This window comes from Melanotaenia boesemani, chromosome 13 (genome assembly GCF_017639745.1).
Source record: "Melanotaenia boesemani isolate fMelBoe1 chromosome 13, fMelBoe1.pri, whole genome shotgun sequence".
In the NCBI taxonomy this organism is placed as follows: domain Eukaryota; kingdom Metazoa; phylum Chordata; class Actinopteri; order Atheriniformes; family Melanotaeniidae; genus Melanotaenia; species Melanotaenia boesemani.
In genome coordinates, this window is record NC_055694.1 from 19,288,591 (window position 1) to 19,426,110 (window position 137,520).

General features: G+C 37.5%; 9 protein-coding genes across 14 annotated transcripts; 4 read left to right on the top strand and 5 right to left on the bottom strand.

The window, feature by feature from the left end:
• Positions 1-3,498: 3,498 nt before the first annotated feature.
• Positions 3,499-9,527, bottom strand: LOC121651746 (endothelin-3-like). Its single transcript, XM_042004153.1, has 4 exons — positions 9,198-9,527; positions 8,887-9,088; positions 5,643-5,801; positions 3,499-5,043 (listed from the first exon to the last, which is right to left on the bottom strand). The coding sequence occupies exons 1-4, from the start codon at positions 9,262-9,264 to the stop codon at positions 4,995-4,997; spliced, it is 477 nt and encodes a 158-aa protein (XP_041860087.1). The 5' UTR covers positions 9,265-9,527; the 3' UTR covers positions 3,499-4,994.
• Positions 9,528-16,886: 7,359 nt separating this feature from the next.
• On the top strand, positions 16,887-21,383 carry ttll9 (tubulin tyrosine ligase-like family, member 9). 3 transcript variants are annotated; one of them, XM_042003562.1, is made up of 15 exons: positions 16,887-17,016; positions 17,959-18,005; positions 18,091-18,183; positions 18,293-18,404; positions 18,506-18,543; positions 18,622-18,685; positions 18,813-18,881; positions 18,975-19,065; positions 19,233-19,273; positions 19,367-19,454; positions 19,626-19,684; positions 19,809-20,005; positions 20,615-20,728; positions 20,964-21,088; positions 21,168-21,383. In XM_042003562.1, the coding sequence occupies exons 1-15, from the start codon at positions 17,002-17,004 to the stop codon at positions 21,236-21,238; spliced, it is 1,224 nt and encodes a 407-aa protein (XP_041859496.1). In that variant the 5' UTR covers positions 16,887-17,001; the 3' UTR covers positions 21,239-21,383. The 3 variants fall into 3 exon arrangements, with proteins under 3 accessions (XP_041859496.1, XP_041859495.1, XP_041859497.1); XM_042003561.1 differs by having other exon boundaries at positions 18,506-18,685; XM_042003563.1 differs by lacking the exon at positions 18,091-18,183 and having other exon boundaries at positions 18,506-18,685.
• A 100-nt stretch (positions 21,384-21,483) lies between these two features.
• fam217ba (family with sequence similarity 217 member Ba) lies at positions 21,484-25,333 on the bottom strand. Of its 3 annotated transcripts, XM_042003560.1 has the most exons (5): positions 24,794-25,256; positions 24,606-24,705; positions 24,334-24,398; positions 22,838-24,258; positions 21,484-22,673 (listed from the first exon to the last, which is right to left on the bottom strand). In XM_042003560.1, the coding sequence occupies exons 1-5, from the start codon at positions 24,898-24,900 to the stop codon at positions 22,666-22,668; spliced, it is 1,701 nt and encodes a 566-aa protein (XP_041859494.1). In that variant the 5' UTR covers positions 24,901-25,256; the 3' UTR covers positions 21,484-22,665. The 3 variants fall into 3 exon arrangements, with proteins under 3 accessions (XP_041859494.1, XP_041859493.1, XP_041859492.1); XM_042003559.1 differs by having other exon boundaries at positions 21,484-24,225; positions 24,794-25,333; XM_042003558.1 differs by having other exon boundaries at positions 21,484-24,258.
• Positions 25,334-25,612: 279 nt separating this feature from the next.
• Positions 25,613-27,548, top strand: ppp1r3da (protein phosphatase 1, regulatory subunit 3Da). The gene is made up of 2 exons (XM_042003564.1): positions 25,613-25,771; positions 26,073-27,548. The coding sequence occupies exon 2, from the start codon at positions 26,092-26,094 to the stop codon at positions 27,022-27,024; it is 933 nt and encodes a 310-aa protein (XP_041859498.1). The 5' UTR covers positions 25,613-25,771; positions 26,073-26,091; the 3' UTR covers positions 27,025-27,548.
• A 1,528-nt stretch (positions 27,549-29,076) lies between these two features.
• Positions 29,077-53,636, top strand: sycp2 (synaptonemal complex protein 2). Its single transcript, XM_042003566.1, has 45 exons — positions 29,077-29,164; positions 29,535-29,619; positions 29,732-29,872; positions 29,983-30,114; positions 30,198-30,302; positions 30,396-30,420; positions 30,794-30,879; positions 30,988-31,082; positions 31,169-31,203; positions 31,306-31,448; positions 31,572-31,624; positions 31,912-31,957; positions 32,176-32,274; positions 32,361-32,421; positions 32,721-32,869; positions 33,091-33,147; positions 33,391-33,477; positions 40,218-40,326; positions 41,090-41,205; positions 42,009-42,072; positions 42,162-42,207; positions 42,351-42,430; positions 43,001-43,437; positions 43,542-43,663; positions 43,762-43,798; positions 43,907-43,968; positions 44,059-44,104; positions 44,216-44,259; positions 44,378-44,435; positions 44,588-44,750; positions 44,872-44,936; positions 45,019-45,222; positions 45,838-45,972; positions 46,233-46,383; positions 47,088-47,389; positions 48,357-48,647; positions 48,801-48,852; positions 49,037-49,165; positions 49,742-49,932; positions 50,106-50,200; positions 50,381-50,480; positions 50,600-50,658; positions 52,610-52,688; positions 52,949-53,005; positions 53,162-53,636. The coding sequence occupies exons 2-45, from the start codon at positions 29,596-29,598 to the stop codon at positions 53,216-53,218; spliced, it is 4,689 nt and encodes a 1,562-aa protein (XP_041859500.1). The 5' UTR covers positions 29,077-29,164; positions 29,535-29,595; the 3' UTR covers positions 53,219-53,636.
• Positions 53,637-53,678: 42 nt separating this feature from the next.
• Positions 53,679-85,335, bottom strand: phactr3a (phosphatase and actin regulator 3a). Of its 2 annotated transcripts, none has more exons than XM_042003568.1 (12): positions 85,038-85,335; positions 65,165-65,329; positions 63,885-64,052; positions 62,943-63,155; positions 61,475-61,703; positions 60,306-60,556; positions 59,595-59,748; positions 55,605-55,660; positions 55,389-55,450; positions 55,151-55,291; positions 54,739-54,815; positions 53,679-54,292 (listed from the first exon to the last, which is right to left on the bottom strand). In XM_042003568.1, the coding sequence occupies exons 1-12, from the start codon at positions 85,138-85,140 to the stop codon at positions 54,277-54,279; spliced, it is 1,635 nt and encodes a 544-aa protein (XP_041859502.1). In that variant the 5' UTR covers positions 85,141-85,335; the 3' UTR covers positions 53,679-54,276. The 2 variants fall into 2 exon arrangements, with proteins under 2 accessions (XP_041859502.1, XP_041859501.1); XM_042003567.1 differs by having other exon boundaries at positions 62,943-63,158.
• A 688-nt stretch (positions 85,336-86,023) lies between these two features.
• pigt (phosphatidylinositol glycan anchor biosynthesis, class T) lies at positions 86,024-94,323 on the top strand. Its single transcript, XM_042003577.1, has 12 exons — positions 86,024-86,042; positions 86,286-86,806; positions 88,281-88,458; positions 89,014-89,141; positions 89,616-89,716; positions 89,820-89,994; positions 90,088-90,185; positions 90,412-90,568; positions 91,007-91,207; positions 92,312-92,477; positions 92,597-92,680; positions 92,789-94,323. The coding sequence occupies exons 2-12, from the start codon at positions 86,365-86,367 to the stop codon at positions 93,036-93,038; spliced, it is 1,980 nt and encodes a 659-aa protein (XP_041859511.1). The 5' UTR covers positions 86,024-86,042; positions 86,286-86,364; the 3' UTR covers positions 93,039-94,323.
• Positions 94,324-95,137: 814 nt separating this feature from the next.
• Positions 95,138-96,086, bottom strand: LOC121651402 (WAP four-disulfide core domain protein 3-like). The gene is made up of 4 exons (XM_042003578.1): positions 95,977-96,086; positions 95,715-95,837; positions 95,441-95,569; positions 95,138-95,356 (listed from the first exon to the last, which is right to left on the bottom strand). The coding sequence occupies exons 1-4, from the start codon at positions 96,062-96,064 to the stop codon at positions 95,346-95,348; spliced, it is 351 nt and encodes a 116-aa protein (XP_041859512.1). The 5' UTR covers positions 96,065-96,086; the 3' UTR covers positions 95,138-95,345.
• A 1,565-nt stretch (positions 96,087-97,651) lies between these two features.
• On the bottom strand, positions 97,652-103,598 carry LOC121652054 (WAP four-disulfide core domain protein 3-like). The gene is made up of 9 exons (XM_042004591.1): positions 103,488-103,598; positions 103,182-103,325; positions 102,911-103,042; positions 102,735-102,816; positions 101,034-101,103; positions 98,394-98,487; positions 98,132-98,254; positions 97,858-97,986; positions 97,652-97,773 (listed from the first exon to the last, which is right to left on the bottom strand). The coding sequence occupies exons 1-9, from the start codon at positions 103,564-103,566 to the stop codon at positions 97,763-97,765; spliced, it is 864 nt and encodes a 287-aa protein (XP_041860525.1). The 5' UTR covers positions 103,567-103,598; the 3' UTR covers positions 97,652-97,762.
• Between the last annotated feature and the right edge of the window lie 33,922 nt (positions 103,599-137,520).

Here is a 137,520-nt window from a genome sequence, read left to right on the forward strand (position 1 = left end):
CAGTAAGGGATGTCGTCAAGCTGAAGAAGGAGTCCTATCAGGCCTTTTTGGCCTGTGGAACTCCAGAGGCAGCTGATGGGTATCGGCGGGCTAAGCAGAGCGCAGCTTCGGCTGTCGCTAAGGCAAAAACTCGGGCATGGGAGGAGTTTGGAGAGGCCATGGAGAATGACTTCCGGACGGCTTCGAGGAGATTCTGGTCCACCATCCGGCAGCTCAGGAGGGGAATGCGGTGATCTGTCAACACTGTGTACAGTGGGGATGGCGGGCTGCTGACCTCTACTCGGTAAGTTCTTAGGCGGTGGAGGGAATACTTCGAAGACCTTCTCAATCCCACCAACATGTCTTCTGATGAGGAAGCAGAGTCTGGGGTAGCTGGTTCTGGCTCTCCTATCTGTGGGGCTGAGGTCGCTGAGGTGGTTAAAAAGCTCCTCGGTGGCAGGGCCCCGGGGGTGGATGAGGTCCGCCCAGAGTTCCTTAAGGTTTTGGATGCTGTAGGGCTGTCTTGGTTGACACGCCTCTGCAGCATCACGTGGACATCGGAGACAGTTCTCCTGGACTGGCAGACTGGGGTGGTGGTCCCCCTCTTCAAAAAGGGGGACCCGAGGGTGTGCTCCAACTACAGGGGGATCACACTCCTCAGCCTCCCCGGTAAGGTCTATTCAGGGGTGCTTGAGAGGAGGGTCTGTCGGATAGTCGAATCTCGGATTGAGGAGGAGCAGTGTGTTTTTTGTCCCGGTCGTGGAACAGTGGACCAGCTCTACACCCTCTTCGGGTTCTTTGAGGGGGCATGGGAGTTTACCCAACCAATCTAGATGTCTTTTGTGGATTTGGAGAAGGCATTCGACCGTGTTCCCCGGGGACTCCTGTGGGGGGGTACTCTGGGAGTATGGAGTGCCGGACTCGCTTGTATGAGCTGTCCGGTCCCTCTACATCTGGTGTCAGAGCTTGGTCCGCATTGCCGGCAGTAAATCAGAATCGTTTGGACTCCGCCAAGGCTGCCTTCTGTCACCAATTCTATTCAAAACCTTTATGGACAGAATTTCTAGGCGCAGCCGAGGTGTCGAGGGGATCCGGTTTGGTGGCCTCAGGATTGGGTCTCTGCTCTTTGCAGATGATGTGGTTCTGTTGGCTTCATCGGGCCGTGATCTTCAGCTCTCACTGGAGCGATTCGCAGCCAAGTGTGAAGCGGCTGGGATGAGAATCAGCACCTCCAAGTCGAAGACCATGGTCCTCAGCCGGAAAAGGGTGGAGTGCTCTCTCTGGGTCTGCAATAGGGTCCTGCCCCAGGTGGAGGAGTTCACGTATCTTGGGGTCTTGTTCACGAGTGAGGGAAGGATGGAGCGGGAGATCGACAAGCGGATCGGTGCGACGTCTGCAGTGATGCGGACTCTGCATCGGTCTGTGGTGGTGAAGAGGGAGCTGAGCCAAAAGGCAAAGCTCTCGATTTACCGGTCAATCTACGTTCCTACACTCACCTATGGTCATGAGCTGTGGGTAGTGACCGAAAGAACGAGATCCCGAATACAAGTGGCTGAAATGAGTTTTCTCCGCAGGGTGGCCGGGCTCTCCCTTAGAGATAGGGTGAGAAGCTCGGTGATCAGGGAGGGGCTCAGAGTACAGCCGCTGCTCCTCCACATCGAGAGGAGCCAGATGAGGTGGCTCGAGCATCTGGTTAGGATGCCTCCTGGATGCCTCCCTGGTGAGGTGTTCCGGGCATGTCCCACCGGAAAGAGGCCCCGGGGAAGACCTAGGACACGCGGGACGGACTACATCTCTCGGCTGGCCTGGTAACGCCTCGGGATCCCTCCGGATGAGCTGGTGAATGTGGCCGGGGAGAGGGAAGTCTGGGTTTCCCTGCTTAGGCAGCTGCCCCCGCAACCCGACTCCGGATAAGCGGCAGAAAATGGATGGATAAACTTTATGGTGCTCTATTATTCCCTATTATCAATAAAAATTACAATGTTTCCAAAGAAAAACACTACAGTTTTACAGAACATATAACGCAGTGGGTTTTAATGTTGGATATCAAGTTACAAAAAAAGTGAAAAATTAATTTGTCTTATGTGATGAATGATAGCGGCCCCAATGTACAGCAAGTATTAATGATCAGTTCTATTGGTTCTAGCAAGTTCTTTGCCATCTTGTCTTCCTTCACTAATACCATACCTGCTCAGATCTGTTTTTGATGCTTTTTGTAATAAACTTTTGATTATTCATCAAGTTGGTGTCCGAAGATCTTTTTGCCTGCAAAGCATTTTTCCACATCACCTGTCTAAGAGATCATCTTGCCATCAATCAGATCTTCAGTATCCCTCACATATCCTGGATGGGATTCATGTCTGGCTGATTCCCCCCATAAAATAAGTATGTTCTCTGTTAACCATTTCTTGATCACTTTGGCTGTATTTTGTTTACGGTTCAGTGTCAAGCCAAATTTTTTATGCTGACTGCATGATGTTTTCCTTCTGCATCAAACATTACGTTTCCTTTGTTATACTTAACCATAGAGACAACATTGTTGAAGTTGAATGCCTCCTTCCACTTTCATCTCATCTGAAAACACTATTTCTTCTTCATCCAGGTGAGATTTATAAAGGCTAGGCATGCTTGTGTGTGTCTTTCTTTGTAAAGCAGAGATGCCTTGTGCACTGTCTGTTGGAGAGTCTTCCATGAGGTGTTGATTGACAGGATTGCCCAGATTCATGAGGATGGCCATGGGATGATCATTTGACCTTGGATAAACCTTGAAAAATTAGGAATGCATATGATTCCAAAGGATAACATCAGCTACTCTGAAGAAAAACTTGGCCATGGATAGAAATGCTCCTTCCAGTTAGAGGATTATCTAAAACACGAAGTCAGAGTGATCAAGAAATTCTTAATCCAGACCTGAATTCTTCTAAAAATCTGTTGTGGACTCCAAAGACCAAAGGTACAGCAAGGAATGCCTTCCAGCCCCAAAAACATGGAAGACATTGCTGATAATGAAGGTTTCAAACTCCCAAAAAGAAACATTCCATAGACCTAAAAGTATAGGCAACTGTATGGAAATAATTAAACTTTGTTAATACCATCTCTAACAGAGAATTTAACTTTTGGCTGCTGTTCATGTAACTTCCAGTGTGGAAGAACTCATTGGTCAAATAGGTATGAAAACCTCTAGGCTTTTGTGTATGTATATATTACTGTTTTCTTCATTCCTTCTCACACATACACACACTTGCCGATCATGACAAGTGCATGTACTAAATTCCCTATAAATTTCTTATAAATACAAAAATCCCAGTTTAAGCCTCAGGGTCCCATGGAAAGACTACGCCAAGCCCGGGGTGTTTTGTCTTGAAACACCTGCTTATATTTAATTCCATTCACATGGAATGCTTTCAATTACTTCTAACCACAAATAAACTAAAAAGCACTAACAAATACTTGTCTGTTTAATGTTTTTGGTGTCTGTTTTTTTCTTTTGAGGAAATAACAGTGAGTAATTCATAAAAATTTATTTTAAATACAGCTTTAGGTGATTGAAATACTGTAAAGAGGAAAATACCTACCATACAAATAGAGTAAAATACATAGTTTCATAAACAGTTTGATTTGCTGGGTCACAATGCTACCAAAAAAAGCAACAAATAAGACTGTCTACATTTTAATACATATTATCTTGATATACTGCAGTTTTCTTGGGACATGAGAACTATTTCTACAGATAGTGAAAACTCTTCAAGGTGCAAACATTTCTCTGCACCAGTCAAAAGAAACTGAAAGGATTAAACTGTTAGTCACTGGGAGGGCACATGGCCCCAAAAACAAAAAACACTATCATCTGACTGCAGTGGAACATTGTGTGTTATGTTATTTTCAGGGTAACATAACTTCTGAACTTAACGTTTTTAAATAAAAGAACATTTAAAGAACACAGCTAGCATAATTTTGCATTCTTCTTGTCAACTACTAACAAATATTGTATTGTATATTACAAATGCTGAGTACTTTCCTTAAATAGATGGGCACATTAATGACTCATGGGAATCTGCTAAAGCAGGCTGTGAATACATAGGCAATACAATTTCATATATTTACTTCTTCTCTGGTGGCCTTGATTGATTCATGAGATTTGTTATCAGCTAGAAAAATATAAAACTGATTACTGAATATTTTGAGCCAAATATTTAAAAAGATCCACCGCTTTAAACAACCTTAGAGCCACATATTACTTATTCAGATAAATCAGGAAGAGGGCTGGCTCATTCAGGATGTACAGGAACAATGTTTGCCAGTGGGAAAATTACACTAAATAGGATTTTTCTTGTGTTCAGCAAGTAAATGACACTTTTTGCTGAAAAAACAAACAATGGTTTGTATAAAAATGTAAATAATCGGATAAATCCAAAGCTCAATACCACTGCCAACCCCATAAGATATGTGGCCAAAAGCTCAACCGCCTTTTTTTCGTTCTCATGTTTCAGTCATTTTAGAGCCACAATATCTTGCCTTACTCCTTCTTTCCATGACTCCTCCAGGTATTTTTCGCTTTCCGGAACTTTAGTTGAACTGTCTTTGTTGTCCCTTATATGTCAATATTAGCTTATCTCATTGTTTTTAAAAATTAAGTCAAGTGTAGCCCACAACACTAGGTATGAAACCAAAGACTTCGTCTGATTAAGCTTGACATGAGCCAGGTCATTGGCTGCTACAATGATATTATGGTTAAAGTAATCCCTGTGCTGCTCTCATGAGGGAACAGAAAGAGAATAGCCTCAAGAGATCAGTACGGAGTTTGCAGACAAGTTCTTGAAACCACTTGGCCTGACGGAACTTGCTCCAAGAGTTTTGAAGTTGAGGAATGTTGGCAGTGTTCAACTTCGAAGTTCTTCCCTTGACTGTGTGTACCTGGGAGGCAAGACACCAAACGGAGAGTGATGAGAATGGGCTGAAGAGGAGGGGTCTAGTCACCCAAGATGAAGAGCAGAAGCTTGAGAGGCGCAAAATGGTCATCCAAGGCCAGAGACTCTGTGGAGACTCCTGGTTGGCTTGTGGGAGCTTTGGGGAAAAAAAACAATTCACATTCAAGTAATTTTATTGTCCCTCATAGGAAACTTGTACAGACTCACAATACCAAATATCTATCAGATAGATAGATAGATAGATAGATAGATAGATAGATAGATAGATAGATAGATAGATAGATAGATAGATAGATAGATAGATAGATAGATAGATGAGGCACATATAGTAATATAATAGGATACCTAATACATTTTTCAGTTAGTATATTCTGTTGCAAACAAAAGTTGTCTTTTTATGTATATAAACATTTTTTTTTTTTTTTCAGAAAACAAGCTGTACAGCTTTTTTTTGTTTCTTTTAAGACATAGAGTATGTCTGGGAGGTGTTCAGTTAACATGCAGGCAAAAATGTCTGCTATTCTTATATATTTGAACTTTGCCTTTTTATATAGTTTCTTTTGTTTGCTTTTAAAAACACATCATTGCGCACGACTATTTAGACTGTAACCTAGACTTAGCACAATACTGATAGATGAAAGAAACGTAACTGAAAGTGCTAATTAAGACACTTAATTGGCTTGATGTGTTGGTGAAACAACAACTTTCAATCTTTTAACAGAGTATTCCTCTTACCTTGAAAGACAAAAAACCTGGCACTCAGGATCTGCACTGGCCACAGCACAAATGCAGCGTTGTGTCTTTGGCCTGTCACGGTCCATCAAACGTAGACCAACATCACGTTTCCTTCTCTGCAGTCCTCTGTAGTTGGACATGCCATAAGGCACAGTGCGCCTAAGATGAACAACAAATAGAGGCCTGTTTTTAAGATGGTGAAGATGCAGGAGGTAAAATGAGAAGTAAAACTTTGACCTTAAAACCTTTAAGGTCATCTTTTAACATCAGCTCCTGATAAAGTTTCTGAAAATGTTCAAAGTTTTAATGATATTTTTAAGGTTTGTACAACTATACTGCAAAATGGATCAATGTCTTACCTTCAACAGGTTGTATTACCTTTAAACATTTGTTTTTGGTTTAATGAGCAGTGAGAACTGCTCATAGAACACCAATACAGATAGACCAAAGAAGTCGGTGAACAAGAATAATAACCCTGACATGTGACTTCCATAGATCACCTATACCAAGTCAGAAAGTCTATGACACTACAAACTGTTCTTGCCAATTCTTCCATCTGGAACATCTATGCTGTCAGGCTGGCATATTTCTCTCTTTTGTCTCATCTGTTTTCAGCCATCTGCGATTAATTTTATAAGAAGAAAAAAAGCCAAATGTGTTTGCAGCTTGTAGGGTCTTAAAGGTCAAAGAAGAAAGCTAATCTGCTCGTGAGTATCCCAGCAGGCGTTGTGCAGGAAGGTCTGCAGATGAAGGTGAAAAGGCTACATTTGTCATTTGAAATAAAAGATCAATTGACAGATAAATAGCTTTCTCTTGTGGACTTGTCAGAATATGTCAGACTGCTTGCTGCCTGTGTCTGATTGAATACCTGCAGTGTTGCTGACATCCTGCCTGCTGCTTCCACTTTGTCTTGCTTGCCTGCTCCTTCAAGCTGCCTGTTTGCAACTGTATACCAGACTGTCCTTAGGGTAAAAGACCTTTAAACCTTCCACCTATTCAGTGTGAAGTGGCAGCTGTGAGTCAGAGTTTAGGCTTAATGTATCACAAAGGAATCTGGAAATGTTGATGTGAACTGAGGGCAGTTATCAGATGGTGGAGGGAGAGCTTTATAAATCCACTTGCATTCAGAGGAAGAAGTCACACACCACATGTACAAACTAATACCACAAATTACCTATAACCATGGTGTTGTTTGCATTGGTTGCGTTTTTTATTATGTTTAATTTATTAGGAACCATGTACAAATTCAAATATAAAGGTTTCCATTTATTGCATCGTACCAGAGCTTTTGGTCAATTTACAACTGCAATCCCCTGGCAGAGCACAATAAAAAAAAAACATACAAATACTATGTATGTATTTCTTTTACTTAGATTTTTTTTACATTCTAGATCAAAGGAAGCAACTTTTTTGTTGTTATTTTTTTTGTTTTTACCTTATCATCATACTTAAAATATTTTAATAAATATTTCACAATGTATTTCTTGCTTTTATAACAACTTTGTTGAATAGGTCGGTACATAACTCTGCATTTAAAGTAAGTCAATTTGTCTGTACTTGCTAAGAAGAAATAAAATGGCTTGTTTATCTGAGACAGCCTACAGCAATCTTGGCATGAGAAGACAGAAAAAGAGGGAATGCTTTCCTGCTGCCTTGTCAATGATGTGGTTTGAAGGTGTCAGTCCTGGCAAAAAGGTGTAAGAAGTTATATTTTAAGGTACTCCTACTAGACTTGCGGTATGCCTGCCTATGTTGAGCACATTTTGTGGAAAGAAAATTGCTGCCTGCATGAAATTACATCAACTATTGTATTTACTTTCATAATTCCTCATTATCTGCCAGGCTAACATAACATGTGAGGTTGAGATGTGTTAAATCTAGCCAGTACTGGCCTCCTACAATTGCTAACAGTCATATGTCATTTACTAAAAATAACTGAAATATAAATATATCAGTAGTTCCAGAGTAAAATTGCTGCCACTATTAACAACAACTGCTTTGTCATGCAGCTTCCCCAGGTCTTTCCTGTTATATCGGGCTCTACAAAATGTTAGAAATTTAGAGGCAATTAAATTGCAACACTAAGTCTTATTTTGGGCAGATTTATACCACAATACTACAATAAAACTGTGGCACAATGCTAGCAATTAGAATATTATAGTTTAAATTCCACCATGAGGATAATGATCAATTTACTTATTTTTCACCCACCCATGAAAACATGTTCCAGAAATTTCTGTTCCATCTCTGTCAGTCTGGCAACCTCCAGACCACAATGTCGACACTTAGCTCATGTCAATGATTAACAGAAAATTATCTGTCAAGCAACTGACAACAGAAGACTAAAAGGACTATTAAAATCAAGAACAGAATTCCTTGGAAGTATAAAGTACCTTGAAAAGCTGCACACATGCTTTGAGAAGAGCTGTTGTTTTGATGGTGGTATCACCAGTACTGATTTCATTTAGTATTTTCTGTTTCTTCTAAATTGACAAATACAAGCCCTTAATTGCATTATTTCTTGAATGTCCTCCTTCTCCTTGCATTAGCATTTCATTAAACTTTTTGACTTTTTTTAACAGCAGTATATCTTGGGTTAACAAATCTCCACGTTTTATGCTATTTTCTTGATTCTCACCTTCTGTCTTTCTTTGCCTCAAATGTATAAAGAGCTTACTGAAATTTGTGCAATTGTGAAGAACAATTTTCACAAGACATCTTGTTACTTACAGTACAAAAAAAATCCAGATAGGATTTTGCAAGTGATGTATTTCTTTAATAAAATGTCTGTCTCTTCTTTTCTTAGTTTTCCTTCTCAAAAATACATTTCCCCTAAAGTTGTAACAAGGCTATTAACAAATCATTAAATATTGATCCTCTCTTGAGCACATACGGCCATGGGCCACACTGTGATAAAATAATAATAATAATAATAATAATAATAATAATAATAATAATAATAATAATAATAAAAGCAAAAGGAAAAAGACCTGGCACACTAAAATGTTTACCACCACCTCTCTGATTTCAAACCATAGTAGAACAAGTTGCTCTCCACTGGGCTTGCCATCACTTGAACCATGATTGTCTATCGCCTCAGGGCGCATTGCCAGGTGTGACTTGTCTGCAGTGTGTTAGTATAAATGAATTGCAAGTGCTAGATGCTTGCGCAATGTTGCGCATGCTGGATTTTAAGAAATTACAGCTTTCCTATTTTAAAGAAGATTAAGGACGCATGTCTTACTCGGGAGTGTTTATCCAGATGATATCCAAGTGACAGTAGTAGACGCACTCTTTATCCGTGTAGGAATAACAGGTGCAGCGCTTTTGTCGGGACTTTGTGGTGTCAGATAGCTGTGAACCCCTGGGCACCCTGGAGCCAAACATCGTTGAGTCTGAGAGACTTCTGGGATTGCTCTCGGGTATCACGTGGGACATCAAGACACCTTTATTAGAAGTGTGTCAAATAAGTAAAATATCAAAATTAAGAGTCATTCTAAGCACATAATCTAGCGTGTAAGTTTTTGCATGTTTGTTTTATCAATGTAAACCTACCTTGTAAGAGAATCAATGTAAGCATTTTGAATAGCGTGATTCTCGTGAGGGACAGCATCTTTGCCATGTCAGATATTCCCAAAATAAATCATAATCGGATGACCATGCATATCCATTTAATTTGGTATAGGTCCATAAGCAGCTCACATGGTCCACACGGGAAAAACAGAAGAAGAGGAAATGCGCTCTCAATTGTATATTATAAATTCTACATGCAACCTGCGCAATTAAGCCAAATGGAACAATTTCCCTAATTGAAATTGTTAACTCTTTTAGTGTCAACGTAGAGAAAAGAGAATCTTTGGAGCAAAGAGAAGAACGATTATCCTCAGTGTCAATTCGCCTTCTAAAAGCCCAAATCAAAGGTATGGGGCTTAGGAGAGTCATGGGTACACGCCCACACCTCCCCTAACACTCCTGGTTATATACTGTGTCTCATGCAGCAGCAGCAGACTGCAGAGCACAGTAAGCTGCGTCGCCTCTGCGCGTGATAGATTTAATTTATTTCTCATTGTCTTTGCTTTAATTTTGAGAAAAGCTGCACACCTTACAACACAATCACTATCTGAAAGTTTAGCAAATCAACTAGGCTAAGCAGACTTCAGTCAGTCAGTCTGCTTTCATGAAAACTATCTGGGCAGATTGGCACGTCAGTCCAGAGGAACATCGAATATCACTTAAACTACGATTAAAGTTTGTAATCCAGCTAATGTAAACAAACCTGCCTCTAAGTCATGAATACTTCAGGCAGAGCCCACCTAAGAGTCAGATTTCCCCTCTAGAACCTTTGCCTGGTTTGGGGGAGGACTTGTGATAAGTGCTCTGTATGAAGCCAGTTTTCTTTTACTCAGTTCAGATCACTTGTGAACAATTATATCCAGTTATTTAAATTAGCTGTTTTGCAATTAGTTTTGTTTTGAATGGTAATACAAAAAGGCAAACAAAAAATACTAACAGTGACAGATATATGGTGATATGTTGATATATGTGGCATATTTACTATATTAAAGTCTCTTATTGCATTTGAGCCTGTTTTGGTAGCAAATCATTTTCCCTGCTATTACCTAAATGTTTTCTCAGACAAGACTGTTATGTTTTTTTTTTTTTGTTGTTGTTGTTTTGTTTGTTTGTTTGTTTTGTTTGTTTTTTTTTTGTTTTTTGTTTTTTTGGAGCAGAGACACATGAAAAACCTGCAGGATTGTAGCCCACGAGGACCTGAGCTGGACACCCCTGCTCCAGACAGTCACAAGATCTCACTGAAAAGAATGCAAAAGTTTAGGTCACACTTTGCACCTGCATAGATATGTGAGACAAAGATTAACCTCTTCCTTTATGATAGATAGTGGAAAGTATGGGAATGGTGTCAGGGCAGCTTATAATCCAATACAGACCATCTCAACTGTTAGACGTTGTAGAGATGAAGGTCTTGTGGCATGGATGCTGATCCTGAATACAAAGCCAAATCAACCAGTGGTTTTTTGATCTACACAGGAATGTTGCAAACTGCTCCAATCAATCACGCAATTGCAGTCAAATTCTGTTTCACTAAAAGAAGAGTATGGTGATAAATGTTAGCTATAAGTCAGGAAGTCACAGACTGATTTGCAGCTTAATATAAAATGCCAATCAGGTTTAATCGAGGAATTGTTCCCTGTTCCTGGTGCTGAAGCCAATGTGTACCAAAAGTGCTGCAAAGGCAGAGCTGGGAAGAAAATTAATTATTAAAGTTTGACTTTATACTGCCTCAACTGTATTCATAAGCACAACTTCTTCAAACCATATTAGGTAATCGTTAGAGTTCAATGGGGAAACCTTATTATATGCATAAAGTATTGTAGGTGGAGGATGATGTAGATCAGTGGAGCCCCCCAAAGGGGGTCAGCTGAAGAACACAGGTGGTCCTCAAGGCTTTGAACATTAAGAGCTATTGTGAGTAGTGTCCACACATTGTCCCTGTTTTAAGAAAAAAGATTAAGGTTATATGTTGTTAATTTAACTTTGGATTTATGGAGGGGCAGGGCTCAGCCAGAATACATTATTTATGGTGAGAATTTTTCTTTTGAAAGCATAAAACCAAGCATGGTTTCAGCACGGGGTCGAGTAGGGGGTCCATGGCTTTTTAGTATTTGCATCAAGGGGGTCCCCAAGGAAAGTAGGTTGGGAACCGCTGTTGTAGATGAAGGTGCTTAATGCCTCAAGAGGTGGCAAAGCAAAACAATCAAACTGAGAAGAAGCACAGAAGAGATGGCTGTGGGGTGTATGGAGGTGGTACCCATTGCCATGAACAGATAACTGTTATGAAAACAAGCTTAGCTCCCTTAGCCTCCAACTTTAATTTCCTTTCAGTTGTGCGGCCCCATGGAGTGGTCATTTCTTCCAAACATGAGGCTACTGCAAAGTGTACAACAGAGAAATAAAGTGGAAATGTGCTAATCTGATCACTTTTTAATTAATGTCCATATCTAGTTGCACTGTAACTCATTTGTGAAATTAATTGCTTAAAGATTAAAGAGATTTTTTTAAAGGAAAGTTTACATGCAAGTAATTCCTGAAACTGATATGGTTAAATATACAAAGACATAGACTACAATTACCTGTGACAAACACATATGCTCGTGAAAAAGTTTAAGCTTGTAGACATAATGACACATTCTCCAAAACCGTTTACCTTCTCTCTCTCTCTCTCTGGATTAAACCAGTAAGTGTCCTGGATGTGTACTTTCTTACTGAAGCATCCACAAAAGCCAAATCTTTCTGACTCATGTTGCCCCCTGGACCCCTCCCAAATTCCCTAAGGCTAAGGTTTTATGCCATACCCAAGATCTCTGGCACAATTCCCAAGCTGTGAAACAGAGAGAATTCCAGATAAATTAAGACCATATTCTGTTTTCTTTCTCCTGACCAAAGTTATGGAGACAGAATGCTGTCAGAAAATTGACTGTGTGTGGTTTAGTAGTCTCAGGATGTGTGCAAACTGTGCAGGACCTCTTGCTTCCTGGTGTATTGAATCTGATGTTGCAGTGTGGGTTCTCTGCTGGTTATTTACCCTAAGTGGGCAGTGAAAACTATACAAGCATGGAACAAAATCTCCCTGGATAGTTTGGTTTGGCATTGCTGATCAAGGCAATAAAATGGATTGAGGGTGGAAAACCTAAAAGTAGGCCTCATTTTATTAAGTTTTTTTCACTTTCTTCTTGCTGCGTTGTGCAACACATTTTAGTTCTTTCTTTAGTTCATTTATGTATGGAAGCTGAGAGCAGTCACGTTCGTATAAATTTTTTAACACCACTTTCTTGGGATGACGGGATAATTTGTCTTGTTATCTTGAAAAAACAAACTTTATTTTCTCAAGATAATAGGTTATTCAAATTCAGGGTCATGACTGGGCTGCAGCTTTTCCTAGGGATGTATGTTAATTAATTATATTGGTGTTTTTTGTGTGTGTTTGTGGTCTACTGGGAGCAGTGCTGGTTTCCAGTATAACTGCTGTAGGAATCAAGGACTGGCAATAGTAGCTTCATGCTGTGGATGTAGCAGTCTGTCCCTGATGGAGCTCTGCTGGGCTGTCAGTGTTCAGGAGGGGTGTGGGGCAGCAGGAAGGGGAACTGTCTTTTAACCAGGATTAGAGCTAGTCATTGTCTTCTTCTTTTCCAACACATCAGCTTGGTGGGTCCAAGGGGCATCCTAGTACAGAGCTGGTCTGTACGGGAATGCCTCAGTACAGTCAAGCCAGCAACAGATGCAAACTGGTGTCAGATCGAGGAATATCCATCACTGATCAATACATCTGATTTTACTTCTCATGCACAGAATTATAAACAATGACTGTAGCCACTCCCCAGCTGTCATGGGGTCTTTTTTTTTATCAATAAAACCATTTACTTTTGAGCCCACCTTAATTATTTTGTTATCTTGAGAAAACAAACTTCCTTTTGTCAAGATAACAATAAAATTAACTTATCTCGAGATAACAGTTAAAAAAAAAAACAGTCATGCAAGGCTGCTCTTGGCTTCTGTATTTATGCCATTTCCACCTTGGATCTACTCTTGGATCTATTACGTTTTCCCAAAAGTTTGTTTTTGGCATTTCCCAGACTGTTTTAATCTGGAAGAATCCTTGGTTCCTTCCGTTTTGCATCCACTTTGACACAGGAGGTCAGACAGAAATTTTTTGCAATAACACAAGTCCTCTGTGTTCACTTTTTTTCCTGCGTATATTATCTTGCAAGGTGTTGATTGTATTTGCCCTTTCAACAGAGGAAAACTCTTCATAACAAACTCTTGTATGAACTGGGAAACATTAGGGAATCTAATACATTTCAGAAGCATTCCAGCTACCACTTTGACCTGTTTTTCTGGGCCTTCTAATGTTTTATTAGAAAACATTTCTTTGTGAGCAGAGCCTGGGGATTTGCACACTCATTACCCCTGAAATGTTTCGGTGCTACTGAGAAAGGGAGCAGAGAAACAACAAACAGGTGGCTTAACATCTTAGAGGTTACAGATGTGTAAGCCTTTTGAAATGAGTATGATAAAGTGACGTCTAATGGGGGTGGCAACATAGTGCAGTGGTTAGTCATCTCAAAAGACTTGAGACTGTCTGGGGTTAAACCTGCTGGTTATTTGGGATCTGTTGTATTATTCTAGGTGCTCCCGTTAACTTCACAGTCCAAAGATGCATAAGTTGGGTTGACTGCTAATTCTGTTGGACAAAGGTGTGAATGGGAGCACGAGAGGTTGCTTATCTTTTTGTGTTAGCCATGGATTTGTGACTTTGCTGTCATATGAGCTGGGGTAGCTGTGTCTCTTAGGCGTTTGTAGCTAATAGATGGATAATGTAAATACAGTTAAACACATTTAATTTTTTTGGATGTGGTCATAAACCAAGGAGAGAAGGGTAACTGTATTTTACTGCTACCAAAATTACTTTTTTTTTTTTTTATTGTCAAGCACATACTTCCCAAGCCCATTATAATAGCTTGATTAACCCTTTCTTTCCTTTGCTATCTTGACCTAAAGCGGTGACACAGTGGAGGTGTTTCCTCTGCATGTGGAGAAGGGCTTGAACCAATTTACTGAGACTCCACAGAAATATGTGGATTGGAGCTGAACTCTCCACCAAACAGACTTTTATTCCAAGGTGAGGATTAACACACTAAAGTCAGCAACATACTTCTCAAATGGATTGCAGCTGATGCCCTGGATCGCTGGATTTCCTGCTTTGTGGTCTAGCTGCCGAAGAACGTACAGTTTACCAGGGCCAATGACTAACATCGTCTGAAAAATGCATGACCTGTGAGGTGCTTCAAAATAAGTGGTGGTTTTGGTGATTTATGAAAAACCAAAGCAGTGGGAAAACCAGTATTGTCAGAGTAAGGCAGATACAGATGGCCTATTAAATAAAAAAAAATCAAGATTCAATATGACATTTTAAATAGGACAATAAATTGGAATTTAACTTTTTTTTCTTTTTTTTTTTTTTCAACAGGAGGTGAATGTTAAATGACATAAACCTATCATGGGTTCATCCTCATAAACAATTTTCATTCCAAGATACTGTTGACCATAGAGTTGTTATCTTTTCTTTTTTTCCCCCCTCATGTTGCATAAGGATGAGTGGTTAACCAAAATTTTATGCACAACACGTACAGCTACTACTGGAGACAGATAGCAGATTTTTCGAGGTATGACTGCCAAACCTTAAATGTAGCACAGACACAAATGCAGGGAATCTGCCCCAAAATAAGATTGTTCAGAGGCTGACCTTAGAAAGGCCCATGTGTATTTACCAATTGCTAGGGATTAAGAAACAAAGTTTTGCAAGGGCAGGGTACTGAAAACATATAGTAAAAAGCATTGAGGAGTAGAATACGTCTCATAAAACATAAAGTGAACTTAAAAATGTGACCTGCAGAACTGGCAATAAGGAATGAATTTGTTGTATGAAGATACTGAAATATTTTAAGGAATTACCTGCCGAATACATTGTACTCCAAAACAATATTTGTGGTTGAATGATCTGTTTAATATACATGGTGTGTGTTGGCGTACTTGAGTAATTTATTTTTGGTACCCCTACAAAATATATTTTGCTATCGACACATTCTTATATACTGCAACCAGTCCTTGTTACACCAAGAGGCCAAAAACATTTATTTATTGGTGCATAAAGAATAAATGAACATATATATTTCTCCAGTATCTTGTCATAGATTTGTCCAAAATCAAGTTCAAAGGAAAATTGATACCATCTTGCAACCATCTGTTTATGATTTGACATGCAGCAGTGTGCTCATTTCACTCTATCTTCATGTCAATCCTTCATTCTTATGCTGCTAAAAATTAATTCTAAAATGATCAAATGACAACACTTGATAGTAAATCTATTCTTCAAACCAGATATGTTTTATAACAGCTGTAATTTCCATGAAATTACATAAAAATAAAACACTTAATACAGTATCTTATCTGCACAGTGGAGATATTTTAATTCAAGATTTTGGCTCAGTTTGTTAAACAGCCTTCTTACACACTGCTGAGCTGCCTGTCTTATGGTCTTTACCACTGTGAACATTGTGGTAGTTGGCCACACACATATTAAAATTCAACAGTTAGCCCTCTTAATTATAGCCCATCCTGTTTGTGTCAGAGTATTAAATATGGCAGATTGTTTGATTAGTCGTGGGTGGCTCATAAGGAAAAAGGCATCTGTAAGAAATGGTGAGCTATGTATTTATTTTACTTCCCACTGGAATCTGAGTCATGTATAAGCTGCTCTTATAATATTGACAACAAGGCATTAAGTACAATTATTGTCAATGTTTTTATGAACTGTGTAGAGACTGAGCTTCAGAAATAAATGTTGTTTCCCAACCCACCTTGTCAATATCGAACAAACATAACCAATGATCAATCAATGATACAAGTACCAGCAAACATTTTTCAGGAATGCTATGCAGATTGAAAATAGACAGGCTTGTGTCTCAAAGAAGTGTAAACAGATTAGATCCAGTCCATTTGCCGACAAGCAAGGGGTTCAATATGCAGGATAGTGTGTTATCTCAGTAAGCTATAGAAGGTGTGAAGCTTAGCATGGCATGGGATCAAAGATTAGGTACAAACCAGGTTTCTCAACTCCAGACAGTTTGGTTTATTTTCATAATATTTTCTTCACAGTAAATAATTGCACTCAATCACTGCCATTTGTCCACAGGTCATGTTTTGCCTTCAGTAGTTGCAACATGAATACATGAAGGTTAAGTGTAATATCTTATGAGTTTAATCTATTTGATATTCATATTTATTTTTGATCAAATAATTGAATAATTTGACATTTTGACTGATTTAATTAAGAGGGGATTTTTCATCTACACACTTGATGATGATAAAGGTCATCAGAAGGAGCGCCATTCTGCTTAATTAGGTGAAGTTTGGTGCCATCGTGTGGTGACAGAGCAATATTAGAAAGGCCAGTTAGACTGAAGTCCCTTGTTTGAACCACGAAATAATGCCTTAAGAATAATCCTACTGTTGAACCAACACTTCTCGAAAAAAATTTATAAATAAAATCTTCGTGAAAACAGCCTCTACGAAAACAGCTTAAATTACCTTTAAGGATTTTTTTTTGTGTGCTACGGAAGCTTATTTGGACAATCTTCACTGTGGCCGCTTTCGAGATTACCATGACAACCTCATGTTGTGAGATTCTTCAACGAAATTTATAAAGGTTCACTAACTTGGGAGGCTGCTAAATATAAATGAAACACTAGCTTCCTTTCTTTCCTATTTGACGCTGAGCGTATCCATGTCAAAGTACAAGGTAAACAAAAAGCAGGGGTGCATTTTGTTGTCCTTTAGGCTTTTCTTTAATAGCACGTACATGTAAAGTAGCGTACTGCGCATTAGCAGAATTCTGCCTTTTAAGTTTAAAATGTTATGGATTAATGAAGCCAAAATACAGTTGTTAACTGTTCGTGGATATAATAAGGCCACATTTCTATGTAATTGGAATAGTTTGCAAGTAATGAGGTAGTTAGCATGGTTGGTTAATGGCAATCGTGTCATAAAAGACAAATTCATTCTTGACATGATCAGGGAGGTCAAACTTCAGTCCTTGAGGGCCACTGTCATTCATGCTTATTCCCCTGCTTGAACACACAAATTCATGGGTCATTGTATTTACCTCGAGAAGAAGCTGTTGGATCAATTTAAATTGAATAATGTGTGTTGGAGCAGAGAAACATCTAAAACCTGCAGGACAGTAGCCTTATAAATTTTGTGATCCCCGGTTTAGATTAAGGGGATATAAAAAAATGTATCCAACTTTAGCTTCTGATTATTTTTATTATGATCTATCTTTCCTCATTAACTGATGGTTAAAAATAGAAATCCTCCCTTAATGCAGTTATCAAAACAGTTTTTAATTTTCTGTAAGCTATTTAAATGAACAGTTGTTTCAGCAATGCTTTGATAAACTGTTGGTTAATTTGATTTCTTACAAATCTAATGTGTTGTAAGTTTTACATATAAAATTAATATAAATAAAGGATGTGTTTAGCATTACAGATAAATGCATTGCAGTATTTTTTTTAAATATTGTAGAATTGAAAAGAAAGTCATGAAGACAGCCCAAATAAATTAGAATAAAAGTGTTTAATTTTTGTGCAAATGCACAGTGCTTGTGTAAATTAACTTAGTTACAATAAACAATTTATGAAAAGTTGATTTGTTTTTTGTTTTTTTGTTTTTTTTACCTTTATAGCCATCTGGAAACAAAGGCTTGTGTGAAAATGGGAAGAGTGAGGAACGGTGCGTGTTGTTTATTAAGATGGCTGTGAATTATCCATGTTCCACAAGTACAGACAACAGTGACTGTGTTAACATGTTTCTTTAGGGAGGGCAGAAGTTGTGTGCGTTACAAATGTGGCCTTATCAACACTATACAGGATGTCCTGCGCCAAAGACCAAACTGGGTTGAAGTTAAAGAGTACGTTTTAATGGATATTATTTAAAAAAATATTTGTGAAAAGGTGCCAAGTTTTCACTGTCTTTTTTTTTTTTTTATTCTTGTGTGTGATATTTTTTACTATTTGCAGTGATGGAGAGTGGGACTTCTACTGGTGTGATGTGGGCTGGCTTAGAGAGTATTTCGATCATACATACATGGGAGAACATGTCAGAATAAATCACTTTCGCAACCATTACGAGGTGAGGCAGCATCAATCCTGCATGCTATGACTATAAACTAGAAGATTTTAGCAGCAATGAATATGTGTTTATATTCTATGTTTCTTTGTTTTATATCACAGCTGACGCGCAAAAATCTCATGGTGAAAAACCTGAAAAGGTACCAGAAAAATCTTGAAAGGGATCCAAATGTGGCATCCAAATGTGATTTTTTTCCATGCACCTTTGCCCTGCCTAGTGAGTACCATCTCTTTGTAGAGGAGTTCAATAGAAGCCATGGCAGCACCTGGATAATGAAGCCGGTGAGCTAAAGTAAACAATAGATGTAACCCAGTGTAATGACAAGAATCTTTTCTATGTGTTTGGATGACAGCAGAAACTAAAATAATGTTATTTCATTAGGGGAAATTAACTAATGTGTTTATTTAGGTAGCAAAGTCTCAAGGCAAAGGGATTTTTCTGTTCAGGAAACTAAGAGATGTTATTGAATGGAGGAAGGTAACATTTATTTATTTTATCATGGGAGTGGTTTTAAATGAGATAACTGCAATCAGAGCTGTTGAGTCAGACTGATAAAACTTTTCTATACAGGACAGCTCCCGAGCAGAAGAACAGAAGGATGCAACACATGTGGAAAACTATGTAGCACAACGCTACATAGAGAACCCTTACTTAATAAATGGTAATAAACTGATTTTATGATATTAATTAATATGATTTTCTTATAAAAACTATTTTGGAAAAGGCATCAAAAGTTCAAAACAGGTTGTTATTGTGAAATGAATGATAATGATTAGTGATCACTTGTGGATTGAAAATTCTTACTTGTTGGGCTTTTTGTCTCTGCAGGCAGGAAATTTGATCTAAGAGTTTATGTCCTGGTCACATCAGTATGTACTGAGCCTTGAAATTTACAGTGTATGATGCAAAGTATGCATTTCACTATATGTTGAAATGAGTGAATCTGTGTGTTTGCATTTCAGTATGTTCCTTTGAAAGCCTGGCTATATCGGGATGGCTTTGCCCGCTTTACAAGCACTCGCTTTTCCCTTAGCAGCATCGATGATAAGTGTATCCCTTTTTTGTGTCATAAAGCTGTGGTTGTTTAAAAGTCTTTTCTTGTTTCTTGTTTCTTACGATAAACTATTTAGTAAAAATCTATTTTGAACAGCTCAGTTTGGCTCAATTTCTGATGCTGATGCTCATTAAAGTTTTTAAATCATCCTTAGTGACACATTTCAGATATGCACCTTACCAATGTGTCTGTCCAAAAGACAGCACCTGACTATGATCCAGAAAAGGTGTGTATCCCAAAAAGTTCAAAAATCAATTATAGATATTGTTACGCTCTATTTATGTTAGTTCACTCTTTTAACCCTTTACATTGTGTTTCACTTGCTCTATTTTACGTCCATCATTATAAAGGGATGCAAATGGCAGATACAACAGCTACGGAGATATCTGACTGCCAAGCATGGTAGAGAGCTTGTGGAAACCCTCTTTAAAGAGATTGATAACATCTTCATCCAAAGTCTGCAGAGTGTGCAAAAAGTCATTATAAATGACAAACACTGTTTTGAGCTCTATGGTTACGACATACTACTGGATCAGAACCTTAAACCGTAAGTGTTGATGCTTGCCATCAAAGTCGTCACCTATGCTGCACATATTCCCCTCTGAGAGTAGTTTCTGTTACCCATCCAGACTGAGGATGAACTTGCTGAAATGTCTTTATATTATTAGTTTATCTTGATTATCTTTTATGTGATTTTATTATTTATACATTTTTCTCTCTGTCTCTCTTTGTCTCTTTCTCTCTCTCTCTCTCTCTTTCTCTCTCTCTCATGTCTTATGTATTTATGGACTTGAGTCTGTTTAATAATATAAATTAAAATTTGAAAATGCACTACTAAGGTATGCATACCCACAAATACAGGAATATATGCAGACAAACACATTATGGCACTTTGTGGATTTGCCCATGTTGATACCTAAAACCCTGCCAGGTTAAATGAATAAAACATTAAGTATAAATTTGCTCAATATATTTGCTAAGCTAACAAATATTCAACAAAAGTGCTGTAAATAACACTAACAGGAGTGCTCTGTGGCTACACAAATGTCAACAATTCTCAATTAATTGTGTGCTGGTCCTCTTGCACAAACTTAGTGCCCACTTGAAAGGCTAAGTAAATGTTTGCTGAATGTTGTTGCACTCCATCTCTTTACAGGTGGTTAATTGAAGTGAATGCTTCTCCATCACAGACACCCAGTAGTCAAGAGGATTATGAGATGAAGTGCAAACTGCTGGAGGACACTTTGAATGTTGTTGATATGGAGGGAAGGTAAAAGGAACATTCACACCATGTGTTTGCCTCTTTGTCATGATGGAACAAGGTATGAGGGCTCCTAATCCATCACAGACATAAAAAAAAAAGTTTAAAAGAAAAAAATCAGGAAGCACTGTCTTATTTGTTGTTGTTGTTCTGGAGGTGCATTTCATAAAGTTTGAAGGAACATGGTGAAGATGTACAGATGCTGCTGTGCAAGAGATGATAAGTGCTCCCTTTTTCCGATTAGACTCACTGGCAAGGAAAAGAGAGTGGGAGGCTATGATCTCATGTGGAATGATGGGCCCGTCTATAGAGAGGATGTCAACCTACAAACATTTGGCAGCTCATGTTTCACTGCCAACACACACTTAGGTAACTGAACAATGCAGTTAATGCAAACTTAATGAGGCAACAAGACTAAATGTAAATATAAACCTGTTCTTTGTTGCAGGGTGTGTGAATGACAGAGAGAAGCAGCTTCGCCTCCTACTGAAACCATTCCCATTTCAGAAGAAGGTGTAACTGCATCAAGAATTTCTAACCAGCCACTTCAGCAGTACATGTGACAGTTTATCATTAAGGTGGAAGAGGAGCCTTTAATGGACATCAGTCTTGGTTCAAATCTGAATATTTAAATATGTTAATTAAATGTTCTTAAAAGTAATTTGAACCATTATAAGTATGATAATGTCCTCATGTCTATGTCAAACTGTATTTGTTTACAGTATTTTGATTGTGGTGTGTCACTGAGCCAGTTGCAGTCCAAATTTTATATTTCACTTATTTATTTCTATGCCTTACAAACACTTGCATTCAACACTGAGAAAATACATATCACAATCTTTCAGCGTGCATGTCAATGTAGTGTACACACTTTCAATAATATTGCCTGTCCTGGCCCCTTACTTATGGCTTTGATACTTTACATGGAAATTAAATAAGTAAGTGCAGTCAGAATACATCACATTTAAATTAATGTAGTTTTCTTATGAATCAAGTACACATGTTAAAAATTACACAAGAAACAGATAAAGCACTCTAATGTAAACAGTGTTTTACAGACGTCAAGTATGCAGTGGAATGTGGAGGTGACAAATACAATATCACCATGTTACAGCCTATCATGTGTTCAAATCCCATCGAACGACTGGAATGAGCAAAAGAGACAAAGGTACATTCAGCTCTTTGACATAAAATTTTCTTATTGTGTGCAACAAAGTAAACATGATGAAGAGAATGACAAATACAAGCCAACCACAACACTTCTCATAAATATAACTATGGTATATAAAATCTGGAAAAATATGCATTTACATTCGTAGCAAACATTACATCATCTTCAATGACAGGAAGAGCTCAGCTCTATGCAAAATACAGCATATTATCATAGATTACAATTCAAGCTGTTCAAACATGAAAAGCCCTTGTAACAAAAAATGTAAAATCATAGCACAAAGTATCAGAAACAATCCGCAGTATTAAAGTAACGCACCACTCCAGTGTGCCTTCCATTCAGACAGAAATGCTTTAACTGAGCATGTTTGAAAACATGAGGCACAAAAGAATAAAAACCAACATCACTTTAAATAAAACCATGTAAAATAAATGCATTCCACTTCAAAATTTCCTCAAGTGTTTGATGAATGAAATGCAATGATCTTTGTTAAACACCACTATGGATTACTTATGCTTGAAGCTGTTAAGCGGTACAGTAGATTCCTATTCTATCCATATTTCAATATTAGTAGATTACTGAGAATGTTTGCAAGTGTAGAATTCAGTTTACATTAAAGACTGGTTTTATAATCCTAGATGTGTTCAGGTTCATACTGAGCATTCCTTTTAAACACAGCTGTACACTTGAATGAAATGCATTGTTGTTCTCCGTGTACTGTAGCTGCTCAGTTGCTGAGTTTCATCCATTTTAGGGCTGTACACCACTGACTTGTTTAGACTTCTGTACAACAGTTAGAACATGTTAGCATTACACTGATTACACAGAAAGCAAGCATAAGTTTAAGCTCCTTCACCAAGTAACCATGAATTGTAGCACTATACTGCAGATCTATAAAGATTACTTTACAACAAAGTGCACATTCTTTGTTTTACTATTCTGCTTACCGCTAGGCGGCGCTTTAGCAAGAGATGCTGGGTCTTTAGCAGCTCTTTTCATGGCAGTTTTAGAAGCTTGACCTCCTGTTTCCGTCCTCTGCCAGTCCTTTTCTTCTCTCTTAGAGGTGATGATATCTCTCTTACTAGCAGCAAGACCACGTTTCTCTGCACTTGACGCTTTATTTGGACCTGGCTCCTTTTTAACATCTGTCTCAGAATTAGCTCTGACACGGCTTTTCCTCACCTGACCTCTGCTGTTCTGGTTAGTGTTAGATTCCAGGGGTTGCTTACGGGAATTACCTACAGCCTGCATGTGTCTGAGATGACTCCTACCAGCTGATGGGCTAACAGGAGTCTGGGCTCCTCCTCCACCCCCCCCTTGTCCTCCTGGGCTCCTACCTTCTGTGGAGGTTGCTCGGGTCTCACTGCTGCTTCTCTTTGATGCTGCCCCAGGTCGCGCTCTGCGCTCAAGCAGTGGGCTGAGCCGTGAGTGGCGCTGGTAGACAGAGGCAGAGCAGCTGCCATTACACAGTGGATAGCGAATGTGACAATGTGGACAAACTGGAAAGCGGGTGAGCTGGTGCTGGGTGGAGGCGGGTGATGGTGGGTTGTTTACAGGCGTAAATGGAAAGGATCGTTGGCTGTGCCGCAGCCCTTTGGGGGAGTTGAGTCGGGATGATGGTGCTGTATGAGGCCTGGTTGGGTGTGCAGTGGTGGCTGAGGGAAAGCTTTGTGGCCTTGTGCGGCTACCAGGTGGACGGCTGCTCTCTGCTTGCACTGTTTGGATCTGGAGCCACTCCAGCTGCAGAAGCCTCTCGAGGTACTTCTCTAAGGGCCCCACAGGCTTTGGCCGTGGGGCACCACGACCCTCGGTGTGAAGAAACACTGCCAGCTGTCTAAGACTCCAGTTGTTGAAGGGAGGAGGCAGAAAGTCTGGATAACTGTAGCTGGGTTTTTCACTCTTATCTTCATCACCCAGTGTCCCAAGGGGTCCTGGAAAGTCCGGGGGAAAGTCGTTAGTGTTGATGATCTCTGCCCGGAGGTTGAGGTGAGGAGGAGTGCAGGGGGTGCATGGAGAGGGCAGAACAGGCAGCCTCTCTGAGTCAGATAAATCGCTGGCACTGTCAGTGTCGTCTTCCTTGTCATTGTAGTGTTGCTGTAGTGCTTCTGGGGTGGGGGCTGGTGAGTGTGATAGAAGTTGAGCTGTTGGGTTTCGTAGCCCTGATATCGGAGAAAGAGGCAGGGAGAGGGCTCGCCGGTTTTTTCCCATTCCCTGACGATTTTGAGGGAGCTCACTGCTGCACTGTGACATCCGCTGATTTTCTAGTTTTTCCTCTTTCCCGTGTGCAGTTGACTGTTTGCGGAGTTGAGGTCTCAGTTCTCTTTCTTGCTCAGGACTATAAAGAGAGGGAGAGAAGTTCAGGGGAGAGCTGTTGAGGATTTAGATTAATTGTATCTGAAGGGACACGTTCAGAAAAATAATGCACACCTTTCTCTTCTCTTACCTGGAAACTTTGTTTGTATTCCGTGTGGTGCTATGCTTGAGCCTGCTGCCTTTAGATTGTGCACCCTGTAAAGTAATAATAATGTTAATTATTACCTGCATCATTACTCCTGTTGTAACGTTTAAACCAAAGCACATGCTGCAACATTGCAACTATTTTCTCATTTCTATCATTAATTTGTTATTTATAATTGGTTATTTATTGTTATTCTACTGTAAAAGAAAAAAAATTAAAATGATCTTTTATAATTTATCAGGATGTCAGCCACTTACCCTGTGCATTGCTGTTGTTGTGTCCTTATCCTGACCTGGTCCTGGGAGGCCATTTTTCATCTGACCCACTGCTTTCTTCATCTTGTTACCCTTCTTTGAACTGTGGAAACATGATAGCACTTTGTGAGGCTTACCTCTTGACAATCTTGTAAAACTGCCATTGTAAAAGAGTAGAAAAAGAGGCCTACGTGGTTACTGTGCCGTTATTTTCAGTATTCTTAACCCGTATCTTCTCTTTGGAAACGACGCGTTTCAGTGTCGTGGATGCTGTGCGTTCCTGCATGATGGGGCCCATGTTGCACCACAGAGGATGTTGTTTCGAGGCCAGTACGGGTTTTAAATCACACGGTAGCTAAAGAAGCCAACCGACATCTCGGATCAGACACTCTAGTCTGAGAATATGGCTAAAATTACTCATTTTCTCCAAAGTGCTGCAATGCATCATGCGCAGATATCAGCCTCTCCTTTGCTGTTTAACGTGTCCTATTTGATGTCGACCTTCTTCGCAACCAAACCTGCAGTAATATATTTTTTTATTGAATCGGTGGCAGCAGACGTGCGTCTTATCCGAGTGTCATCATTTTCGCCATTGCAAATGCAACACGGTCAAACAGCGCAGACGCTTTGTTTGGCTCCTCTTCCCACAGTCAGATAGGTTTGTTTACCTGCTGCTGACTGGCTTGCTGCCCGTGTAGAAGAGAGTGACAGAGGTGCATCATGGGACCTGTAGTACTAACATACCTGCCGACATTTAAATCCACTGCAAGCGAGGTTTTGAAAGTCAAATTATTACCCCAAAATATTGAAGACACAGGCGGAAAAGTGGCAGTTACCGTTTCCGAATAAAATATTAAACATCAGTGAATATACATGCAAGTGTAAACCTTAAATTACTCAATCACCCATGCGACATGAGAGAAACTCTAGTACGTATGTTGTTTCCTGTTAGCTGCGCGCATGTTAGCTGATTTATATCGACTTCAAGCTAGATGCATGCATGCTCCTACCGCTTACAAATCAGGTTCCATGATAGAAACCAGCGGTAGAGGGTAAATGACGCACGGAAACGCGCAGTTCTGAAAAATATTACTTTAAATGGAGGATCAAGCTTGAGCCACATCCTTCATCCTGCATGCAGCTAATGCTTCAGACCTTTATATTGTGAGGTATGTCAAGTTTTATTATATTAAGCCCTAAATGAACATTTTTAATGCTGCTTCAAATGTTTGGTTAGAGAAAAATAGACTGTGCTTCCAGGCACGTACTCCCAGAGTACACGCCCACTTTTGCCAGTTTTGTAAGAGCTTGTCAAAGTTTTAGAACGATATTGAAGATTAAAAAGAAAAAAGGAAAAAAAAATGCAAAACGTTACAATTGGTTCATGAGGGTTTTGACTGGTGTGAATTTGAGGGAATGAACATGACATTCTTAATTATTTTGCTTCACATCTATTTTCTTTTAATGCAGGTGAGCACAAGCTCAATTCATGCAGAACATGGATAAAGGGTGGTTTATTGGAAATGAGAAGATTCTCCCGTCAAAATCTGAGCAACCAATGTCCAGACACAGCAGTGTCTTAAGGCCTTGCATGACTATTAACCTGACTGAAATTCTTAAAGCTGATAGACCTTGTGCACCGAAGAAGCCTGTCCCAATACGACCACCAAGCCCCAGAGCCGCTCTGTCAAAAGGACAAGAGTTGCACCAGTTTCTCTCTTGTGAGCCCACACCTAAGCCAATCATCCGACAGCGGTCACGCTCTCTGCCATCTGCCACAGAGAAGAAAAAGAAACGATGTAGAAATATTGGTGTAAGGTTTGTTGACTCTTTGGGATTGGACCTGGAAGACGTCCGGCTTTTTAGATCAGGGGAGGATCCATTTGTGCCACAACATGTCACATTTAAGTTGTTGATGGGTGCTGAGATAGCAGATAGAAGACATCTGGAGATTTCCTTGCCATATCTGAAGCCAGTTTTTGCCCAACAACCAGGCGACCAGCCAGGATTCTTGCATCGTCTCCATGAACAGAAAGTATGCCTGGAGAGAGTTTTGTGTTTTGAACTAGGTATTATCGGAATTGTCCAAGTCCTCAATTTAAACTTTGAGAAAGATGTTGGAGCTCGTTACTCATTTACAGAGTGGAAGAGTTGTACAGAAACAAAGGCCTCTTGGGTGTCCACCATTACAAAAACCTGGGAAGGAGGAGGGGAACAATTTAGTTGTGATACATTTCGTTTTCATCTGCCAGTTCCACCATTTCTGAACCCAGGAGCACTTTTAGAGTTTGCCATTCTCTACAGAGTCTGTGGGGCTGAATACTGGGACAACAATAATGGAGAGAATTACAAGTTAGTCTGCAAAAACTACAAACTCACAGTGCCTAAAGAATGTGAAGACAGCATGGTGCACTTTTTTTAGAATGCAAATTAAAGGTAGAGGGTATTTTGAGCACTTTATTATTGTTAATAGCAACACCTCTAAAAAAAACTGCAGGGAAGCATAAAATAATCATTTTATTGTTAGTGCCACCATTAAAAGCCTGTAAATAGAATTAAATACAAGATCAACTCTGGACAGAACTGGCCAGAGTCAAATGCAGAAACACTTGTGCACCGTTTGTTAAAATTGTTAGATTTTTTCTGTCTTGTTTTTTAACTATTTGAATAGAAACTTCACTACAGAAGCATCTTTTGGTTAGGACACCCACAGATTAGTAATTATTCTGTGAAACACAAATAAACGTCCACTTGGCTTCCTGCTGGACAACTGGCCGAGGTCATTTCATACAGCACAGAAATTTGATATGCTGAACCATTTTTATCTCTGTATTTTATTACTAATTCACATCTCATGTCTAAAGCATGTAATAAATAGAAATGTGTTATACTGAATCTTTTCATAAAATGAAATTAATTCTTATTTTGCACAACAATAAATTATGTCACAAACCTTTTGTTTGTTGTGGAGTTATGTTTTCATTAAAATAGCTTAATCGCCATATTTCTAAATTTGCATTTTGAGATTTGTTTTTCGTTTCTTTTATTAGCCTTTCTGCTAAAATAACAACTTGCAAAATATTCTGTCACATCAAATTATGTGACACAGTTATGTTTTGCTGATATTGCAAGTTATTTCCTCCATTTTTTGCCTTCATTGTGATTTGTTTTTTTTAATAGGGTAATTCATTTTCATAGTTGTGTAGTAACGCTTAGCATGTTACTACCCAACTAGTATTACTAGTAATGTGTTATTTTAACGACGTGACTTTTATAGTAAATAATACTTTAATTCGTTACTCTTTAAATAAAATAACTCGGTAATAGTTACTAAATCGTGCGTTTGTCCGTTACTAGCTAAATTAATAAATGGTGGCCATCAGCTGCGTGCTTCTTCCTGTTTACAGCTGTGATGCAGCAGCACATGGGCAGTGTTGCCTGAAGCCCTCCTGATCCTCTAACAGCTGCATGCAAACATAATGGTATATCTAATAAATAACTAAATAAATAAATGCAGGCGACTATAAATTACCATATTGAGTCACAGATTTAGGCTGAAACATTTCACCTCCAAGGATTAATGCCAGATTATGGCATTATGTGTTTATCATGCTGCAGCACAGATTTATGAGATTCTATTACTTTAAATAATTTTAATATCACTGTTGATGACATCTCTGTCTTGGACAAAAAAAAAAATCAGCAATGCCTTCATTAGAAAGTCTCTCATCTGAGGAACAATAATTCTAGTCAAACATAAATGGGCTGAATCGGCTCTCAGTGGTAGATTATGGAGCGCTGTGTTTCTTCTGAGTATGTTCTGCCCAACAAAATGAAAGAGCTGTTGTTTAAAACTATACATAAATGTTGCCCAGTAAACGCTGTTCTCTTTAAATATATCCTAGATGTTAAAGATAAATGCTCTTTCTGTAACTGTATGGTGGAAACTCTGCAACATTTATTTATTCAATGTTTAACTGTCAAATTCTTTTGGGATGATTTCTAGATGGACTTAAAACAATATATTGGTAAAGAAATTGTACTTAAGGAATTTGAAATTTGACAAATTTTCTCCAATCACAGGTATTTCAGTAATGAACAATATATAATCATTTTATTGATTATTTTAGCCAAGTTTTATATACATAAAGTTAATTTACATAAATTAAACCCTTAACTCATCTGAAAAACTCAGCAAAGAATTACCTAAAACTTTTAATCTCTACAAAACATTAAAACTTATAACCCAATAAGAAATCCTCTCTTTATCGCATATGTTGCATATTTGTGCTCTTTTTTTGTTAAATTTTTATATTCAGTGTTATCTTTGATATCAGACAACTATAGCCTATCAAATGACATATATCAATGTATCTGTTGTATCTAGTTTGACATGTCAACTATTTTTCTAAATAAAGTTTTATATAAAAAAAAGTTTGCTAACTGTAACAACGGGCGATTGGTTGGACGGGCACGCGCTTGTGTGGTCAACGCAGATTTCGCGCGCTTAAAACGGTCAGTTTGAGATCTATCTCACGAAAATAACGTCTTTTTGGAGGCCAGTAAGTACAACAATGGAAATGTAGAACACTTACAATAAAATACAACCGTCTATATACTATTTATGTCAAACTTTACAGTAGCTGGGTGCTTGCTCACGGTTATTGTCGGAAAGCAATGTTAACGCTAGAAGAATTAGCTGCTTTCGGTGGTATGTAAAACTAGCTAAGGGGGTGAATCCTGATTGCTTCAGTTTGCCATATTTTCTTTTCCTTAATACCCTAGCCCTTAAAAAAAGTGTTGTAGAAAGTGCCTAAAATAGTTGTGTGTTAATAACGCAGTAGTTGACTGTTAATGTCACCTGATACATACAAGTTATTGCTTGTTTAGATTACGTTGTGACTGGTAGATATTTATTAATTTATTTATAAGTTTCAGCTAATTTGGAGAAAGGCCAGGCCAAGTGGCGTGAAGCCTTTCCTCGAAAACGAGAATGGCACCAAATCCAAGAGCACAGGTGGGACTGCAAAGCACTGGCAATTTACATTGAGACTGTAGAATAGAACAGAATAGTTAACTTAAAGGTTATTTCACCATTTGTTGCTTTGTTTTATTTATATTTATTGCAGCTGGAGAGTGTTCTGGATATGGTGTTAAAGAGTGGGGATGTCCAGCCACTTGATGTGTTTTTAGAGAAGGAGGCACATGAAGGGACTCCAATAAAATGTTCCCAACAGTTTCTCACCAAACTGGATAAATTAATCATCAGGGTAAGATGAAGGCCAGTTTCATGACATGTCTAGGACCACTATATAGTGGCCTTTAATTATTATTTTTTATTTTTATTTATTTCTTTATCAAACTTGTTAATATTATTCAGAGTTTGGATGAAAAAGATGTCAAATCAGCCAGTTTGGGCTTCACTTGTCTTTACAAGTGTGGGAAATACCTGAAATTACCTGGTGCTGGTCAAGGACTCTCAAGTTTAATAACTCAAGGGCTAATTAAGAAGATAAGTATACATCTAATACATACAAGTATTTTAGGGTGTTTCAATAAAGTGCACAGGTTTTGACTGAACATGTCTTCGTGCAAATGGTGCAGTGGTTTGAGAAATGCAAGCAGTTATGGATCCAGTGTGGCCCACATTGGGACGAGACTTTGCTGACCCTCTCTGAAAACTTCTTGAATGCCTTAATGGTGGGCTGATATCTTACAGTAAGCACATTCATTATAAGGAAATTGGTTGATTTTTCTTTTCCCATCTTAAATATATTTTCCTTTCCATTGCAGACAGTTCATGAGACATGCAAAGAGGGTATGCTTGAACATTTTTTATTTGTATTTCATAATCAGTATGTTTTGTCTTCAATTAGAAACCGCAGACTACATGAATTAAAACGAACATACACATTTTGTAACTGAAAAGCTTAATTCATAGAGATGTTATTTATCAATGTCATCATCTTCTTATTCACTTGCTTTTTTGCTAAATAAATAAACTGATTGCATTCTATTTCTATTCTAAACATTTCCTGGGAATATACTTCTGTAGAAAATAATGAACATGTATCAGACAGGATGAGCTTCTTTGAACATTTTATTCATTAATGAATCTCTGGCACAGAGATCCATCAAAATAGCATTATAAATGTATTTATTTATTTTGTTTTATAATTTTATTTTTACAGGAACATGCAGAGTGACTGAGTCCTTCCTGTATTCTGTTGGCCAGTTAGCGGTAGACCCCAGAATCTACATCTTGATCCAGAAAGAGGTTTGGAATACATTCTGTAAAAGCTTCTCTTGGGAATAACTTTGATTCTGATAAACTGAAGTGCAAACTGTTTACTTATAAACTAACTAGATAATAATATTGTTACAGGCAATTCGCAAATATAACTTGATTCTGGACAAAATCCCAGTGGAAATTAAGAAGAACAGGAAGATCCTGACATCACAGGAGGCTTCAGATTTCATGTATGTTAAAATATTTTCTTCATTGCAGTAATTATTCAGAAGTATTTCACTCTCTTGAAACCTTTATTGTTTTCATTTTACCACAGGACCAAACTTGCTGGTCGTATATTGGAGGGCGGTGGTAATTTTCATTTTCTTCCTCTTCATAACCTTCTCTGTCTGTTGAATCCTACAGTTGCTTTTTACCCAGTATTAATACAAATATAAAACCAAAATTTTCCAGATTATGACTTGCAGTCATCACTTATGGAGGCACTATGCAGAATGGCCACCCCTGACCAGAGGAAGAAGCTAGCAGATCAGTGGTTCAGAATGGGGCATGTGGCCAGTGCATTTGCTGAGATCATTGATTCAGAGTTTGAAACGGTAAAATTGGGCAGTTGGTTACTTTTAACTTTTGCATTTATATTATGATACATTACTGTGGCACTTTATTCTTTTAATATTGTCACTAATTGTATATAGTTGGATATGAATCTGTGATTTCAGGCTTGTCGCAGGTTTTTAAACATGGTAAATGGGATGCAAGGAGACAAGAGAAGGTATAAATATGTCACTGTTAAGCACTTTCCACGATGTGTTCTGGGGAACTGTAGGGGTCTCTTGAGTTTTAGTTCAACAGTGAAAATTTTCCATTTTCAGAAGTATGCTCCTCTCCTGAACAAAGTCACAAACCTACAGTTTTAATAAAACAGATATCCTCCACTGTCTTACTGCTAACTATAAATAAATAAAGGGTTTGTTTCTTCTAAACTGGATGGACAATACATGCACTGCTGAGATTGATGACTTTATTGCTGATTTATTTATTTTTTCTTTTGTGCTGCAGCGTGCACTCTTTCCCTTGTTTGGAAGTTTATCTGGGCAAGTATGAGGTCAGTGTTAACAGGATTCAACTCCTTTTGGATTTAAATTTGTGAGCAGGAAAATATAACAGGATCAATTTTGATATGACATTACAGCAGCAGAATGCAATAAAAAAAATCTATACATTAATTGTACAATAAATTACAATTAAAGTTGTTTTTCATTTTCGACGCGGAAAGTTGAAAAGCAATTCATAATTCATAAGTGATTTTAATTCTCTTGTTAGCTGCTGATGCCATCAGATGAGAAGCTTGAGGAATTCTGGATTGACTTCAACCTTGGCAGCCAAAGCATCTCTTTTTATTTCTCCTTACCTGAGGAGGAGGTACTGGTTTCTCAAGATAATTCCTGCATATTTATCTGTGTGTGTGTGTGTACACAGTGAAAGAAATGTGTTTTCCTCATGCACAGGAAGGCCACTGGGAAACAATATGTATCAATAAGAATGAAGTCCAAAGCTACACTGTTACAGGTAATCAACACACAAAGGCAGCATCATTCCTCTTTAATATAATGTGCAGTATATTACTCCATGAAAACATCTGTACAAGGGTATGACATAAGAAAATAGCACATGTGTATGAATTTTCAAGTGTTTTTTATGCATAAAGGAACTTGATATCTGTATATGTCTTTAATGGCATTTGCTGAAATTGAGATAAGAGCACAACTGATGAACCAAGAACTCTTTACAGATATTACTTTTCACTTTTTTGTAACTGCCCATGTCGTCTAAACATTTACTAAAATCCATTGTTTCCCTTCTTTTAGTGGAAGGCAAGATGCAAGTCTTGGAGATAAAGTTGTCAGAGGTGGTGGTGGTTGAGTCAGTGGAAGGATCTAGTCTTACCATCCATTTCAGCTCCTCCTTGGACATCCTAAAGGCAGCTTGCAACATCTACGGATACAGCAAAAACAAAGTAGAGACCCTACTGGAACACTTATTTGTTATATTTACACATTCTAGCAGAGTGCATGCACGGAAATTAAAGTATTAAAATGTGAGATTATTGAAAAGACTTGGCAATCTGTAAATAACATTAGTTTTTAGTTGTAGCATTCATACAAAACCTTATTAGAGTCTATGCTATGGTCGTCATAAATTTGGCAATTAGCATTGACAAATTTCTGCCTCTGCCAGCTCGCGACTGTAGTGAAAACTGCAGTTAAAACAGCAAATGAGGAGAACAATACCCAGGTAAACATCTCCATTTACAGTTATGATGAGATTTATTGTGGTCATTGTGGATGTTAGAAAATACTAAGTTGGTAAATGTTGAAGCAGCTGCTCATGCTGAGAGCTGGCTAAGATTTAAAATGATCTGGGATCAAATTAGCAAGATAGAAGCTTAAATAATAGCAGGTGTGCTTTGTAATTAAATACCAATATTTTAGGTATGAATTGATCGTGTGTGTGTCCTGCTTCTCACTTATTACACAGGTTGTTCCAGAAAGCCAAGTGTCTGTTGGTAACAGTGAGAAAAATACTGCACCCTATATTTTATCTCCCCCAGTTGCATCTGCACAGGTAAGAGATTTGACCTGAATTGCATAATAAAGAAGTATTTTACTTTAACATAATACATAGGTTTGACAGTCTTTCACAGTTCAATAACCTTGTTAAAACATACATACATAAGCAAGAACCTGCTTCACTAAGTATATTGAATATTATGCAATGTTCATAGACTACTGATGCAAACATGTACTAATATTATTTGCCAGTCAGAATTTAAAACCTTCATGTTTTAAGCCTACAAAAGATGGCTCTGCCTCATTTTGAGACGGAGCTAATAAAGCAATGACATAATGTAATGTAAAACAGTAATTTGACTTCAGTCAAGTTTTAGATTATCTAAGTTCTACTGAAATCCAGTGAGATAGCTAGTATTGTTCAAGTATTATTCTGTTCTACTGTTACCATTGAATAGTACGGAGTTGATAAGAAGCCAAGATATGGTTACCCACAGGAATCAGGATGATGTTAAGCATAGGTGCTAAACAGACTAATAGCACTGCGTGGGCCAGAGATCCTGGAAAAAAATCCAACCAGAAAAGAACAGGCTGTACAGAGCAGGTATCTGGTAAGGACCTGGACAACAACAATGGGAACTGGACCTACAGTAGTAGCGGTTTAAAAGTTCCCATCCAAGCTGAAAGCCAGCCGAATACCTGCTGGCTTCCAGCCCAGTTCCATTCCAGTTCCAGCCAGCTGCCTTCCAACTTCCAGCCGCCAGAGAGGCCCCCTCCTTCTCCTGGGAGTGTCGATGTTTTAATCAAACTCCACCCATTCCTTGTAATATAGGGTAGACCCAGAAGATGGCGCTTCTCTCACAGACTTCTCATCGCCCGTAGTCTGTCAGATTTTATCTGAATTTACACTGACCGGCAGAGGCGCCACTCAAAGCACCTCTGATGGCCAGTCACAATTCATAAAAAGGCATAAAACTTAAAACATAATCATCGTTTGACGTGGAATGTGAAATTGTAACATGCATGTGCGCTGCCAATTGTTTTATTCAGAAATGAATGCTAGTAGGTTAATAAAACCTTTCAAATACTGGATCACAGCCCCTAGCTCTATTCTCAATAGGATGTATTTATCATACTGATTAATCTTTTAATATTAGCATTATTAACATAGACAAATCAGATTTGGATCAAGCAACACAGAATCTGTTTGAGGTAGCTAGGAAGGGTTATTTTATTCTCATATTATTTATTTCACCTCCATAAGAAGACAGGGCGACAGATAAAAGCCCCACGCATGATCGGAGATAATGTCTTCCACTTCAATGTGTCTAATCGCGGGGGGACATCCAACACTCGCTGTGCTGCGACTTCCTGCTCGCCGGGAATCCCGATTACGTCACCCCTCCAGGTGGGCTATTCCCCGACACGCTCTGATTACCATTCCAAAAGGTACTGTATGCAGCCCCCAACTTGAACATGCGCCTTCTTCAACATTCGCACTTGCTCCAGAAAATTACCATCTCTTAGGCTCCTCCACCACCACTTTGACTGTGGATTGATACGTAAATGAGCCGCAATAAGGCAGCTGAACAAGTGACCCAGTTTTGTGATTGTTGCACATTGGGTAAGAGTGGTAGTCAAACGAGTCCAGTTTGTGTTGTCATGCTACCAGAAATTCAGTAGGCTAGTCGGTCCTAATGCAGTGAATTTCCATGTTAATGTTGCCAAATTCAATAGCATAGCAAGAGATGAAAAAAGAAACAACGAAATTTCTTCAACATGTTAACCAAAATATTTACCTCTTAAAGCATAAACCAAGTATTTACAACAAGCAATGTGCTTTTTAACGTTAACGTGTGCCATAGCCTACTGCACCGCTGTTCCTCCTTCCAAGTCTTCTTTTTTATTATATTGTTGTTTTATCATCTGAATATTACGGAAGCGTCCAGCTGCCACAGCCATGAAAAAAATATCGAAGCAGTTTCTCGTTATAACGAGATAGATTCTCGTTATAACGAGATATAAATCACGTTTTAACGAGATGTATTTATCTCGTTATAACGAGAATCTTTCTCGTTATAACGAGATAAGTTAAAAATGTATTTATCTCGTTATAACGTGATAAGTTTATTATAAGAACATAGCCTGTACTGTATGCAGATGTTGTTACGACCTATATTGGAGCAAAATACATTTCATGGAAAATATACTCATCAAGCAGAAACTTTTCAGTTCTTTTTGACAATGATTAATTGTTCTACTCTGGTTTATTGCTGTACAGAAATGTGGGACAGTTATGAGAAACACGTAGGTCACCTGCCTGCGCACAGTGAGACGGTGGGTGCCTGTGTGTCTGAATTGCCACAGAGCAGGCATCCCCAACTTGGGACCTCTTGAGCCAGTGTCCGGCAGGTTTTCAGTATGTCCATACTGCAGCACACCTGACTCAAATAATGGGTCGTTAACAGGCTGGTGCAGACCTTATTCTTGCACACAAGACCGTTATAAGCAACACGGTGCGTCACCTGCCTGCACGCAGTGAGACGGTGCGTGCATGTGTCTGAGTGACAATAGGGTGTGCGCGCTGCTTTCAGTTAATAATATGTTATCTCCTGACAATAAAAATGAAAATTATAAAGGCTATATGCACCGCTATGTTCTTATAATAAACTTATCACGTTATAACGAGATAAATACATTTTTAACTTATCTCGTTATAACGAGAAAGATTCTCGTTATAACGAGATAAATACATCTCGTTAAAACGTGATTTATATCTCGTTATAACGAGAATCTATCTCGTTATAACGAGAAACTGCTTCGATATTTTTTTCATGGCTGTGGCAGCTGGACGCTTCCGTAGAATATACTACAACAACACAGAGAAAATATATGAAAGTTTATTTTACGCTGGTATTTGCGCAGCAGAGTTTTCTGCCGCCGGATTTGTAGTCCAGGAACGGAGAACACAGCTGCTGCCAGGAAAGGTGGATTACATTTTGTTAAAGCACAGCAATCTCCGAGTAGCCTATTATAACCTCTCAGTGGCAAAATAAAACACACTGGTCTGGTTTAGTCTTCACTCTGAAATGGTTCAGTCAGAGGAATATAAAGCTGTTTTAAAAATGTTGAGCAAGCCTAAAATAAACATTCATAGGCTATCTATGTGTTTTAGATTAACACAATGATAAAACAACAATAGGCTATAATGGAAAAGAAGACTTGAAAGCAGGAGCAGCGGTGCAGCATGGCAATGATGCGTTAATGGCTCGGGTCGCGGGTTAAACATCAGTCTGGTTCGGATTTAAATGGAATAAATACATTGGTGACGAGTCGGGTTCGGGAGTCATTCTAACGGGTTAGAGCAGGTATGCGTAGCAAAACGGAACCGTGCAGGACTCTGCTCTAAGCAGTTCGGACTTGGTTGACCTGGAACCATTTGACAATAAAATCTGGAGCCATCCTGCAACGCGCTCGCTTAGGCGTCCAGTTAAACCGTGTTTATTCAACCAGTCCCTACTTCATTGCATTCATTCTTTCCTCATAGCCTACGTGCACATTTTTTTCAAGATTGTTTATGTCAGTTTTGTTTTGGAAAATGAAAAAGGAGTCTTTGCGCAGAACTTATAACATTATTCTAATCTTGCCACTTGCCTATTTTATTATTGTGTATTTTTGTAATAACATGTAAATTCACTGCATAGGAACCAACTAGTCTACTGAATTTTGTGTGACAACACTAACAGAACTGTTTTGACAATGCAACAATTACAAAACTGCGGCTCATTTACTTATCAATCCATAGTCAAAGTGGTGGTGGAGGAGCCTTGGAGATGGTAATTTTATGGAGCAAGTGCGAATGTTGAGGAATTTAGCCTTTGTTCAAGTTGTGGGCTGCATATATGCAGCCCACAACTTGGTATACCTTTCAGAATGATAATAAACAGAACAAGACACACCAAACCAGGAGCTAAGACCACGAAGTTCAGCATCATGCTTATCTATCTTTGGCTTTTTTACACCAACATTTTTATACACTGGATAATGATAATAATTATCGATTAAAGTCACGGATAAAACTGCTGTTGTTAAAACACACCCATCTCTTACAAAATCTAAAATGTAAAACAAAAAAAACAACAAACAAAAAATCTGGATCACTGTAGAAATATCTTTATTCATTGCAGATCATCTGGCCATTGAAGCGTTTTTATTTGGAATTGGGAACAAATATTTTCCACCCTGTTATATTCTGTTCCACTCGGTTATGTTCCATTCCACCCTGTTAGTAAGGTGTTTTTTAATTTATTTTTTTTTTACTAAAAACATTGAGGACTGTGAACCTTGTTGCACCATATTAGGAAGTGAGGAACATTAAATTGATTTTGCTTTTCTGTTCCCAGGTCAAAAGGAATGTAATTATCTCTCATTTGAAATACTTGATTATGCTTTCCTTCTTGCCTTTGTGGAAACAGAAACGTGATAATCTCTCACTTGAAAGCAAGCTGGGCGTACAATAGTGTGATGACGATGAAAACTCACATGACCAATGCTCAATAAAGGGTACATGAAAATGTGAGAAATGGTCAAAAGCACAAATACCGTTTGTGGTGAGTGAAACTATACAGCACAGTCCACAAGGCTCTTTTCAAGCACACTCCTCCCCCCAAGGAGTATGCTTGAACAGCTAACGGCAGGTAATGGCTGTGTTTACAAATGTAAAGGTGCTAATTGTTGGCCATTGAATTGTTAATTTCAAACCGGGCAGCCTTTTGGTTGTACTCTGGGCATGGTAGAGGGGTAAGAAATCTCTGGGTTTTCTAGTGTTAAACACTGGAAGCGCCGCCAGCGGTCTTTTGATGACCGCCAGTCACGCTATCATGCTTATAGTGTATTAAAAACTAAACGGCTGAACCTGGTATTTTAGGACTTTTATTATATAGTTGTTGTCTATAGTTTTACCTGCTTACTTGTTTGGAAAAGTAAACACATCAATATTTACGAGCAGTTTAGCACGTCTAAACTTCCACAGAGCCGCTCAGGGAGACTCTTTCTCAGCCAAACTGTCGTATATCACGGCTATGGAGTTGTAATAAATGGCCGCCCTACTCTGCTTCTGATTGGCTGTAAGATCACAAACCCTGTGTGATGATAGGCTGCTGGTTCCTGTCATTCCTACCAGCCTTTGCGCATGTGCCTGCTTCAGACAGCGGGCAGGCAGCTGTCCCACCGCTGAGACACAGTTGTATGACGTTTTATCACTAGATCGCTATGAATAAAATCCAGGGACACTTCATTTCACAGTATAAACCATTTATTTACTTATCTACTTAGGATAATAGCACTTTGAGGCCTAATTCAGAATATAGGTTGGGCTGGGTCCGGACTTTTGTGATCCCTGCTTTACACATTATCAGTATTATGTTATTTTTACCTGCCGATATTACGTTATGATTTTGTCAATATTCAGTTATGCAGCAGCTGTATCAACCCCCACTGTGAATAACTTACGTTGCAGTCAAATGACCGCTGGCAGCGCTCCTCGGGATGTTTAGAAAGCTCGCTGCTAGTGACATTCACCACTTAGCCGACTTGAGGAGGTTGTGCTTTGCCTCATAACACCATTAGCTACACATGTCGGCTTTTTTGATACATTTATTTGACGCCATTTTCAAATCAAATCATTTTTTAAATGTTGGCAAAAATGCAACAAATGAGCGACACAGCTCATTATAAACTGTTTAGAGAGCAGCAAGATCAAATCACTGCTCCTCCCCGTGGACAAAAGAGGGATTGCAGCTGTTTTTTTACTTGGGCTGCTTAGGGGCAGAGCCTCGCTGACGACGTCATTGCGGGGGATTACATTACCCCCACAGACCTGTGAAGGATCGGCCAAGGATCAGTCAAGGACCAGTCAAGGACCAGTCAAGAACCAGTCAAGGACCCATCATGGAAACAGGGGAACTTTTAAACCGCTACTACTGTATGAGAACCAAAAATCAACAAGTAAATATATATACTGGGAAAATAATGACAGATGAGCTGTGTGTAGGAGCAACATAACAAAGATTAGGAGTAATTAACAGATCTCGGAATGATGTGGCGCAAGCAAATGCAGGAAGCAAAACCAACAAATATATTACGGAGAAGTTATTTTCCATTTAAGACAGGAAGTAATGCTAATTAGAAGACAGAAATATTGAGAAACTCCAAATGAAAATTAAAACAAAATTCACAAATTTACAGTGTTCACACTGACAACATTCATCTGTTATAAAGACACAAGTGGAGTAATGAAGGAGGTACAAACTGTTGATCCTTTCGTAAAAGTGGTAACTTCACACGTACAGACAGATGGCCATATTAGGTTTAACCCTCTATTGACATAAATTTGTCCTATCATAAATTTCTTAATTCTAAAGATAACAAATATCTCTTGGCATCATAAGTTTATAACTTCTGCCATTAGATCAGGGGTGGCCAACGTCGGTCCTCAAGAGCCACAATCCTCAATGTTTTCCATGCATCCCTGCACCAACACACCTGACTCAAATTAAATGGATCCAACAGTCTATAAGGATCTGCACAATGACTCATTAGTTTAAGTCAGGTGTGTCGGTGCAGGGATGCATGTAAAACCTGCAGGATTGTGGCACTCGAGGACCGACGTTGGCCACCCCTACATTAGATCATCCTACACTAAATTTAGTTTAATTTGGGAATACATGATTGTGTTTACTTGCAGTTCACAGAGCCTGTCTAAAAGATTCACATACATTTCGATTTTCCATCCAGATGGTGACCCCTGCCAGGATGAAGATTTCAGAATCATCAACCTTCATTAGCAGCAGTGGAGCAGGAGAGCTTGTGCTTAGTGGCACATGTCTTGCATCTAAGCTATCAAGTAAGTAACACTAGAAAGTGCCTGGCGCTTTTGATAGCACAAATTTCTGTTAAACTGTATTAATCTCATCATGGCACCAATCATTGGGCGTGTAAAGAAAAAAAAACTAAAAAACAAAGTTAAGAATTAACCCAAAATTGAGTTTTCTTGAACAAAATTAAACATTTTGTTGTGCTTGTTATTCTTCATGCTTGCTCTTCACAGATCATTATGACATGGATAATTCAGCATCCAACATATTTAAACCATTATTAGGTATTAATACTTTGTAAGTCATAAGCACTTTATCCAGCCTTCTTGTTACATATTTAGTCATGGGAAGATTACCACTATGTAGTATGTGGATTGTTTGTTTATTTATTTGTTAGTCAGGGTGGGTTAACTGCTAATCAGTAGACATTATCTCAGGAACCTGTTTATTTGGGAGCTTGTTTTCTGTAACTCTAGCAGACTGGCTTGTTCAGTCACAGCCCTTTAGCTAATATTTAATGGGTTTTGATATGGTAGGTGCAGTGTTTGTTTGTCCAAGAATCATTTCTTCTATGTAGCTCTTCTGTGTCACAGGTGTCAAAACTCATTTCACATCCACTACATTGTAGCTTAAATCATTTAAGACACATTGTTCTATTTGATGAGGAACTTGTTGTATCTTTCTTACTTTTGTATTTTCCATAAAGATAATTTATGAAAAGGCATTCATTTTCTGCTTTGACTTAATGCAATAATAATCATTTTGATTTTTCTGCTTCTTTGTATACTCCAGCAAAGGATGAAGATAAATCATCTCTAGAGAAGTTTTGTTCACATGACAAAACTGTTAGGACTTGCAGCTCTATCCCAATATCTGGCAGCACAAATGCAGTTGGCATGAAGGGGCAGGTATGCCAGAATTACTGGATGTAATACTTCTAAGAGTTTACATAGGTGGTTCAAGTGTTCAAAACAGTGTTCATTTTTGAGCTTAGAATGATACTGAATACAAAAAATAGCATCTGGGTTCTTTATACTCAAAATCTGGTATTGGTTTTTAGTTTTTAAATGTAATTTAATTTCATGGTATCTGTCTTCAAACATCACATACAAAAACTCTAATATCACAAAGTAGCAAGATTTATTTAAGCACTGGAACTAAAACTATTTAGTGCCGTCATTTTAAACTATTAAATAACAATTTGTCAGTTATACTCCTTTTGGCTCTTATTTGTTATTTTATATATTACTATCCAGAATAAGTGGGATGACCCCAGACTTGTTTAATAAATTTGATCCAAACCCAGGCCCTCAAAGTCCCTGAATCAGAGGATAGAAGACTGCATTTCAAACCAAATCACTTGCATAATGGGTGCGAGTGCAGGGGTTAAGATGACAATGAGGACCTGTGTGTTATGGTCATCTTTGCTGTTGAATGCTGACATTTGTCAGCCCACGTGTCAATCACAGAGCTGTGACAGCATTGGAGGAGTTTGCTCCACATTCAAGAGAAGTTCAGTTTGACAGAGGGAAATTAGCAGCCATGGAGCTGAGAATGTTTCTAGCAGCTAACACAAAAATTAAATTACTTAAAAAAGTCATTTTCAATGAGTGATTCCAGTCTTTGACTAGTAATAAAGAACAGTTGTATTTTAACAGAATAAATGACAGTTCTATATTACTATACATTGTTGTTTCTGTCTGTCCCACAGAAGAAGTCTGTGGCAGAGGCAATATATAAGGTTGCAGCTGGACAAAGAGAAGAAAAACCTCTGGGTATTGTATTGCTTAAGTATAGTCTATAAATACTGTTTTTCTGTTATTCTTGGGCCTTTTAAAGCATTTACTTTCCTTTTTGCCTACAGATCATTATTTTGTGCCTGATACCCAACCTAGAACTGGACGAAGCACGTTAGTACCGTGTAAAACATGCAGTCTGTTTGCACACCTGCTGTCATTTGTTAATATTGCTGATGTTCTTTGTGGATTGTTGTTGCATACAGTAAGTGTATGGAGGGAGTTTATGTACATATTTGTATATTTTCAAATTACAGATCTTCTACCTGGAGCAAATTGTCAGTTTCTGATGTACTAATGATGCCAACACAGAAAATCAGTTCCCTGCCAAGATCTGGTAAACAAAGAAGACTTAATATCTTCATAACGTCTAAGTAGGGCTGGGTGATTAAATGACCTCAAAGTTAGAATGAAATTATTTTTATGTCACTCTGGGTGATAACCATAACACATTTTTAGTTGATCCATTGACACAATAAAAGGCATTCCTTCAGCATGTCAAAATATAATGCAAAACATACTTTGTTAGCAGCTAGAAAAAGACAAGTGAATGCTTTTGTGGGAGCTCCAAATATGTGGGCAACCAATTTTGTCAAGTAGAAAAGAAGAAAGACTTAACTAACATGAAATATGAAGGCATTATGTTTCTAATGGAATCTAATATGAATATACTGTAACTCTAAATACATATGAATATAACTAAAACAAGGTATGTCTGTTCACTTACAAATATGTCTTAATCAGTTAAAAATTGATCTGTATAGTAAATATTGTGATATTGTTTTTCCCATTTTGCTCAGCTCTATTCTATTTGCACATTTAAAGCTTGTCGCACATGCAAGACCTGTTTAATTTAAAAGAAAAATGTAACTTAATTTTTATTTTGTCTTCCTTTTTTTACCTCAAGAACGTCAATCAAGCTTGGCAGGGCAGCAAGACCACTGTCCATCTATAGCACAGAAAGTGTCCGTTTCAGACTCAAACCTTGTCCTCCAGAAGCAATTCCATAGGGAAGTCACCCAGCGCTTACAGCTGGTCCTTATTGCAAGAAACCAAGATCTTGCATCCCAGGAGCCAACTCCACTCCCAAGAAAGATTACCAATACCAGAGGGGGCTCTAGAGACAGAAGTTTAGGAAATCAATGTGGTTCTGCATTGTGTTCCCCTAAAGTCCAGCAATTTCAGAGAAAAGACCACACCAAAGAGGAGCATAAAGACCAGATGTCATTGGAAGCAGATGTTGTTTCAACAAAAGCCTCAGAAGACACAACCAAAACAATGCAGGAGAGAATATCACCCAAGATTAAGGATGGAAAGAAGACTGCACTTTCCAGCAAACAGAAAGTAGAAATTCTATAAACTTTTAGCATTTTAATGTCTAGTTAAAGGTTTGATTATGTTTAAGTTGATAAATGTTAATTCTTACAAGTTTAATTGTTTCTAACCAGAGAGATGCAGAGGTTGCAGGCAGCATGGTGAAGCTCATCTCTAGCCATTACAAGATCAATACCCAGTCCACAGAAAAAGCCACTGCCATTGTTAAAAACTGGCCTCTTCCTCTTGTCAAAAGGTATACACATATAGAGTAACAGTTTTCTGTCATAGTTTAAGAAAATGTCTTGTTGATAACATAAAAGTGCCATTTTTTGAACTTTTGGAAATTCACAGACCAATCTTCAACATGAGCTGGAAATCAAATGGTAAAGTAAGTGATCATCACTTGTTGGCTTGATTTGAGCAATACTGAAACTTATTCTGCTTTGACCTTATTCTATTTATGAGAATTATATTTATTTACATTTATTTCTTGTAGAAAGAAAAATCTGGAGCCATGGAATCCTACAAGAAAACTACAACAAAACCCATCAAGGACAGGTAATAATGTCACTTGAAAGAAGGTTTTTGGATAAATCTTTGGCTTGTTATGTATTATACGCTGTATTAAATACCTTTTCTGTTGTACAGGAAGGGCATTTTTGAATTCAACATTGATTCACCTATCAGTATTGCGGTATATATTTCTACTGTTTTTATGTTATATGTTTTGATGTATTATATCTTAGTACAGACAAATCTACTGTAGAGTTATAGATATCTTTAACTTCTTTAATCTTTGCTATAGGGAGAGAAGAAACAGGTCACCAAAACCTCTGCTAGGTCGAGCAAGTAAGTCAGACACTACAAAATAGTAAATGTAGTATTTTTCAAGGAATGCTGCCTCTGAAACCTTTACAATTTCGTTTTGAAATTAGTCTGATTTAATATTTCTTTCGTTGTTTGACAGTAGCATAAAAAACATTGTACTTCTCAGCACAACTAAGAATAAAAAACCAGAGTCAAAGGTATGCTTACATTTTACGGCAGTATTTTCTTCAAAGTGTAAAACAAGAATTTGTTTTCTTAATATGTATGTAGAAACGTGTTTGTCAGCTACTTGTGTGTCCAAAAATGGAAGCACCCATTTAGTTGTGGTCTAATACTTTGTGTGTTGTAGAAGTGGTATGTGAAAAAGCATCTGTTTAGTGATACAGACACGGACAATGCCACGACGGACGTCAGCTGGCTAAGGGAATCAACCAAGAAGCCAAAACCAAAAGTTACCAAATATGCCAGACAGCCACACGTCAAACCCAAAGTTGCCCCTCCTCTTAGTCCACGTAGGCAATAAAAGCCGTATTCAGACTCACAATATGCAATATTCTACGTCAAGACTGAATGTTATGACAATAAAAAACATCCGTAATCCCCTGCATTAAGTGTGCTTTTTTTCTATTGCAGATGAATCCCCAGATTTGCTTCCACTCTCTCCAAAAGCTGTACAGAACAATGACAAACCTAGTAAGGTAAGACAGTACTAAATTTAAGTAATGCACAAGTAAGTGATGCACTGTCTTGCTTAGCCACAGTGTGTCATTGTTGTATAAGAAGAAATCCTGTTTGAAGAAGGCACTTGACCCACCAGAGAAGACATTGAATCAGTTAAAGACAGTGAAGTCGGCAGCAGCACCTGGCAGACCGCACGCAACTAGCAAGAGGCCCAAGAGAATTGCTGCCACCTCTCTCAAAAGCTACAGGGAGCCAGATACTGATGACAGCCAGTCCGAAACAGAGAGAACTTCTGCTCCACAGGCAAAAGACTTCTCTGTTTTTTAAAATGTCGTTGTATTTCTGAAGCATGCTGCTGAACAAATAGCATACTTACTGTTCTTGTTTTGCTTATTTGAATGATTTGTTCAAAATATTTCACCTTAGTATCAATCCAAGGACATATTACTGGACTGACCTTACTTCAGAAAATCTTTGATTAAAGTTATTTTACATATTGGTGTGATCAAATCCAAAATATAAAGCAGTCATCTCATCTCTGAGTTAGCCAGTTTTATGCAGTTATGTAATGTCTAGGAGGCAAACAGAACTATGGCTCCAAACACTGAAATATTTAAACATTTTGTCAGTGACCTTATTTGCCATTGTAAAACTCTTACACACACCATTTTGATCTCTTACTATTGCACTAAATTAATGTCTCAATAAAAATTGATTTCAAATTTGGTCAGTATTTTGATTAACCTTTTGAGGAACATTAACTACACATACATAGTACTTATAATGTGGTATAAATATAGAAAGAATAACATCTAAACATAGCTTAATATTGAGCACCAATATTTTGTTGTAATTGCATATCACAAGTTTTGTTTGGTCAGATTCCAAATATAACTCTTTTTTTTCTCCTATAAACAGCACTTATCCACAGATTATCCAGGAAATACTGAGAAAGCTTGTGTGACTGCACAAACAAAGGAAAAAAAGGCAGCCAGCAAAATAACAGGCAAAATGGAGTCTGTGTCAGAGATGCAAGCCACTTCCAAAAATAAGGTTGTTTTAAATGGCAATTCTCCTTTTTATTTTATTTAAAAAGAAAGAAAAAAACACAACCCAACAACATAAAACATCAACATTGTATATTTATATTATGCTCTGCTTTGTTAGCACATAAGTTCAATGAAGTATATCAGAGTTTTAGTTTTTCTCTATTTAAGTTGGCAATGAACTGTCTTGATCATCCGAATGCTTGTTATGGTCTTAGCTTCTTGTTGATTGCTAGTCCTAGATATTGGAAATTTCTTTTCCAACAGGCTAGGGCTGGGAATGTTCTTCAGGAAACTTCAAAGTTGAATAAGAAAAACATCAGGCCTGCCGAAGAACAGATGAGTGGTTTGAAAGATTCCTTGGCTGCCAGCCAGACCTCTTTCTGTCAGTCCCCTCCTTCCATCGAGAAGATGAGAGGTAAGATTGTGTGGAAAGCCTCTTACCAACACCACAGTCGGATAACAGCCATTTGACTTCTTTGACATAAGCTAATGTCTGTTAAATATTTTATGGTTAATCAAATGGTTTGGCAATTCCATCACAGTGGCCATATTTATTACTTAGTAGCCCTTTTGACACTGTAGACAAAATTGCTTCTTGTTATTGACATATATTTATTTTACTTGGAATAAAAGTATAGTAGGTGGAATAATAAAATAATCTTTTTAGCAAAAGCAGCAAGACTGCATATTTATGTAATAACTTAATGTTAAACAGGCAAATGTCATATTTCAAAGGCACTTAATTTCAGAGATTATTCAGGCCAATGGAAGGCCGACTGTATTTCAGGTCTTTAAATTTGCTGGGGAAAGGGCATTTTGATGAATAAAACATATTAAATAATTTCCAACCTGAAATGAATACAAATATTTTTTTTCACCCAGAAACTAAGTTATTGCTGTTGTTTCATTTTAACCAGCATGTAAACTCAGTAGACAGATTTTAAGTTAGGACAAGATGCTTTTCAGCTATGAAGACTGCTACATAAGATATTTGTTTTCCTCTAAACTCTTAACTGTAAATGAATATGTTGAGACACATGTATGTGTTGACCCTGTGCTCTCTGTCCAACTTATGAAGCCAGCTGTTTGAACATCTGTTCTTGTTTTGAACCCTCACAGCTGCAAAGAGGTCAGCCCCAACCTTGGAATTGACCCGCTCCACTGTCTTCACCCCACGGGGATCCCCACTCCCTCCCTCCCCTAAGCCTCCCTGCAAGGACACCCCCTCACCTATCCTGCTGTTACCCAAACTACGCTCTGCAGTCAGCAGTAAAGGAAAATGCAAGCCCAGTTCTTTCTACAGCACAGAAAAGAACCACAGTTCAACCAAGACCAAGCCCATCCAGTCTGTGCTGTCTTCATGCTCAGTTGGATGTCCATCTCCTACACCTAGTCCTCACACTCAGCCTAATGCAACAGAGGTACATAACCTTCTGATTCCTTTAGGCCCAACATTCTGTGTCAAACATTAGGGCATTTAGACATTTAAGCCGCACAGTGCATTTTTTTTCCATTTTAGATATTTGAATAAAAATGTCTTATAGCTTCTGTATTATTAGTGTGCCAAACTGAAATGTCCCCATGACACATTTGAAAGCTGTTTGACACACTGTTGAAGTAGAATGATATATAAAAATATAGTATTAGTTTGAAGGAATCCTAACTAATGTCAAGGCAGCACAGCCTGGAATATGTTTCAGAAGTGCAGTGAGACGTTCATCATTATGTTTAGCCAGTCCACTCTGAGTCTGGAATTTAACATATTTTTGTGATCCACATACCTTTACTCCATATGTAAGTCATGGACATTACTTGGCAGTCATGTGAGAATCATCATGATGTGAATTGTTAGATAACTGAAAGCCTCCTTTACAAATGATCTAGAATTCATGGAAGTGGGCTTGACCTGAACACGAGTGGCTGAATTTCCCAGACTAACAGAAAAAAACCAAACTAGGAAGTATAGCTTCTGTCCCTCTGCCACCATTTTAAAAATTGAGGTTCCTTAAGTAGCTATAGTGCTAATAAATCTGACTGCCCAGGGTTTACTAGATGGCTAAAGGTTTATGAGATAACGGATAGCATGAGATAACTTGGCTTAAACAAAGCCATTTATTGGTATGAGCTAATTAAGAAGTTCTGTAAAAATATAAACTATCCTTACAATGTTGGAATCACACAGTGTGTTCTGAACAGTAAGGAAGCATGGCCTTTTTAACTCCAGGCAGAACAAATTATAGCACTGATTCACTTTATCTGTTCCTGTTGGCGGACTGGGGAATATGTCCTCATCATTTAGTTATATAATCTCTCACAGACATTGATAAGCTTCTTTTTTAATTCTTATTTGTCTTCACTTTTCGTCTCCCTCAAATTGTTTGTTGCCAGATGTGTGCAGTCCAGCAACATCTATCCTCAGCGCCGCAGTCTCCTTTATCTCCATCCACACAGCCTTTGTTGACGTCCACTCTCCTTGAGCAAAACAAGCCACATGTAACCTCTCCTCCTCAGCCAACGTTCCATGAAGACATCATTAACCACAGCTGCCCTCTTGAATTTTGTAAAGTATCCTCAGGATCCTTGGTGTCACTGAGCCAGTCATCCACTAAGTCATCGGTGCTCAGTAGAGGAGTCCAGGAGAGTGCCACTGCTGCACTGACAGTGTCCGTTAAATCTGAGGTTTGACTTGTTTCCTGAGCTTTATTCTTTATGATTTAGTTATTATGTTTAGATGGATAAATATGTAAGTATGGGTGGGAGAGCTGAGTTATTATTTGTAATTAGATGTATCCATCAAACAAATCCTTAATGCATTTTTGTCCTTCCTGACAGAAAACTCCATTTAAAGATGAAGAGCTTGAGCTTACTCAGCATCTTGTCTCAGGTAAAACATCTTTTGTATTTTATTATTTTTTTGATCCTGTATTTTCTACTTGGCATTACAATATCTAATCCCACATCTAAAGCCTTGTTTCCACCAACGGGTGCGGGGCAGGAATCATCCTGGGCACAAATAGTCTTAAACTGACCACCACAATGAAATCACTGCTACATTACCTTTCATACAGGACCCAATCGCAAGCGCCACAACTCATTGTCTAGTAATTCTGAGGAAGATGAGAAGGAGAAGAAGAAAAAAATCAAGACCAGAGCACGACGTTCTCCACGGATGAAACCAAGAAAACTCTTCAAGTCCTGTAAGACATGCTACTTGGGTTTGACCATTCTCTTAGAGTAACACATACTCAGAAATTAGTGCCTTTCTTGTTGATAAATGCAAATATGGGAACAAACTACATGTAATATTACATTTCTACACATATTTACAAAGCAACTCAGTATCTTTTTTTTTTTAATCAACTGAATCCACTCAGCGTATTGTAGTGATTTTTATATAAAAAAAAATTATTTGTACATGAGGTAATGCACATATTTCTAGCCCTGGGAAGAGCAGAGTGGTTTGGAGAAAGAGGACAGCAAAGGATAAAATTTTCAACTTTTCCAAGGAAAAGAATTAAGGTCAATAAAGGAATACTAAAAATAAGACTGTGACACAACTCATGACACTGGTACTCCCCCCCCCCCCCCCCCCCCCGTTTCTTCTGATCATTAGATTCTGCTCTTGCCGAGGGCATTTAGCAAAGCACTGATCGTGTAATGATGAAGCTGTAAGAAAAGCCACGTTTTTGGGGTTGGAAATACAAGCTGATATGAGTAAACAAACAAGAATCTGACTGCCTCACAAAAACACCGAATGTATTTGTTACCCACAGTTGCTGATGTGTCTACTGTTGATGAGTTCAGCCAAGTGGCATCTTCTTCCAACATGAGCTCCGCTCACTGGGAACCAGGAATTGTGGATGAAAACATGGGCATGAGTGAAGAGTTAGATTTTCCGGAAATAGACTTAAACCCAAGTGGCTTTTGTCAGCAGCTGAGTTCTGAGATAAAAAACAAGTTTCAGGTTTGACACACACACACACACACACACCTACAAAATGTCACCTAAGTGTCCTGCTTACAAAACAAAAAACACTGAAACTACTCAGGATTTAGCATGTTGAAATGTTTTTTTAAAAACAATAAATGTGCTTTACTTAAACGCGCACTAAACAGCTTAATATTAAATGTGTTCAGTTCCGTTGTAAGATGTTGGAGATTTACAACAAGCAGTCTTCAAAGACTGTCCAGCAACATGTCTCCTCCATCAGCTTGCAGCTTACCAAACACAGGTTAGTTAATGTATTTATTGTTTCAAAGAACATGTTTTTGCTATCCTCAAACTTATGACAGCTGATTACTGACTTGTGTTGGTGAAAAAGAACTCTGAATTTACTCTTTTAGGAAGTAGTTGTGTGTTTAACATGTGCTGAAATTCAGTGTTATGGCTGACCAAAATTTGCTCTTCACAGAACTCAGAAGCTTGAACAGATTCAGAAAGTCCTCTTGGAGGAGATCCACATAATGGAGCAGGACGACAACACCTTGAAAAGCATGGAGAAAGACCTGACCGTGCGTCTTGTTTTCACTGTTTCTTCTCTCTCTTATACACAGACACACATTGTGCAGAGAATTACATGTTTTTGATTTGATCAATATCTCGTCATTGTTTGGGCCCTTCTTTCTCACAGATGCACTGGAAAAAGCAGACCACGGCTTTCCATTCTTACCAGAAGCAGGAAATCAAGAGGTTAGTTTCAGACTGTTACGTGTGTTTGAGTGAGCGCTGAAAGAGCCTTGCTGTTTCTCTTTTGTCACACTCTGATCAGAATGATCCTACAGGCTTAAACCCAAATTCTTTATGAAATGTTGAATAATAGACTTGTTTATTATGTGGAACAGGGATAAAATGTTTGACCTCAAAATCATTTTCCCTGTGGGGTTAGCATCACAGACTAATATGCACCTCACAGCACAAACTATGTTTTCATGAGATGCAGCGAATTCTTCTTTATATAACTTATGTGGGTTTATAGATGATTTGCCAGCGTGGAGCGCCTGACTGTTCTCCAGCCATAACCCAGGTTTAATTATAAACACCCAAATTTACCAACATGCCCCATGTGGCTGCTCATACTCTGCTTTAATTAGCCCATACTGTATGATCTACACAGTACTTTTACATGGCTGATCATAACAACTGCATTTCACAGGGTTTTTTTCTTCCTTAAAAAGGACAAGAATAACTAAGTTTAGAGTCTCAGTGTCTCTGTTTTTATGCTTACCTCATTTAGTATGGTGTCTATGCTAGTGTACGTTTTGTCTACTGGTAAGCATCATGTTCTGTTTTGTTTACTATCTTAATGAAACCTTGAGTTTGAAAAGTGTTGGTGTTAAATGGGGGAATTGTGACTGTTTGCTTTACAAATTAATTGATTCTTCAGAACTTGAAATTCCAAGGAGTTTGTCAGAAATGACAGTGATCTCATTTTCCAAACGGGGAACTCATAAGTTTCAGAGAACCCTGAGATTCCAGATTTAAAGATGGCTGTGCCAGTACCACCTGTAGTCCTTTGTTGTCTTTATTAAAATTCTTTATAATATATTTTGTGTCTTAGGTTTTTAGTGTAAACAGCAGTGAGTTGTCATCGATAATTATGTTGTTACTGTGGGCTTGTTCATGAAATATTGTGTCAGTATGTGTGGTTGATTAATCATCATCAACAAAATTGGCTGGTGTTCTCTTGGTTCACATTATTACAGTGGGTTTGTGATTTTCTAGTTTTATACGGCATTGTAGATGCTCACAAATTGGCTGTTTTGGAGGTGTCCTTCTTTTCCGAGTTGGAGAAACTGGAACACCAACTAAATGGTAATGAAGTCACCTACTCTCCACCACTCGGAATTCCGAGGCAGCTGGAATGCACCATTAACTTGATTGTTTTTATCATTTCTGAACATTAAGTCAGTTATGATCATATTAGCTGCATTTCCATTACCTGAAGAATTGCGCATAACCTAAATATCGTAAATAAAAAATCGGTAATGGAAGCACCTAAATTTCGAAAAGCTTTCAGATCTCACTTAAAAGTTTTTACGCTGTAATGAGGTGGTTTTTCAGACGTATCGATATAGAAGTATATCGCAAAAGTGTAACGGAAACACTTTCTTTGCATTTTCGCAGTTCACTTCAAGTAAAGATGGCACGGTATGAGTAGACGCAGGAGGAGACGGAAATATTTTGCAAATAATTAAAGAAAAAAATATAACCGCCATCCTTGATAGCAAACAACAGCGAAATGCAGTTTTACAGATTAGAAATCTCCATCCTTAAAGTGGAGTTTCGCGGGACGGAATTTAACGAGAATAACAGCTGATGCACTAAAACCATTCGGTGGAAACACCTGCAAATCACAATGGCACTTTGTCGAAATTTTAGAAATATCGCTTTTATTTTGTGAAAAACTGTAATGGTAACGCAGCTATTGATGCCTTCCCTGTAGATTTGGTAGTCATAGCCACTTTACCAGCCATTGGTATTGTCACCTCTGATATGACATGAAAGGGCTTTTTAGTCTTGGCATTCCATAAAAATATTAAAAATAAGAATCAAACAAAGCTAAAAAAAAAAAAAAATCTATTTTCTGACCTCATTCGGATCCTCTTTAATTGGCTATGTGATTGTCTGTTCTTCCCCTCAGAAATGAAACCCTTGGGAGAATCCTCCAGAGTCAAGCATGTCGCAGCTTGGAACATGAGGAGGGAATATTTACATCTGAGGTCTGTCCCTCAGGTTTACATCTAATATGTGCTTTACAAATATTTTTGTGTAAATATAAAACTTTGCATTCAAGTATTTTTTTTCAGTTGATTTATGTATTTAAAAGTAGAGCATTAGCAGTAGAGTTAGCCAAGCCGTCAGTCCACTCGTTTCTTTTCTACTCTGTGGCCTCTACAACATTTTGCTTATCTCATTTATTTGCCCCTTGCTCATCTTGACTGTCAGATTCTGTTAAAGCCTGCTGCTCTGCTGTTTTCAGGTGGGTCTGATAAAAAAAGACATGAAATCAGTTCAGGACAGATTCCTCAAAGACATGGTGAGTGGACATGAACACTAATGACCCTTCAGCTTGGGTTCCAGCTGTCTTTCACATTGCCCCTTCAGACTGTCAAAAGACAGATGATTTGTGAGTTTTCAAATAACTTGTCTTTTCCTGAATGTTTCTGTTTTGGTTTTTGTCCACCATTTGTAGCTGGAGGGGGAGATCCAGAGTGTGAAGAGAGGACTGCACACTCTGTTTTTCCCTTGATGATGCAGGTTTGAGTTAAAGTCTTGCCAAGGGTCTCTACATGATGAAGCAGGTTATACATTTTAATATGTGATGTGCAGTCCTGTGTATTCACTTCCAGTTGTGTTTGTTTCAAGTGAAAGTGTTTTGTTGCATGGAGCCTGTATTTCTCCAGGTTCTTGTTGTATGTAAATGTGTTTAGTTATTTATGAACTGGATGTTTTGTTTGTATACATCCAATTTTTTTTTAGAGATGTTAACGTTTTCTGATCTTAATTATTTTGGGAAATTTAATTTATGGTGTTAGTAGGTCATAAGTGTCAGTGTGATAGTGACATTTTAAACATTAGCATTCCTGATTAATTCATGTTGGTTAATTAAAATATTGAAAATGGTCAACTAAACATTCAAGATCTTACATGTATCTATTGCTTTTTAATTAGCAAATAAATCTATTTAAAGAAGATGAAAGAAGCCATTCTTTAAAAAAAGATGTATTTCGATGACAAGTAGTGCTTACAAAGGTATTTCTCTTTTCAGTGAAGACATTGACGGTCCCATTCTGACTGACATACTGTATGTACAGTTAATATCAAATTCCTCCCCAACAATACTTCCCCAGACTGCTGTCTGTACACAGTCAAAGTGACACATTATTCATCAGTTAAGAAAAGGTGAAGCTGGTCACATGCGCAACTTCTTCTCTATACGGAGTCACACCGCTTTGTCAAAGAAGTCCATGAATTAGTACAAATAGAAAAACAATGATGACTGAAGGACAAGATTGTTTTCTCCTCCACTCTTGTCCTGAGGGTCAAAGGCTCCATCAAAGTTTTTTTTGACCTGCCACTTTCCGTGTTGCATCCAGTAGTCTCCAGGACACACTGCTGCAAACATCACCATCATCTTTTCTCCTACACCCATTCCTTCATACCGGTAATATGAGGGTGCTGGAAGAAAATTAAAGACACTCTGAAGACAAAAAGGCTCCAGGCTCTTTAAACTGTCACCACTGAGCAGCATCTAGCAGCTTCAGGAGATTTCTAAGCTCAGCATTTCTTCACAGAAGAAACCCACTTTCACGGTCGGTGGAACCTGGAAAAACAAACAGTGAAATTTAGTGAACGGAGGTGGTAAAAATCATGAGACCAGAGGGTGCCTTTGTCATTGAACCTGCTTATTGCAACCATTAATCATTACTGTGGAGCTTTTTTTAGCACCATAATTTCATACATTGAGGGGCAGGACACCTACTCACTCCCTGTCCTTTCTCTGGGTCACTAGCACAACGTACAAGGATCTGCTGTAGAAACAAGCGCACCCAAGGACATGGTGGCATTTCATCTTTATTCTCTCCCTGATAGTGCAATCTCTCCAAGGGACAACCTCCCCCTCCCCAGTTTAGAATCACTCCCATCTATCTTTAGCTCACTGATTCTCTTTGGATGAGCAAGGAGAGCTATATTTAGACCTCTGCAGCCCAGAATAGAGAGTGAGTGCATTTCCAAACACTATACACACACACATTTTAAAACTCTAACCTCGTTAGGTGTTTGCTTGAGGCGTGCACTTCCATCTCCGTGCTCTTGAACTCGTTCAGCTCTTTTCGGATTGCAGCCTGTGGGAAAGAAAAAAAATAAAAAATATCGGTGAATCCCTAAATGCATCCCAAGCTATTGGGGCTCCTCAACTTTTGCACATTAATGTGAGAAAAGCTGATTTTCTTTTTTTTTTTTTTTTTTTTTAAGAACGAAGGATTTTCTGGGATTATCTGATAATGCCAACATGCAGCACTGAAATTCTGGAGTAATAGTTCATAGAATTTGGGGATTTTTTTTTTTTTTTTTGTAATCTCTGACCTAAATAGTAAACTTGTTTAGATGCAGAGTCCAAACGATTTGCATCAGCTCATAAAGGTCATCATGTGACTGTGTCATCCATAAGAGCCCATACCTTGTCTGCTGCTGAGAGCCGGGTCCAGGGCTTGTCTGCTCTCCTGTCATAGTCCTGAGCTTTGGCCACTTCCACATAGTCACTGAAGCGGATCAGAATCTTTCTGTCCCGGAGTTCATCTACTGTTGGCCGCTGGTTGAGCTGGAAAATGCGAGAAAATGATGAAAAATTATGGCGTCTGCTATCATATTTTCATTTAGCAGTGTGTAAATATCCTCAGTTTCCTACAGTGTTGTACCTTTCTGTTTAGCCGCTGTTTGATCTCCCTTCTCTCCTCCTGCTCTGTCTGATCATTTCTCTCTGAAATAAAGAAAACAGTGTAATTATAAATCCACACTGAATTAAAAAAAACTTTACTGCTAAACCCACATCTACCCTGTTTATTTTAAATGAAGAGTAGTAAGCAGTTGTAGTAAATGTCAGTACTCGTGAGAGGGAAGTAGTTCGAACTCACGTTTCAAAATATTCCGACTTTCCAGCTCCTCCACATTCGGCCTCTGGCTCAGCCTCCTGCGAAGAAAAACCAAAACCACGTTTTGAACCATTTTTACTCCAACTGCTCGTCCTATCCCCCTTTTCTTCTTCTTTTAAACCGGCTGCAGTTTTTTCACTACGCGCGTTCTCGAGAGGAATCCCCTATGTTTCCATCTCGCATCCAAACCGCGGCTGTGATGCTTCGGCAGAGGCGCTCCCCACATCTGGATTAGTCAAAGAGCCGCAAATTCTCCCGTTTGAGAATTCACCAAATTATTTCTCGATGTCTCGGAGCAGCATCTCAGGTGCAGCCGCTCTCTTGCAAAAACTCTACACAGGCACGGCAGCGCAGGCACTCCTCTCTACTATACGCTACTAGCGCTTTTGAAGTGGGTCGTGATGGGCTGGTGTGAGTCCACTCCTCTAGTCTCCCTGGTTACTGCATGCATAATTTGTTGGAGGCGGAGTTTAGATGGGCTCCCACTCCCACAAGGTATCCCCAACCTTCTCATGAACGCCGTACTACAACCACTGCTATATTACCATGTTTTTCTTATTCATTTCAGGTTTAACTAAGAGGGCTTATCTAAGATAAAAAAGGAAGAAAAATATATAATAATTTAAATAATGTAACAAATGATTATTTCAACTCTGCAATACAATACTCTTATTGCTTAATGCCACAGATACAGATTAAATACAGCTGCCATGTGCTCTTTACTATCAAAGTATCCAAAAGGTCTCTGTACTTCTTTTTTCTCTTACCAAAACCACCATGTGTGTTTGTGTTTGTCCTTTAGTATAAATAATAAATGAGCACTGAATAAAGGGCTTAGCTTCAGAGAGCATGTGGGACACACCACAGTACACCTACAGAGGTAGGAAGTACAGACAGGTTTGAATGCCTCCACCCTGCAGGAGCCCTCTTATCTCCTCTGCCCCGCAAACACTGGACGCTTTATTCTTCTGCTCAGTTAAAGATCAAAGTTAGGTCATATGAACTGAGGCCTAGATGCACACAGCACATTCACAAAAAATAAAGGTCAAAGAAGTCCTTCGTGAAATTAAAACAGGACTCAAACTACCTTAAATTATATTTGTGTAAGAAATAATTTCTCCATTAGAGCTGAGAAAGATTGTCAGCTGCGTTGTGTTTGTTTTCTTAATTTAACTGATAGATAACATGGTATCTAGTATTTTGTTTTCAGCCCTTCATACATAGCGGTTCTTCTCAATACGATGTTGTATAATGAGTTCAGCCAAGCATTGAATCCTTGTTAATTAACATAAATGACTAGACATCCAGAAATAGTACAAGGAATAATTCAACAGTGTGAGTCCCCTGGTGACTTCTTTTCTGGGAAGTATAATTAGAAAAAGAACACAATTGTTCTGTCGAATAATTTAAGCATTTATCATAATAATGATAACAAGAACAATAATAATGATAATAATAATAATAATAGAAAATAAAAAAGAATCCATCAGTCATTCCATCATTTACCATCATTGTCTTTTAGCTCCAGCTTAAAGCTCTCTGTGATTTTAATAAAATCAGGAGCAACTCTCTCTAAATCTATCCATGTGTTAAACTGCTAAAGAGCCAAACCTGATGATTCTTTTGTTTCACGACTCTGCTGAACAAACTGAGGGACAGAACAAAATATCACTACCAAAGCCTCAACAGATTCAAGCATTTACTGTAATATTGACCTGGTTGCCGAATTGCCTAGCAACAACACTTGGTTTCTTGAAGACAATGGAGCCTACCCTCAGAAACTCTCACTTCTCCCTAGTAACACCGAGAATGGGATTTCGCTACTACGCAGAGCTGTGTGTAGTTTGCAGGAGAATCTGGCTATTTTTAGCAACAAGCTGCTGCCTCTTTTTTTAGTCTTTCTCAGTGAGATGAATGAATTCAATTCTATTTTAGGAGAAATGTCAGATCTTTTTCTAAGTGTGCCAAATTAATCACAAAACATTTTTATATGCTCCTGCAAGGTGACATAAAATGATTTATAAAGGAAACTGAGAATTCCCTACACTCACTACACTGACTCACTGCAGTGGCTTTCACCCACTGATTTAAGCATAAATGGAAGATTTTACAAAACACCCCTAGAATAATGATGACGCATAGAAAACACCATCATCCCAAAAGATTTACTTTTGACTCTGAGGATATCCTGTGATGAAGTGAGTTGTAATAAAAATCTATCACTATGCCAGCCAAGGAATTATTTGCCCACAGAAAAGAATGACACCCACCAAGTGGGTGGCTTTTGTTTATGTTGCCAACTGCTCTACAGAGACAGAATGGTCCATTCCAAGCTGAACCTTTTTTACAACTACAGCAGCAGGGCTTCTACCTTCTCCTGCCATGCTATTATTTCTGCTGATATAACTTCCCGACATTTGTGGAGCGGCAGGAGTGCATGAGATGCATTATTGAACAGTGTCAGGAGCTAAGATTAGAAACAGCAGTGTGGGGGTGTAGAACTGTTCCAGGTCGGGAGCCTCTAAAGATAGAAAGGTCATCTATCATTGACACAATAGAGAGACAGCATGTTTTTATCCATCATAAGTCCTGATGGCCTTTTTCTGCTTGATCTGCTGTGAATGTACAGTTAGTGTAGGCTTAGTTAGAATGAAGACTGAATATAAAGTGGAAAAATCTCCAGTTAAGTAGGATGTTATTTTCCTCCATTTAATCTATATTAGTTATAATCAGAAAGGATCATCCTCATTTCTCTGATGTGTGTACAGGTAAAACTGCTTCAAACATCCCTAACCTTTGTGAGAGTCTTTTTTCTGCATAGGTAGAGAAATTTATACAGCTTTAAATAAAAAAACAGTACATCAGTTTACCTCGATTCTTTTAATACTAGGTCTTTATGTGACAAGCAAGCGTTTTATTGCTCTGCTGCAAACAGAACCTCACATCCATGTAACAGTGACCCTCCTGCCTATTACACAAGCTGCAGTCACGCTCCATCCACTTGTCCTGCTGTTTGTTTGCAAACCTGTTAATGTCTTCATTCAAACAAAAAGAAAACCTTTTCTTCCAGTGTATCTAAAAATAGAGGAAGAGACTGTAGCTTCCAGACAGGCGATAGATAGTTTTTTGTCTCTGGGAAGTGTGGGTGGCACTTTGTGCTTGGCGCTGAGTTACTGCACAGCAGGTTATGTAACACTGTGGATTGTTTCTTTGATATGCTGGTGTTAAAGAGCTGGAGCCTTGTGACACATTCACACACATGATCACTCCTGTCAGTTTGTAGGGAATAGGCATCTCAGCTATCTCAGCAGCTTGAAAAAAATAACTCAATTATTGTTTTTGCTGTGAGAGGCACAAAAATTCACAGTACTTCTTGTACAAAAACATTTCCAGGAAGCAGTGCCCTGCCACCAGAAATCTTGTGTTAAAGCTGAATATTATGAAAAAGTTCCCAGGGGGTTGACCTAGAGCAGGGGTGCCCAAGTCCAATCCTAGACAGCTACTATCCTGCAGCTTTTAGATACATCGCTTCTCCAACACGCCTAAATCAAATGGCTGAATTCCCTCATGCACATGTCATACAGCTATGCAGAGGCACGGGCTGTTTATTAGATTCAGGTGTGTTGGATAAGGAATAAAAAGCCAAGCAGTCTCCTCTGATCAGCAGATCAGTCAAAATGAATCAAGTCTGTGCAAAACAGTCAGATAATCCTGTAAGATTTTTTTAAAATCTCACATCCACCCAAGCAATAATGCATACACAATAGGTTTACCACGAAGGAAAATTATTTAGATCTGCAAAATGGTTTCTTTTAGATGGAAATTGTTAAGTTAAAGCTGGAAAACCTTGTTACATATTCAATTATAACATCTTATCTACACAAGACAAAATATGTTATCCACCTTTATTCATAAATGATATTCTACACGTCAAAATCTACATAGGAATCTAAAGAAACTTGCATTACTTACTTGGCAAGTTTCATCTCAATCTGCTGGCGAATCTCCTGCCGCTCCTGATCGCTCCTTGCTGGGAAGATATTCCTATCCTCCAGTTCCTGCTTGCTAGGCCTGTTTCGTAGCTTTACAGCCAGCAACTCCTTCCTTAGCCTGCGAGGAAGCGTTCCTGCATTCATGTATATAAAATAAAACAAACACTAACTTACTATCAACCTCAGTAGAGATTTGGAGGCATTAGTTTACACTTCAACGACAGGCAAACACACTATAAATGAATAAAGTATTCTAGTGGACTGATGCTGTGTGGATCAACAAATATCCACACACACCGTTAATCGCTTATGAAGATTGGAAGTATTTGTACCAAAATTCTTTTCTATGATTTTGCTTCTTGACATAACACAGTCAATTTAAAACAAAGGAGATTTGTGTCCCCATTATACATTATATATACACACATACATATTTACTTGATCAGATTTAAAATGCAAGTTGTCCTCCACCTTTGCTTACACTTATTTAAATTCCACAAACTACCCAACCTTGGAGCAAATCTGCAACCAGCTGACACTTGGTAGTATTCCTTAGATGGCTGCATTATATGTAGCAATACAAGTGAGCTGGTAACAATATGTTCAGTTTCAATCATATTCTTATTAATTTAAAATAATGCAATAGTCACAGCATGCACTTTGAACCGCTCTTTAAAGTTCTGCAACCCACCAGAAATGACTGACTCATTCCAGCCCTCCAGGTCAAAGGGGAGGCCTGATGTGTTGGAGAAGCACTGGTCCAGCCGTACGTTCTCCTTGTTCTCTTCTGCTTCCTTCTTGGGCCAGTCGGACCCGCCAACTCCCCCACACCCGCCCCCCAAAGACGACATGTGTTGGTTATCCGAACTGCAGGAACGAGAGAGCCGTCCATCGGAACACCACAATCGAGGAGATGAGCCCTGCTCACACCCTTCATGGACACTGAGGGGACATACAGGGGAGGACAGATGGAGGATTAATGTGAAAGAGAGTCAAACAAGTGAGAGACAACATTTGGCCATTTATACATTTTATGTTTCAGAGAAATTCTAACTTGGATATTATAGAAAATTGGACTGGGAGAAATTAAAGATTTGTGAAGTTATGCTCTATAAAAACATGAATATATATGAGTCTTTCATCATAGCCAGAAGCTGCTTTAACATCAGTAAGTTTTTTTTTTTTTTTTACAGTTCCAGACTGAATGAGGAAACCATTTTTATCAGGTGGTTTCAAAAAGACTAAGATCCCTTTTCTAAAACAGAACCAAGAACATAAATCAGTCATAAAAAGACAAGAACAGGATCGTCATGCTTTATAAGATGTACAGTATGAGAAGTCTGGACACAGTTTTCTGTCTTGTGTCCGGATCTGATGCAGTTTCAGAGCTTTAACTTTATAATTTGGCATTTAGCTTACAGAGGAATGAGGCAGCTTTACAACACAGTGGACTTCTTTATGAATCATTTATAGTTTTCTCGATATTAGTTTTATGTGTTGAAAAGGAAGACAGCTCATGTTGTACGAAAGAATCCATAACCATTTGAAATTTCTGTATAAAATGCTGATTAGACACATTTTAAACTACTGTTTTCTGTTATTTTGCTTCAGTTTGGTCTATTTTTAAAAGAAAAAATGGATAAAGAAGTAACAACTAAAAATAATCAACTGCGATCAGGGGAGTAAAACCCTGGGCAGAGGTGTTGCCTAAGCAATATATAATCTGCAAAAAACAATTTTAATGAGAAGGAAGAATTATGTTAATGCATGTTTTAATGGACCACAATGAGAATTATGTGGCAATCTGGCACTACTGATAAACAAGTTGCATTTTATGTAGACACAAGCATGAAGACTCACTTCTCCTGTCTGTTCTTGGAAGCGAAGGCTCTTTGCAGTTCCTCCATAATGCAGCTGGGGGGCATGGGAGGGTGTATCATATTGCCTAGGTGTGGAGACCCTGAGGGGTTGCCCAGGGGCCCTCTAAGCGTCAGCGTTATTGAAGCTAGACTTTCTGTGGCCCTGGGTGGAGGCTCCTTAGGGAGGTAGGAGTTGGGCAGGTGAGCAGGGAGCGACGCAGGTCCTGAATCTGTTCGGAGAAGATGAGCAGATAAACAGTGATGATTAATCATATAATATTTTTCTTATATACAGTATGTTTTGGGGTTTATGATGCTGACCTAAATTTCTATTTTTACTTTTGCGAACTCCTCTTATTATTGTACGTTCCATCATAATGCGGCCTGGGCTGTCTGCATGAGTGTCAGGTTTGAAGCTGAGTCACTTTACCTTTGGCTTTATTGCAAAGTATCTGCACCAAATTTACCACCAAGCTAAAACTACAAATGATAAATAAAAGGAAAAAAAAAAATCTTTGTAATGTTCCGAATGCCCAGATAGGCTTCATTACAACTTTTTAACCTACAACCTCAATTTCAAAAAAGTTGGGACACTATAAGATGTAATTAAAACAGACTGCTACGATTTGAAAAATCATTAGTCATCAAATGACTATGAGAATCAGGAGAAATCAAACTGGATGTTTGGGCTCTTCGGGTCCTCAGGTGACACTATATTAAAAACAGGCATGATCCGCTGCTGGAAATTACTGCATGGGCCAGGAACACTTCCAGAAATCACAGTCTACAGACACAGTTTGTCATGCAATCTACAAATGTAGGTTAAAGCTCTAACATGCAAAGAAGGCAAGGCAAGGCAAGTTTATTTGTATAGCACATTTCATGTACAAGACCATTCAAAGTGCTTTACATAAAACATTAAAAGCATTACAGCAGGGTGCAGGAAGCAATAATAAGTGCATTAAAAAAAAAACTTTAAAAGAAGCCAAATGTGAACACGATCCAGAGTGCCACTGTCCTCTCTGGGCCAAACCTCATTTTATAATGGTCTGAAGCAAAGTGAAAAACTTTTTAATTATTTTTGGAAACCATGAATGCTGTGTTCTGTGGACTAAAGAGGGGAGGGACCATCCAGCTTGTTATCAGCAAACTGGTGGTTTGGGGTGGTATTAGTGTCCACACTTTTTTGAGACATGTTGCCACAATCAAATTAAAAATGAACTTATATTTGGAAGTAAAAATATTAAGGTTTGCAAAACATTGCATTCTGTTTTTATTACAGTTTACATAGAGTCCCAGCCAAGACCCACATCATACTTACTCTCATTAAGCCATCAAAAATGGATATAAAGACATCTGTATCTCTTATTTACCGATCTTCCTTTAGTGTTTTTAATCATTTGTTATTCAAACGGAGTAGACACAGGTTATTTACAGCTACTATGCAAACACAGTGACTGAGAACTCACCTTCTACAGTACTCAGCTGGGGCAAAAGTTTTGGAGGTACTTGTGGTGGGGATGTTCCTGGAGGAATCTCCTCCGCTGATCTCTCTTCTGTTTGTTCTCCTGTTTCCTGCAGTCCCTCAGGTAGATCACTAGCAGGGTGAAACTCCTCCTCTCCCTCCTCTACCGGTAGCGGTACATTCTCTTCCACCTGTTCACAATCCTGGAGAAGGACAGCTGCTGATGGAAAAAACAAAAAACAAAAAAAAAAAAAAAAACACGCACACATTTAAAATGCTAATAAAATTAGTTAGCAGCACAAAATACACATTTAATGTAACAGATAAAAGTGTTTCCATACATTTGCCAATATGCATCAGCTTTAATCTTTAGTGTGAGGTTATAATTTGACTTATAAAACTTACCTACCAACCTCTTAATAAGACCATACAAACCAAACTAAAGATAAAAACATGAGTGATAACTAGTATATAATTTACTGAGGCATATTTTTTTTTCTTGAGAGTGATTAAAATAAATAGAACTGATACAACAGATGCAAGGTCAACCATTTTAAAACATATTGTACTGTACTCTTTCATGCTTATCTTGTACAAATATGCATATCACAGGCAGATAAGGCAGATGAGTGAGAAATGACATTTTCATGACTTTGCTGCCCTCTAGTGGTGAATATGAAGGATTGTGTTAAACACCAATCCTTGTTCTAAAGAAGCTATCAAAAAATGATGCAACAAATGCAAACATTTGAATTGGAAACATATATAAATCATTGCTTTAAGGATTTAAAATCAACAGGAATGTGCCCGTTTTTGCTTGAAGGAAAGAAAATGTCCCTACATTTTTATTTGGAGAGCACATTTGGCCTCTTGACAGACCCTTCTTTCATTAATTGCTTTTCCAGTTTGTAATGTCTGCAGATTACAGTGGGAAGGAGTGTCCTACCTGAAGGGAGATGTTCCTCCTCAGGACCAAGATATTCCACACTGCTGACTGTGAGGTTTGAATTCAAAGGGCCCCCAAATCCTCCAAGTAAGACTCCACCATCTGAACAGCAGCCTTGGGTGGGAGAGGTGGGGTCGTGGCACAGAAGTCCACTGGACAATGCTACATCTGGTAGGGGGAAAAAAAAAAGAGTAATTGACTCTTAGATCAGATAGGAGTCACTGAATATACAGAAATCAAGTGCAAAAAGATTGATTTGGTTTAATTACCTAATTAAATAAAAATACATTCTTTTTTCAAAGGATATACACATGGTATAAACTTGCAATCAGTTTAATCTGAGGAACGTTTACCTCATCTAATGAGCTTAGGGTCCTTAAATAGACAATGTGGTTTCACTAAATGACAGTTACCTTCATTAAGTAGCCATCTCCATTTCAGTAAGAGCATCACAATTAGTCTTGTGTTCAGCAGCTGCAGTATAATGCTGATTTTAACAGCAGACGCACGAGATGACTGTTTATCGACTTCAGATAGCATTATAACCTGAGTCTGGCCAAACTGAGTAATCATTTCACGTGTCACAATTTATTTATGTCGCAACTTTGTCTGATGTTGGCTGAACATTTGTCTCTCAGGTGTCAGTATAAGGAAACCCTTGATGATACTTAAAACTGTTGTAAATGTATTCCCAGCACTCCTTAGACTATTCTTTTATTGCAGATTTGACATTTTTAAAATCATTTTAAATAAAATACCATGGTTATGTTTCATTTTCTTTGGTCAAAAGAAAAAAATGAATGCAGTTTCTCACTTTCTTGTTAGAAAATGTAACTTCAGCTTCAGACTAAATGGTAAGTATTCCTGATGGCTGCATAATATTTATTTTTTTCTAAAAATAATAATTATAAGACTCATATCTAGTCTTTTTTTTTATTAAAAAACAGCTTAAAAACAGCTGTTCAAAAGGTGAAACTAATGGCTCCAGCAGCGAGTTGTATGCGTTTTCTTTTGTCTTCCCTTTTTCTTATTTTTAACACATCTTTTGCATGTGGAGGAGATGTACTTTAGCTAGGTATAAATGCATAAAGGTATTCTCAGGCATCATTATATATTGAAAAGAGCATAATAATGCACTTGGTTCAATCATAACTTCTCATGTCTGTTACTCAAACCCTTCCAATAATCTTTCCTAACCAAATTCATTAGAGAACATGAGGCAAAAATGGTTTACAAGTGTGGGTATGAGGATCTATCCATCCTAACACTCTACAACTTACCTGTGGAACTCTGCTTGAGTTTATCATTTTTCTTTTTCCTCCATTTCCAAGGCTTGAAAATTCGCCCCAGAGTGGCCAGCTTGCTGTTACGTCGGATGGGTGGAGTGTGAACCCCTGTCACCAAGCAGCCTGTCCTGAGCACCCTCTGCTGTTCCACTAGCTCTACTACAGTGACAGAGGAAAAAGCCCAGAGAAGAGTCGAGAGATGTTCCAGGAAGGTGAAACAGGGAGGAATGGAATGGTTGGGAATTTTCAGTTGAACGGGATCAAAAAGAGGGAAAGCAGATAAAGGGGAGTGTGGAGGTTGGAAGATAAGGTTGAGGGGGAAAAAAAGTCAAATGTGAAAAAAGGCAAAAGAAGACAGGAAAAGAGAGGGAGAGAAAAACAGGGGCCAAATTAGTATGCTCACCTCATTGAATAAACCATGATGGAGTCCAAACGCTGTGAACAGATTGAATTAGAAAGACTAATTTGATCATAGCACACTCCCTTACGGTGGTTTTTCTCCCTTTGAGCTGTACCTCATGTATCAAAATAAATATCTCTCACAGTCCAAATTGTGAGCGATATGAATTTGAATATGAAAGCAGCACACACACAGACTGCCTCATATAAGATGGATTCCCCTGGTGACCAACAGGTGTGCCAGTCTTGTTGCTTTACCAGAAACCCCTTCAGCTTTAGCTGCCTGATAAGACAATATTAACTGTTTTACAGAGTCTACCTCCTCCTTTATAATATGTAGCTCATCTGCTACAAATAAATAGTATGACTTATAGTTCAAATTACAAACTGTGTGATTCTGAAGCATTCAGTGTTTGCTGGAGTCAAAAATATTTTTTCATAATGCCATCTGCCTTTTGGCTATTTCTACCTGTGAAGCAATACATACTTAGCTGTGCTGTGGTCTGTTTATGTTGTCTAGGATAGAAGCTGGTGTGTTCTGCATGCAGAATTTTTTTTTTCTTTTCATTCTATATTTGGACTTGTATTCATTTCTGCAAAATGCTTGTTTCACACATAAATTACGAATAAACACACAAGAGCTTAAAAGCACTCTGGAGGCAATAATCACACATGCTGTAAACATCAAAAAAGAATTAGCTAATTTAGCAAATTAAACTGTCAACAGCTGAAATGGTACAAATTTAGCAAACACTGATTAGTTTTTTACACAAATTATGTTTTAAATAAAACAAACAAACAAATGGAAGCAAATCCAGCAATATTAATTTACATTTTCTGGTAGATGAGCTGCCCGCATCTATCATGCTCATATCCTTGCACCCTTTTCTATCTATAAAGGAAAGCTGTATTTACATGAATGACGGCTATGACTCATATCAGGCAAAGAGTTGGTCTTAAGATTCATGTGCGCACATTGCTGCTAGGCTGCCAGCTTCTGAGTAAGCCAAGAAAATGGAAATGCATGGTAAATGCCATGTATTTAAGAGCTGCACACGTCAATGTGACAAAAAAAGAGGCAATATCTGCCTTCCGAAAGCTGATATCTTTGTTCAAACAATCAGCTGAAGGGGGAGGCAAGGATTTGTGATGAAGGAGGGTGAGGAGGAAAAGGGGGGCTTGCAGAGTAGCTCATGGTGGGATAAAGGAGGGATACAGCTGACTCTCTTTCATGATTTTTCGAGGCCCTTGCCTCCTCCCTGAAGCATGTGGGTAGGGAGTAGAAAGTAGATGAAGGCAGTGATTGAGGGAGGAGTAGAGGAGAAACAAAAGGGAGAATCAAGGAGAATAAGGAGGAAATAAGGAAAGGATGAAATAAGAAAGAAAGAAGAACCAAATAAGGAGAGAAAATATTATAAAAGGAAAAGAAAGGAAGTGTCCAAAAAGGCAAAGAAGAGTAAGAAATAATAAAATGACAAAGAAGCAGAAGAAAGAAAGCATAAAAGGGTAAAAGCAGAGGAAAGGAGAAAGCAATGGCAAGGGAGAAACTGTGGAAGGGGAATAGATCACATGAAATGAGGTTATTTCAAGTTCTGGGTGTGACCCTAAAATTTCCTGGAAACAGGTCAGTTGACCATGTCCACCCATCTCTCCATATCACCATCACCACTGCCACACATGAAGTATGGCAGACATGCGGCGCTTGCTGAATCCAGGTCAAGCTTGAAGGAAACACAGCCAGTCGCACAGGGGAGAAAAAAAAAAAAAGCTTAAGAGAAAAAGAGAGGGAGTAGGAGGGGCACAGGCGTTGTGTCTGTGTAAGAGGGAGAGAGTCTGTGTGGAGAGAGAAGGGGAGAGGAGAGAGGTGGGGTCAGGCCCGCTGCTGTTGCCATGGTGACCACATCCAGATGCTGCCGCAGCAGTGGGAGGAAGGGGGCGGAGCAAGTTGGGCTGGAGCTTATAGGATAGAGTATGGGTGAGGACGGGAAAGGAGCCCCCCTACACAGATAACTGCCATATCTGAAGCCAGTGGCAGCACCCGGTGCATTGTGGGTAGGCGATGAAGCCACATGGAGGTCTGTCTGCATTTTTGAGGGGGGAAGGTGATGGCAGGGAGAAGAAGAGAAGGGGGATTCCTGGGAGAAGAGGCGAGAAGAAAAGATGGGAGGGGGCTGTTGCTATACGGAAGAGCTTGCAGAAGAATCTAGCCTCGTCCAATCACAGAGCAGCTATATATAATGCATATCAAGTAACTTCATTTTTCATAGAAGGGGTTGTTATTCAGAGAAAATGACAGTAGTCTGGCTAGAGCACAAAAGTAAGGTGGAAATATATGCATGTGCAAGGATTTTTCTTTCATCCTCTGGATGAGGTTGCATTAAAATGTGTGTCAGATAAGCATGAATGGGCTACATGCACCATGTGGCGATGATGTGTGACTCTAATTAATATGCTAATGCAAATAGGATTTCATAAATCCATGTGTCACGATTGTGCATGGACCAATAGTTTGTTGCTGTCCTTTCTGCCCAACAAGTTTGTACAGAACATTATTACAATCAGTGAGCAGCATCACAGCATTATACAAAATAAAAGATTAAATTCACAAGAGAAAACACAAATAACCCCCAAAATGTAGGTAAATAAAACTATAATGCAGGTAAGCATAACAAATGCTAAACTTAAACAGTCCAAACACTAAGAAATTAGCAGATTGTGGAATAAAGTATCCAATATGACAATGTGACTTGGCACAAAGACAAAAACAGAGCACATTTACGTACCACCAGGAACCACACCTCACCTAATGAGCCTGTCAGCACATTCGGGACTGTAAGATACACATTAAGCACATCCCCCTCCTAAGTTCACAAAGCGGGAGGAAGCCAACAAAAACTGCTCCTCTGTTGAAATGTAGAGAGTGTTTAAATAAAATGGAACTTTAAGATTTATCAATGATGTTGAGCCAAAAACCCAGCTGTAGTGAGTCTCTGCAGTTCTGTAGTAACACAACTGCAAAGGCAAACAATGTGTGTGTACAAGAGTACAGCTCTGAAATCTGTTTGTGACCTTTTCGGATGCAATGAAAGGAAGTCACCCTGAGTAGTAGGATAATATCGGTGGCACAGATTCAGTGCTGAGGTTGTAAGAGGCAAAGACTTGCTTTGCTGAATCACAGACTGATTCAGACTGGTGTGATGAGTGTGCTTGCAATAAAAAGCAAATCTGAATAAAGCAGCAGCGTGCCATCAATGTAGTAGTTTGCTGGGATATAAATGATGCCAAGCGGAGTTTGTATTATTTGACTGCATCACAACGCTTTCATTAATACAGTTAAATATCATAACCTGCCTGACAAATTAGAACATTTTTATAAACATGCTCTTCAGCAGAAGAATCCAAAAGTTCTATAAACGATGCGGGTGAGCTAACTAATAGCCAACCAGTGCAACTGGCAAAACAACATGAACATGCTGAATTGTATTTACTTTGCATTGTTTTATGTTTAAATTTCTGGAAAAGCAGATATGTTTCATAGCGAAACAGATATGAAACCTGCCTGTTTCATAATGAAAAAGGAAGAAACTGAACACATTCCACATTGAATTTTATTAGAGTGGACATCAGCATATGCCTGTGGTGCGCTGGATGGGCAGACTGTGCACATCAGTGTATCAGCCAGAAAATATGCCGGATGTTTCACTCAGCTAAAGTAAATAAAGCAGCATTAATGCCCACCTCAACCATTTAACTACTATAGATAAAAAGCAATACAGAGTCATCTTAATGTAAACCAAAATGTAATCTGAAATCAATAAAACGTGAAGCATAGAATGACATGTTGCACATCTTCAACAGGCATCACTTTTAAGTTTTGGCATTTTTATATTTTCAATGATTTTAAATACAATGAACCTTGACAGCTTTGACAGATCAACATTTTGTTTGAGAATACACCTCTACCTGCCAGCCAATGTTTTCTCCAATATTACACAGACATGTTTTCCTCTTGCCTCTTGTAATCACTTCTAGGTAGCCTCAGGCTCAACTGTTAGAAAAAAAGAGGATGAAACATAATGAAATGGAAACAGTGCTGAACAACACGCTGAACATTCTGCTAGATATAAAAGCAAATTAAAATCAAAGATTGCCACAATATAAGGTGAAAATATTCTTTAATTTATTAAGGTGAAGTACAAAAACTGAGATAATTCCAAAGTATTTCCTCTGCCACCATCATCTCTTCAAAATAGTGCATGTACTGTCTTTGTGGCTGTGATCTGCAAAACTAATGACGTTGCTATTAACGATAAAGTAAATAAGTAATAAGTAAATGATAAGTAATAGAGAAAAGTAAATGTTAGCTTGCTAACATGCTACGCTGAAACTGTGAAAACCGTTAACATAATTTTTTAAATATATAAACAATTGGCTTGCCACTATCTTTCTAGAATTAGCACATCTCACAAAGAGATGCACCACCTGCAACATGCTGTACATTTGCTTAACTGGTCACGTCACATCTATAAATAAGACCTATCCTTGACTCCTGTCATCCCTGCAAACCCTACAGAGCCTCAGTCTCTGCTCCTCCCAAGACACTGACAATGTGTCCTTGAATAGAGCACCTCCTCGCCCACTGCTTCGCCAGCTAACCTTCTTGCTTTACCCTCCTGGCTTTACAACTGTGCTGCCATCTGTCTGTAGCCCGACTGCCTCAGGGGCCCGGCCACAGTCAGGGCACACAGTTAACAACTTACAGGAAAAGAGAACTGAGCAAGAACAAGAAAAACAAAGAATGACAGAGAAAGGCTGAGATTCCTTTTACTGCCCTCTCCACAGTAATTTAAATGAAAAGAAAGACAGAGAGTAACAATCGTTTTCAAAATATGAGTCTATCAGGCTCTTAAAAAAAGGCTAAATTTACTCTTTGTGGACATGAAAATATCTATAAGGTCTGGAAAACTGATTTTACAAGATTACCAGATTAATTTACACTGTGTGTGTGACAAATAAACATCAATAACCAATATTCATTCCACTGACCTTCAGTGATGCATGAATTATTAAAGCCAGCTTCCAAGTGACAAAAAAATCTTTGTTTTCATAATATTTTTACTAAGTCTATAGCCATAATTTAATTAGGAAGAGGACTACAATAATTACTAAGGACACAGAGGTCATGACTTTGCTTCTTTTTTTCTTTTTGTTTATTCAACAATGGGCATTATTAGGAACAGAAAGAATGGTAATTTCTCTCATAATTATCCAATATATCATACAAAATTAAAAATTTAACACCTACTAAATTAATCTACTTAAGCTCAAATAAATGGTTTATTTTTTATGTTAAGCTATTTTGCTTTTTTGTACAGGAAAAAAAATGTCAGTTTACAACATAGATGCTTGGTTATTGGATATTTATGTGCATACATAATTAGATAACGTCACAATTTTACTTTTAAATATAAAAGTTATTAACATTTTTTATCAGGACACATTCAGAAATTAAGTAAGAAACAAAGCTAATGTTATAGGTTTGTCTAATTTTAAACAAAACACTGTTGGCTAGGCTAGCTACTAATTGATCCATATTAACCACTAAAGAAGAAGTGGCCCCAACATCTAAAACAATGTGCTAATAGGATAAATGAGTTAAGATGATGTAGTCTTGCTGGTATGTGGAGTGTTGGGACATGTTTAAACTAATTTCTGAAAGAATAGCCCATCATCGTGTTAGGCTACATGAGTCTGCAAAGGTCAAGCCTCCATATCATCAATGTGATTACAGCCAAGTGTAAAACACCAGTGTGTGGGCTACTGGCAACAAGAGAGTGAAATGATGTCAGCCCGGCCAGCAGCCAATAGGAAATGCCTGAGGCCCTTGTTTATTACCATATGTTGATGTTGAGAATTAGGGCTAGTGGGTGGCTTTGCTTGTAAGCCGCTGTTGCAGCATCAGTGAGAACAACTTAGAACGTCATGTTCTTCTGAAATATTGCTTCTCCATTTGGAGTGTCATGAGATCTAAATGGACAGATAGATGAAAGGAAGTTTAAACTTCTTAAATTTTCATGGTGATTGCTCAAAGGCTTTGTTTAGTCAAACTGACATGCTTATATGTTAGTTATCTTTTAGTGCAAATTAACATTGAGTGATGTTTTATTTTATTTAAATTTTTTGTATTAAGGAGGATTTGCCTGGTTTTACAAAACAAGTAAACTGGGACTACTTGGCCACTTAAATTAGTCATACATTGCCTCCATGCTCTGTTAAAAAAACATCCAGGGTGTCAGGGTCATGTTTAGAAAGGACAACAGTTTTACAAAATGCTTTACCAGTTGTGTGCTGTCAATATTAAAGCATTAAAGCTGTGATCTGTTATTGAGATTGGCTTAAACTAACAGTCATTCACAGGCAAGTCCAATAAAAAAATCCATAAAAACAAAAGTAAACGCCATAGTTTTTAATACTCAAAAGTGAGCTAATCTGCCTCATCAACTATGTGGGAGTAGTTTCAGCACGTGTGATCACACACTGTGCACTGCATAAGCAAACTAAAAAACACACTGTTTGGATATAAATGTTGCTAAACCTTCATTTGCACATGAATGTAAAATAGAAATTACTAAAATAATTTGTATTTGTGAAACAGTTCTCCTAATTTAAGACTGTGAGTTACTTTAAATATTAGAAACATATATTAATCTATGGCGAAACACTGAAAATATAACTCCTAGAGATCCACATGTACTTGCACAATCACACACTCAACCCATTCTCACTCAGACACACCTCTGCTTTAAAAGTGGAAAAAAAAAATACAAAAAGCTATCTTTAACCAACTGTGAAAGACCTCACTGTTGCCATCACATCCAGCCAGTGGGTTGAAAATGTTCCTGCTAAAAGTGCTTTTCCTGTCACCCACACAACAGGGTAAGCCTCAGAAAATGTCATTCTGAACTGCTCTTCTAACTTAAAGCATCAGAGGAAGAGGGAGACCTGTTAATGTGTTTAGGATGAATTCCAGTCCATAGTTAGGCAGCGTTCCCAAAACTAAAAATCATCCTTTTTCATCAGAAAGCTCCTTCCAATCAGGTAATGGAAGTCTTGGTTCACTCTTGCCTCTTACATCGCATTAATCTGAGACACTGCAACATACTGACTCATTCAGCTTTCATTTCCTCTAATATACATATATATATATATTTCTTTTTACTGAGATAGTTTAATAAAAGAACTTAAATTTCTGAGCTCTGATCAATGAAACCTGTCTGTCAACGTGGCATTTAAGACCAACAAAAGCAACAAAAAGTTTGGTGTCATTACTGAGGCAGCCAAAATATTTATTGACTGAGTTAAAAGTGTCCCTCAACAATTTGCTTCAATACTATTTACTCTAGTCTTTCTCAAGTTCTCAAAACACTTGCATTGTGTAAAAAATGAGCAGTCATAAAGCAAACAGCGATCACGCAGAGTTTATACACAGGGTGTTTAGCTGCAGGTCTGCAACGGGGGGCAGTTGGCGAGGTTAGTTATAGACTTCAGTAGCAGAGTCAGGTGGGTGAGCAATGGTGTGTGATTTATTCCTGTTATTTCCACTAATTTGGGTGAGTACCTGAACATTTTGCAATACAAACTGTGTCCAGAGAGAAAGTATATAAAAGTAAATGTTCACTGAAGCCAAAAAGTGTTTGAACACATGCGCGTTTTCAACAAGTTTTGTCTAAATTAACTGTAGAAGCTAATAGCTTCCTTCAGTGAGCTCCCACTAATCTGCAGGAAGAACAGCATAATGAAAGGTAAACAAGAAGCTCTTAGCACTGCCATTTAAAAAGATTATTTTATAGCAAGGACACCTACCATATTTGGATTCTCTCTAGTGTGCAGCAATACAGGAATTGCTAAAAACAAACTGAGTAGAGACTTGTATTGAAACCAGGAACCACAGTGTACAGTAAAGCTGCAACTCCTCCAGGGAATCACAAAGCTGGATTAAAAATAGCGTGACATTTTCTCCTTTATTATTGTCAGACAAACTGTATATATGTGAATCTCAAATAAATGATGCATTGCCAGCAGCTCTTACATATCTCAAACTTTACACACATAATCAGTGTCCTGCTTGCACAGCAACCTCATTTGCTATAGACATATGGATCAATTTAAACAGACCAGATGTTTAGCATGCATGGTCAAATTGGTCATTAGACCATGTCGTAACCATGTCAATAATAATCCTGAAATGCCTACTGAGAACATGGGGTTTAATAAATACACTGCATGTTAATTGTAGAGCGACATAGGAATGAAATGTGTTAAAAGGTAAAAGTGACAGAATGTGTCTTTTTAGGTAGGCTAAAACTAAACTTTTCCTCCTCCCTTGGTTTTAGACAGGGCCAAGCACCATGCATAGTGCACCAAGTTCCAAGGGGGAGCAAGTTATCAGGCTCATGATGAATCATAATTATAATCTAAAGTTACAACTTTACAGCCATCTGATTGGTTAAGTGAGATCCAGCGTTGTCAACCAGTTATTAACGGGAAGACACAGAAGCTGCGAGCCTCAACAAAACAGACTGTACAGACCCATATAAACAATACAAAACTAATATATTGTAGTGGCTGCTGTAGTTTGTCTTCTGAGGGTTAGTTTTGTTTGCATATTTTCCATGGAGCTTTTTGGCACCAGCTACTCTGTTCTGCACTGTAAGTTAAATGTGTATGTAATTCCTTGAAATTCTCCCTCAGTTTGAATTTTGAAAATGAGCTTTATTTCCTCTAAGGGCATTGTAATGGGTGTGTCAGTATATATTCATACATGTATGTTATGTTTATTTTAATCATTTGTTTATTGTTTGGTGGCTTTGTTCATGCAGAAGCAACTCTGTTATTTTTTAAGATTTATCTTCTTCTCTTCCAGTCTGTGTTGTTATGTTGATACTAGTGCTACCGGTCTTGGACTAGATCTGGAATTCTGGGATAATGCACATTTTAGAATTTCTATTACACTTAATACAAATATATAGTGACTAAGGTTATGAAAAAAATCAAAGTTTTCCAGTTAGGAGGTGGGGAAACTATTTAGGAAAGATTTTGTCCAGTTACTGAAACACTTTTTCTTTGTGTCACAGGCTTGCTCCTGGGATCTAAAATACATGATCTGGTAGTTGAACAGGTGTGAGCAATATGATGAATCAGTGTTAATTGAGAAATTGCTAAAATCTACTCCGTCATCAATAATGAACAACTCTGTACTGGCCTGGTCAGTACAGTCTCTGATAACATTTTTAATGGGATTGGATTTGAGCTTTTGGTGTATATGGATACAGTATATAGGATGATTAAATTAAATGGAATTTGTGCCTGGATCTGCACAATTTGATGCCATTGTGTCACTGATGTAAAAAAAAAATAAAATAAAAAAAAAGAGAGAGAGAGAGAGAGAGAGAGAGAAAGAAGGCAAGAAAAATCTGGGCCTCTTTCATCGCAGATCAAGGGCTCAGTTAAGTCAAGGCATCTGTGATCCAGGGCAGACTTATCAGTACTCAGACCACGGCTCTGCTCGGTTCAGCAGCCTGCTGCAGAGAAAAGACTGGCGCTGTCCCTGGTGCTGAAACACAATCTGCCATTATATATCAAAACGTCAAGTCCAAACTCTTCCTCTGTTTGCATCCTACTAAACTATATTTCATAACCACTGATATATGTGATTGTCTAAATAGCTGGTGTATAAATAACACACTGTTTAACCTTTAAAAACAATCACAACATAACAAAAATAATAGGCTATGTGCTACATCGGATGACAAAAAAGGCTTTTATTTACTAATTTTCTGGTTGTATATTTGACTTATTAATGATCATGTGTCCATAAAGTGATCAGAATTGTTGATAAAATGTCTCTCAATTCAGCAGCTTGTTCATCATTTCAGCCCAAAAGCATGCTGGAGATGGAAAAATTAAAGTAATGTAATGAATCATCAATTACTGATGACAACAATTATGATCATCCATGAGTCATGACTTTGATGTGCTGATTTTCACTTTATGTAAGTGAACTGAAATTCCAGGACCAGTGAGATAACATCAGTCAGAAATAGTTGAGTTTGGGCTTTAAATGATTGATAAAAACATGGTGGGCTGTCACAGTGCCCTGAAGGTCTGACATACTGACCATGAAATGGATTCATTTCAATGTTCAGAAAATTTCAAAAAAGCATAATATATTAAAAAAATATAAAGGTAATGTATGAAGTAGAATATAGTGAGTAATCATTATGATTAATCTGTTAATATGCAATAATAATATGTCCTAAATTACATTGACATGGTAGCCTTTTGAAAGGAAACAGAACTGAGCAATGTCTGAAATTGTTTGATGGTTTTGCCCTTTGCGACATCATAATGTAAGTCTTCAGCAGATAACTCCCTGTTAAGTGAGAAGAGAATGAATGAAACTCTCTTACTGCTTCAGAAACAGTTTGGGCTTTTCATCTATGCATCATCTATGAAAGAGTCACTGTGGCTGTCTGTGATTCATAAGCATCTATAAACCTGGATTTTGATTCTGTGTTTTATATGTGTAAAGCTGTTTGTATTTGTGTAAAGGCTTATCTACTAAGAGTAAAAAATAAGCATGTTGTCTTTAGATGGACTGATTTAATTGATTTTACATATAAATGAAAAGTTATAAAAAGTTACAGCTAACCTACAAATCAGTGTTATATAAAGTTCATTTAAAAACAGCCAGCACTGCTCTAATCTTTATTCCTTTCACTATTAATAACTCACACACAGTCAGTCTACCAACACAATGAAAAGCTTCCCTTCATTTTTATTTTACAACAGTATTCCTTCTAGTGCAGTTATCTGATCTAGCTACATTATGTATTTCATTTGGCATCTCCTGAGAGGCCTTGGAAGAAATGCTCAATATCACTTCACTGTAAGTAGCTATTAAACACAATACAAAAGGCCTCATACCACTTTCTTTGGCCTCTGCAGTGGTTCAGTATGTCACCCCATTACATCACACCTAACATAGGTATGTACGCATTACCTGTCTGTGCTTAAATCTTTTTACTTTCACTTTCACTTTTATTTCTGTGCATCCCTTCTGCCTATCCTCTGTGTTTCTTGGCCAAACTCAAGACTGTTTATAATTGATGGGAACTTCCTCAGCCCCTGCTATCTATCTCAAACTCAGTCTGGCAGATTTGTTATGAATGAGAAATGAACAAGTGAAATGGAAACAATACATCAATTTTCTGTGTGTCTATGTGTGAGAAAGGAACATGGAGATAGAGGAAAAGACTTAAGTGAATGCTGCAAATTCAGTTATGAAGGTAACATGAAGGTACGTAAATACAATTCTTATGTGTGTTTAAAAGGGACACCCTGCTGGGTTTTAATTAATTAACTCTGTCAAGCTTATGGAGATGGGAGGGACAAATTAAAATAAATAAGATGTTAAAATCTATGGGCAGAGGCCAAGCTATTCTCTTGTTTAGTCACTGTTATGGTTAAAGCTCGAAACCACAGATTCTATTTATGCAAAGTTATTCATGTTTGTTGTTTACTAAGTCACCATGTCCCCAGTCTGAAAGCCTGACTTGTTCTAATTATGCATTTTGCAAGTTTAAGACAACACCATTGACATCATTATGAAATCATCAGCATTGGGACTTTAGTGAACTCCATCCACAATTATTTAGACATTTTTCAGCAGTTGCTATGAGCTGTTTGGTGCTCCTCATTATACATAAACATAATAAATTGAGAGTGAACTTTTCACGATGAGATAGAACTTAAGCAGTTGAATGTTTATGTTTTATACCTTTTATACTTATATTTATACTATAACTTATACTAGAACTGCTTTCTGATAGATATGACATGTGTCCTCCAGGTCTGGTTTTAAAAAAATACATTTTTGAATTTTTTATTTATTTATTTTCGGATATCTTAACTTTTCTTGTGTGTTTTCTCATTGTTGTTTATCAGTGATTTGGCTGGTTTTGTACTTTCTTTTGAGCAGCACTTTGACCTGTTTAAGATGTGTTAAAAAATCTTTTGAATTACATTTTACACAACATATTTTGGTTGTAAATGGTTCATCATACACACCCCAAATTTGAATATGTCACCATTCACTTTTGAAGGGAATTAGCCCACTAGTCAAAATAGCTGTGTCATGAAAAATAATATTAGCTGCTTCAATCCAAAAACAGAACATGAAAAAACAAAAGTTATGTTTTCTTGTTGTCTTTTAATCGTTTTATTTTCTACAGAAAATTTTTAATGGTGTAATGCTTAATAGATGAGTCTTAAATTCAATTTTGACTCAGCATAAAGACAGGTGCTGATACAGACTCAGTTTAGTCCTGTTACTTCGGTGGATGCAGAGTGGGATTCTTGGCCAAGTTTTGGTGTTTTGCACTTCAGACCCACACGCCACTGCCTCTCTGTTATTGGTCTCCTATGGACTATCCATCATCTAACTGCAGCCAGTTTGCAATTATAATCCCATCTTGGCTTTCTTTTTAAGAAAAAAGCCATCTCCTCATCTCTTCTCTCCTTCATCTCCTCTCTACTCTCAGTCCCTCGTCCTTTTCTTCTACCTCTCTGCAAAATGTGCCTCCTGTTCCACAGACTCAATGCCCAGAGGACTTTACCCTTCACATCATACAGCGTGCAACTTCCTGCACTCCATTTAACCTCAGCTTTTAGAGGCTAAATAGCTCCACTTCATGCTGCCTTTACACAGGATTCTCTACCAGGTGTTCAGGTCTGCTCAGGTCTTTGTTCTCCGCTGACAGTTCAACGGTCTGACTGTCTTAGCTCTGTCTAACAAATTCTGGTTATGTATTGATTTATTTTTTATTTTTATTTATTTATTTATTTATTTATCCACCCACCAGATCTTTTGACAATGAACACATACATGGCTGCAGATGCCAAAAAGCACACAGGTGTGGCCATGGAAACAACAGCCTCAGCAACACATGGCTTGTCAAATGCCTAATCTGCTCCTGCATCCACAGGGAGCAGGCATGATGTGGGGCTTTAGTCATTGTTGTCATTTTTGTGCTAGATTTTCATAGGCGACAGAAAGATGGTGAAGACATTCACAGAGAGCAGAGCTCAACACAGCATCCCTACACAGCTTATCCCCATTTACTACTCGGTACTTGTGGATCTTCATTGTGACAGTACAGTTCCAGCAGCATCCAGTCAAGATAATAGGAAAAGGAAAATTAATGATTTTTTTTTTTCAATACAAAGACTTGCAGTCTTTTTTGGGTTGTTTGTTTTTGTGTATTTCCTAATTTGATTTAGAGCAGAAAAACAGACTTAGAGACTTAGCACTGTTTAAGTTTATATGAATTACGTATCATATCTCATGGATAATGATTAGATCTCATCAGCATCATTGTTTATGCTCACAAGGCTCCATGACTTCAAAACTCATTAAGGTGTGATGCTGATAGGATAATTAATGCCATGTTTAGAACTGACAGAACTGTTAAATGCCTGATTAAATGATCAACAAACCAAATATAAATTTAAACTAGCTTGATCTCCCAAACTGGTTTAAGCTTTTAAAATGTTTTCTTTAATCAATATATTTCTAAAGTAATGAATCTGTTATACAACTGATGAATTTCCTGACATATCATTCAAGCCCCCACCCCAAATAAATAAACAAATAAATAATAAATAAATAAAATTACATTTTAAAAAATCTATAGATGAAAGCCCATTCAAAACTGTAAAACTTGTAAAAAAAAAAAAACCTGCTTAAAATTTTTTTCTATTAAATTTTCTATGATTCACAGCCTTTTTATGAAAACACTCTCTTTTAAGAAATAACTTGTTGTGCCCTTTGTTGAATATTTTGACCCCTCTCCCCCAAAAACAAATAGCTACCCATCTATATGAACACTATATCAGTAACTTGCTTAAACAGGTTCACCAAGTAAATAAATGTGTCACTTTCCATAATATATTATTAAAGTATGTTCTGTTTGTAATAAAAGGCTTTAAAACACATTGACACCAAAACAAAACAAAACAAACAAAAAGCCCAAAGAAAACTGAACTTACATGGCACAGGAAAACTTTCCTAGCTAGATTTTCCAGCAAAATATGTAGAATGATAAATGATAGAACAAGATATTAATTTGCAAAAGAGCTTTTCTTGTTACAATGTTTGGATATTCAGGGATCTTCTTCAGCTCGCAGAACCACTAAAAGAAACACAGCTCCAGACTTTGAGGTTCCTTCTTCGAAAGTTTCCTCCAGCTTCAATGCTTTGCAGTTGGATGTTTTTTCCCTGGCTTTCCCCACAGAGACTCACCAAATCTATGTATTTTGAAATAGAACAATCAAAAAAACAAATGTCTCCAAAACGCCTTTTTGTGCTTTTATATCTGATGATGCAATCTTGGCTGCCTAAGTTCTTGAGCTAATACTTTTTGCCATATTATTCTGTGTGTTTAATAGTCTGTGAACTAAGTTGTATCTGCTAACTTGGTTTTGGAAGTAAGCCTTGATGCAGCTCTTTTCTTGCTTGCCTTTTCAAGGTGTGATTATGCACCTTCTGTTCAAAGACACTAGTTCTCTTTCTTTTTATTTATTTTATTTTTTTATTTTTTAGTACAACTGTAGAGAAAGAAAAGTGTCTTCTGGGCTTTTCTATGAATGAATGGTGATACAGCTTTTAGCTTACTTGTGTTATTTTAACTTAATTAAAATTCATTAATGTAGCACTTACTTTATAACCTCAAAATTTAGAGTTTCTGATTCATCTTGATGGTACAGTTACATTTATTTTAGTACATTCCTGGAGCTATCATTGCCCAGAAGTGTCCCAAGTAGACCTGCAGAATAAAAAAAGGACTATTTGCATTTTTTTTTTAAACAAATATTGTTATTGTGATTTGGTTTGCGATTTGATCTTCTAAATGTCAGTTTCCGTTCAAACAGAAATATTTTCTACATGAGATGGAGGATTACCACATGAGATGACATGACATGTGCAGGTGAGCACATTCCAACCAGCGGAGAGAGAACGCATGTGGGAAACTATTTGCCTGATAAGCAGACATAAATATGCATCTTTTATACTCCCAAGGTGGCGAAGATGAAAACGCTCATGCTGAAAACTTCTTGTCCATCGCAGGACATGCAGCAGAACAAACAGATTCTACCGTCATTGTCTTCATTTCTGAGCTGTATTCCAACTTTAAATGGATCCAATATTCTTCTTAGGATTAAATAACCTTAACACGTTATCTAAGATATGAACTTTAAGAATATTTCTATTTCAATTTCAATTTAAAAATGCCCCGACAAAAATGTTTTTAAAAAGTCCCGAGGCTGAGAATCCGCACGTCACTACCTTTTTTCTGCATCACTTTACAGCAGCATTTTGCTTTACAGCACCACATCACACCCCAGCAACTGGATATCAACACCAGCAACTTCAAGGCTGATTTATCAAAGAAACTCAAGACGATGTTATTGGAGAAAGTAAGGAAAAGAAAAAGCAAAATGGACAGAGCAAGACATAAGAGAAGAGTGAACACTGGACTGAGCATTACTGGGTGTAACATGGATGCTGAATTAGCCGTTAGGGAGCACCTCACTGAGAAAGTTGAACAAAGCTCAATAGTGCTTCTTTAACAACTGACTTGATCCATAAAGACTAATAATTACAATTTGTGAGTTATATGTTCAAGTTGCCGTTAGTGTCTTAGAGATAGATATGGATTTTATTTCTTTCTTTTTTTAGACAGTTGAGAAGTAACTCTCAGGTTCTACATTGCTGAGTACTTTTTCAGCTGTTGTAGGGACTTCAGTGTATCATAAAGGAGAGAACGAACAGCTCACCAGTGGTTACCAGTAACAATTGGCCATCATTAGAAAAATAAATGACTAATGACTAAGCACTAAACTACTCTCTGTACTGTAAATATGAAGTCATAAGATAGTTAAATTTGCTCTACATAAATACTGAAAACTAAAATACATCCTAGCATTGAAACCATGTTCAATAGCAGTTTATTGTGTTTTCACCACCATTTTCATATGAATAACACAAAAGAGAACTTTGTTGATAAATAAAATGTGCATCATGTGAATTGTGGTTTCCCTTTGGGTTATAACAAAAAGTAAATCCATCTACTCACAGCAGCAACTGAGGCCACACCACTTACTACACTGATTCAGGGTTTTATTTATCTTCCTCTGACACACCTTTAAGCCTACTTTACTGCCTCATTACAGGGTGGACAAAAAGAAAAAGATGTCAGTTCCATCAAAACTCTGCTCACAAAACTTTTTTCTCTCAATCATCTTTTCTTCTTCAGTTAAGCCAGCCTAATGACTGCTTGCTGTTGCTTTCTCATTTCTAACCTTTTCTTGGTGGCTTGAGAGCAGGGATTTGTTGTTTTAATAATTCAGATTTTCTAAATACCAGGAGGAACTGGTTGTTGACAAAAGGATGATTCACAGAAAAGAAAAGGTTGTATCTGCAGTTTTCGATTATTATGTAATTATTGTGCTTTATAAGGAACATATTAAAATCTTTAACAAGGTTTTTTTTTTGTCATTGTTATGCAAGGAACGTCTGTGGCAATAATCCTGGTTTGTGTACATTATTGAACAAAGCCTTGTTAAATAGGGAGTTTATTATATAATGCCTACCAGCTCATAATTTCCCATATTTACTCATGAAGACTTGGTTGTAAGTGAGGAAAGTACAAGAAATTAATAAAATTTGAGATTAGTCATCACCATGACAATATTGGTACGTCCCTTTGGTCATAATGGGGGTTCCTTCCCGTTATATCTGAAATCCTCTGAGATACTTCTGATGTCAGACCTGGGGGATTATCCTGGTATCAGTACAACCAGTGGAGGAAAATGAAGCGTATAAAACACTGATCGGCAGGTATCAGGCTAGGTTTTCTCTGTCCCACAGTTGGACACATATGTGAGCTTTGGGAACACAGCTTTAATTTATCTTCCTCTTTGGGGGGGAACAAGTGGGAAAGCAAGCAAAATTTGATTAATTATTATGAGTGTTAACATGTTTTGTTTCATTATTTGTTTACTAAGTTATTCTGCTTTTCAAAGAGCAGAATAATGTGATTTTCACTGTTTTGTAACTTTTTTTAACTAGACAAACTATATTTAGGTTTCATACAGTTGATTCAGAAAAAAGAAAAAAATGTCTGAAAACATTCACTTTGGCACAAGAAAAGATGGGTGAGCATTTTGAGTGTGACATGGTATTATAAAATACGGACAATTAAAAAGGTTCATTGATGACAGGTGTATATATGTATATACCCAGACCATATTTGTGCTTTTACACTAAAGCAGGGTTAATATTTCTAGTCCTTTTGTCCCAACAACAGTCTGTTTTTAACTCTTTATATTCATTGTGTATGTACATCATTCTGTAGGACAGTGGAGTTATTTCGTGGAACAAAACTACAGGGACAACTCTGCCTGGACAAGCTTCCTGTCCGCAAAGCTTCAAGGTGTCCTCTCCACCCCATTACCTTGGTCGACACTCTGCAATGACTAAGTGGAGCTTTGAGTGAATGTGACATTTTATTAGCAGGGGAATCTAAAGGGTGATTGTCTAAAATAAATTTATTAAACCATCTTTTATACAACTGTACTTATGTTTCTTTGTTAGTTTAAGGCAAATCTGCAAGTTAAAAGTTAAGAGACTTGAGTCTGAGCCTCCTTAAGTTTGATTAGCACATTTGTAAAAAAAAAAAGAAAAAGAAAAAAAAAACAAAACAAAACACTGCTCTGATTCTCTGCAAGGTTCAGCTGCTGTTTCTATTTTTCTATTGACTTCTCTCCTCACTGTTGAGTCAATGGATGAATACAGTGTCAGCCTCTGCAGCTGCACAAGCCACTGTACTGGGGAAAAAGGCAGTCTTTGCCAAAGTAATCCTTTGGCAACGACTGGTGCCCCAGACATTGGTGCAGTGATGATCAACACAGAGAAGGGGCGGGCAATGTTGTTTTCTTTGGGTCACCAGACACTGACGTTGTCCTTGCAGTGACAAGTGTATTTACTCTGCTTTTCATTTGCATTGTCTGCTCTCATTTTATACACTGTACCTTTGCATATTGATGTGTGAGAGGCCGATTTTTCAGCTCCGGCTCTCATCACTGGCATGGTCGATCTGCCATACTGCTGTGTTGTTTATTCAGGTGTGTCAAAGACCCAGTGTGACATCATACCATTCACCTATGTGCGAATTAAACCATCCTTGGGAGGGCTGAAGTCAGCAAGGGTCCATTAAAAATGTGCCATGGCCAGCTGATGAGCGCAGGCAGGTGCGAATAAGTGGGTTTCATTAGTGACAAGTTGAAAGGTGAACGACACTGGGTTTTTTTTTCTGAATTACTCACTCAAGCATTCTTCATGTGCGTAAAACTCACCATGTGTGGGAGGAAGCAATGACTCTTTCCAAGCCCACACAAAATGACCATAAATAGCCTCGCTTACGTAAAAAATCAAACTATGTGTTTTCAGTGAAGCTGTATGAACAATTCAAGAGCGTGGAGCTTGCAGCAAACACTACAAGAACCACAATATCTGTAGGAGTTCATCAGATTGGAGAAGTTGAGGAACATTACTGCTCCCTGGTGTTCTGTTATTAATGAAAGAGCATTTCATTAGCTTGTGCCACATGCAAGAAGATGACTAACAGGCCACAGAGAAACAAACAGGGGCTTCATGTTGAAAAGAACACCTGCAGGATTCATGAATCATTTTCTAGAGAGAACAAAACTAGTGCTCAATTTGGGGGTATCTCCTTCTACAGCACACATCACGTGGATGGCCAGGCATTGATCACAACCAGCCATCAGTTCAGTATGGGAGAAACAAGGGGGGTGGGGATGTCAGTGCTGTCAATATGCAGGCAGGGAGGTTTAAGATTCCTACCATAAGATGTGCATGTGCCCCTTTAAAATGCAACACCTTAAAATCATTAATGTATTGGGGCGATAGGAGGGACTCTGATAAGACAACAAATACGCTTAGCCTGACATCATTTACTACACATGCATGCGGATTTTGTGATGCCTTGTCTACGGAGGCTGATACAGTAAAAGTTGCATCCGTTAAATTCGTATTAAATGGCCAAAATACAACTACAGAGAGCTACAGGCGTCTTTATAACTGGCAAATCTGGTGAGGAATGTAGCCATTCACAGATGGCGATATGGCACATTAATTTTCAATTTGCAGCTCTACGACAGTCAATATTCAACATCCAGCGTTGGAAGCATATGCGTTAATTGTCCGTTGGTACTCTGACATCCCACTGGGCAAGCAAGCATCTTTGCATCATCATAGCAGCAGCAATATAAAAACATATGTCTAAATAGCATTAAAATAAAAAAGACAATGCCACGACTATCCTACCTGTGCCGTGAGCTAAATCGATGCCCGGTTCGGTGAGTATGTTCGGGTCACTTTGAGATCTGCCTCGTTGCAGACAGCCGTCTAGTCCATCCGATGTAGCCATGGGGAGACAGCGCAGGAATCCTAAATAAAATATTGAAACCCCAACCGGAGGCAGGCAAGGTCAGGAGGAAAGCAAGCGAGCGAGGGTAGATTTAATTCGCTCTGACAACAGCCGCTTTGAGCATCTACCAGGGAGCCATGGCTGAGCTGAAATTCCGCGCGCGCATGTGTGTGTTTGTGTGTGCATCCGCGCGCGTGTGTGTCTGGGCTGTGTGCGACGATGTGTGGATGTGGGAGGGGTGATATGCCCTCGACGATGCCAACGGGTTGATGATGCCCATCCCTATCCGGCATTAAAATATTTACCACACCAACATGCTGCACACATTTGTCTGCAATACTGGAACTTTAACCTATTTGTATTTTGTGGTTTAAGTCATCAAAGTCATCCAAATCTTACACACATCATTAGCATCGATCATTCTGAGACTATGCTTTATTACAGTGGCAGGCAGCGAAGATCATGCCTTATAGTGGCCTAATGAGCTACATTAATTAGGTTACGTGGTTATAATGCACGGGTTAGGGGTTAGACATATGACAGTCAGACCAGCCGGACATGGTGATCATGGATAAGCAGCAAAGGTAAGCCTTTGTGACCAATGTAGCCATCCTGAAGGATGGCAATATCAGCAAAAAGGAGCATGAGAAACTGGAGATATGGGCCTAAGGAAGTGCTGGAGAAAGCCTGGAAGGTGAAGGCAGCAGTATCATTGGAGTACTGAATTGGGGGCAGTGTCCCCCGCATATGAAAGGTGGTTCCAACAGATACCCGAAAGACATCATCAGAAGAGTCCAGAAGAGCGCAGTCCTTGGAACAGCTTATGTACTGCGCATGACAGGACCCTCAAGCTCCCAGGCTTCTGGTAGAAGATCCGAGCTCAAGGTGAACAAGAGTGGAAGGTGGGTGAGGGACGTTTTTAATTATTTTATTTTATTTTTGAAGATAGATATAGTAGTAGTAGTAGTAGTAGTACTAGCAGCAGTGAGGGGAGAAGGAGAATACATTATTTTGTATCACTATTAATGTACATTAGCAAAACAGCAGAGTTATAATTATTTATGTTAAAATAGTACTGTTTCTGAATTTTGAAAAGCTTAATCACTTGAATTTCACTACTGATCAAATGTATTTATTTATTTTAGTTGAAAACAAAGCACTTTTGTGTCAGACCAATGGGATTTCATATGGAAGCAGCTGATTGGCCTGGTCTACGAGTGACGCATGAACGCGGAAGTGAATCAGTTCATCGGCAGAAAAATGGCAGCTCACAGGTGTAGCCACTCGGTTTGGCAATTTCTTCTGTTTAGTTTGCTAGCGTTTCACTTAGCAGACAGCCAAGAGACGGCGCTTATCAATGAAAACAATGCTAGTGTGGTCGATAATCCACAAACAACCACCGAAACAGCGAAGCAAACAGCCGAGCAGCCTGCGGTGGAGGAAAGGCAGTGGGAAGAAACCGAAGTAAAAGAATCGAGTCCCCATGATGCTGCAGCTGAAAAAGAGGACTCTTCTGCCTCTGACACCACAGTTCTAACATCAATCCCGCAACCTAAAGATGATTTTACGGAGGAATTGGTTATTAGACCGCTGCACTCCGGAGATATTTATGCCAGCTTCCAGTTCCGCACCCTATGGGAAACAGATTTCAATGCAGGAAACAAAGGTAAGCTACAAATTAACATGGCGTTAAGATTTGGGTCAGAAATGTTCTATAAACGTTATTGATGCAGACTGCAATAATTTGGCATTCATCGTGTCTTTTAAATTAAAACAGTATAACTATATTAGATGTTTAAAATGAAGAAGCAGTGGCTTTGCTTCTTCTGAAACTTCTGAAAACCTGTAAACGACTTAAGTAGGGTCTGAAAACAAAATTTCAACCCTGTAAACCCTGGGTGCTACATCTACTAATCTAAAAGGGGCGGGCGGATTCGCCCAATTTCTTATTAACACATAGTGCAAAAGCTAGGCTAAGCAATGTTAACGCCAAATGGTGCCTACAGACTTTGTGTAACATTTGCAACTATCCAGACAACTTTTTTTTTCAGAAACCAGGGCAATTGCAAATCACATTTGCATATTTTACAACACCATAGCTGTGATATAAATTACTTTGGCTGATAAATGGAATCTTTCAGTTGTACTATTATCAATTTTATTTGTGATTATTTTCAATTGAAAGACAGCATACTTAAATTCCAGACCTGTTCATCTGCACAGCACACACACTTTTCACCAGATTTATACCCAATGAGTTTACTTGGCTGTTGCCACATAAACATTACACACATTTTTTTTTTTTTTTTTTTGCCCCTCTCCTGACCAGTTTTTGAGTTGATAGTATCAAAACTCATTTCCTAACTCATTGTAATTCTGAAATCTTCTAGAGACGTTTAATATTAGGTTGACGTGCCAATGCAAATGCCTGTTGCATTCACTCTTGACTTTTCGGAGAGCGTTTCAGGCCCCCTCCTCACTAACTTCTCCAGAAGATCACTGAGATAATGTGTGAATATAGTAGTTAATCTTTCATATAATTTAATATAGAAAGAATTATTGGTTTTTTTTAAGGAGCATTTGCTGCTTTCTACTGTATTATTACTGTCATAAATACATGCACAAACTTCAGGAAAAAAAAAATCTGACGTTAATGTGTGAAAATGGCACAATTCAAGATAAATTGATATTTCTCAGGAAACAATCCAATTTTTGAATTTCAACTCTGATGTCTTTGTACTGTTATCAATAATATGTAGGATTTAACCGAGTTCCAGTTGATTGCATTTTGTGTTATTTACATTTAATTGTGCCGCAGAATTTTGGGATGAAATGATTTAAGGCTAATGGGGAATTCCAAAAGAAGTTTTAAAGTGTGTAAATGAACCTACATTTGTGCTCATATTCCTGTAATTGAAATATTAATGCATTTTATATTAATGGACAATGTTAGTTTTATGACATATTAAATCAATAAAGTTTATCCTGTAGTTTTTCTACTATTATAGCCCCACACTGGTATACTACTGATACACTGGACCAGTATAATATATCCCAGAAATACAAAGTGTTCTTTTGTCAAATTGCATGCAATTAGTTTGCATCTCATAATCCTAAAACCATGTTGTCATTTATCTCAGTGTCCCACTACAGGCTGTTTCCCAAGTGTCTGGGCCAGGTCATCTCCAAGTTCTCAGTGCGAGAGCTGCATATCTCCTTTACTCAGGGCTACTGGAGAACTATGCAGTGGGGGCAGCCCTTTCTGCCATCCCCACCAGGAGCTGAGCTCTGGGTTTGGTTCCAGGACTCTGTGACAGAGTGAGTTCAGCCCTCTGGTGGCTGCAGAGCATCAGAGGTGTTATAACTGAGCCAGATTTGTGGATTAAAGGAGGACAGAAATCATCATAAGAAGCTGTTTCCCTTATTTTCGACTCCTGGCCAGATGTTAAGCCCATCAGACCAGATGCAATATTTGGATACTGCAGTTTTAGTCTTGAGAGGGTGACTCAGATTTGTGATTTCATATTTGCTATGGTATGACAGATGGATGGAAGAGAGTCTGAACTTTTTATTACTGAGATCTTATTTGGGTTATCTAGACAGAAAGATTAGTATCTTAATACTCAAGCATGATTACTCAAAACAGATAATAAAAAAGTTTCATATTAATAATAAATATAGATTAAAAAAAGAGCTGGAAACAATGAAAACTTGACTTTTATGTTAATTATTTTATAAAGTTGTTTTTTGGTGGGAAAACACTTTGAAAATCAGAGTTTAAACTACTACATCTAAATATTTAATATAGTTTTTGCTGCTACTTATCATTTGTTTAATTTGACCATTTCCTAATTGTTTGCCTGTCATTTTCAGTGTGGATGCCACATGGAAGGAGCTGACCAATGTCCTATCAGGGATCTTCTGCGCTTCTCTGAACTTCATTGACTCCATCAACACTGTTCAGCCTAGTGCCTCCTTCAAACCTCTGGGAATAGGCAATGGTACATCAATGTTTCTTCAATTTCTGTTCCCATTCTGGGAAGCCTTCTAGTGGTGGTTTAATCAGCCTCCTTTAATATTTGTAGCATTCAGGTGGACAACATACAGATGCACTCACATATGTTATCGTATAATTGTGCATACCCATAAAACAAGTAAACTGGGTAAACAAACACAAGTTGAGATTTAATCTTAATAAAACGAAAATGTTATCTAATTGCAACTGACTTGAGGTAACTGAAGTTTATTGTTGAACTGCCATAGTTTAGCATTTCACATTGGTCCAGTTAGTTTCCAAGTAAAACTTTTACTTCAGTACATGCACAGGATGCCTTAATTATGGCCAGTTTATTTAAATATCAAGTATACTCAACAATCAAGAGAAGTTCAGGATGGATTGATTACTTTTCCACACCACTGTAGATGTCGACTGAGTCATCTGTCCTGGACCTTTGTTTATTATGTTACATTTCAAGTGACAGACCATCACTTCCTTCGTTATGCCACCCTTCCCCGAGAAATTGTCTGCACTGAGAATTTGACTCCCTGGAAGAAACTCCTGCCCTGTGGATCCAAGGTGAATTTCTTTGTTTGTGTGTGTTTGTCTCTGCTATCTGAGACACTTTTTGTGTTATTGCAGCCAACAGTTTTTCTGATGTGTTTTTATTTTGCCCTTGCAGGCTGGTCTCGCTGTGCTTCTGAAGTCAGAGAAACTCTTCCACAGCAGTTTTCATTCCCAGGCAGTGCATATAAGACCAGTATGTCAGGACTGGCAGTGTAAAACCACGTCCTGGGAGCTGAGACAGACTCTGAATATAGTCTTTGACCTGCACACCTCTGCACAGAGCAAACGAGGTGAGCCAAAGCTTGTTCCTTGAGTTTCACTAGCATCTAAGTTTAGGTGACACCTTCTTGGCTTTTGCTAATTTAGGCTGCTTTTCCTTTCAGAGTGGTCATTGTTTAAGATGTTTTCTCGGACCCTGACAGAAGCATGTCCACTGGCCTCATCTAGTAAAATATATGTTGACGTCACAGACAATCCTCAGGTTGGATTCTATTTCATTGACTCCAAATCATTTGCTTTTTTTTTCTCTGAATCCAAGCACCAGAATACATTGAGTTTGTCTAATCAAAAGTTCAAAGTGATATCAATGTGAAAACTATTCAAACTTATGTAACAGTTAACAACTGTAAAGTTTTAACACTTGAATATAAAGATGATAAACACCAGGAACATTTTTTAGTTGGAACAAATGTGATTTCATTTTGCAGGAGGAACTGTTTGAACTCAGCCCAGCCACTCCCCTGCTGAGCCAGGCAGGGGTGCTAGGGGACAGACGGACCTTCTCTGTCTACGATCTGACCCAACAAATCACCTTTGGCACCATGCGCTCCCTTAACCTGCTGATCCGCTGGAAATCCACTGAGGGTGAGTGTCAAGAGCAGAGGACGACAGCTTTATGAGATTTACTGAACATGGTGAATTGACATTTTGTATGATGCAACAAGGAAAGATAAGCATGTGTTTATTTCCCCGTTTTTTTCTGCCTTGTTTATTTTAAGCTAATTAACTCATCAATTAATTCATCTGTTCTCACTGTTTGTGTTGTTCAACGGTGTACTAATAAAGCTACTTTTGATTGTCATGTGGCCACCAAAAACTATTTCCAGGCCCAAAAAAGCAATAATGCAACTTTTACCCCCAACATCATGATTTTTCCACTTATTTCCACTTCTTATTGTGCTTATATATCTTTAAAGTCATGGATTATATCCATAAAGTATATTGGTGCAGAATTTAATGCAATTATTGCTCTCTGCAATGTTTATGCATTTTAAAATGTGTTTTTTCACTTCCCGCTTGCAGGTGAAATGCTTCGCCCTGTGCTCCATGCAGAGCGTTACGTAGCTGGATATGGGCTGCAGACAGGGGAGATTCATACCTTAATTTACAACAACCATCCCTTCAGGTCTTTCCCTGTGTTGCTGCTGGACTCAGTGCCGTGGTATCTTCGTCTCTACATCCATACACTCACTGTCACCAGCAAAGGAAAGGACAACAAACCAAGTAAATTTTTTTTTCAAGAGAGAAAGTATATATGCATACAAACTGTGACGTTTACAACAAAGTGTCTAAACTAACCATTTATCTATAGCACATTAAAAACCTATTCTATTCTATTCTACAGTCATTTAGCAGACGCTTTTATCCAAAGTGACTTACATTTGAGAGTAGGAACAACACAAGCACAAACCTAATTGCAGTGTAATGCATGTGTGTCTGCGTCTGTTGTGTGCAGTAGGGTTAACAGAACACTAGCAGCGTAAAACAAACAAATGGACAATTTTAATAATACCCTAAATAATGTGCTTAATTTTTGCTCAGCTGTAATAACATTAGTGTTAATTATTTTTGACAGTTACTTTCCCGCTTCACTACCTGGGTGGTTTTTGCACAACAAAATTATGTATAAAATAATTAAATTATGCACCTATTCTTATTTTATCTTGATTATTATTTTACTTTTACCTTTTGTGCATGTAAGTTTTTTTTTTTAATCCAGTCCCGTCCAGCATCCTAACATACAGAATGGTGGTCTGTGTGCCATATTTTGCCAGACAGATTTGCTCTACAAAGCGAGACATGTTATATAAATGGCTGTTCTTGATGTTTGGAATATTTTTATAATTTTTATTGTAATCTTATTTTCTTTAGTCTTTATATGTCAGTACCGAACCTGACAGGGGAGATAGAGGAAGAGAGAAAGAGAAAATAAAAGAGAAAAGGACATAAATGAAATGTGGAAATAAAAGATGTCTAGGCTGCCTAAATCAAGTAAGTATTAGTATTAGATGTCTAGACACCACTTCCCAAGGCAGGATTCCTAGATTCCATGTGTTCCCATGCAGCTGCCTCCTCTCACCACAGGGAGGAGAGCTTGAGTCATGTTTTCTATTATAGATCTATCTGTCTATCTGTCTGTCTGTCTGTCTGTCTGTCTGTCTGTCTGTCTGTCTGTCTGTCATGTTAATTTCACTGACCTCAATAAGCAAATAAAAATATATTATAAATAGATGGATGTACACTAAAGCTACACAACACTATATAGCAAGATCTCGTATAACCATTAGTATGGTGTCTGTGGTCGCTTGTGTTTCTCTTCCTCTTCAGGCTACATCCACTACCAGCCATCAAAGGACCGAATACGGCCCCACCTGCTGGAGATGTTGGTCCAGCTTCCTCCACACTCTGCAACTGAGGTTACAGTGCAGTTTGAGAGAGCCCTGCTCAAATGGACTGAGTACACACCAGATCCCAACCACGGCTTTTATGTGGGGTATGCACGATAAGTTTTTCTAAATACATGTTTTAACATCATTGTTTGATTTATTTTTTTGTTGTTGTTGTTGATTTGCTAACATTCAAACAACTAAAATCACTTTGTTAAACATTAAGGTCCTCGGTCATCAGTTCTCTGGTACCAAGTACTGTTGCCATGGGTACAAACATCACTCAAGAACAACCACTTTTTAGCAGCTTGTAAGTAAAGACTTTGTTTTTTCCTGTGGAAATACTTTTCTTATTGTTACTTATGTTGTGATTCTCTGAAAAGTCAAATAGTCATTGAATTTTTTCATCCCCTACTAGTTTTCCCTGCAAAGAAGAGACCAGTTACTTTGTGCGCGTCTACACAGAGCCTCTGCTAGTCAACCTGCCCACTCCAGACTTCAGCATGCCTTATAATGTCATCTGTCTGACTTGTACTGTTGTGGCTGTGGGCTATGGCTCCCTTTACAACCTACTGACCCGGAGCTTCCAAATCGAAGAACCCAACCCAGGATTAGCCAAACGGATAGCAAATATTATTCGAAAGATGAGGGGTGTGCCGCCACTTTGAGGCTGCATAACCGGGCTCACTGACTTCTTTCAGAAAATAAGTTTTCCTTTTGGTGAAATGACTGGAAAACAAATAATATTCAGGGAGGAACTGAGTCAAACACTGGTGTGAATGTTTTAATAACGGTCAGCTTGAAGGCTGTTTTTTTTTTTTTTAAACAGATTTTTTTTATATTGCATTATTATATTCAGGATAATTTCTCTCGCCGGCTATAAAATGGCAGATGATTGTCCTCTCGAGTGAAAGGGAGAATTTTGTTTTCTTTTGACAAGTAGAAGGCGCCAAAGTTATATTTTGAGGTGACAAATTAGGGTTTTGTTAAGCTTCTTATTGGAAACAACAGTTCTTTTTCGTCATTCAGTTGTACTGTCACTGAAGCATATTGATATTGTATGAAGACAGTTAATCAGTCTGTTATCCTCAAACTGGTTTGGCCTTGAATTACATTGATGTATCGGCACCTCTAGAAAACTGTCACCTTTGGTCTTACTCAGTGTTTTTGACATGTTTGCCATCTCCCTATCAGGTTAGATAAGGTAAAAAGTCACTGCGACTTTGTCAGAATGATTCTTTTTTTCTTCCAAACTTGAACCATGACCCTGACATCAATTTCTCAGTAGCTTAATAAATTTCACAAACTGTGGAATTATTTTCTTTTTCATCTGGCATGAGGTCTCTTGTATCATTTGAAGAGAATTAACACTTTTTAAAAACATTTTTTAGACTGACCAGATGTAAGTAAATCAAGTCAAGTCAAGTCAAAGAGGTTTATTTGTCACATGCACAGTTATACATAGTACAATTGTACAGTGAAATGTGTATTCTGTACCTGCATCCTTTAAGAATAGAACGAATAAGCTAAATATTTATAAAATAGAATAAAAATAGAATAGAATAAAAAAGATAAGTCTTTTTTCTTTTAAATAAGATAAAAGATAAAAATGCATAACTTCTTGTTTTAAATTAAACTTTCCTCATACAAATGTACATTTTGTCTTATTTTTGGAAGGATGCTTGAATGTTACATCCAATGATTTGAACACGACATAATTTCTTGCCTTTGGCTTGTTGAATTATGAATCATTTGCACTCAGTTCAGTCGTTTCAGTACGTCTTTTAACAAACTAGAGTTTTACACGCCTGTCAAAGTCAATTTTTTCATAAAAAAAAAAAAGGGTAGTCACATGTGAACTTTTGAGTCTGTACACTTTGTGTGACTGCATTTTGATATTAATAATAAACTGTCTATTCTGATTATTTGCAGTAAAGTCATATCTGAAATGGAGCTTTGAATTCTTATTTAATTCCTGATTTTTGTGTAAACAAACATGGCCCCAATTCTGGCAGACTTTTAGTGAACAAACATGCACTTTTGTATTTTTGGTTGGTTATGGAGTGTTATCTCTGTACTTTTCCCAGCAGCATGAAACAAAAACAAATGTTGGGCCAGCTGCAGACGGGTTTTTCTTATGTTGTGTTTTTAACAAAGCAAGTTGAGTCTACACGACCAGTGAACTTACAGTTGTGATTGAAATAAATTTAATAAATTATTAACACTTCTACGTTACCAGAACTTTTATTTCACATAAAGTATGATCTGATCTTAGTCTTGATCCTGCTATAAAAATAAAATGAATGACATATAAACGGCTGTGCTTTTGGTCTTGATTGAAGACAGTGAACCTTATTAAGCTCTTTGGAGTCAGGCAGTTTAGTTTAAAAAAGGCATTGGTAGATATTGTTTGCAGAGATGCAATTTCCTACTAATAAAGGCAAACAATATATTCTCTCAAGAGAAATTCGTTGTGTGAATAAAGCTTGTAATACAACTTGTGCAATATCTAGGAGCATGATGGTTTTATGAAGATGCATGAAAAAATAAGAAAAAACAATTCTAAGGTCTGAGTGTTCATCAACCTACAAATAGACCAACTTGTCCTGAAAATATCACAATAAGAGTAAAGTGCAAAAGAGGTTAAACAATCCTACAAGTAATAATAATCATAATAATAATCATAATCATCATGTAATGTTCAAGTGCTGGCTGTAAGAAAAAACACTAAGAATGAAGCCAAATGGAACAAACGTGACACAAGGTATGAGAATTTTAATCAATTACTTTACAGTAAAGAAACCAAAAGATTGCCTTCTGTGATAAATGCTATTTATTCATGCTTCTTGTCCCACAGAAAGAGTTCCTTGCAGACATGACCACAGGTTGTCTCACAGCACTCCTTTTCTTTTGATCAACACCGTGGAGCTCAGCCCTCCTGACAGTGAACGTTCCCAGACTGCAGTAACGTGGCTTTACAGATACACTAGAGACAAAATCTACAGTTAAATATTGTAACAGTAGAAAATGAAGATTATATGGGAGATTTTTAACCTAGTTTATATTTTACCAGTTACTGGTCTAGTGCACTGATGCCCACACCCATTGGAACAGCACTTAAAACCCCTTGAGCAGTCGCGGTCTGAAGAGCAGAACTCAGCACACAGTCCCACCCTCCCGTTGGTGTCAGGACACACTTCTAAGAAGGAAAGAGAACTCAATATTTGCAAATACTTTTTCAACAAAATGTCTACAAAATATGACTCAAGGTAAAAACACTGTTTTCTGCTTGATTTCAACATCCTTCCATGAGAAGATTCAACAGCTATTTCACCATTACTCACTAATAACAGGAGGGGCGCAGGCAAAGGTCCTGTCAAACAAACAGCATTTATGGTTTCCAGGACAGTCTCCATCTTTCAGACAGTGTTGCCATATGATGCCATAAAAGATTCTTGGGCAATGACCTGGTTTTGGATGAGACAAATAAAAAACATATCAACTGGATTAACATGAATGCAAATGCATAGAAACCAACTTGGTTATTAAATTGAACAAACATCCACCTTAAGGAAATGGTAAACATTTGAGACAAAATGATCAAACCTTTTTTTCGAAAGGAAGTTGCATGAGACTGCAAAAATATGCCGGATACCAAAAACAGTACACATATTGCAAACCAGCGTCTCTCCATGTTCACTTAATACAGGCTGAATGTGCTTCTGTACTCCTGTTGGGATGAATATATAAACCCTAGCCTGGGCAACACACAGGATTCATGGTCCTTGTGCCGGTTAATTACATCCCTCCAATATCAATATTACATATTCCTGCTTCCTCCACACTCTGTAATTGAAGTTACGGTGCAGTTTGAGAGAGCCCTGTTCAAATGGTCTGAGTACACTCTAGATCCCAACCACAGCTTTTATGTGGGGTATGCACAATAAGTTTTTCTAGACACATGTTTGAACATCATTGTTTCAATTTTTTGTTGATTTGCTAACATTCAAACAACTAAAATCACTTTGTTAAACATTAAGGGCCTCGGTCATCAGTTCTCTGGTACCAAGTACTGTTGCCGCGGGTACAAACATCACTCAAGAACAACCACTTTTTAGCAGCTTGTAAGTAAAGACTTCTTTCTTTTTCTTGTGGGAATACTTTTCTTCTTGTTACTTATGTTGTGATTCTCTGAAAAGTCAAATAGTCATTGAATTTTTTTCATCCCATTCTAATTTTTCCTGCAAAGAAGAGACCAGTTACTTTGTGCATGTCTACACAGAGTCTCTGCTAGTCAACCTGTCCACTCCAGACTTCAGCCTGTCCTTATATTGTCATCTCTGACTTGTGTCGTAGAAGAAATTACCAAGAGTCTGGTATGAGTAAAAGTTTATAAAGTTTTATTACAAGAGAATTATGGAATACAGAATTATTTGCAAGTTTGAGGGTGGTCTTCTGACCCACAGGAAGTCAGCAGAGAACTCCAACTTGCTGCATCAGAGAAAAACAGTTTTATTCAGCCGATCTCCAGCTGAAGGTCAATAACAAAACTGATAAAGCGAGTGAAAGGAGACAGAATGGCGTCACTCTCTTCCAGTTCTCAGAGGAGGATCACACCCAAGGACTAAAAACAGCCTGGTATCCTAAACAACTATTGCTATCTAGCAGATGTGCGTCTTCGAAAACCAGTCTTAACTTTCCCATATCCAAGGTCTGAGAAGAGAGTGGTCAGTCTGACCTCACACAAGCATACACAATAAACCAACAGAAAAGCAGTAACTTCAATATTTTGTAAAATGACAACACACAATATGAAAAAGTAATATAATGAATGGGTACACTATAATAAATGGATAAAGAAGAATGATTATACGTGTAATTATTATATGAGTATATATGAGTGATTACCATATGCAGTAAAATTACTAGATTTTATTATTATTATTATTATGCTTTTAATAAACTGTACATATTTTATCACAACTTAGCGTGTTGGCTGACAGCAGCTCCTCAGTAGCCCTATAGTTACTCACCACAAGCCTACAATTGCTTTCCCGTTAAACACCTGTTGGTTTTATATGAATCCTGTTTCTCCAGCACAATGTTTGATACTAAAAGAAAAATATTCAACAAATAAAGACTGCTTCAGATGAAAAAGTGTAATAAGGGAAAAGATTAACATTGAAATATTTCTTGAAAGTTTTAATCAATTACTTTATAGTAAAGAAACCAAAAGATTGCCTTCTGTGATAAATGCTATTTATTCATGCTTCTTGTCCCACCAGAAGAGTTCCATGCAGACATGACCACAGGTTGTCTCACAGCACTCCTTTTCTTTTGATCAGCTCAGCCCTCCTGACAGTGAACGTTCCCAGACTGCAGTAACGTGGCTTTACATATACACTAGAGACAAAATCTACAGTTAAATATTGTAACAGTAGAAAATGAAGATTATATGGGAGATTTTTAACCTAGTTTATATTTTACCAGTTACTGGTCTAGTGCACTGATGCCCACACCCATTGGAACAGCACTTAAAACCCCTTGAGCAGTCGCGGTCTGAAGAGCAGAACTCAGCACACAGTCCCACCCTCCCGTTGGTGCCAGGACACACTTCTAAGAAGGAAAGAGAACTCAATATTTGCAAATACTTTTTCAACAAAATGTCTACAAAATATGACTCAAGGTAAAAACAATGTTTTCTGCTTGATTTCAACATCCTTCCATGAGAAGATTCAACAGCTATTTCACCATTACTCACTAATAACAGGAGGGGCGCAGGCAAAGGTCCTGTCAAACAAACAGCATTTATGGTTTCCAGGACATTCGCTATCTTCCTGACAGTGTTGCCATATGATGCCATAAAAGATTCTTGGGCATTCACCTGGTTTTGGATGAGACAAATAAAAAACATATCAACTGGATTAACATGAATGAAACTACCCAGAAACCAACTTGGTTGTTAAATTAAACAAACATCCACCTTAAGGAAATGATAAACATTTGAGACTAAATGATCAAACCTTCTCTTGGAGGGGATATTGCATGAGACTGCAAAAATATGCTGGATACCAAAATCAGTGCACCTATTGTAGACCAGCGTCTCTCCATGTTCACCTAATGCAGGCTGAATGTGCTTCTGTACTCCTGTTGGGACAAATATATAAACCCTAGCCTGGGCAACACAGAGGGTTCATGGTCCTTGTGCCTGTTAATTACATCCCTCCAGATCTCCAGGGAGATGTGGCAACAGATCAAGTTTTCCCCAACAGCTACCATGACTCAACTTTGTTTGGTTTTTGATACAACTGCAAGTTGTCTTTGCACATTGCCATACACTAAGATAACATATACAGGTAAAACTTTTGTTTTTGCTCTCATTTTTCTTAGGCTGAACTCAAAGATCCAAGACTTTCTCTATGGACACAAAAGGCTTATTTCTCTCAAATATTGTTTACAAATCTGTCTAAACCTGTGTAAGTGAGCACTTCTCCTTTGCCGAGATAATCCATCCACCTCACAGGTGTGGTGGCATATCAAGATGCTGTTCAGATGTTTACCTTATGCTTTCCAAATTAAAATGTCACTTTAAAAGTCAGAAAACCAGTCCTTTTGTTAAGGTTTACTAAATGATGATGTGACAACAATGATGACATCTACATTGCATGATTTTGAGCCATCAAAGATGAAAGATGACTATTCTCACAATTTTTTGGTCCTGAATGGTCTCACATCAGAGAGGTTAAAAGACAGCTAGTGTCATGATCCTGCATTCAAAGATAGCCTGCAAAAATTGTGTAAGGGTGTCAGATATTTGAGGATGACTATCTGCCAGTGTGAGCTAACTAACCAACCAATAGGAACATAACAATGAGTGATGTGTTGATCAATGAAACTCTGGTGCAATTATGTGAAAACCAAAACACACCTAATCAGTGTAAAGATGGGCCACATAGGCTTAACAAGATCCAGTCAAGAAGAAAATCAGTTACAGCAGCATTTAATTTAATTTAATTTAATTTAATTTAATTTAATTTAATTTAATTTAATTTAATTTTTTAAATGGTGTTTTAATTTTATTTTAAATATATTTGTTTTGGTGGTGAAATACTTAAAAGCAACAGACACTGTTATGGAGGTTAATCTTTAATTTGACCCATCTCTTTCATAGAAACCAGCATGATGTTTCGAATCTGTGCTGCTCTCCGCAGGTGCAGCTTGCTACAATGAAGAAATGAATGAATATTTTATTTAAGTGTCATACACTTACGTGCCCAGACCACACAGGCTTATATGACACTATTAGCATTCAAAAGAAGATGACCAACATATGAAGCATAAACTCATCCAAAAAGCAATTACACAAAACAAGTTCCTTTTAATCCAGGATACAGAGACCTTTGTCCAATTTTCCATGCCTTTTCCAAGGATCTTGTCAAACTATTTTTGTTGGGAACAATAACCAGGTGATCAGAAACACCCTGTGGGAAAAAAGTAATGTCATTCTAACTAACATTATTGTACTAACATGGTGGTCCTCTGTAAAGTAGAGATGTAACATACTATACAAGTACGTTTTAGTTTTCATAACTGATTTAAACCCAGACCACAATTTTAGCTTACAAAGTGCTTCCTCCTGATAAATCTACAAAACAGCACCATCTGCTGTACACTTCAAGAAACTGATCAGCTGCAGGTCTAAACAGGTCCTGAACCTATGATCTCTTTCCTAATATAAGTTCTCCTGATGTTATCTAGAAAGCTCTGACAAGTTACAGTGTGGACATAGAACATTTGAGGGTGTCCTGGTGTCTTCCAGTGTCTGGAACTGGGACCTTACCAATAAATCCTTTGGGTGGGTTGCTGGGTTGTGAGGTTGGAACTTTGTGGATTGGGTTTTCTTCTTACAGATGAAATCAGATCTCATCAGATTGTTTTCTGGGGAGTTTGGAGGTACAGACTTGTTTTATTTTTTTTTTATTTATTTTTTTTTTTTGTTGCCCTTCCACAGCTGTTTTTGTGGGGCCCACAGCTTCTTTCAAAATGCTACTTTGGGTGGTGTGATCTGTGAGTGGTACACATTGATAAAACTGGGACTCATAACTTTATAGACAGGTTGCTGTTTGCAATCACAAAACTTTTTCTTGCAACAATGTCAACAATAACAGTTTATTTGACAGTTTTCAGAAACATTCACTTTATTGAAAATATATAACTATATTTTGACGAATACAGAAAGTTATTCAGGAAGTCAAGATGCAGATTTCCAAGTAGAAGACTCCATGTTATTATTTTTAATTACGTAGTTTTCCTGACAGAGATTATCACTTTGTATTGTAGTGGCTCTATAGCTCTTATATAAGTTTAAGGATTCTCAGTCCTCTATAGGAATGAATGCCCAGTCTACCAAGAATATATTTGAGTTCAATATATCTGTGCAACAGCCAGATAGTCCAAGGTGCACATATTTATTTTGCTTTTATAGACTGAACATGGACATTGTGAAACACCAAACAAGCTTCACAGAGTGATGGGGAGCGTCAACGGCTTATCTTACTGTCCATACATATAATAAAATAAACAGTATTATAACCTGTTACTGTGAGGAAGTTAGTAAAAATGACAGTAATTGTGAGACTGATTTAAACTGCAACATGATGCACCTCAATTCCTGAGTAGAGATCATCACCTTTGGTCTTGTTCTGGATTTTTGACCTTCTGTTTGGCATCTCTCTGCCAGGAGAGATAAGATAAAATAAAAACATAAAGTCACAGTGACTTGTCACAATGACACCCTGTCAAACCCACGCAGTAACTCTAAAACTTGCTATGAACAATCAGTCGTAACCTTAACACAGAAATATTTCTTTATAAAGTATACTTCTGCTATAGTTTATCACCTGACATGATAAATTCTGCTCTGTATGAGTTTTAGGACATGAGAATAGAATGAATCACGAAAACTAAACAGTAAAAAATTACAAAAGCTGAACATATTATTGAGCACTGTATCAACACACACCTGAATGTTCCAGACCTGCAAACTGCTAAAGCATCTACTTTTATAGAGGTGGTCACACTTGTTGGTGATCATTATTCAAATATTAAACTAGCTGCACCAGGCTGCTACTTTGCCTTTTGAATTTCTATGACAGTAATAAGAGTATGGTTTTATACACTGTTTCTGCATTTTGGCTTATTTTTTTGCTGAATAAAACAATGTAATGTCTAATGTGTTGTTCATCTGAAGTTATATAATAACCTCATTTTAAGACCTGATGGAAACAAGACTTTTTGTTATTGTTGCTTTTATTAAATTATTATTACTTTTTTTTTTTTTTACTCTCCTGACACCTAAACCTTTAGAAATAATAGTGTGTACCTTCATTTTTACACGACTATGTGCAAGTTATTCAGCTGGATTATGGTCCATTTTAGTGTAATGTTTCTAAAAACACTTCAGATAAATAAGAAAGCATGCCTGCTTGCACTGGCAGTCCTCCTTTAAACTAACAGCCCTATGGTGCCACGTAGTTGTCAGTTGTTTACCAATAAATATCATTTCAAAAACACACAAACAAGTTTTGCACTTACAACCATATATTTAGATTTTTTTCTTTACCTCTGCTGCAGGTAATAAAAAAGAGGTTCCAAAATGTGTTATTTAAGGTTTACATAAAGATCAGACCTTTGTTATGAATAATCATTTTGTACATCTAAACCAGTTGTATTGATTAATTACATCACAGCTTTCAGAACATTTACTTTATTTAAAAGATTCACTGCATTTTGTCACACTTTTTTAATTATTATATTATTAGCATTATTTTAAACTTATGAAATTATTATGCAACATTATAATGCAATAATGAAAAAAACATCAAAACTTCTTGCTCATCTCTTCAGATAGTCTTCTTTGCAATCAATGATAATCTTTCCTTCCTTTTTTTCACTAATGCTCTCACCTGAAATGGTCAAAAAGAATGTCTGTTATAATCACCAATTACCAGTAAGGTGAAACATTTATAGACTATAACAGTATATAAGAATGTATGTATGTATATATATATATATATATATAAATGACACAATATGGAGTGTGTAAATTACACATTGTTACACACTGATATCACATGTGGTAGTAGTAATAGTAAAAACTTACAGTTGTGTTATAAAGTTAGATATGTGAAGCTTTATTTTAATTTTAGACAAAAGTAGTTTAAGTATGAAATTGATAAAAGTCTACTTTCTCCTCAAAGGATCAACCTAAGAGTTGACTACACAGATACGGTGCATACCTCAGATGCTGATTGTCCAGCTAGATGGGCTCTTTGCAGGCAAAACCACAAAACTGTAAGCAGCACTTTTCATGTCCATCACAGTGCGTATCATCACTGCAGTGCCTTTCACAGTGGTGATTTGGTAGACCACAGTGACCTGGCTTCACTGATGCACCAAAGACAAAAGCACTCAGTCAAAAATTAGTCCAATACATAAGGGGTATTTGGGATTTTTTTTTACCACTTTGTTTATGTCTCACCTATTCTTGGTGCCATGCACTCATATCCACATCCATTGAAGCAGCATTTTCTACCATGTAGACAGTGGCGATCATCAGCACACAGATGAAAACAATTCCCTATATTCCTGAAATGTGGACACTCCGCCTTTACTGAGAGGAAAGATTACAGACAGATTGGAAATAAAAAGTTATGAAAGTGCAGCTTTGTGATATCCTGTCCAGGCTTAATTTCCACATCACTTTATCCTCTAAAATCGAACAAAAGAGTTAACCGTATTTTGGCTCTTACTGAAAACAGGAGGCAAACAGATATTCCCATAGAAATATTCACAGCACTTGTGGTCGTCAGGACAGTCTTCATCACACTCACACCCCAGACGTGATGGAATGCTGTTAAGGTGGCGTGGGCATTGGCCTGGTTTTGAATGGGTCCCTGATAAAAAAAGAAGCAATGAAGCAGAAAGTATTAATCTCTGGGTTAGGATTAATAAAGAAGCCTGGATACTTAGATTGTTTTATTTGAAACAGACAAATACTATAACTGAGAAGGAAAAAAAAGGCACATAACTCACAATAAAAAAAAAAACAAACTTACCGATGTGTATGTGAAAAGGCTGTACAAGCACACCAAATGATAGAATCAATGCACCTAATGTAGACCAGTGTGTCTCCATGTTAATTCAGAGGACAAAAATGTGCTTTTGTACTCCTGTTTGGACAAATATCCCAACACACAAAAATCCCAGTATACACTTAGGCTGATGGGTCCCTGTGCTAGCTGAGTAACATTCCACAATATCTTTGACAGGATATGATAGCAGGATTTCTCCCAACATAGAGAAGGTGGTGAAAATATTATGAGGTAGTTAGGAGTTGTTGCTGGTTTTGATCCTGTTTTATTTGTCTCCTGTGTTGCTACTCTTGTTGTTTCCTATTAGAACTGTCTATCATGTCTTTGTCATTCAGAGAAGGAAAAAATGTTTGGCACCCCTCTGTTAATGAAAGAAAAAGACATAACAGTTACTGAAATAACTTGAAACTGACAGAAGTAGTAATAAATAAAAATGTACAGAAAATTAACCAGTGAAAATCAGACATTACTGTTGGATCGTTGTTCAACAGAATTATTTAAAACATCAAACTAATGAAACAGGCCTGGACAAAAATGATGGCACCCCTAGAAATGATTGAAAATAATTTGACTATAGGGACAAGTTAAATTAAGGTGTATCCTATAATTAGCGTCACAGGTGTCTTTGAATTTGTAATCAGTCAGTCTGCCTATTTAAAGGGTGACAAGTAGTCACTGTGGTGTTTGGTGTTATGTACCACGCTGAACATGGACCACAGAAAGTGAAAGAGAGAGTTGTCTCAGGAGTTCAGAAAGAAAATCATAGAGAGGCTTGTTAAAGGTAAAGGCTATAAGACCATCTCCAAGCAGCTGGATGTTCCTGTGACTTTAGTTGTACATGTTATTGAGAAGTTTAAGATCAACGGGACCGTAGCCAGCATCCCTGGATGTGGCCACAAGAGGAAAATTGATGACAAATTGAAAAGACGGATAATACAAATGGTAACCAAAGAGCCCAGAACAACCTCCAAAGACATTAAAGGTGAACTCTAAGGTCAAGGTACATCTGTCTACAAGGTACATCTTTGGCCTTACTGTTTGGGCCAAAGTGGACTTCGTGGCAGACGTCCAAGGAGGACACCGTATATGAAAGCAAATCATAAAAAAGCCAGGCTGGTATTTGTCACATACATGACTAGAAGTTTCTGGGAGAATGTCATTTGAACAGATGAGAGAAAACTGGAGCTTTTTGGCAACGCAAATCAGCTCAATGTTCACAGGTGTAAAAATGAGGCAGAACAAAAAGACAGAACTCAGTCCCTACTGTGAAACATGGAGGAGGCTCAGTTATGTTCTGGGGCTGCTTTGCTGCATCTGACACAGGGTGTATTGAATCTGTGCAGGGTACAATGAAATATCAAGACTATCAAAGGATTCTAGAGAGAAATGTGCTGGCCAGTGTCAGAAAGCTTGGTCTCAGTTGCAGGTCATGGATCTGTCAATAGGATGACCCAAAACACACAGCTAAAAACACCCACGAAGAGCAAAACACTTTACTGTTCTGAAGTGTCCCTCTATGAGCTCTGCTTTAAATTCTATTGAACATCTGTGGAAGGAGCTGGAATATGCAGTCTGGAGATACCACACTCAGACCTGAGACAACTGGAGCGGTTTGCTCTCAAGAAATTGGCAAAAATACTTGTTGACATGCGCAGAAGTCTCAGTGACAGTTACATAAATTATTTGTAGCAAATTTGTGACAACAGATGTCAAAGGGTTAATAGATGGAAACATGATGTATTGTCAAAGCTTGTATTTAAATTTGTAAATGGACCTTCTCCCCCAAAAAGTAGCTTCCAGTTCTTTTCTGTCAAACATCTTTTTAATCACTTTACCTGTAAAAGGAGAAAAGTTATGGAACATGCAACATGATCATTTAACCTTTATTCAGAGAGCAGCAACCTCCCTACACGATTCAGACATTTTGATGTGTACATTTGAGAAAATTGACAGTTTACAATTCTGTCTGCTGCTGATGAAAAATTGTTAAGGTCTTTACCAAACTTGTGTGTGTTTTACTGTAATAACCTTAAAATCTTATAGCCTCCCCTTCCCCCCTTTTATAAAGAAAAAAGTTTTACCAAATCCCAAAGTAGCCTTAATTTTAAACACTGATACATTTACTGGATTGCTCTATGTACATTAACTGTATAGTGTATATTTCCCTTATTAAGTAAACAATTAAATAATTTTTATGAATAAATATCCTCCCCTTTCTCGTTTCTTATTTTTCTGCACCGTACAGTATCAATTAAAACAAAGCTGCCCATGAACTTGGAGTGTTCTGAGTATTGCCCTCCACTGCCATCTACTGGCATAATCAGTTGTATATCAACAGTTATTTGGGGGAAAGGTGGTGTATCCTGTTGTAAATTGGACTTTAGAAAAAAAATCTACCAGGGGAATTCTGCTATTTTAAAAACTATTATGTTTTTAATACATGTGCTGTATATCATACAAATGCATTCAGAAACATTTGGGTTTTTTTTCACTGTGAATAACAAGCAGAATCAAATGATTTGATGACTTCAGTATCTGGATAATCCTTGTCAAGGAGGGCATTTAAAGTCTTGATTTTTTATTTCAGAGAATTTATTTTCTGAATTATAATTAAATTTTCATTTTAAACCTTCAGGGACTGCATTTTAACATTATTCGACAGGCTGATTTGAACAATTTCTCATATTTTCTACATAAGTAGCAGTGAACACAATAACCTTATTAACATTTTGACAGACTTCATTAATAATTGCTGTCTTTGTTCTTATATTTACAGCTGTCTTATTCTCCTTTTGTATCATTGTCATTGTTTTGTCCTCAATAATTTTTCTTTCCTCTTTACTTGTTCTCAGCTTTTTGTTGTTTCCTGATTCTGTTCCCCTGAGAAACTCTGCTGCATCTCTTTCTTCCCCTTGACTGAGGTATCAATACAGTCAGAGAGCCATAAGCCAATATTTTTGTAATGTGATAGTCCACCCAAAATTTGTGCTCATTTTCCACTTTTATCCAGTAAAACCAATGCAGCTGGGTACAATGTCTCTGCAATAATCATGGGGTTTCTTTTTAGTTTTTATTGATACTGTTTTAGAACATTTTAGTTTATTTTGGTTTGGCTATGCAGATCGATCATAAAATACCTTCAGACAGAGTGGTCCCAGTTTCATTCTGCACCTTGACAAAAATCCCAAGAACAGAAAAAAATGTACTGCTCCTGATTTTAAATATCAGTTGGAACCAGGTTGCAATTTATTAGCATGCTATACATGGGAAGTAATCATTTCATCTTCTATTTACGCAGTCTATCAGGAACCTGGCTTTACAAAAAGCTGCATGTCTTCTTCTATTTTACTTATCCCCTTTCCCAGTCAAAATTTCACACAGTCCCTATGTAAATGTCAAATAATATGATTTTAGGAGAAGAGATTAAAAACATGCTGACTTTAATAAAGTGAGCTGCTGTCAGTACTCAAATGCATTTTCAGTATTTTCACTTCCAAGCTTTGCTGGTTCAGCACTACTCTCATCCTGAACTAACAGGCTTGTTCCTGCTCTATCATTCCTTTCTTTCCATAGATGAAATCTAACTTTTGTCCTCATGAGAACAGAAAACCTCATTGCATCCATGCACTTTCATCGCAGAGACAAGGACAAATTAATGAGATAGTCTACATAATTACATTTTGGTTTTACATAAGGCCACACACAGCTATTAGATTTCAGCCAAGTCTGGCTGAGCTCCCTCTGGTGCGAGACTGGACTGTTCTTCTATCTGATTTAGTCTCCTGATCCTGATAAAGTGGTGCCAACACCATTTCGTGTGTTGCTATAGGTTGTACTAACAGAAAACACAACATGTCCACTCTATTTTTTACATATAAAAGATTTAGGGAAGCATTTATCTCTTCAGTAAAAAGCAGTTCTGCACAGTAATGCTTGTGGTATGAGTTAAATTTAATTTAAATCATACCCGCAATCTTAATAAATTATTCAGCTTTGTAGTAAGATGGCAACAATGAATCCATTTTTTTGCATGATTTTGTTTATTGAGGGACCACACATATTAATGAACATATATATGTATGTCCCTTGAAAAACCAGTACCAGCCACATAAAACACGATGCACTACAACATAAGAAAAAAACAGTGAAAAGAGGACATATTGTAAAAAAGAAATATTGTTAAAGGACTATTTTATGTTAATAAGGAAACTATAAGTGCTAAAGTGCATCACAAACTATAATTTAATACAGTGCATTTGTGAAATTGCTCAATGCTGTCATCCAGTTTCACAAAAATTTCATACAACACTGTATTGCACCTGTTTTGCACATGCAGACACATTGATGGAAGTAAGATTTGCTACTTTAGTAGAAATGTTAATACCACAAGGACTAAATGAATATTTAGTAAAAGTTTTATTCAGGAGATAAAATGCTGAAATCATAGATATCACTGTGAGTGCATGGGGGTGTTGTGTTTGCAGCTTGGTAACAACTGAGCTGATAATGTTACATTCAGTGTTGACACGTGACACAGTATTAAATTACTGGGTCTTGGTAGACAATGTAAAGAATATTGCATGTGAAACTACTTTTAAAAAAATGTGGAAAAAATAATGCATTTTTAAGAATTCATTTTTAATTGTTAAAAAGTCTCCACATCCTGATAACTGAACTTTTACTGATTTTTACAATTCACATGCAATTGCTGTTTGAAAAAAACTAAGAAACATTTTGACAAGAAACTGTAAAAAGGGTATGTGATTAAAACAACATAAGAGGTTATACTTTAACTTTGTACTCTTTAACTAAAACTATTAAGCAAATTGGATTTATGTGATCATCTGTTGGGCCATTATAAGTCAGGTGTTACCTTGCACTTTAACTGCAATGTCTGAATACATAAGACCCTCTGCATAATGTGCAGTACTTTTTAAAAACTCTAGGTGGGTGTCTTTATTTGTAGATCTCAGCATTCTGAATCTGCAGTATTTCTAGTCTTTCTCCCATCAAAAAAGTTAATTACAGACGAGAAAAAAATCAGTTCTTAGTAGTTGACATGACTGAAAAACTGGCATATGTGTGAAGATTTATATCTAAAATATATATTTTAACATCATATATCTTTTTGATTAAAATCTAATCTTTGTTGTGTAACACATCCACAAATGTCAGATGTATGAAAATATATTATGTCTTGCTTTGATTTGATTGACGGGTCTTACCCAAATTTTCAAACAGGGGAATCGAGGGGGTTATTATACAGGGTGCAGTGAGCAGCGAGGAGTATTTTTACCCCTAAGAGCACAGAGACCATGCAATTTATATGTCCAGCTAAATCCTAATAACTCAGCGGCTGGTGGGTTTTTCATCCAGCATCTGACATATGTGACACTTTCATGAATGTGTGTTGCATGTATTTGTAAATATATTATTTACCAAATTTATAAAATAATACATATTTGTATCTTGCATTGCATTGTCCCCGAACCTTAGAAACATTTTGCTTTATCCTCTTCCTTCTTGTTTCCATAATGTTTTCTTTTTCCACTTGTCCTTGGGAATCAATTGTGGAAAAGTGTTGCTTGAAACCTTTCCTCTATGTATTTGTGTAACAAGCTGGTGGATGTTATTGTATGTCCTTGAAATGATATAGATGCTATCAGCTTCACTGCTAGCTGTGAATGTTGAACATGGGAATGAGGTAAACATGGCTCGGTGAGACTGTAAGTGAAAGTCCGACATGTAGTTGTGACAAATTTTGAGAGCTTGTAATGTGACTGTCTGCACATTTTTAAGTCTTGTGTCATTACTGCTGTTACCATAGATGGGGTTGCAGATAGAATATGGACGCATATGTGAGAAAACTGACATCTGCAAATAATTAAACCATGGAAACTGATATTAAGTAAAATGAAGATGCTGCTTCTGACTGCAGTTTTTAGCACTTCTAGCTTCACTATCAATTTCAGTTCACCAAATAAGTAGCTGATATTGGGTGGAAATTCTATATAAATACTATTGTTTAGGCCAAAGTCATATCAAAAACATGATAAATGAATGTAATTGTTCCTCATTTTCCTATTTTTCCCCAGACTGAATCTAAATAGGTAAAAGTCTTTAAGTCAACCCTTGACCTCAATGTCCATCTACTATAAGAAGGCACATGTATTGCACTATCCATTAACCTACAGATGACCTCCATATGCTATATGCTATGCTCAGTTGCTGTATTATTTCTACTCTGATGTTCTGCTCTAAGTTTCTCTCAAAGGCTGAATCAGATTTTCCATCTCATTTTACCCTCAGGCATGAAAAGGAAAAAAGAATTAGTCAAATGACTGCTGGGTGTCAAGAGGAGATGCAGATTTGGAAATCTCACCAACAGCAGATAAAAATATAATCGCTGAAGTCGTAAAAAGAAAATTGTTTCTCTCCCCTTAAAATGAGCAGTTTTAAGTTGGGGTGTTAGACTGAGTTGTCCTCTAACAAATGACACTGTTGTATCTACAATTATCATAACTGGCTAAAAAAATAATTATGTTTGTTATTACAAATAATGTGCTTGACCGATGTGTCTCCTTACACTAATAACAAGAATAATGATATCCTATGATAATATTTCGAAGTCAAAATAATACTAATGCTTCTAATGATGAAGCATGCTCAGAAATCTCTTCCCATCATCCCATTGTCTCCTGTGGTGGAGGAGCTGGCCCCGCAGCCCCATGGGAAATCTGTAATGTATTCAGCCAGGCCTTGGGAGTAAAATGAAAACAAATGTGGTGTAATAAAGGAGAGAAGATGAAGCGATTCTGTGATGATACTCTACCAGCCTTATAAATCAAAATAAAACTAGAGCAGGTCATATGCGCCTCCACAGTCTACACACATTTTGTGTAGTTTGTATACACACAGACACACATATAAAAATGTGACCTTATAAACAAACACATGATAATGATCATATATATATACATACATATATATATATATATATATATATATATATATATATATGTATATATATATATATATATGACCATTATCATGTATATATCATGTATATATATATATATATATATATATTCACAGTATTCATACGCAACTACTGAGCTACTGGGTTAATTATCAGACTTATCTAACTATACGCAGTATAGAGAGTTTGGTCTGCTATTCTATCCTGTTAATCTTCTCAGGACTATTTGGATTTTTCTAATGATCAGCTTGCAGTTTTAACACCACCGTTACTGTAATTAAACATGACTGAAGCTGATTATGTTGGTAGTACCACTGTGGACCTCTGGGGGCTGCTGTGGTGTCATTGTGCTTGTATGCGGGGCTATGCTGAGATAGAAGAGGCTTGATAATTGTAGGCTACATTTGCAGAGAAACTCATTATAAAGGAAATCCAAAAGATTAGAATAAAAAAAATCTCAGTAACAGCTGGTTTTCTTGGCCTAGATTTTAATCAGGTGACTGTAGACTCAATCAGTCAAGACAAGGAAATTAGGACTGATTTGAAAATTGTCATCCTCACATACTGATATCTCATTGTAATAAGTTTTAAGGTTGACAACAAGAATTTTTTTCTGCAGGATACTTCTGCACCAGCATTGTAAAATCCACTTGTGTATCCTTCACTAACTTTGAAATCTACAAACTTTGAAGATGGATTCAAGACTTTCTCAGACTAGATAGCTGCTTATTACACGGATAAAGTATTGTAAACAGAGGCTACAATAAATAATTGATGCCTAATAAGTCAAGGGAGAGTGCACCAAGGTTCCTTATTTTATTTTCAGGCCAAGAATAGAGAAGCCTCCTGAGTTGTTTATTTCTTCTCTCCTTTCTTTCTTTTCATGTCCTTCTCATTTTACGAGCCATGAGTCAACACAGCACACGTAAATGATATTTTGACACAGAGATCCATGAATAATGTATTTGAATTTACTTTTATGCCAGTTAGACCCCTCTCAGCACCCTGTCTTTCCACTCCCCAACCTACCTTTTCTCCTTTCTTCATTTCACCCTTTTCACCCACCCCCATCTAAGCCTACACCCCTTCCTCTTTATCCCACCCACCTCCGTTTACCCCCCCTTCCTAATTCAGAGCCCAGCCTCATTTCTGCTCTCTGGGCTCCTCCTGCCTTCTTCTCCCCTCTATTTCCTTACACTCGTTCATCAGACAGGAAATAGTACGGGATCATTTCAGAACTGAACATCTGCCACATCGGTGCTTCTCATCCAGGTCCTGTGCTGTTAGCTGCTCACAGAAACATTTTGTAATCATGAGTTCAGGAATTTGGACAGACGCAGGCAAGAAATTTTTACAGAAGTTACTGGGTAAAAAAATTGACTTACAGGCTTACTTGCTGATCTGCAGCGGCTCAAAGAGCTGCAATACTAGTAAATAAAGTAAAAGGAAGAACGTATACAAGAAGTACAGATTACCCGAACCACATTTAAAGCACAATTCTTTGAAACAAAAAAGTTACAATGTTGAGTAATTATTTCTAAAGAAATCAACCATTTTAACAGCAGTGAGGCTATTTATTAATTTTTATTATATCACTTTACACTAAGACCAGCCAGGTCAGAAAGGCCCTTATTAAGCCATCGAGCATATATTGATTCAGTGTTTAAATGAATCATCCATAACTTGTTCCCATAAAGTCATCAGTATCCAGCAGACTGCACAATCAGCAGCAATCATTCTTCCCTGCCATGTTGCTGATGTTTAGCCTGGAGCACAAACTGCCAGACACAGCCATGTTTTCAGTGTAAATTCAAAACATCTCGTCTTCTGTTTAATAGCTAGTTTGTTGTCATGACAAAAACAAGGAAGTAAAGCGGAAGGAGCAGATGTTGAAGTTCAGGGTCATTCGAACTTAACTCCTCTACCTGCACTTCAGTATCATCATCTTTATCCAAAACAAGAATCCATTTAAACTCCATCTCCAAATCTTATATTACCTGTACAGTCATATAGTTTATTTCAAACATGTTCTGACATTTACAACATTTACAGAATTTACACCTTTACATTTCCTTCTAATCACATGTCTGTAAAGGTGTATGGAGACGTGTAACCCAGGTACCATGAATATCAAGACAAATAAAAACATTTACACAGTGGATAAGTGATGCAAGAGGTACTGCAGAATCTCAACAGAAGACATTTGATAAAATCTTATCTAACACAAGCTAAAGCTGTATGTTTATTGATTTGAAAGTCTTTAACAGTAAAAATTCTGGATCTCTCTGATCTAGACTATAATCCAGAGGGTGATACCAGTCACTGACTGCAGTCTGTAATCTACTTACTTTACACTACTGGGTAACACACTATTCATCCCTGTGGTGTGAAATCCCTCTGCTGAGAAGTGGCATAGAAGAAAACAGGGATGAATAATCTGCATCATCCTCTTGGTCCACGGAGTGGTTCTTCATTCATAATTTAAAACCACCCCCTGCCATTACATCTGATGAAAGCCACTGACCTGAATATACAGAGGGAATAAGCCCCTTCAAGGATGGAGGTAACATTGTTTGCGTTCGTCCTGTGCACGTTACCAGCAAACATCAATAAATGAGAGCAGTGTCAACACGAGGATCTGATTTCCTTTCTGCTCATGCACATGGGAACATGACCCTGACTTGGTTTCCACACACATATCTTCTATTTGATTGACGTCACTGGAAATATAATGAACATTTACAGTTCTTACTGAAGGGTTGCAATCTGATGAGTAAGATGCATACATATCAAAGAGCAAAAGTTAATAAATGTATAACATGTTCTTTTAGTTGGCAGCCATTTGCATTGTGCCAAACAATGGAAAAAGCTCGATTCACAACAGACTTAGTGCATAAGGAAATTTCTGGTGTAGCCAAAACTAGTGAAATTATTATGAAACCATCTTTGAAGATTTTTTGTTCCTTTCTTGAAGAAAGTTCAGTTTTCACATCACATATAGAGAGTGTTTAATCACAGCTAAATGCATTAGTCACCGCGTTAGCTGCAGGCAGTTTGGCTGCATTCACACCACATTGTTTGCCGTGATATCTAAAGCTACTGTATCCCTTTAAGCTAGTGGCTCTGAGAGTATTCGCTGCAGTTAAAGTATATATTTAACAGAGATAAGTCAGTCTCAGAGCAAGTCTCCCCAGAACTAAGTTACAAAGTAGAGCACAAAGAAGAAGCTTTGACTGACTCAAGACTGTCCCCGTCTGCTATCAGTCTAACCATCAGGGTTCATCAGGAACCTCAGTGTGACTTCAGCTCACCACATGAGTCATCTGGGATTATGATTCATATTCTACCTGAGAACACCAGCTTTACCACACACCAACAGCCATCAGGGAAACTTTTTACAGATGTTACCACTCTAGCGTACCCGTGACTGTTGATGACTGTAAAACTGGAACAATCACTTTCTTTGTTGTAGCGCACACTAAAGTTTCAACAGAAGTGATAAGATAGAGATTGACAAGAGAGGGTAAATGATCTCCTCGGCTATGAGAAAATGAAATCTCTGAACATTCAAACTTTTTCAAATATCTGACAATAAAGGTTTTCAGACAAATAGACAGGGGATAGCCTGAATCAAATCATGACACAGAAATTGTGTTTAAATTCAGCCAATCATTATTGTTTCATAATGTTACCACATTCAGAAACTTCTGAAATGGAAGGAGAAAAGGCCCTCAACTCAGGCTTGATCAAGGAAACTCAGTCTGAAACTGCAACCTCTCTTTGTAATGGATGCATCTGTGCCTTTATAAGGAAATAATTGTGGCCACTTTCATTCTGCACGCAATTAGTATCTCTTCAGTGAAGTTGTCAGTCAGATTTAGGACTAGAACAGACAGAACCTTTGCCACTTGAATCATTCGGCACTGTGTTTCCTACAACTGAATCTACACACATCAACATGTCCTTCAGGCCTGTTTCACATCATTAGTACTGTTCTTTGAGTTGATACTGTGACACAACCTGTGTGGCATTTCAGGAACCATAAAATAGAAATTGTGTTTCAGTTTATTTCCAAAAGAAATGTTGCCTGAGACTGCTGTCATATAAAAATCATTTTTGATTACGGTGTAGATTCAAATTACCATAAACATATACTGTCTCATAGCTGAAGTGATTTACAAGAGACATATTTATTTTTGTTCAGATTTTTTTTAAGGTCTGGATTTTAAGGAATAATGAGCTGATCATTACAACTACAGTAGCCATCTGATGTAAAAAATATGAAGAAAAATGAGTAAAAACAAACAGCCAATGAAAGAAAACTTGCTTTAAGGTTTGAGTTTTGTTAGTGTTTCTTCATCAATATTGGCTGTTTAACATCAGTTGTCACATCTGGTGTTTTTATGACAGACTAATATTATCACCAGGCAGATGGTTGATAAGACGAAGCTGTATGAATGAAGCATTATGATCTAGAACCTGGCAGAGCTGATGTGGATTACATGCTGCTTTCAGCGACGCTTGGACATCTTTACCCACCGAGGAACTAATAAATGTCTTATTTTTATTTTTATTCTTACCCAAATGAAGGTTAATTTACACTAAATATTCCTTAGCATTTAATTGTATATTCTTTTGGATAGTATTTAGTGTCTTGCGAATAATTTATTAGGTTCCTTTGACAGGTTTTGAGAAAATCTAGCAGGTATAGCTGGTAAATAGAGCATTAGAAGCAGTGAAATATTATGACTATCTTTTCACCCAGTTGTGGTGTCAGACATATGTCAGTAATTAATCGTGATTTCCCTCCTACGCATGTATACTGGGACAAAGATGATGGTCCAGTCACGTGGCCAAGTTGAATTATATCTGTATAGGTTTCTCAACTCAACTCTTCTCATTTCCATGCTATTTCCCAATGTTAGATATTAACTGCACCTAAGGCCTGCAGTTACATGGAAATCATTCTTGTTTCCCAGAGACAAATGCACAATTGTCTCTATGAGTAATCTTTGTTGGTCGACTAGGGCAAGAAAGGTCCTGGATATGAGCTCCACTTGTGTGCAGTTCATTTTAATTAAATCTTTAAATGTTTTACAAGCTGATGAGTTTTTCAAACCTACTTTTCGGAGATCATCAGAAATCTGTGTATGTGTCCCACACATGGATCCGTAACCTTAAGTCAAAACAGAGCTCTCAGTCACACCTGACCTAACTCAACAAACCTGATGGGTCAATGCTAACTTCTTGCTGGACTTGTGTAAAAATCCAGTGTTAAAGATCATATTCATTCTTTTGTATCAGAAACAAAAATACTCTGTTAGAGTACAATATTCCAAAAGGGGTTACTACATGTAAATAGTGCTTTGCTTAAAATAAAAATAAATAAATAAATAAAAAGGGCTGATAATAACTAAAGTGCTTAAATTTATTTTATTTTATTTTGTTTTACTCACAGGTGCACATGTAAATGTTATGTTTCTAGCTTCTAAAATCCTGATATTTCCACCACCTCTTCTTGATTTTTCACTCTTTGCCAGACAAAGTGGGATGCTGTCAGGACTGTGGAGCAGTTCATCTTTGGAGCACACAATCACCCTCTGTGACACTGCAGTGAAAGCTACAGCTCCTGTTTGACTCCCCACCCCCAAATAAAACTGATGCGCTGTGGCATGTATTGTTTCGGAAAATAAATCAGTTGACTCTTTCCACTTCATGCATTCGTGACATCATTTTCTTCCCCTCTTAACTCAATTATTGTCACTTAGTTCATTTTTAAGCCAACAATGACCTGTAGATCTACAGGCTGTACACAGGGCCATTCCCACTCAACTCAACATGACAGAGAGAAGCAGGAAACTGTAAACGCCTTGAGCCTGCAAGTTTGTCAAAGTTAAATACAAGGAGAATATTATCCTCTTTATTTTTCTGTCACCCAGTCCTTTTTTGCCCGCCTTGAAAATAAGCTTTAAGGTAATTGTGTCATTGTGCCATAAGGCACAGGAAAAATGTTAATCCATTAAATTGTCTTCTCTGTTCTCTGTTGCCTTTGTCATACAGAGGATTTTGCAAAGGTAAATTATAAATAATTACCTTTGATCCAGAAAGCCTGGCAAGTAATAGCGCTTAATGATATACTTGATCAATATAAGTGAGACTTTTCTATTTTTTTTTTAAGATGACAGCATGTTTGATATCATGTTTATATAGGGGGAGTGGGATTCACATTGGCCATGCTGCAACAGAGTTTAGTGAAACCTTTAACCTTTGCAGTCTGGCATGTTTATCAGGAGCTGAAATGTTGAGCTGTTGCTTATTTGAATGTAAAACCATTAAAGCTTTGGCTTGTAAATAATTTAACCCTAAACATGAGAAGGATCAGAAGATACTGAACACACGCATTTGAAAAGGTCTTTGTTTTGTCAATTAGTTGATTAAGTATCATCTGCTCCCTTGTTAGAACCAGGAAACCTGATCTGTTTATAAAAAGATTCATATTACAGGGACAAGAGAAAGGGGGCATTTTCAGCAACATGTCATCATATTTGATTGACAGTGAACCACCATGTGATCAGGCTTTTACTTTAATTGCTTGCATATGATTAGTTATAATAATTTATGGGGGAAGCTAATCAGTGAGGATTCAGCTACATACTATGTGGACTCAGAAAAGAAAAAACAGTCAACAGAATACTTTAAATTAAAATCATCAGATTTAATTATGCAGGAAAAAATTGTCACATCGTTGTGTTGGTTCATGACATCTAATGCAGAATTTATATTTTGTGTGCATGCCACAGTCGTCATCTAAAAATAAAAAAAAAGTTGAAAGACACTTATTCACATTTGCCAGAACCAAATAAATAATGAAAACTTAAACAGTGGAAATGATTAACACATATCTTAACATCTAACATTTAAGTGGTTCAAAAGAAACTTAAAGTCCTCTAGTTTTTTCCCTACTCAAAATACTTTCTTTCCACACAGAATCTCTTGGCTCATGCTATACAGTAGATGAGATCATTTGCAGAAAAAAGGACAACTCTTGTGAAGAACAAGGACACAACAGTGAGCTAGTGAGCGTGAGTATGATTCAGACAAGGAAAAGAAGCCCTGCTTGTCGTTATGAGTACCTCAACCCAGCAGGAAGTCTTTGTCCTTCTGCATATTTAGCAAGCACCTGATTCTCAGCTGATGTGCAGACCTGGACACGAGGTCAGGGGCATCACAAGACCTGATCCCCCACCACACTTTAACAGCTTGTCTCTTTTTCTGTTAGATTCTCTGCTTCACCTGCTATGACAAAACAATTTTATAAAAAGAAAAAAAAGATTATCCTTGGAACTGATGGAAAATGTGTCAGTTGTTGATTTGTTAAGCTCTTTGGTTTGCTGATCAAACAAATTTTAAATCCAAAGCATGAGCACAAGCGATAACTGCTGTGAAGAATTTGTTTGATCAAAATGGGAAAAATCACTAATGTAACTGTAAGTCCCCAGTCATAGGATGAATAAAAATTGGATTTTAAATATGGTAGGTCAGCCATGTTCCATGAATTATATCTCACTTATCTTAAGTTGCATCTAACTTTGAAGATATATTCATGATCAGGTTTTGATTAAAAAAAAAAAAAAAAAAAAAAAACAGATATAAATCTCAGATTTGAGAAAAAAAAATACATGGTGCACTTTTGATCTGAACTGCTTTCTTCTAAAGAGATAGTCCCTGCTGAATCTGCTCTCTAAATTATCCAACAAAACTGGGACAGGCATATAGCTGTTGAATGTTTCAAAAATCACATTTTTGTAGCTTCAACCCCCCCCGTTCGACATGACTGACAACCTGTATGTTAGGAACATTGTCGAGGGTTAAAACAATTGTACTTATAACAGTTTTTTAAAGTAATGTAGTTACAAAATAAAATAAAATAAAATAAAATAAATGGAAAGTATCCAATCCTTGTAATGTCATTGTGCACATGTAGCCATTCTAGAGTGCTGTCTGTATCTTGTGGAAATATTTATATTATTTCAAATTTATTAGTAAAAAGACAATGAATAACTCTAAAACAATGAAACACCTCAAAGTTGAGCACTGCTTGGGGAAGACGATACAGGCTCTGCAACAAAGTTTTTAGTTTAGGTAACGCTGTGGCACCAGTTTTTTTTGCTAATATGATGTTGATGCTACATTTCAGAGGTAGGGCAGCTTCTTTTATTTTGAACCAGAAAAGTACTAAAAAAAAGTAAATTTTCTCAGAAGGTAAAGCTTTTATGTAACACATAGTGCTCCTTTTTGTAGCGTAACAAATAACTCTACTAAAGACAAACACATGTTGCTTGTTAGCATCATACGAGTGGACTACCCATACATCTACTAGCTTACAGTATGTGGTGTATTCATTTATGGTGGTGGCCTGGCTCTGTTTTCTGTGGTCAAAGCAGTTGCACTAAAAATGACTTTTGCAGCTTGTTCCACATATTTCTTCCTGGAAGTAATATAAACTGGGGAGGATAAAAAGGAATATTGCCTCATTGATCAGCAGCCAAACAAAAAGCTGGTTACACAGAATAATGTAACTACCCAGGTCAACATTACATGAAGCATCAGCATTTAAAGTTATACATTAAAATATCTAACTTACAGGTTTAAAATTTACAGTGTGACTTTGTCCATTAACAACAGGTAACTAAATACCATGTTTAACATGAACATTTATTAACTTCATTCATTCATTTTCACTACCGCTTAGTTTTTTTACCATCCTTATTAAGCTGAATTATGTGATTATGTCCAAAAAAGTAGGTATCATTATGAGAACCTCTCAGGATTTGTCCTTATTAAATTTTATTCTCTCTGAGACAAAATAGTAGGGAATGCTTTCTTTTTGTTCCGTGTTATATGAGTGCAAATATATCCAGCCTGGGACAAACTGCTTCATGGTTAGAAATAAAACTGCAGAGGATAGATATAAACAAAACCTTATCTTTGAGTGCCTTATTTGACATTTGTTTCTCAGGAGGAAATGGGAAGAATATGAGGCCCTTTCATCTGTTCTATATGCGTGACTGCATGCGTAGGTGTTCACCTAACCGATGGACATCCTGGTGAAAATTATTATCAGGTTATCCAGTGAGAAAAGCAGTATCTCCTTGTTGATTGCCATGTTTTACATAAAAGTATACAGCATATTACTATGAAAATCCTGACTGCCTTTAACATATGCCTTTACTTGAAGTTATTTAGGAATATACAAAGTGAAAATCATACAGTGACAAGAAAACACTGAAGAAAGAAGAAGAGAAAATAATTCACATGCATTGCAGTTCACTTCTCTTGTGCCATTTGTTGTTTCATAAATACCACAGCTCTGAGTGCTGTTAATACTTTGTGAATCACTTTGTTCTTGTTTGCCAGACATTGTTCAGTAGCAGCCTCTGGGGCAACAGTCAAACAGCCTGTTTCCTCTCTTTCTGCTTTCTGTCATTTTTAAGTGTTTGTAGACAAGGGTGAAGAATGTCAGCTTCGAGCAGCCGTACAGGAGTGTGTTGTCTGTTGATGCTGGCCTCTCCTGGCACATGTAAGAGCTGTCAGTTTCCCTTTCAATCACAATATCTTTGGTGTCAAAACTCTACAGCTCAAATAAAATGTGAAATTGTTGACCACAGATTTTACAAACCTTTTCAGGACAAAACATTCTTTTAAAGCTGAGCAAAATAATTACCAGTTTTTGTCCAAACTTAATAATAATGTGTGTGACATTTAAAAAGCAAGAATCGGAAATAAAACTGTTAAATTAGAGAGAATAAAAAGAAATCTTGCTGCCTTTATTTTCTTAGTTTTCTGTGCATACTCTTTTAAATGTAATGGCTGTATTCTCACAATGTTCCCTACCATCTGTGGGAATGTGATACCTTTCTGTAGCTGAGTGAAAGAGGGGTGAGGGGGGAGGAGGAAGTGGTGTTCTCTAATCCCAGAATCCCTCACATCGAATCATGCAAATTTGGTGCACTTTGAAGCGAATCCAGCGCCTACCATATGCAGAGTCAAAACAACAATCTATTATGCATGCATTGCACCAAGCTTATGGTAATGTTATTTCACTGCTATTCCTATAAAGTCAAATTTGGTGATGCACAACATATCTAAAGTTTCTTTTAAAATAATATTTGTCTCATTGTGCTGTGTATTTATGAGGTGTTTGGAGGTAGCTGCTGAGATCGGTTTGTGTCTCACCATAGAAGTGATGCTTGAAAATTGGATGGGTGATATTTTCTTCTTACAATCTGTGTTTGAGAGGTTGTATTTTTCCCCGTATTCACACTGAGTATGTTCTTATGATTCAAGCTCTGCTCTTCAAATACAAGAGGACAATTGAGAACTTCCTGAAATACAAGGCAATTTATTTTGCATTGTTTGTCACTGTCAAGCAATAAGAAGCTTAGTGTTTCTGATATCTTTTTCTTGTTTATCAGTAACCAATCATGTTGTCCTTTCAGAAAAAAAGATGAAGTTAGAAACCTGTGCCAGCCACGAATAAACTTTTAATGATAAGGTATGTGTTCTAGCTCTCTGGCTGCTCATTCGAACATATTGCTCGGCACTTCCTCAGTACAAATTACAAGCCAAAAATCTGTCAGTGCCTTGTTTTTCTCTGTCAACGGATGGATTAAGAACACAACATCAATGATATTTCCATTTGTTCATTGGATAATTAGGGCCCACGACATGCCAAGAATCATTTTCCATCTTGGCTCATCCTAATTTGGGGGAGGAATCATGCAAAGTGTAATTGGCAAGACGATGTGCCTGGTGTCTCCCAAGCGGATCTGTGCTATGTTACAACATGCATTTCTTAATGAAGAGACCAGCAGCTTTCTTGATTATGCTGTGCTGTAAAATACAACAACCATTCCAACAGACAATAAAATAAACTTTGTCTAGCTAGCTCGCTAGCTATCTGTCTAGATCTTAGTCATGGGTCATTCTTTTCTCTTTCTCTCACTCTCTGAGCACATCTGCAAGATATAACTTTGCTAAAAGAAACATCAGCAGGTTTCAGACAGCCTGGGTCAGTGTGGGTGGTGCAGAAGGAGGGTTTACATGTTGAGGACACACACACACACACACACATTTGCAGACAAGCACACTTTGCGGTGTACCTGCAACAGTACTGTTATGAAAGATGACAGGGTGTCAAACAGTTGCTTGTTGATTATGAAACTTGTTTCAGACACTGAAACAATACTGCATGTGCTGAAATTTTGCATATACATAGAGTTCATGAAGAATGGCAGTGCCTAGATTTTACTCTATACAAGCAAAGTGCTTCTCTCATAGCCCCTCATCGATTTCTTTTGTTTTCCAGGTCTAGTTAAAATTAAATTCTTATTCCAAAATATCTGCCAGCATTGGCTTTTATACAAATTTCATTTCATGTTCTCACAGTAATTTGTTAAACCATTAAAAAATATTCTGTCAGTGGTATTAGACACTACTTTATGTTTGACTGTTTAAATTTTCTCTTTCTTTCTTTCTTTCTTTCTTTCTTTCTTTCTTTCTTTCTTTCTTTCTTTCTTTCTTTCTTTCTTTCTTTCACATTTGTTTTACTTATTGTTTTCACTGTCGCTCAATGTGTGGTTAGATTAAGGCAGTCTGTGTTAGCATTAGGAGAAGATCATAACTTGCCTTAAAACAGACTCTTTCTTACCAACTAATGCCACCTCATCTACAGTAACACAAACAAAACGCAGTGTGGTGCAGCATGGAAGAAAATTATCTCTGAACCACATTATACTGAAAGTCCTGAAAAGCCTTATTTTATGTCTAACAGCAGAAATTTGGTCCATCACTTCCTTCACAATTTACAATGCAGACCTGTTTTGGTAAATTGTAAAGAAGACACAATTGGAAAATTCATTTTATTTGAACACAATTTCAAAGTTTTATTAGCAGAAAAGGCACAGGCTCTGACAGCAGACAATTTCAGGTCTCCCGGTGGATACTGGTGTGTAATTTCACTATCGCATCCTGTATCTGTCGGATATCTACTTCTTTTTGCCTAAATAAAATAATAATAAATAATAAATAGATCCCTTTTCATAATGGTTTCATGGTATGCCATGAATTTGTTTAAAATTCAACAACAGCTTTATGTATTCTTCTGCAATTTACAATAATTGTTTTGCGTAATGTTAAAAAGGTTGTGATGACCTGGCTATCATCAGGTAAAAGTAGGCTACATGCCAAAACTTTCTGCATACATACAGTAACAACTTGATTTAAGATTGATGTATATATAAGTACATATACAGCACAGAAGCATTCAAATGCAGATACAGTCACTTTTTCACAGCCATTATGTACTCAAAGCCTCATAGCATGAGTGTACACCTATAAATCCACAGGATTTAAGGAATAAAACTGTTAACCTACTGTTGAGAGTGAGTGGAGCTCTGCAGGTGCAGCTGCATATTATGCAGGATGAGAGACGGGATGTGGGGTGGCTTTATCACTCAAACTGGCCTCATGGAGCCCAGTTCTCAACCAGCCAGACTCCAAGTTATTCTATGCCAGTGGAGCATTGATTTTCCACACTGTTAGCTCACATTATTCCCCCTTTCCTCAGTGGAAAATTGCCGGGATGAAAAAAAAAAGGACTCCCTGTGATCGATTGGTCCGTTGCACTACTGTATTCAGGTTACAAACTAAGGGGGGGATGAGGAGAGAGGAAGAGCAAGGAGGCAGGGTTGGAGGAGGATGAAGTTAGTGCATGGCAGGAGGTTTTATTAGCCTCACTGAAATAAAGATGGACTTCAAAGTATAGAACTAGGGAATAATAGGAATAAATCAGTGCACTAGTTCTTGTTTTAAGCCATTATATAAATGATTGTTTAGATAAAAATCATTACTCTGTACGTCTGTTTGCAAAGGTGCACTTGTTACCTGGTGTTATGACATATTCCTAAACCTAGGAGCAGAATATGCTGTCCATCAATTAAGATTTTAATTACTCTCTTCTAAATATTCGTCTTTTCAAAATCTGTTTGAAGTTATTTTATTTTATTTGGCCTTCTGATTCTCAGAACTCTTAAAATAGGCTAAATGTTTCTGTGAATAATTCATATAATAAGCTAAATAAGATTTCTGTACATTACTATTAATAAAACCCTGTATAAGAGGGCAGAACACCGGTAAACAGCTTTGTATTCTCTGTTATTGGGAAAAACAGAACATGAAGTCTGTGGAGATGGTATGAAAATAGCCCATACCTTCAACAGCCAGTCACTTAGTCATTTACTATCAATAAATAATGTTCCATCTTCCTCTCAGCTATCGCTTCTGCTAGTTTTAAACGGTATACATTTTCATTAATGTCAGTGAATTCTTCTTTATTGTACCATCCTGCATGTTAGGTGAGCCTTTCTCTCAGCTTCTTAAGAACATTATGTTAGCAGTGATGCATGTGAACTCATTTTCACATGATGGATGTAAGGGATGCGGAGAGGCACAACGGCTTACACTCAGCTCTGCTGCGGGTGTGAGCAATAACTTCCTCTACTTTTTACCACAAAGCATAATGTCATGTTTTACAATCAATCATTTTGTTGAGATAAAAATATCTCACTGATTGTAAATTTTTCTGAAACTTTGTTTTGTTTATTAGTCATTCAACACAGAGGGTTAGTATTCGTTTTACTTACAGAACACGTGTTGTCAGCTTTTTTTGTATTTGTTTTCTTTTCTGTATTTTTATTATAAATTTGCTACAATTGTTAGAAGCACTTTCAGGCTGCAGTTCAATTACTGACTTATCTATCTAGCGACGCCATAAGGCAAAAAACAACCAAAGAAATTAACTTCATCTTTAAATAATATTGAAAGCAGTTCAGTGTAAGGGGCAAGGAAATGCATTATATTGGTGAAAATCCTCACAAAAATCATACTTGAGGAATCTCCTTAAGCCAACAAGTCTTATTACAAACAAAAGGATAATGAAGACCTGTATTTACAGAATAGAAAATGTCTTTTAATGAAAAAGTTTTCAGCACACTTCTTATGTTAACACTACTAACAACTGGATGTGTACAGAGGATTTGGGCAAACTGTTGTGCTCAGTGTCTTGTAAGGGTTAAGGCTTACATAAACATTTGATGTTGTTTGATAGAGTTTTCCTGTTGCCATGAATAAATCAAGTCACACCATTTCTGCCACTGAAGAGATGGCACCTTCATATTTGACTGAGCAGCAGTGATTACAGTTTTAATATTGAATTTTTCTTTTATTTAGCTCCAGTAACAAAATATATATTGATGTCTTAAAGGTACACAAATCTTAGACATTCTTGCATAACAATGATCAAAACATGATTAGATTCAATGCAGAAATATTGTTTTACTTGACCCTTTATTTATTTAGAAAACAGAAAAAAAGAGAAAGAAAATGTATCTGTGAGTGGAAACATTATGACCCCTTGCTTTCAGTATTTGGTTTGGCCCCTTAGTGCAGCAATAACAAAACTAAACATAAGCTGTAGATGAGTTTTACACATCCGCTTGAAGAAACTTTAACCCACTCCTTTGTAGAAAGAAGTGAGTTAAAGTTTCTGTTCAGGGATGTTGGTGGGTTTCCTCACTTCTTGTACTTCTGATAACATTAACATCAGGACTTAGACCATGTTAAAGCATTAAACTGAATCTAGAGCAGTTGTTTGCAGTTATTTAATTTTTGATTCTTGGTACCTCCAGATTAGCTTTGCATTCATCATTATTCTTAATGATTTGTGTTTATTTCAGCATGAGAGAAAGCTTTTTCCTGGGGAAGCATCCTGTAAAAACAAAGATTTGGCCAAAGGGTTTTCTGATAGGTTGAATTCCTGGGGTGTTTCAAAGGGGACAAGGGAAAAGGTGATGGTGACTCTTGGACTTGCACAACTCCTGTTTCCGGTCAGAAAGCTATGACAATTGTCAACAAATTTGCAAACTTAGTAAACTTGCCCAACCCAAAACCCATTTCCTTGGAGACGTCTTCAAAACAAAAACAAAGCACTGCACTCTGGACAAAAACGGTGAATAACTTGTTCTTTGCAGCCTGATAACTTCTGATTTGATAATGTGTCCACTCAAGCTGGGGGCTCACAGCCTAAAAAAAATGACTGTACAAAGAAATTTGGGAATTATGACCTAACAGTGTATCCAAGTTGCTTAAATAAATAGATAAATTAAAAATTGTTGCAGATAAACAGAAAACATGTAAAAGCATGTTCCATTCTCATTAGCTTAAACACTCTTTAACTAAACCTTGGTTTAAAAATGTTTGGGTGTTGTTCATTGTCCTCCTGCATGACCAAACATTGTCAGTTTACAAACAGATATGTCATTTTCTTCTAGAATTGAGAATTGATCCTAGCTCAGATGGACAAAATTTGATATAAACCATAATACCGCCACCACCATGTTTTACAGATGGGATATGCTATAATGCAATGTTTTTAAAGGGATATTGTGTAACATTTTCTGTTGTTTACTGAACAAAATCAGTGTCTGTATGTAAATATGTGTTCATTTATTATGACCTTCGCTAATGATCAGGCACATTCTTGTAAGCTAAGAATTTTAGATTTGCTCATACATGTGACAGGAAAACTGGAAGGACAGCCTACGACGGTCTGCCATCTTGAAACTACAGTTGCCGGCAAGGGACAAATAGCTCCAACTACGCATTTCCCTGCAAGCCAGTGCACAGTGGTTAAGACGCAGGAGGAAATGATGAACAAGAGTCGCTTACTACCCTGGCAAGTTGGAAAATCTGTTAAATTGTTTTTCACAAAAATGAAGGACCATGCATATGCTGCACCCTCACCAAAAAAGAAAAAAAGTGGTCTTAAAAGGTAGTGTGACCAGACAATTGGCATTGTGCTAGCCTTCCCCAGGTGAAAGGAGCTCAAGAAGGACAAAGATTTCAAAAGGGATGCTCAAGTTGCCAGCTTTCTCCTCGACAAGTAAGTCAGTGGTACTGCCTAAACGGGCCTAAAGCTAAGTTTGTAAATTCAGTTTTGTTAAACAGTCTTAGTCATTACCATGGGCAGCATACCAGTAGTTTTGCTAAAATACAACAGCTTCATTGGTACAGAAGTGTATATTTATGTGGTTTCAGTTATTTTCATATTCACTGTAAACACCAGCTTTTAGTCGTGGTGAAGCCAGAGTTAAAGACGGTGGAAAGGCTCAATAAGCTGGCTTTTACAGTGAGAAAAAGCCGTTGTAGTGTCAAGGTCAGTTTCCCCATCAACATCCATTCCCCCTGTGAGAACCGTTCTTCATTCTAAAAACAGAGGAATTTCTGTCCACCAGATGATTTCCCCCTGACCAATTATGATCCAGAAGGAACTTCTTCACCTGAGTGCTTTTATCTGTGTTGTTGAGGCTTTTTGACAGACAGCGGCTACCATTGTTGCAATACATGTTTGACAATGCACTATTTCTCAAGCATGTATTGCAACATGTTGAATACTTGTTAAATGCACTATACATTATCAGGTGATGCACAATTCCAACGTTAGATGGCAGTAATTCTTACACAATGTCCCTTTAAGTACTTTTCAGGTAAAGAAAACAGTGGTGGATCTTGGTCTAGTACGAAGCATAAAAACAGCCCTGCTATGTCACAGAATGTGAAAGCGGGAGACACGGAGGTAGGACCCAAAACGCAAGACTGGCACAGGACGAATGAAAACCTGGAGCATATATACTGAAGTACTGATTACAAAATAAGAAGCAGGTGTTAAAAAAGTTGACCGAAAGCAGGGAATATTAAGTGAAACTAACAGAATGCCTGGGGAAAACAGCTAATAAATAAAACAAGAAACAAGACATAGAATTCAGAAATGACCAAAGATTAGGAACTAAACAGGCTGCAAAAGAACAACAACAAAAACTCACAGATCATTATAGGTTAGGGGGCTCTAGAGATTAAAAAAAAAAAAAAAAATCTTAAAACAGCTTTTTTTTTTATTAACACAATTCATCTAGATTAGGGCCTTCAGAAAGATCATTTGTTCTCACAGTTATTTGAATAGATATAACCCTAACAAACTCACATATTATTACAGAAATATGATTCTAACACCACTTTTAAATTAACAGTGAAACCTAAATGTCTACATATATCTGACATATCAATTCTGTTTTATTTGTCTCAGTCTCAGTACCATTTAATAAATTTTGTTTATCTTTGTCTCGTTTTCATAAATGGCTTTTTGACATACATGCTAATATATACAAAGTCATTTTTATTCAAAACTGTTCTTTCGGCCTAGAAACTGCAGATTTGTATATTTTGTTATTTTGGATAATCTCATTCAGGTGTGCTAACATTGCTGGGGAGCACCATGATTGTGATATTCAGTGTACCTACATCTTTGGCTATCATTTGGAAGTGATTGCAGTAATTCCACAATTTATTATAAAGGATGTTTCTGCCCATTGATAAAAGTTTCCACCTACCACTGTTAACACAATTATACCCAACAGCAACAGATGCTAAATTTACAATTTAACTTCATCTTACAGGCAGGCAGTCGTTGTTTTCATATCTATTTAAACAGGGAAGTTCCCTTTTTTCTAAGCAAAACGGGTGATAAGAGTTGTCGCTTTAATTACATCAAAGTAAATATTTCATATTGAGCAAATCAGATCTCATGGCTGAAACATTCTTGCAAATGGAATTTTATCTGTAGCCCGGGACCATTAGTGGCACTGAGTTCCGAGGCAGCCTAGAGGATGGTAATTAAGTCCACTCAACCGTAACTAAACATTTTTGACATTTTTCCTAGTCCGGAATGAACTGTCAGTGTGCAGAGAGAGTAACCATCTTGTCACTTTGTGTTTGTATAAGAATAGCAGAAAGCTTGGTGCTGCACTGCAAGTCTGGACTTTCCTATCAGACATTTTTCAATACCCCCCCCAAAAAAAAAGAAAAGTGAAAAATGAAGATGAGAAAAAGAGAAAATGGTGGTGGTGCCATAAACATGGGTTTTAAGTCTCTGTGTGCTCTTGTATGTGTGAGGTAGACTGACAAAAGAGAAATAACCTATTTCTAATTCTGACTTATTTAATTTTAAAACACTTTCGAGGGAAGAGCAGTCTAAAATACTGCATGTGTAAAATCTCAAAAATTGTTTTGATCTTAGAGTAGTTAATGCAAAGAGAAGTAGGGCACGTTTGACTTTGCTTTGCATCATGGTTTGCTCATGGATCAAAGCTGTCAGTGTAGCCCAGTGTCTGATGTGTGGTTTTATTAGATTTTCTCTGTATTTGTTTGGACCTTCAATCAAGATGTGAGAGTCTATATATGTCTGCCAAATTTTTGTGTAAACAGATTCATTAGTAGAAACTAAGGTAAAATTATGGCACATTGTGATACATTTTGCATCTCATTTCTAAGAGGTACTGGGGTACTAATATGTTCCTGCTCTTGTACTTGCAGATATAATGAGTTACAGTGGCATCGAAACGAAATCCAGGGATAACAAGGTGACTTTGAACATACCTCTGAGCATATTCTGCTGGAATCCTTGAGAAAAAGAAGAAAACAAGCAATGCTTTAATAGCCAATACAACCATTCCATCAACTTTGGTATGCTTGAGTAAATTGAATACCCCTGCTTTGCCTTTTGTTCTAGAAAATGCATCAAATTGATTGAAAGAAGCAATTATGCTACTAGGGAGCAGTATTGATTTTATGAAAGTGTGCAATTACTTTAATTGGAATAACCATGTCTCGATTAGATGTTCGTAGTAGAGTACATTAAAAAAATGTCTGGCTTGTATTTGGTTGTTTTGATTTTGAGCAAATTCCATTTCCACTGCAACCCAACATTTGTGCCTGATTAGCCTGCTCATTTTCTTCTTGAACCATTTTCCCTAGGCATTCGAAAGACATTCAATCAACATGGGTTCAGCGGTAATGAAAGTCACTGGGAATATAAGTGAATTTTCTTTTCAGTTACATTTGTGTACAACAGTAAATTACACATTTGTATTGCAGCTTAAACATGCAGAACTGTGAAAACCCAGTTTTAAGCAACTGTATTTTAGTCCTGAATTTGTTGCTTGCTATGTTTGATTGAAATGCATCTTGCAATTCTGAGCTACAGTTAAAAGCAGTATGAAAAAATTGAACAGTGAAGTCAAGCCTTAAATCTGGCTGCATGCCATGTGACTTGACATGGAGCAACCAAATGAAAGACAGGGAGGGAGAAACAGAAAGAGAGTCAGAGAGAGGAGGGAGACAGAGCTGTACCCCCATAAAACCATCATTGCTTTCAGTTCAAATAGGTCCTATCATCTCCATGACAACAGTCGTAATGGTAACATGGAAATATATTAATGTAAAACCATGGCAACGTTCTCCAATTGAATTAAGCAGCACCTGTGCACATTACAGAAGAAGATAAAGGAGCCAGCTCCTGCTTGCCAAGCAGCTGTGGCTTTCAGACCTTAAAAACCCATCTACATTTCCTGAACACGTTTGTTTTCCAATGTTTCTCTGCTGCAAATTACCGTAGCGTTGAGCAGTTTTTGAGGGGTTTTCTGTCCTATTCGTGCAAACAGATGAGAAACTGGATAATTGTGTTCTTTTTCTCCCACCCGTTGACTACAAGCCCAGCTCCTCTGCCAGAGTGGTGTAGCTGGATTAAGAGTGTGTGTGTTTTCCCATTAAATCACATAATGGTGAGGCAATCATTCTGATAGGTAAAGGGGCATGGTATTTGTGCACAAAGAGACATGTTAGACACACAAATTCTGTATATTGTGCTCCCTTTCATTCAAAATGGAGACTCTGAGAAAGAGAAAGTGGTTGTATTCTGCCTTCTTTTCTGTGAGCTGAGCTAAAAAGAGAAAACATTATCTACATCACCATGCCATCAAATCTGATGGACTTTATCCCATCACTCCCCTCCCTCTTTCTTTCCCCTCCTCCTAGCCTCTGTGTTCACTGTTAATGGCATTGTAGCAGTCTCTCACCCTTGAAAATATAAGTCTGCATGTTTTGGTTTGTCTGTCAAAAGGAAGGAAGAAAGACGAGGCTTGTGAGGACACATAACCCAAAAGTAAAATTACTCTTAAAAGGATATTGTTGTTCCAGGAGTGTTGAACAGCATGTACAGTGACCATATTTTATTTATGCAAGCAGTCATGTCCAATGCACAGACCCATAAAGTACCCATTCAGCTTCTGTCTTTAAAAGAAAATTCTTTTTGTTGCAAGGTAGCATCGATAAAACTCTAATTTCCAATCTCACAAAGTATCCACTGAGAAACTATTTTCTCCATCCTGCCTGCTGCTGTGCAACAGTTACACTCCTACCATGCTTACAGAGGTCCAACTGTCATTACTAAGTGTGCTTATACATCATTGGGCACTCAGGCTTCCCAATGGGCAGCTCCTCAACAATAGGCCAAATTGCATAACCATCTCCTTTCTATCGTCAAGGTGTTTAATGCCAGAAAAGAGGTGAGTATTACCAATAAATCAACACTGAGAAAAATATCGCATAGATAGCAAGAGGGGATTTGACCATGAAGCACAGTTTTCTGCATATTTCAGACAAACACACTTCCCCCTTCACAAATCCACTTGTGGAGTGAGATTATAATAAAACTGTTTGTAGTGTCAGTGTGAGAAGGCATCTGGAACACAGCCTTGAACTGTGAGTAAACCATTAAATTCTTTGCATACTAAACTGTCTGTTGGGCAAAAGTCTTCTTTCACTTTCTTAGATTCCATTAAATTTTTTAGCATAATTTTTAATCTATCTATCTATCTATCTATCTATCTATCTATCTATCTATCTATCTATCTATCTATCTATCTATCTATCTATCTATCTATCTATCTATATATATATATATATATATATATGTATATGTATATATATACATACACATACATATATATATATTAAGAAAGTACCTTTTTTACCCCCAAAGCAGAGTTTCTGTCAGGACATGTATTTCATATTGAAGGAAACAATACCCTGCAGTTACAGGGTACCACCTAAAGTCAACACCAAGAGTTCTGATACATATAACTTTCTGTTTATAGGGGTCTCAACCTTTTTTTTCAGTGCTGATCATGTAAATACTTCAATAAATCTATACTATCTAAAGTTATTCAGCGTATAATAGAATAGTTTAATCTCTATTGCAAAGAAACCTCAACAAAGTCCAGTGAAATAAAATAAATATTGTAGGCAAGCCTCGTGAAAGCTTCACCTGTCAGCTAATCTCCTCAAAATATTCACTACATCAGATAATGGGTCATTTTTGGGTTAAATGTTTCTTTGGATTTCAGTAAATGTTATAGTTCATGGGTTAAAGACTAGTACATTGCCAATGTCTTAAGATTAAACAAAACTGTCACATTTCACCCACAAATTAATAGAACATATAAACCATTTCAGTGTCTAATGAATTTATGGTCTTCTTATTTCACGGCCTAGAGAAGCTGGATGGAGGTCAGTGCAGGCATCATCCTTCAGCTTTGATAAAGATCAAGCATGCTTCATTTAATAAGTGGATAAAACACGAAAAGCAAAAGCATTGTTTCATCACCAAGATAGAGATAACAGTGAGTTCTGACTTGAAGAGAAAGTGAAAATAAAATAATTCTACAAATCAGAAAATGTTGCTCGGATCCAATCTATGGATCTGCATAAATCAAGCATTTCAGCAAAAGTTTACGACAAATCTGTGAGGCTTAACGACAGCTGAAAAATTATGTTACAGAAATCAAATGCTGCCTTTTGACTCAATTAATTTCAAAAGTGCAGTCATTGGAAAATAAAAAGCATCTATTGGTTGTTTTTTCTTTATTCCACATTAAAAATATACTTATATACTTATATATAGGCTCCTTTTACCCTTGTCTTTTCTATTTCCCCCATTTGGTAAAAAAAATAAAATAAAAAATCTGTAATTTGAGCTACTCATAAAGTACCCTAATTACTCATCTGAATGGAACCGTGATTAGATGCTCAAATTTCTTTATATGGGAATGACTCACAATTCCTTCGCTTGAATGACAAACAATTTTCACTGGCAAATTATGCCATGTGCTTCAATGGGTAAAAGATAAGAATAGACCCTGTTTTCCTACATGTGCACACAAAACAAGCTCTCAGTCAAGGGTATGAGATAGAATGAGTCCGAAACGAAGAGGAAATCATGAGCAAATGTCACTGACTTGTTGTGATCACTCATCCCAAACAAAAGCAATAACAACCACACTTTTTTTCTCCGAGCATCGTTTGTATAAAACCAATGTTCAGAGGAACTTGAACTCACTTGACATAATCACTGTGTGCAAATGCTGGCCTTTTTAACAGTCTGAAATTCAAAAGAAAACACGGAGCTCCAGCAGAATGCAATACATTCTCTCCACCAATGAAAGCTGAAATGCTTTAGACATTAGAGAAGTCTGTTGAATTTCCTTTAAATGAAGTACTAAATGAAACGTGGTCAGACTGACAAGTCTGCTCTCTTTCTCACTGTGCTTCTCTGTCTCCTTATAGCTCTGCATGTAGGGGGAAGGTATACACCAACCCTTTTACCAAATCAAGAGTAAGTGCATGTAAGCCCTGTGGTGGTTTTCCTTAATTATGCTTCAGGATGATTTGCAAGGTAGATGACACAATGAGGACATGATGTCAGTCAAATAATATCTCAGCATTTTGTTTTCATTTTGTAGTTCAGATTTGGTGGCATACTGTACAGTTTCTGACTTTTTTCTTTACTTTTTTTTTCTATTTTTTTTTTGGAAGTGAACATTTTTCCTTGAATGGAGCAAAACAACAAAAACACAACATGGACTAATCTTTTAGTGGTTTGGATTTCAGAGGCTTAAAGTCCTGCAATAGAGTGTGAGAGTTGACCCTGGGGAAACTAGGTCATAACCCCCTTGTCTGGAGGGCTGAACTGAGTGCAATATATCACTACATGTTGTCCAATAGAAATGTAGAAAGTGAAAACATGAACTAGTTTCATAAAGCATTGCCACAGTTAAAAGGCACTCACAATAGATGGAAAATCACAAGTCATTCTTTTGTGCTTAAGCAAATAAATTGTGCCAAACACACTATCTTAACTGCTGTTTGTGCTCTTGGATCAGGTTGTTGACATGCTCAAGACACACTGCTGGTTCCCATGCCCTGCTGAAATAAACTGGGTCAACAAGATCTGGCAAAAAGGTCAAAGGTTAGCAAGCTGGGGACAAAATGCTGCCCCCAAGTTGTCCTCAGGTAGCCAAGAGATGCAAAATATGAATCATTTGTAAATTTGATTTAAGCTCACTGCACTAACATCGAGTCATTGTTTTGTTTCTCACACCCTCCATTGTATGGGAATATAATGAGACAGGTCCACTGACATTTTATGAGAATATTCTCAATAAATCAATAGAAACTCTCATTAGGTGAACAACCCTTGATATTTATCTTTAAGCTGTGAGATTCATTTATCTAAATATTCCATGAAGGTGTTCATAGTTTTGTAGATATTGTAACTGTACAGATCATTGCAAGAAATGTGTAGATGTAACAAAGAGGTGTCATGTATGAATAAAAAGCTGATATATCACATAGCACCATAATGTGAAGTGTCATAAACTCAAAATAAAGTAATTTAACTTTATTTTGTAAATATTGTGGCCTCAAAACCAATAAAATGAATAGTTCTTCCTCACTTCTATTTTTACTGTAAATGTTGTAATTTATGTTAAACATTTTTGTGTAAAAGGTATTTATATTTATGCATCTTATCAGAGTTGATCTCGAGCATATTGTCTGCACACACAGGTCAAATACTGCTGGTGAAGAGTGAAAGAACATCATTATGGATGTCATGTGAGACTGACACAAAAAAGGCTGGTGTGAACAAAACAAGTAAGCAACTGTTGTAATCAGACGTCGACACGTGCACCACGTAAATCCAAGTATGTATGTTATAGTGTTTATTGCTTTTAATTGCATAAGGCATAATTCAATTAGCAATATTAAACAAAATTTTGACTTTTCTATCATTTAACGAATTATAATTATAAAAAGTTCTGATTATATTATAAAGCAAGAGCACTACTACGTATTTTTAAAAACAATTTAGGAACGTTCAAACAAATACAGCCTTTTATTTTGAGTCAGGTGTGTGTGTGTGTGTGTGTGTGTGTGTGTGTGTGTGTGTGTGTGTGTGTGTGTGTGTGTGTGTGTGTGTGTGTGTGTGTGTGTGTGTGTGCTTACTGAGGAAATATTCTGATAGTGGGCATATAGTGAAAAGAAATTTGACATTTTCTTAAAACCTGGTAAATTCATGTCATGTAGACTTTGGTGATGACTCCCACTGGAAAAATAAGGAAAACAAATTTCTTTTTAAAAATCTTGACTCTTACATTTTTACACACAAAACTTCATACCAGGTTGAAATATTTGAAAATTTCCTCATATCTTTATTTCCTTTTAATTACTGAAGCAAATAACTAAGAAATGTCACTGTAGACAAAAAAAATATCAAAGAGGTTATCAATCGAAACATCACTGCGATGACTTGAATAAACACATAGCTGACGAATTTGATGCATTGTCACCCAACAGTCAAATGAGGAAATTAAAGTGGTTAAAAAAATAAACTACTGCTTAATTATTTACTTGCTGGGTTATCGTTTCTGTTCTTGTGCTAGATTTAGAACGTTAATGGCATATAGGGTCATAATTATTCATAATAATGAAGAAAATGGAATTGGTAAAATTTAAAGAACACAACTAACAAAAACAAAACAAAAACCTCTTGAGGTAGTTTTTGCCTGTTTGGAAAACACTTAATAAACATTTGGGGAATAGAAACCATTTGACCTGGCAAAGATTTAAATGATGTGACTTACCAGCTGTATTTGCTCGGAGCTTTTGTACACAAACACAGGTATTTTGATAATTATGATTTTTTTGTGTGTTTGTGCCTGTATCCAACATGTATATAGGCAATGAAACCAAACATTTCAGTAAATACATTCTAGGGTGAATATTTTTTCTGACACCTAATGTTTTTGTCTGAATGGAGCACACAAAGAAAACTTGGGGTGTCAGATGCTGGGCTGCTATCTTCTTCATTTACCCAAAACAAATATGCAGTTATTTGTCACAGCATATTTGTTACTGCACAAATGGCATATTGCTATTTGTTTACATGGCAACAGCTGACTTAGAGAGGAGGAAGGAAATATATGTTTTCATATGTACTGAGTGTACTGGGCCTGAGCTAGCAAACAATAAACTCATGTCACTGACCAGCATCTTCCCAAATATTATATCCCAGATGTTCCCAAAAATTCTAGCAACTGATGCAGTAGATCTCTTTCTATTTTTCCTCTTGTGGATGTCACCTGCATTTGAATTATTTTATCTTATTTTATTGATCATGTTTTGGGGCTTCTGTAAAATGCGAGCATTTGTTTTTCATATGTTTTATTTAATGAAGTCATTAAAAAGGAATGAGGGCTCTACACACCGACCAGGTGACTCCTCCAGCATAGTCAAACAAGAAAATTCTTGCCCTTCACTTAAACTGTACTAAATGGAAATAGTGACAAATTATATGTAACCTTTAAAATTAAAGTAACATTTTTGTGGTCGTTGTCATAATTTTGATTAACAAAAATCTGCACCTGCCACACAAAAGCTCATTCTTCCATTCATTTATTAATCCATAGTAGTATTAGATGTTTAACTTTTGTCAAGCTTCTCATGGACTTTTTTTTACAGTTTGTTTTACTTCCTCTCAACAGCTCTGACTTCACTCTGCAAGAAGAAATAAACCTTAAATTGGTGAAAAGTACTCTGTTCTTCATTGTAATGACATGAAGTCATCATTTAAGGACACCTCAGACTGGAAGCTCGCTTGAATGTTTTTCTTTCTATTTTTTTATTTAATTTTTTCTTTAATTTAGCTTTTCAAGGTCACAGAAATATCACACCCAGATTCTGTTTTGAGATTATTTTGTGTTTAAATTAGCACAGCCCTCAGCAGTTTCTTTGTTGTTCAATGCTTTCCTCAAGTCAGGCATCATTTCTGCAGAATGCATCTTATCTACCTTTCATCTTTTAAAATTTTTTCATCTGCATCACATTTTATTTGAGATTAAAGTAGGGCTGTGTCTTTGTGCAGCACTAATTGCCATAGAGCTTCAGTAATTAAAGGACAATAAAGCCTTAGTAGTAATTAGTTTCTCTTGTTTGGTTGCTAGCCCATCAATTGTGTTTCAATAATACTGATCATTAGCATGCGCCTGGGCAGTGAGGGATGCTGGGAAAGAAGCCCTGCACACACAGCACTCCACATTCCATTCCCATGAAGCCATGGCACCAAGCCATATGGTTAACCCTTTGTGTGCTGGACCAGCAGGCCTGGCAGGACGTGCCTCCCAGCAAAATAAAAAGGTTTAACTGTAGTGTTGTAGACCTGCTGTGATACTAATCATCTCTTTGGATTTCTGCTGGTTGGGAGTAAAATAACTACAGCAATGGGCAGGTCCTTCTGTCATGGTTTGTGCAAAAACAATTGAAGCCTTCACAAGCTCTTTTAGGCATATCCAGGTTCACCTAATGAAAACCTGTCTCTAACACAGTTAGTAAAGAGCCTGTGTTATCAGTATTTAATGCAAATGGAGCCTAAAATGGATTAAATTTGCTATCTAAACAAAACAGCATCAGTAGACAGAAAAACATTTAGGTGCAGGTAGGTTGTACGGATGCGCCGTAAACTGTGGCATAACGCCACGCAGCAGAAAATTTGCTCTGTTCTGTACTTTGCCTTGACATGATTGAAAGACAATAGTCCCATGGATAGGCCATTTCAACATCAAATGTGCATGCACATCACAGGGCAAGGGTGTGCTATCCATCACATTCAGTGAGCTGTCAGAGGCAGCTCTCACAGTTCCAGCCTCTCTCCACACGCATTTGCAGCTGAAT

Excerpts from the sequence above, each read along its gene's own strand:
- LOC121651746 (XM_042004153.1), bottom strand. The coding sequence starts at position 9,264 with ATGGCAAAGATGCTGTCCCTCACGAGAATCACGCTATTCAAAATGCTT. Across the intron at positions 9,089-9,197 it reads TACATTGATTCTCTTACAAG|GTGTCTTGATGTCCCACGTG; the intron begins GTAGGTTTACAT and ends CTTCTAATAAAG. Across the intron at positions 5,044-5,642 it reads CAGGTTTTTTGTCTTTCAAG|CTCCCACAAGCCAACCAGGA; the intron begins GTAAGAGGAATA and ends TTTTCCCCAAAG.
- phactr3a (XM_042003567.1), bottom strand. The coding sequence starts at position 85,140 with ATGGCTACATCGGATGGACTAGACGGCTGTCTGCAACGAGGCAGATCT. Across the intron at positions 64,053-65,164 it reads ACTCAAGCAGAGTTCCACAG|ATGTAGCATTGTCCAGTGGA; the intron begins GTAAGTTGTAGA and ends TCCCCCTACCAG. Across the intron at positions 59,749-60,305 it reads GAATGAGTCAGTCATTTCTG|GAACGCTTCCTCGCAGGCTA; the intron begins GTGGGTTGCAGA and ends ACATGAATGCAG.
- ppp1r3da (XM_042003564.1), top strand. The coding sequence starts at position 26,092 with ATGCAGAACATGGATAAAGGGTGGTTTATTGGAAATGAGAAGATTCTC.
- LOC121652054 (XM_042004591.1), bottom strand. The coding sequence starts at position 103,566 with ATGGAGACACACTGGTCTACATTAGGTGCATTGATTCTATCATTTGGT. Across the intron at positions 103,043-103,181 it reads CTGTTTGCCTCCTGTTTTCA|TAAAGGCGGAGTGTCCACAT; the intron begins GTAAGAGCCAAA and ends CTTTCCTCTCAG. Across the intron at positions 98,255-98,393 it reads AATATCCCCTCCAAGAGAAG|GTGAATGCCCAAGAATCTTT; the intron begins GTTTGATCATTT and ends ATCCAAAACCAG.
- sycp2 (XM_042003566.1), top strand. The coding sequence starts at position 29,596 with ATGGCACCAAATCCAAGAGCACAG. Across the intron at positions 29,620-29,731 it reads CACCAAATCCAAGAGCACAG|CTGGAGAGTGTTCTGGATAT; the intron begins GTGGGACTGCAA and ends TATTTATTGCAG. Across the intron at positions 44,937-45,018 it reads ACAATGACAAACCTAGTAAG|AAGAAATCCTGTTTGAAGAA; the intron begins GTAAGACAGTAC and ends TTGTTGTATAAG.
- fam217ba (XM_042003558.1), bottom strand. The coding sequence starts at position 24,900 with ATGGGCCCCATCATGCAGGAACGCACAGCATCCACGACACTGAAACGC. Across the intron at positions 24,706-24,793 it reads AATAACGGCACAGTAACCAC|TTCAAAGAAGGGTAACAAGA; the intron begins GTAGGCCTCTTT and ends ATGTTTCCACAG. Across the intron at positions 24,399-24,605 it reads CAACAACAGCAATGCACAGG|GGTGCACAATCTAAAGGCAG; the intron begins GTAAGTGGCTGA and ends ATTACTTTACAG.
- pigt (XM_042003577.1), top strand. The coding sequence starts at position 86,365 with ATGAACGCGGAAGTGAATCAGTTCATCGGCAGAAAAATGGCAGCTCAC. Across the intron at positions 90,569-91,006 it reads CCGCTGGAAATCCACTGAGG|GTGAAATGCTTCGCCCTGTG; the intron begins GTGAGTGTCAAG and ends TCCCGCTTGCAG. Across the intron at positions 92,478-92,596 it reads AACCACGGCTTTTATGTGGG|GTCCTCGGTCATCAGTTCTC; the intron begins GTATGCACGATA and ends TTAAACATTAAG.
- LOC121651402 (XM_042003578.1), bottom strand. The coding sequence starts at position 96,064 with ATGGAGAGACGCTGGTTTGCAATATGTGTACTGTTTTTGGTATCCGGC. Across the intron at positions 95,838-95,976 it reads AACTTCCTTTCGAAAAAAAG|GTCATTGCCCAAGAATCTTT; the intron begins GTTTGATCATTT and ends ATCCAAAACCAG. Across the intron at positions 95,570-95,714 it reads CTGCGCCCCTCCTGTTATTA|AAGTGTGTCCTGACACCAAC; the intron begins GTGAGTAATGGT and ends TTTCCTTCTTAG.
- ttll9 (XM_042003561.1), top strand. Across the intron at positions 18,686-18,812 it reads GCACCTGGATAATGAAGCCG|GTAGCAAAGTCTCAAGGCAA; the intron begins GTGAGCTAAAGT and ends GTGTTTATTTAG. Across the intron at positions 20,729-20,963 it reads GTTGTTGATATGGAGGGAAG|ACTCACTGGCAAGGAAAAGA; the intron begins GTAAAAGGAACA and ends TTTTCCGATTAG.